We start from the raw sequence: 134,648 nt of genomic DNA on the forward strand, positions 1-134,648 counted from the left end.
CGAGGCAGGCGAGCTGGGGCAGCGGCTAGCGTTACCAAGTCGGGATGCCGCTGTGAACAGTGGGAAGCCGGTGAAGGGCCCACTCGGGAGCGTCAGGAGCGCGGCGGAGACCGTAGAGTAGCGCGGAAAATGACAAAGCGAGAGAAGAACCAAAGCCAGAAGGGCGAAGCCTCTGCCCGCGCGCCGGTCTTCCTCCCCGCAGCTCGACCGCGGCACGGCTTCCGCTTCCCGGAGGCCCAGGGTCCCCGGAGGCGAAGAGGCTGTGCGCTCAAACCGCGGGCGCGCAGGCTCAAGCCCCCGCAGGCCCGGGACCCCGCCGCCACCGCCGCAAACTCCAGGACCGCTGCCATAGACCTTGCCCGGCGGCGCGGCGCGGCGCGGCGCGGCGCTTTGACGTCATTTCCGCGCCCCGACCACGCCCCACGGCTTGGCGACTCTATGACGTCATCACCCCGCGTCCCCGACCAAGCCCTGAGCTCTCCATCTCCCCACGTCCCCGGCCACGCCCCGCAGTTTGATGCCATCGCCGCGCGCCCCTGAGCACGCGTCCCACGGCTTGGCGCTTCATTGACGCCATCGCCGCCAGCCCCCCGACCACGCCCTCAGCTTGGCGTCATCTGACGAGATCTCCTCGCGTCCCGTCTCCGCCCCGCAGTTTGACGTCATCCTCGCGCGTCTTCCCGCTCCCCGGCGGTCAAGCTGCGCGCGCGGGCCGCGCTTGTTCCTGGCTGGGCCCGCGCTCCCGCCGCGGCGCTCTGCAGTCATGTTCCCGCCCGTTCCTTCTCCGCGGACCCCAGGCCCCGGGTCTCGAAGGGGCCCGCTGGCCGGAGTCGGGCCGGGCTCTATGCCGCGGGCGGCAGGCAGGAGGGGTCTGCCCCCGGGCTCTGCGGTCGGCTCCCCAGCGCTCTTCTCGGCCGTCGGCAGGCGGAGCTCGCTGAGCTCGCGGTAGGTGCCCGCTCCGCGGGGGCCCCGCCGGTGGGCGTGCAGGGGCCGCCGGAGCCGCAGGCGGCGGGGGGTGCCGGGCGCGGGGTTGGAAAGCTGACGGTCGCGCGTGCTCGCGGAGCTTCTGTGTGCAGACGTGCGGCGCGGACCGGGTTCACCGGGGCCCGCCCGCCTCCCTCTTGGTCTGGGGCGGAGCCCTGGTGACTGTCTGTCTGTCTGGAAGAGGACAGTGATCCTCTCTCTGACCTGAGCCTGCCTCACGAAGGCCACAGGAGTCTGTGAAACGCCACGACGCAGGTGTAAGGGATGTAATGACTCAGGTACCACTGCTGATTGGTCATTAAAGGGCTTTTAGCTATAGAATTTCCTGTTTTTTTAATGCTTTTTAAATTTTCTTTTAAAAAACTTTTTGTTTTTCTTAGAGTTATAGAGAAGAGGCTTTCTGTCAGCAGAGAGGTAAGGGTAGTGGTTTCCTCACCAGCCCACCTCATGGTAAATCATGCTCCCCCACCCCTGTGTTCATAATTAGTTTAAAACTTTAGTAGAAAGTAACACCTAGTTCTGAATAGTTTATCCGTCAAAAATGAATTTTCCTCTGCAGGGAAGCAGTAAATATTGGGTCTTGACAATATGGTTAAAACTTGCCTGTAAAACTTTTTGATGCTTTAAAGGAGAAGTGATTTTTAAAGAATGCACTGTGTTATTGACTTTTCTGCATGTTGAAAAGTGCTCTTCAAAGTTCTGATTTTGTCTGTTTTCTATTTCTTTTGAGAAAAGTCAGAGAACAAAGCCGTACTTTATGTGTGTGTGTTGTTTTTAATGTCTTCTGGTGATCGTTTAAAGTAAAAACCTTTGTTATAATACACTGTCAGGAAACAAAGCCCTCAACCACTCTATGTGCATCTCCTTATTTCTATGAATAACTTTTATACTGGTGACTTTACATTATTATTCTGAATGTTAAAAAGAGAGTAAGAAGGAAATATATTGAAGACCATGTAGCAGCAGGTGCTCATGACCCTTTTAAATTTCTTGATTTTACAAGTAAATTTTTATGTAGTTCTAGAGCTGGATGAGAGCTTAAAGATCATCTAACCCAATGTTTGCAAAACATTTTTGACCACAATGTATGATAAAAGCTGATATATTCCATTTTGTCTTGCAAAAATATTGAGACCCTCAAAATGACCCGCAATTTGAAAAACACTTGGGCTAGTCTAACCTTATTTCACAGCTAAGGAAGCAGCGTTATAAAGAGTTTTAAGTGGATAGAGGCATGCATCTAATTACTAGAACATAAAGGTCTAAAGCCAAGTTTTCCTGAATTCTGTCCGTTTTTTTTTTCATGCAAAATGCATTTAGTTACACAGTATGCATGAGCCAGTGTTCCTTGTTTATTAAACATCTTTTTATTATAAGAACATATGCATATGTAATAATTAGGAAAATGGAAAAATTCTAAGTTATCAGTGAAGTAATATGGTCTCTTTTTTTTCAGAGGAACACCTACACGGATATTCCAAAACCACTCCATAACTGAGGCTATGAACTACGAGGTGAAAACCTTTGGATCTTCTCTCCCTGTTAAAGTCATGGAGGCCCTGATGTTGGCGGAAGGTAGGGGTCATCTTTCCATTTGCCTCTATTAGTCTAGATCTGGCATGGAGCTTGAAATTTATGCTTTCTTTGGTATACCTTCACCTAAGTGGAGGGAAACAGGTAGACTGTCTAGTTTTTCACTGTAATTGAGATATATAATAAATTTGAGAAGAAGAACGAGGTCATTCTAACACAGTCAAATTAAATCTTTAATGATTTTAAGTACTGTATGTGCAAAATTCAATACAGTTTCAAAAATTGATCAGGTAGGGCCGACCCCGTGGCTCACTTGGGAGAGTGCGGCGCTGGAAGCGCAGCAGCGCTCCCGCCGCGGGTTCGGATCCTATATAGGGATGGCTGGTTCGCTCACTGGCTGAGCGCGGTCACAAAAAAAAGGACAAAAAAAAAAAAAATTGATCAGGTATATGAAGTTTAGGGTTTACAGTGTTTTTTTTTTTTTTATTTTATTTTTTGGCACCTGGCTGGTATAGGGATTGAGTCCTGGACCTTAGTGTTATTAGCACCACACTCTAACCAATTGAGCTGACCAGCCAGGCCCATTGTTGGGTTTAATAATGCAGCAAAATCAAGTCCTACCTGCATTTCTGGATCGTGTGTAGTATTCCAGAGGCTGTTTGCACAAATTTTTGGTGTTACCAGTGTGGCGTATCTTTAGAAGACTCTGTCAACAGAGAGTTAGTGTGCGTGTTTAGGAGGTGTAGGTGACATAAGCTTAGGACGGCAACATTGAGGATCGGGGTGGGTGATGGGGAGACCAAAGTTCTGAGCGTCCTCAGTGTCTGCCTGAGTCATGTTTATGAAGGTCAGTTTGGATGTTTGTGATTTTCTGGAACAGTGTTTTTCGACTGCAGGTTATGATTGAAATCAGTTTAGTGGTTCATGACCAAGATTTAAAAAAAAAAAAAAAAAAAGTGGGCTGGCTGGTTAGCTCAGTTGGTTTGAGCTCAGTGTTATAACACCAGGGTCAAGGACTCCAATCTTCATACAGGCCAGCTGCCAAAAAATTAACTTTAAAAGTACGGCTGACTGGCTAGCTTGGATGGTTACAGCGCAGCCTTGTGACACCAAGGTCAAGGGTTCAGATCCCTGTGCTTGCCAGCCGCCAAATAGAATAGAATGCAAAATATCAGAGTGCATCTCCCATAATGTTAAGTTATTTTGTTTTATTTAAATTGTATGTGAATGCATCATGGTGTAAACTGTAATTCATACTGTGAGTAACAGTCAAAAAAGTTCGAAGGACTCCATTCTAGAGGAGGGGTGCTTCTTGGCTTGAACTTGCACATCTTGCTTTTGAGGCCCTGGGTGATTGAGGGGGTTGTTTATAAACAACTAAACTGTTAACCTCTGTCACACATTGTTCTGTCTTTTAGGTATCTTTGCACATAAATGTATTTTTACATTTATATGTGTCTATAAATGTATATACTTATTTTTATATAAATATATATTTTTTTCTCTAAAAATTTCAGTTTAAATTGTACTTAAATCTTTTAACCATTCCTTTCTGGCTCATGCCACCAGACTGTGTTAATAACAAATAATACACAGGCTCAAGTCTAGAAATTCAGAGGAGTGAGTCCCTAGAAATCAGAATATGTGAACTGCAAAAGTGTGTGAATGTGTAGCGCTCTTCCCCTGGCAGGTAGAAGGCTGTGTTCCGTCAGGCCCTTGGGGGCTCACCAGCCCGCCAAGGATCTGGAGCTACTGTAGTGCTTTCAGAAAAAACAAAATTATTGAGCAGATATTCCAGTTCAGCAAAAAGCCCACACTTAGCACAGGTGTGGTTTGATATTTTAGCTTATACTTTATTGATACCTTTTATTTGGCCCACCACCCTGACTTCAAGCAAAGCACAAAGCTCAAATTAATTACATTTCCCCAGCTGTTGACATGATCTTGTAGGTTTACCACCAATATTTGAGACAGAGCAGTATACTAATTTAGTTTTGTCACTTAATACAGAATGTAACCTTTGTGTCTCCATATAATGAAATTTTTTGTACCTTTAAGGAGCTCTTATTTGAAAATCATGTTCTTTTGAAAGGGACATGATTTTTCATTGAAATGTTTATAGAGTTAATGAAAGGGATTGTTATTTTTGTTGCTTTATCAATAAAACTATGAATATTACTAAGTATTTCTTATAGAAAGTAAGATATCTGTTTATAGTGAAAAATTAAGGAGTATTAAACCAATGCCCCAAATACACTTCTTGCCTTTTGATATTTTTCTAAAAGTGGTTACCAAAGTTGGATAGATCTCTTGTTCTGGATGTTGATAATTCTTGGGTATTTAAACATTTTTTTTGTTGTGAATTAATGTTTTTTGTCTGTGATAGTTACTTTTTTTGGTAAAGCCTGTGGTAATAAAGAAGATTTTGGTATAAGGAAATCATAGCATTTTCTCATATTTATACCTTGAGAATAATTACATCCCTTGTCTTTCTCTTCAGTTGATGATCAGCTGACTGTTCACATAGATGAAGGTGGATGGGCATATTTGGTCTGCAAAGAGAAGCTCATTATTTGGAAGATTACTCTGTCGCCTTTTACTAAGGTAGTGGCTCTTTAGAAGCTAGAAGGACACAGAGGATACCAGTTGGTTCTCAAGCAGTAATCTCTACTACTCAGGCATTATGGATTTGCATTTCCATAGTGATATGAAATACTGAGCAAGCATATACATTTGTGTACTGGGAAAAAAGTTCCTCCTCTTTAATAATTATTTTGGGGGGAGGGTGCTGGCTGGTACAGGGATTGGCTCCTGGACCTTGGTGTTACCACTCTCAAACCAACTGAGCTTTCCAGTCAGCCCACCCCTTTAATAATTTTTAAACAAGATTCATGTTATTTACGCTTAATAAAGTTAGAAACATTGAAACTTTCAATACATATAACGCTATCAGTCTGCCTAATGAAATTTAAGACTAAATACTATCTACATAAGCTAATGAATTTCCCTCCTCTCTCCTGGTAACCACACACTTAGCCTATAAAATTTGTTTCTCCCTCTCTTTTTTCCGTTTCTCTTTTGACTTGTCTATTTCTGTTAATGGTACCGTCGCTTTTTTCAGGGTACAAAACTTGGTATTTTCTCGTGCCTCCCACCTTCTATAGCAAATCAGTTATTTTCCAGGTCCTGTAACTTTGATCAGCCTCATTTCCATCCCCATCTTTCTGTTTCTGTTCTTGGGCCCTAATCTACTGAATGATGTTTAATTAGGAAAAAAAAACCAATTGCTGATTTAACTTTCAGTTGTCACCTTCAACAGTGGGGTTATCATTTGTTTGTCTAGTAAACTTACCCTCAGCAACCACCTCTTTCCTGTCGGTCACAGCTCAGACATACTCTTTAACACCTCTCATTACCGACTGGGTCATTGTTCCATTGGAATTCAGGGCTCCTGCTTACCTAAACTCTTATAGACATAAAGCCCCTGTGCTGATATTTGTAGTTAGGACCAGTCATGAGGGAGAAGTCCTGGCGGATGAGCTGAGTAGCAGAAGGATTCTGATATTTGGCTGAGTATCTAAGAAATATTTTCCAGGCAACTCGGTATAATTACTCTTTGGTCATTGCTAATTTTAAATGTGAAGTAAATAAATCAAGACTAGACTGGGAAGGTTCCATAGGAAGGCTAAGCACTTCTCTTAACCAATAGACTTTTAGCCCTGGAAGAGATTGGACTATATGATATTCAGGGTCCGGTTTAGTCTCAAGTTTTCCTGATTCTGTATCCCTTAAGATACTTCATTGTAAAATTACTGAAAGCCCAATCAAAAAGAGATGTGAGAAGAAAGAATAATTGTAGAATGGTGTTTTCAGCAATGAATCAGATTCTAAAATATGCAGAGAAGGAAAATAGAAAAGTCAGGTGCATATTCAAAAATTTGGATCTGATGTGAAAGATTTTCTGTTTGGGTTTGCTCCACAGTTATCTGTCTGCAAAGAACTGCAGTTGCCACATAGTAATCTTCACCGGACCACTGACCTGGTAGCGCTCTCTTACTCTGCTACCTCAGGTGAAGCATATTCTGCTCAGGTAGGTGACCCAAAAGCTTATTGAAATAAACTTTTAAAAATAAGGACATTCTAAAGTTGGAGGAATCGTCCAACCTGATTTTGAGACATAACTTTTTTTTAAATTTTATTAATTTTATTTTTTGGCATCTGGCTGGTACAGGGATTGATCCTGGATGGTGTTATCAGCACCGTGCTCTAACCAACTAAGCTAACCAGCCAGCCCAGACATAAATTTAAAGCTACAGAAATCAAGACACTGTGGTATTGGCAAAGAGAAAGACACACCAGTCAATTGAGCAGCATAGAGAATATACTTACAGACCCACGCAAAGGTGGCCATTGATCTTTGACAAAGATGCAAAAGTAATTCAGCGGAGAAAGGGCGGTCTTTTCAGTAAATGATGTTGGAACAATGGTCATTGTAATTAAAAAAAAAAAAAAAAAGTATTTCCCTAGACCTTATGCCTTATGCCAAGATTAACTCAAAATGGATCATAAATCTAAATGTAAAACATAAAATTCTTAATGCGTTTAGAAGAGAACATAGGAGAAAATTGTCATGACCTGAAGTTAGGCAAGAGTTTTTGGAAATCAACAAAAGCATGATCTGTAAAAGAAAAAAAGTTGGTAAAGTTAAAATTTAAAATAAGACCAAAAGTAAAAATTTTGCCCTGCCAAAGACAAGAAACCGAAGAGAACAGCTGCAGACTGGGAGAAAATATTTGCAAAATCGTATATCCAACGAATATATGATTTACAAATCGTCTTGTATCCAGACTATAGAAAAGCTCTCAAAGCTCAGTAAGAAAACAAGCAGTCCAGTTTAAAAACAGAGCAAAGGACTCTAACAGACACTTTGCCAAAGAGGATGTAAAGATGGCAAATAAGCACACGAAGAGATGTTTACTGTCAGTAGCCATTAGGGAAATGCAAATTAAGACAGCAGTGAAATAACCACTATATGCCCATTGGAATGGCTAAAATAAGAAATACACTGCTGAGTGCAGGCCAGGACGTGGAGTGTCTGGAACTCTCATACACTGCCAGTGGACACGCAGAAGGTACAACCATTTAACCAGGTGACTTAACAATTCCATTCCTGGCTGTTCACTCTAGAGAAATTAAAACTTGTGTTCACACAAAAAGCAGTACACGAATGTCATAGCAGCTTTATTTGTGATAGCCAAAGCTGGAAACAACCCAAGTGTCCTTAAGCAAATGACAGGATAATCAAACTGGTTCGTCCATGTGAGGCATACTGCTTGGCAGTAGAAAGAAATGGACTATTGATATGTGTAGCAACCCCGATGAATCTCAGAGACATGCACAGTGAGATAAGCTCATGTCAGCGGTCATAATCTGTCTGATCTCATTGTTTGACATGCTCAAAAGGATAAACTTAATGATGGAAACAGTGGTTGCCAGGGGTTAGGATGGGAGAAGGGTGTGTCTATAAAGAGATGGTGCTAGGAAGTTTTGGGGGGTGATGGAACTGTTCTGTATCCTTATCATGATTAGTTGCAGTAATCTGTATACATGTTAAAATCCATAGAACTGTACAACAGAAGGAAAGGTGAGTTTTACTATATGAAAATTTTAAAAATACAATTTTAAAATAAAGAGTACTCATTTTTGGGCCGACCCCATGGCTCACTCAGGAGAGAGTGGCGCTGGGAGTGCAGTGGCCCTCCCGCTGCAGGTTCGGATCCTATACAGGGATGGCTGGTGCGCTCACTGGCTGAGCGCGGTGCGGGCGACACCAAGCCAGGGGTTGTGATCCCCTTACCAGACACAGACACAGACACACACACACACACACACACACACACACACACACAGCGACACCAAGCCAGGGGTTGTGATCCCCTTGCCAGACACACACACACACACACACACACACACACACACACACTCACTCACTCACTCACTCACTCACTCACTCACTCACTCACTCACTCACTCACTCACTCACTCTCTTTTAACTTTTGTTAATCCGGTAGTAAATTGTGCTGTTTCTTTGTATCAGTGTCATGACACTCCCAGTGTTTGAGCCCTCCTTTACTGTGACTGCTGACCATTGTGATCTTGTTTCTAGGCTCTTGGGGTCATGGTTGCCACCGGAGAGGGGTCCATTCGCTATTGGCCAAGTCTTGCTGGGGAGGACATATACACAGAGGCTTTCGTGGATTTGGGAGGTGATAAGACTTACAGTTTCCTAACAGCAGTGCAGGTACACAATGGATATTCTTGTATGTTTATTGAAAGCTGCCATTTGGCTTGGAAGTGAGATTTGAATGACTAAATATGTGGGATTTTGAACAGACCATACAGGCCAGAGAGGGATCCCAAAGAGACAAGAGAAGGATGTAAGGATCTAGGATTTGAACACTTAGACAAGAGGGCCCTTCTCATAGGACTCTAGAATGTCAGTGTCAAATAGTAGCTGCTGGTGTTTGTTTTCTTTTACAAACATTTGATGAGAGTGGCTTAAAACCTCTTAGACACTATGCTAATGTCCACCCTAAGGTTTACCAAAGAAATAAAATCTGATACTTGAGATACTTGATTTATTGAACCTGCAGTATGGTAGACCTGTAATTTAAAAATCAGAATTTTAAAAAACATGAACTTTTTTGGCTGTAAAAGTTTTTCTCTGTAGAATTACTAGTATTAAGTGAATGGATTTGTAAGTAAATTATTTTGATAAAATAGTACTGTTCCAGTTTTGTTCTTTTAGACTTAACATTCAGATGATTTTTCTCTGTATCAGAGCATTTTTTGTTAGTTTTCTTTATCTTTGTGTTAGATGCTTAACTGAACCAATCTCACAATATTTGTTCGCAGGGAGGAAGTTTTATTTTGTCCTCATCGGGAAGCCAACTGATTCGGTTGATACCGGAGAGCTCGGGGAGGATTCACCAGCACGTCCTGCCCCAGGGACAAGGCGTGCTCTCAGGAATTGGTCGGAGGGTTTCCTCTCTCTTCGGAATTTTGTCTCCTTGTAGTGATCTCGTAGTAAGTTTATCAAATAACTGTTTTACGAGCTTATTTCTTAGTGAAATCAGTAAGTTGGAAGTTTCCCGTGAAGTTGGTATTGCCTTCGTATGAACAGTGGTGCACCCGAAATAAAACCTTGATTTTTTCAGTGAATCGTTTTTATGCTGATGATCACATGACACCCTGTAACGTTAGTATCCTTAAGTCAGACAGATTGTAAGTACATTTTCTGAATTAAAACTGTTACGTAAAATTTAAATGTATTTCTTAAGGATTAATTTGACTTTTTAGACTTGATCGGAAGTGCCTCTCCACTCCCACCTCCAGCTGTCTCTGTGGGTGGCTTGTGTATGGTCTGTTGGCGGGACTTCTGCCCAAGGCTCCAGCATGGGGAAAGGGGACGGCGGGAAGTAACATTTATGGCGCATCTGCGCTCTGCCAGCTGCTGACGTTTCTTACCTTGTGTAACTGTTATGGCTGCCTGTAAGGTAAAGGGCTTTCCCTCCAATGTACAGGTGAGGAAGCGCCTCGGAGCGAGCAGAGCTGGGAGTCAGCCAGGCCTGTCTGCATTTAAAGCAGCGCTCTTTCCCGTTTCACTCCCTCCTTTCAGGTGGCCATTGTCGCCTTCTTTAAATGTTCTTTGCACCTAAGACTTAACATGTCTAAAAAGAAATTTATCATGTTTCTTCCTCTCTTCTGCTTACTACATACTTAACCTATAAAATTCGTTTTTTTCTTTTTTTTGTTTCTCTCTTGACTTGTCTATTTCTGTTAAGGGCACCATCTCTTTTTCAGTGACCCGGGTACAAAACTTTGTATTTTCTCATGCCTCCCTCCTTCTGTAGCAAATCACTTATTTTCTAGGTCCTGTAGACCTTGACCAGCCTCATTTCCATCTCCATCTTTCTGTTTCGCTCTTGGGCCCTAATCTCCTCTCCTGGTAAGTTTCGTCTCAGCTCCTGGTCCCTGTCTGCTGTACTCACTGTTGGCCCTTCCTGCGCTGTTAGTGGCCAGAGTCATGATGACAGGAGACATGGGAGCAGCTAGGGTCTTAACTCAAAATAATCACATATGCCCCGCTAAAGAAAAGCACACATCTGCACTTCATAAGCAAATATCTACTGGAAAGGGGAAATCACACACCCATGTGTAATTAACTACACACAACCCTGCCAGATTCATTTGAACACACCTTTCTTCAAAAGCCATTGATAATATCTCCTTTGCTTACTGGGTTTACAAACTCACGTTCAAGACTCTGCTGTGTGACTTACTTTTTCACTGTTGTTTAGAGAAACCTTATTTTTGCTTTCCTTTTACAATCTGTGTTCCAGTTTAGCATTTCTGCTTCCTGCTCTCAGAAGACCTTGTACCTTCTCACCCCTGCTCCCCTCCTCCTGGGCTCTCTGCCTTTGTACTTCTGCCAGTGAAATCCTGCCTTGCTCTCAAGGTCTCACTGCTTCCTTTGAATCCTGAATGAAGAATATGTGGTTATAAATATATGAAACTTGAATTCCAGAGAAAGGGGTTATTAACATTAAACTTAATCTGTAAACTTGACTTCTCTCTCCTCTCCCTGTAGCTTTCAAGTGTTCTCTGGGATAGAGAGCGAGCGAGCTTCTATAGCCTGACAAGTTCAAACATCAGTAAATGGGAATTAGATGGTTCTTCAGAAAAACAAGCACATAGTTGGGACATAAATAGAGCCCTGAAGGAGAACATCACTGACGCCATTTGGGTAAGGAACGGTGACGCCTGTCTCTGCCGCTCACTCTGATGGTCGTGTGGTAGTGCTGGTCCCTTTAGTTGTTCTATCCATTTGAGCACATTTCAGTGTAAAACACAATGTAGTGTGTAATCATCAGATAAGCAGAAGTGGGTCGTCAGTCTCTAGGATGTTGGAAGTCACAGGTGTGCCTGCCTAGTAATTTCTAAATGTGTCCCTTAATCATTCAGCAATTTTTCGGGCTGCTGCAGGCAAGGCATGTTACCAGGTGCTGGGGATGTAAAAGTGGAAAGAAATGATTCCTACACTCAGGGAGCTGATGTTGTTGACATTTTTCTCTAGGGGTCTGAGAGTAACTATGAATCTGTTAAAGAAGGAGTCAACATTCGATATCTGGACTTGAAGCAAAGCTGGTAAGTGATTAACTTGTCATGAGGATACAGATTATAGTTCCGAGAAATAGGCTGATGTTATTATAGAGTGACGAGCAATCTCGTTTGTTTTCCTGGTGCCGGTCTTCTCATAAGGGCTTTTGCTGTCCTTTGTCTAGTGATGCTAGCTTGTTTGGTAAGTTAAGGCATTTCTCAGCCTTCAACAGTTACTGTAGTTGTCCGTTAGTTAGAGATGTAGCTTTTGTGCTGTCACAGCTGGAGCATCTCTTCCTCCTGCCAAGAGGTGCCTGAGACCCGTCTCTCTCGCTGCTGTGCGTGCCCTGTGCTAGGATCTTTCTCCCCTCACAGAGCTGTCAGGCACACGCCTCCCACCCTCTCTCTGTTGCTCAAGGAGCCGTAGTAGGCCTGCATTTGTGGCTGTGCTGAGTGAGGAAAGACAGGGTAAGGCTTTGTCTTGGGAGAGTAAGTAAGAACTCAGTCATGGTTTATGCTCAGAGTAAATTTCTTCTTAGAAACAGTGCTGTAGGCGGTGCCTAAGATCCCAGCTTAGTCTGATAAAACTAATTATCCCATACTACTATTTAACGATAAAGGTCATACAGAACTTAAAACTTTTGTAACATGGCTTCTACAGGAAAGCTCGTAATGAGTCCAAATGTATGACTAGTTATCTTGTAAAACACGACTTATCAGAAGTTAAAGACCATTTTTATGTGTTTTGGAGTGATTTTTACTGTGCTCTTATTACGTGTGCTGGTTAGTGGAGTGAATTCTCCTTGCTCCTCGGAGGGACGCTGCTGTCACTGTAGCACTGTAATCTCTCTCTCTCGGGCTGTCGAGACTATTAGTAGGCTGCTTCTTTACTTACAGTCTCTGAAAACCTTATAAAAGCTATGCAGGTGGTAAAAGTAATAGTATTTATTTAATTTCTCTAAATAGCTTTTTGAGTAAATACTGTTTACGCATTTCTGTTGGTCTTTACCAGACTTTTAGAAGTTTAGGACTGCTGCCAGGACGTAGTACGCTTTAAGCGTGTAATGCAGACATTTTCACGCAACATTTTCAGAACTGGGGACGTGGGTTGAGAGTGGAGACAAGAAAAGTGACTGGGGTCACTCTGCTGCCCGCCCCAGCCCCCAAGGGCTGCCATTTCTGCCGGACCCTGAGCGCCCGAGTCACCACACTCACTGTCCTCCAGCCCTCCCCCACCCTTACCATGGACGACCCAGCTGTGGCTCTCTTGTGTCCTGGGGCTCTAGTGGTCAGAGCTGCGCAGGGTTTCCCATGTGAATGGGTTTCTTTTGCTTAATGGTAGCGTTTCTCTTCTCATAGTCATCGGTGCGCGTTGATCTGTTCTCCATTTTCTCCAGAGCTATAACTTAGGCTGGTTTTTCCAGTGAACAGGCTCATAAGTTCTTTTACTAGATTGTTACTAATACAAGGCTCAGATATCTTCATCGGAGATGTAAAGTTTTTATTTTTTTATATCTTTAATTTATTACTTATCAAATTTTTACTGATTTGCAAAATTCTGATTATCTTCCTCTCATCCTTACCTCGAATAGCTTCATGTTTTTTCAAATGTGATGATTTTTCTTAAAAAGGTGTCAAATAAAACTGGTCCCAGCACTACTTTGTAAGGAGTCTCAGTGTTCGGTAGCCTGGTGATACGCTTGTTAGGATGACTTTGATGTCAAGCCTCACCGTAGGTATAACCAACTATACCGCCCTGCCCAGTACAGAGAGGAGACTCTCAGGACTGCATGCTCTGAGACCTCACTCAAGCCCTTATGCAAAATATTCTCGTGTGTCACTACAGCTCTTTAGGACATTGCCAATATGTCACGAATTGGCCATGTGCCTGTGAACAGTGGTAAGGGTTAGGAGCTTGGGGAAGAGCATGAAGGTGACGAGAGCTCTGCTGGAGCTGCTTGACTTGAAGCATCACATCATTGAGTCAGTTGCCTGGCTGCTTATTTCAGTTGTCAGTAGAGGGCATGTGCCACTAGTTAATATTTCTGAGACGAATGAAAGCTGGTGATAATGCGACTGGTGTTTTGGAAGTAATGAAATTGGAGATCATTTAATTCTTTGTTGGGAGCAACAACTCTAATAGACTCAGGACACTGATAAGCTTTAAGTTGCAGAAAGGTTTGTTTTCACATATACAGCAGCTTGAAATTCCTATAACTGACGGTTAAAATTAAAAACAAAATGTTTTTTCTCTGGACAGCGGCAAGTAAACATTAAATAACTGATTAGATCAGGGTTAACAAACATTTTCTGTAAAGACCCCAAAAGTAACTATTTTAGGTTTAGGGACCATGTAGTCTGTATTACAGCTACCCTGTTCCACCAGTGGTAGCTTGAAGCATGGTTACCTTCCAACAAAACTTTTTGTACAAAAGCTGGCCTGGGCTCAGTTTGGCCTGAGGGTTACATATATATAAAAATTCACCCTCTTCAGTGTATGTCTGAGTGTGAGCTGACAGTAGAACGCCCACCAGAATGAGAAGGTACCCTGAGACCAAAGAACGAAGCAGGCAACTTGACGTGGTTTACAAGGAGATGATGATGATGGTGATGATAATGATGAAGAATGGGTGAGTTACTTACAGGGAGTGGATCAGGCAGACTATTGATTTGGATGCTGTGTGGCTGTTTTCTCTGCAGTCCTGGGGGGCAGAGTTGAAGCTTCTGAGGGATTTAGGGACAAAAGTGGAGCTGTGCCAAGGAGAGAGGCTGTGGAAGTGGAAGATTCCCAGGTGCCTCGTAGCCTCCTGTTGCTTATCCTTAGGGTTGCTGGCATCACTCTACTTATCCTACACAAGCATAGCATTCTGTTCCTTGCCCTTCCTTAGTTGCTAAGCAACCTGTGTGTGGTGGGGGGTTTGTAACTTTTGAAGCCAGAGTTCTGAAGGCTACAAGGGTGGAGTGAGTTCTGACCAGCATTCCTGCAGTGTACAATTCTACAAGTTTTAGCAAATGCATACAGTAATAACCACATCCACGATCAAGAACAAAACTGCCTTGTGCCTTTTGCAGTCACCCTCCCTCTGCTCCCAGTCCCTGGAAACTGTTGATCTGCGTTTCATCCCTTTGTCTATGCCTTTTTCAGAACACTGTATAGATGGAATTGTACAGTGTGAAGCCTTTCAACTTTCTGTCACAATGCATTTGAAATTTATTCAATAATTTCTTCCTTTTTACTTCTGGGTAGTATTACACTGTATGGACACACCAAGGTTTGCTTATTCAGCAGTTGTGTGTAAACATAAATTTTTTTTTCTCTTGCATAAGTAGGAGTTGGATTGCTAGGTTATATGGTAAGTATAAGTTTAATATTAGAAGAGACTGCCAAGGTGTTTTCCGAAGACCGTGGATTTCTTCTTTTTCATTGATTAGTGATGGGCTCCTGATTTTGGCGGCAGCGTGGCACCCAGCAGACAATCCATGTCTCGTCTATTACTCTCTGATAACTGTGGAAGATAATGGCCACCAGATGTCAGATGCAGTTACTGTAGAAGTCACTCAGTATAGTCCACCTTTTCAGGTACGATTTATGTCTCTAAGTTAAGTTACAAAGTGGCAATTATACACTGAGTTTTTTCTAACCATGGCAGGGTCAAATTCTTTTGAGAGGTTCATTTGCGGGGTTTGGCAGTGTTTTGTTTTATTTTTATTTATTTATTTATTTTGGTGGCTGGCCAGTACAGGGGTTGAACCCTGGACCTTGGTGTTATCAGCACCACTCTCTAACCACGCGAGTGACCGGCCAGGCCTGGAAGTACTTAAGACACCTTGCTTTAGACATCATGGCACTTCTTTGCCATTGCTCGGTCATAGCTGAAGAAGTGAGAGAGGAGGTGGCCAGCAGCCCGCGTTGTGTTTCTTCTGCTGCGGCTCTGTGAAGGGTTGTCATTTCCATATTATTAATTGTAAAAACTGATGGTGAACCTCAGGGTGAAAGTAAGGGAGAAACCTGAACCCTATATATCACAAAAAAATCCTCTTTTTGCCCCAAGCAGGATTATATTTGTAGGCAGCAGCAATACATACTCATCAAAGTTCTTGTAAACGATTAAAAGGCAGGCTCTCTAATTTTAAGGTTATTAATGGCAGTTAAACGTATTGTTTACTAACTGTGATATTCATGAGGAAAAGCCATAACAGCTGTAAATTTATTTCATTTAACCTTATGTATCATCTCATTCTGCTAAATCCTTAATCTTAATATGACTTACTTAACTGACTCCTATGAAAAAAATCTTTCAGTTTGTTCTTTTATTTCAAACAGAAATAAACTTCATCAGGTGTTCTGATTATGTAAAAAAACATGCTCAGCATAAGAAAAAATTTTAAGACAGTGCAGAAAGATATGAAGAAAATAATTTGAGAATGAAAACAACATCCCAGGATCCACTTGTGTGTCTGTGTCTGTGTCTGTGTCTGTGTGGCTGGCTGGTATGAGCATCCAAATCTGTAACCTTGGTGTTGTAAGATTGTGGATACAATTTTAATGTTTCAATTTAATCTAAAATTTCTTGTTTAGTAACAGTTTATCATTTTTAGCATTCACTAATTTTATCATTTAATTAGATCATTTTATTTCTATTTCTGCTTCTGATTTTAAATATAAACAAACCAGCTACGTTTTCTTGTGATTGATATCCTGACAGTGAAGTAAATGTTTATCAGGGATCATTTATAAAGCATTGCCAGTTCTTAAATAAATAATATAATGAATTAATATTTTTATTTTCTCTTGAATTTTTTACAGGTTTCTAGTTATATAATCTTATCATTTTGGAAATGTTTTCAAAAAAATTTTTTTTAGTTTTTATTGAATCAAAATTGATTATGCATATTTTGGGGGTTCAACGTTGAGATTTGTTGATCAAATCAATATTACTAGCATATATATTGTTACAAATCATACTTATTCTTTATGTCCCTTGTCCAATCTCACCCCATCCTTCTGTCCCCCCCCCATTACCCTAGATTTCTTCTCTCCTTCTGAAAGAGTAATGGTTACTCTGTTGATTTGTTGCCTAGATGATCTGTCCAATGCTGAGAGGTGTGTTCAGGTCCCACAATATTATCATAGAGCAGATGCTTTTTCTGTCAGTCTGGAATGGGCTTTGTGGAGAGAGACATCCTTTTCTTGTCTATATCTCTGCTGGTGACTCTCCTTGTGTCAGTGCACTCCAGTGGCTGGCAGACCATCTGCGTGGTAGTTGTGGCATCTAGTTGCTTTCATGGCAACCATGGTTATTGTGGTGGCTCTGGTGGGCCACCCACATGGATGTCATGTTTTTGGCATGCTCCCTGGTGCTGGCAGTGTGCCTGGTTGTGGGACGGTCCAGTCCCCGGCTCCATCCCTTGGGTCCCCTGGCAGGCCCCGAGGTTGTGACTGGTTGTGGGAGGGAAGTCTGGTCCCCGGCTCCATCCCTTGGGTCCCCTGGCAGGCCCTGAGGTTGTGACTGGTTGTGGGAGGGAAGTCCGGTCCCTGGCTCCATCCCTCAGGTCCCTGGGAATGCTGTGAGGCTCTGGTGCTGTTTGCCTGGTTGTGGGAGGGGGGCCCAGTCCCCAGCTTCATCCCTCGGGTCCCCAGGCGGGCCCTGCGGCACTGGTGATGTGCCTGGGCCAGAGCTAATTTTTCGTCCTTTGCTCATTTCTAAAATGTGGGAACTTCCTGTGGGAACCAGTACTTGAGCTGTGTTATTGAGCTAAATTGCTGCCTTGCCTCTGTTTCCCTTTGGGAAGGCTTTTTGTGCAGCTCAGGGTTTAATGGTTGAACTTATAGGTACTTCCAGCTCTCCAGAGACCTAGTGCACCTGGGTTGTGTAGAAACTCTGATCTGGACCTGAATTTTTACATCAAACTGCACCCTATACAATTCTGCATTCCCGACCAGTCTCCTCTGAGTGGTCCTGCACTGATTGGGGGGCAGATTGGCTGTCCTTGCTATGCCCCAGTGTTCTCCTGGTGGGCCTGTCTCCCCCACCGTCTGTGCTCCAAAGACTTCCCTTGGGATGGGCCCTGTGCTTGTCCCTTGCGATGACTCACTGGCCTCTGAATGACTCCCCTTTTTCAGCTGTTCTGGTTCCCTGCTCCTGTGTGGGTCCATGGGAACTGTATTAGTGGTCTTGCTGTCCTGGGGGCCACCAAGGCCCTCTTCCCTACAGCCTCCATGCAACTCCGTCCAAAGGGCACAGCTGCAGCTTCTGCTGGCTCCTGCTGGCTCCTGCTGACTCCTGCTGACTCCTGCTGGCTCCTGCTCCATGTGCTCAGCAGCTCCAGCCTTAAAGCGGCCATGGCCCGAAATACTCCAAGCCGTTTTTTCTTTCTCTCATCATGGCTTCTCCCACCTTCATGCACTGCATAGGTCTCTCCTCGTCATTCCCTGAGCTCCAGCAGCCCCCACTTGGCTGATGTTACATTTTTATAGCTGTAAATTGGTTGATTTGTGGGAGAGAGTGACACTGGGGCCGTCTATTCTGCCATCTTTAGTGGAACTCTTCAAAATTTTTCTTTTTATACAAGTTTATCTTGGTGTTTTGACAATTTGGTGATTCTTTGCAACTCAACAAATGATTTATCTAATTGATGTTTATGAATTTATTCTGTTATATTCTATAAATCATTTCATGGGTAGTGTTTAGGTTTTCATAAGGAGAATCAGTGAATTATTGTTTTGTCATTTTTATGAGGTAATCTACAAAATGAGTTGTAAAGTCATATAGATATTTTGTTTTAATTCTCATTAACTATAATCTTAAACTTAACTTTCAGTCTGAAGACCTGATTATGTGTCGGTTAATGGTCCCAAACTTTTCAAGCCAAACTGCTTATCTGTACACCGAAAATGCTGTCTATGTGTGCTCCACAGGAACTGGGAAATTTTCTCTTCCGCAGGAGAAAATTGTCTTCAATTCACAAGGTATAGTAGCAGTTAAGCATGATGAGTCATCCTGAGTAGTTTCCATTCTCTTTTCATGAATGTTGCTTCAAGCATGCTGCTTCCAAGTGTGACTGAGACATTTAGCACCACACCTAGAGCAGCTGAAGTCGTAACCCTACTGAAAAACCAAAAGGTGCTGGAATTCCCAAACTTATATTTACAAGGCAAAAAATAGTAACATATGTCCCAGGAGAAAAGGCCAAGAAGAAGGGAACTGACACTAAAAGCAGTGCAGTAATTGCCTATTCCTAGTTAGTAAGAGTGTTGCAGAATGAATAATTCTCTTTTTTGGCTCACTGTACTCACTGCTGTTTTGCAAGGTTGGTTTTTATTGTCCTTAAAGCTGAAGGACACAAAGCCTGCTTCTTGAAACAGCAATAGGTTCTTGACATTTGATTCTGGGATTAAAAAGCCAAGTTCAAAGTAGGGATAATATTGTAAAGGGAAAAAATATGTTCTTAATATATTGTCAACTGACTTTCTGCTTGTGGTAGATTGTAGAAAGTTTCTTTTTGTTGTTATGTATATTTGACTGTGCACATTCCTTCCTTTCAGGAGACAGTGTTTTAGGCGCTGGTTCCTGTGGCGGTATTCCTGTCATTTTTTCTAGGAACAGTGGACTGGTATCTATTACCTCAAGGGAAAACGTGTCTACATTAGCAGAAGACCTCGAAGACTCCTCGGCTTCAGTCGCGGGACCAAGCAGTGATGTAACGTGGTTCCATAATGTTTTTATTTGATTTTCATCAGTGTCTCACAGAAATGTTTTTAGATGTCAGTTTTGAAAGACTTATGATAGAAACGTTAGGCCTCTCACCTGCCTTACCTGCTGTCAGGTCTTTCAGCTGTTTATTCTGGTATGTTCTCCATCATTTTAAATAATGTGCACATATTACTGTCTCCAAATTTCATTTCCTATTATAGAAAATGAGGTTTTGGGGTAACTTCTCCTCCCTTCTCTGCCTTTATTATTTCAGTATAAATTTTTTCTATCTTAATGACTGAATATTATTTATGGTTTACTGAGCCAAGTAATGAACCGACTACATTTTATACGTTACACAGCTTTCTTTGATTCTTGGAGTGCATAATGACCTCATGTTATATTTTCTTGCTTTTCCTTTAATATCTGACATGATTTTCCATACCCTTCAGCAGCTCTGTAAAATGCCTCTCAGTAGCTTTTCCCGTAGTCCGTCTCAAGTCCTCCTGGAGCTTTCCTCTTCCACTGTCCTCGTCCCTCTCAGCTCTGCTGACAGCCGTTCCTTCTGGTTTCCGTTTTCCTGTGTCTTGGTTACAGTCACAGATGTTTCCATGGAGCTTATGTTTCTGTTTCTTCTTCTTGTTCTGGGATGATTTTTGAGAGGGATAGTGGGGAAAAACCATCAATTTTTTTTTTTGTCATCTTGAAACCTATTCATAAGGTTTTTGTCATTCTTTTACAGGAGACTAAAAATTGTATTGTTTGGGGTAATTTCCATTTGAATAGTATATGCAATAATAAGACTACTTCTATAGCTCAAAATTAAAGTGATTTGGCACAGTTTTAACAGAAAGTAACAATTTTTTTATTTTGATTCTTTTATAATCATGTGGTTATTGTAATATTGTTACATATTCTGAAACTATTTTATAGTATTTCATTTCTTTAAAATTTTTCTGAATCCTTAAAAATAAACTTTTAACCAACCATGATGCTTAGCGTAGTATATACATCATGGTGAGTTGTGTAAGAGCAAACCTATAAAAAGATTCTGTTGGTTTGTGATGAAATCTTCAAATAATTTTATTCACAATGTAACTTCTGAATTATCTGTGCCTTTTCTGTAGAACTTTGGTTGATCATTTGGTGCTAAATATGGTGTTTCAATAAGTACGTAAATGATAGTATTTGTGGACAGTACGGCGAACAGCTTGAGTGTGTGTGTTGCTGTCATAGGGTAGGCCCAGTTTTTAATCTGATAATTAAAAATATTCAGATACCTTCCCCTCTAAACTACAGTTTGTTATTTTGCAGAGTATGTTTTTTGAGACCACTACAAAGAGTGAAACCATAGCACAGGAGGATAAAACCAAGCTGTTCAAGGCTGCTTTTCTGCAATACTGCAGGTACAGCATGGTTTTAAATTATGTCTGATGGCATGTTTTACCGACACACTGCTTACTCATTGACTGGTGGGAGCAAGTTGAAGGATGATGCCATCAAGAAAAGAATGTTTTTCTGAGCTTATGCAATTTAACAAATTGCTCTTCTGAACTTGGTAGCCCCAGGGGGGTTCCACTCAGCTGGGTTAGGAAAAAAATGTGATCTAACATACGCTCTGCACTTAGTGGAAAACAGTGTCCCACTAGGAATGTGATCGTGAAGACAGCTTGCAAGGGTCTCTTATGTACACTTGCTAAAATGCAGGTGTATCCCATACGAAGTTCCATCAGTGGTGTATTAGAGTTAGACCTGGCCTCTTACTGGTTTTGCTGCATACAAAATCACCATAAACCTGGTGGCTTATTTAATGCAGCTCATGATTCTGGGCCCTTGGCCAGCCAACTCTCTCTGCTCCATGTGGCCTCTCGTCGTCTTGCAGGCCACCCCGGGCTTGTGCACACGTCGCAGGGCTCCAGAAGTGGCAGGAGAGCAAGCCTCTTCAGTCTCTGCTCGGGTGGTGCTGCTAGTCCTGCCAGCCAGAGCAAGTCACAGGGTGAGCCATGTCATAGGGCGCCCAGGCTGGTGTGCACCTGCACACTGTGTCACGCGTGCAGATCTGGTACTCTTCTGATTTAAAGCAAATTCATATGTCAGTTTATCCTGGACTTGGATTCTGCGTGTGATGTGGTACCTGCATACGATAAGGTCTGTGTAGGATATGGTACGTTGCTGGTACCTTCCTTAAAAGGCATAGGGAATTCTTATTTGACTAAACATGCAGGAAGATTGTGATCCAGCTCTTGCTGTGCCCCTAATTAGCTGTGTGAGAGAGACTTTGGTCAGATTGCTTCATGTTTCTGGCATTCTCTTTCTTCCATTCTCTTTCTTCCATTCAAAGTGTTGAGTGGGGTGAAGTTGTAATGGAGGAAGATCATTAGTTTTTTTGTCAGATCTTTGTTTTAAAAAAGTAGCAGAATTCCACTTCTCAGCCATGATTCCATAATCCCATCTGGTGGCATCTGACACATGGAGGCTCACTCTCACACAAGAGTCCATGTGTGTGCATGGCACATGTGACACGTGGAGGCTCACTCCCGCAGAAGGCAATGCATGGGCTCTGAAGTGCTTCATGGTCTTAAGACTCTGTGCCTTACCCTGCCCTGCGGAGCCTGGTCTCTTGTCCAGAAGGGGGCACCACCAGACAGGTTTGGTTTTTGTTTTAAACAGTATTCTTTTCATCGTCTTCTGTTACATGGTTCAATCTTACTGCAAAGATTTGGGTTAAAATACTGCGTTTCATCTTGCACACATTTATCCTGCAGTCACAATTCTGTGGGAGTTGTGGCATCTCAGGACGTAAATGATAACACAGCAAGTCACTGCAGTCACTGTGTTAATGTCCCACGGCTGCCTTAACGAATCACTGTAGTCGGAATCTGTTCTCTCTCTCGGTTCCGGAGGCTGGAATCAAGGCATCAGCAGGGCCGTGCTCCCTCAGAAGCCTCTGAGGCAGAGTCTGCCCCTCCTCTCTTGGCTTCTGGGGGCTGCAGCCTCCCCTGCCAGTCCTTGGCTTCTGGGTGCATCACACGGCCCCTCCATGTAGTGGTCCTCACATGGCCTTCTTATAAGGACACCTGTCATTGGATTTAGGGCCCACCCTAACACTTGTCTTGATTTAACAATTATATCTGCGAAAAGATCCAAGTAAGGTCGCATTCTGAGGCTTTGGGTGGACATGAGTTTGTGAGCACACTGTTCAACCCAGTGCAGTCATTTTTAAATGTTTAGTGGGGAGATTACTAGATATGAGAGGGACCCCCAGCCCTAAATGCTGAGAGTGTGGTAGCTGCAAGAGCAGTGTCATTGAGCCTCTAGCATGGCTGTGCTAGACTCGTCCTGCTCCAATGGGAAAGGGGCAATGGGCCTGACAAGTGGTTAGTTCCGGGTGCATGTCAGGCGGTAGTCCTGCGGAAGTAGACTCTTCACAGATAGGACTGGGATACCTGTTAAGCAGGAGTTCTGAATCCGTCAATACTGACACTTGAGCCCAGGTGATTTTTTGCTGTGGGGGCTGTCCTGTGAATTGTAGGCTGCTTAGCAGCGTCTCTGGCCTCTTCCCACTAGGCAGTTGCACCCTTTCTCCCTACTTGAGACAACCAGAGTTATCTTCAGTTGTCACCATCTGCCCCCTGGGGTCACAATTAGAGGTAACACTTAGTTTGTTGCTAAGGTGATATCACTGTTTTCATAGCATAATTTCTTTGAAATTATTCTTTTTATTGCTTTGGTTTTTGTTTTTCCTAATTTAAAACATAACGAATATAAAATGCTTTGCTCATGAGAGGTTTAGGAAGTTCACTCTGAAGTTGCTGATAGACCTTGGCATGCTCAGCTCTGTGTTCCTGTACCCCATGGTGAGCCTAGTCTCCAGCCTCCCGCCTGTCCCACTTCCTGGCAGTTTTCGTGCATTTCCTTGGACAGCTCTGTCTTCTTTTCTACTGACACCGCTTCTGCCCTTCTCCAGTCTCCTTCAGCTCCCCGTTTTTCTCCCTCCTCTCTCACTTAGCGGATGGCAGACGTCACGGCAGCCGTTAGGTGGGAACTCTGTGAACTCAATGCCCACAGGCCTGCCCGCATCCCCGCTGCTTTTCTGCTTTTTCTGCCAGTGAGTAGGGAGGTGTGTTCCCCTTCCTGCCAGAGGAGCATCCTTTGTTTGAAATGCCACTCTGCTTACCTCCTTCGACCGTCCTTCCTCCATCTGACCTTTCCTGTGCTGGCCCTTCCTCGGCGGCAGTTAGCCATAAGACCAGTCTTTGACTTTGTGTTCCCTTTGAGATGCCCCCTCTCTGTTTGCTGCTCTTTACAGCTGCACTACCTCTCCGTGCTCCCTGCGTGGTCTGCCTCCCTCCCCCGGCTTCATCAGATAAAGAGACACAGGTATAAAGATACACAAGTGCAGGAAGTCCCATGGCAGTTGCATATTTCACGGGCACCTCAGTTACAGCATGTCTAAAATGGAGCTTGTCTTCTCGAAACTTCGTCTTCCTTCTGTACCCCGTCACATTTTGAGCATTGCTACCTATTCAGTTGCTCAGAGCAGAATCGGGGGGTCATCCTGGTACCTCAGGTCCAGCCAGTTGCCCAGCTTCCTTGCAGTGACCTCCTGACTAGATTTGCCTCCTTCCTGTCCGATCCACCATTCAATCCACTCTCCGTGTTGTGGAATGATCTCTGGGGAAATAGAACAGGTCATGACACTTCCTTCTCAGTGCCTTTCTGTTGCCCTCTGGATTATCTTCAGACTCCTTATTGTGGTTACAAGACTTCATGGGCTCTGATTTTGTGACTCGCCCCTTGTGAGTATGACTCATTTCTTGACGTGAGCCATACTTTATTCCTGCTTGGGTTCATTGAGACCCTGGTTGTCCTCTAATCTCTCTGACCAGTTTAGAAGTATGGGCTGCTGTTTATGGGCTCACCTGTCCTTTAATTGGTTTCCCTGGAACCTCTGTTCTAAACTCTCTTCCCCCCGGGTGATCTTGGTCAGTTCTCTGCTGAGACACAAGCTCACCTGCCGGCAGGTGTGGACGTATGCGCTGTGTGCAACTGTGTGCCCCTCCCCAGACTGTCCCCACCCAGCCTTGCTCGACCTCTTCTGTGCACGTCGGGAAGTTTTCCTTGCCCCTCTGGTGGGCCTGGTGTCCCTTCTGTTGCTCTGGGCCCTCTGATCTTCCCTGCGGTGGTGCTAGTCACACTGCATGTGTCTTTACTGGTTTAATTGGCTGAGTCCTCACAACACTGCACACTCTGTGAAGTCCGGGACTTATTTATCATTCTGTGTCCGGGGCCTAGCTTGCTGTAAGTATTCAGTATATTTTTGCGGAATTAATGAATGCATAATAGTGTTCTCCCTTTATTTAATTGAAAATAAATTTTATTAAAAGTAACTGTGGGCTAAACTCTATAAATGGGGCGTTAACAACTTTTTCTTGGTGAGTTTTGAAAACGTTTAGCCTCCCTTAATTCTTGGGTTTTCAAATTTTATTTCAGAAAAGATTTAGTTCGTGCTCAGATGATGGTGGATGAGCTATTTTCCTCTCAGTCTGATTTGGATTCTGATTCTGAGCTAGACAGGACTGTTACCCAGCTGAGTTTAGACCTGGTGGACGACTACCCAGCTTCTGATCCACGGTGGGCTGAATCTGTCCTCGAGGGTAAGAACATCTTCATTTTAATATTGTGGAGTGACCTGTTTTGAGAAGAATATTCTGGTTCTTTATCAAAAGCATCTCTCAAAGCATGCTTTTTAGTTTCTCAAACAATTTAGTATTAATTCAGTATTTTTTAAAGGGTTGTAACATTCTGTAGATGAGATTCTGAAAAGTGCTCAGAGCACATCTAGATGAAAACTGAGGGGACATTGGAGCGAATCCTGCTTGTGCTGTCGGAGGCAGGCTAGCCCTGCTCAGCTTTCTCGGCTTTTATTTCTAGCAGGAGATGGGTGGCGTGGGTAGGCATTTGGCTCCTACTTGCCCCCAAATTGAGTTATAATTTTGGCACAATCAGTGTATTTGGCTAATAGAAATTATACATTCTGCTAAAGAGACAGTGAGCCAGTCTCAGCACACAGACGTGGGCGTGTCGTGTCCTCCTGCCACCCAGTCAATTGCCCTCTTACCTGCCCCTCCACCCCAGCAGTGAGGGGGGTACCCGTGTGCCAGGCGCGGCCTCAAACACGTTAGCAAGTTTGCCAAGCGGCAGCTGTGGGAAGAGAACATCAGTGCCCCTCCTTGCTCGTATTCTTTCTTTGGAGCTGTCGAGCTTAAATGATGTAAATGGTTAACCCAACTCATTGTGCGTTTTGAGTAAATATAGTGTAAATTGTATCAAAACCCCCAAATTTTCCTCTAAACTTTTTAAGTTCCTGTGTAATGTTATGGATAATTTTATTAAAAGGTTGGTCCTTTCCTTTTGTGTAGGTTTTCTTAACTTTTCATTTTAGTAGCAGTGATCATTGTAGAGTGAATGTGTCAGTGTTCAAGTTTCATTGCTGTGCTTTCATAGAATCCCCCAGGTTCAGCAACACGTCGCTGATTATTCTTCACCAGCTGGAGGACAAGATGAAAGCCCACTCTCTCCTCATGGACTTCATCCACCATGTGAGGGTCACGGCTGCTGAGGAGGTGGTCTGGAGGCCTGGCTGTGCTCTGCCCCGCACTCTCCCTCTCAGGGGTTTTGCTGGGTGGGGCGTGGCCAGTGTTCTCCATTTTCTGTGCTGACTTAATTCCGGGGCTGTGTGGAGGCCTGTGACTACACGTATGAAAAGCAGGATTTTGTTCAGATTTCCTGTGTGCGTTCATGTAGAAACTTAGGTTTTCATAAGTTGATTTTGTATGATTAGAAAGACAGGAATGTTAAGGCAATGACAGATTTTTATATATGAATTTTCAGTTTTGAGATGCTGTTAGAGTCAAGTCCACATTTGAAGTAATCCATTTCCTTTTGTAAAGGGGTGTCCCCATATGTATTGAGCCTAAATGAGGAAACCGTCTTTGCTGCTGGACAGGATTCACCCATCCCTGCCTTGTTGATAAATAGTGGCTCCCAGGTGTATTACATATCCAAATGGGCAAATTTCTTTCTGTTTTTGGCTATTTTTTTCCAAACCCAATCATGCCTCCATGCTAAGAGACTGTAGTCAGTGCTGTGTGATAGAACTTTCAGTGCGGTGGGAATGTTCTGTGTCGTGCTCTCTGTATGGTAGCCACCTGCTGCATGTCCACTGAGCACTTGAGATGTGGCTGTGCAACTGCAGAACTAATTTTTTTTTTAATCAGTTAAATTTAAATTAGCCACTAGGCCAATGTCTAGGGTTTCATCCCTGCACTGGCCAGCCCTGAAATAAATAAATAAGCCACTAGTAGCTAGGCCAACGTCTGGGATTTCATCCCTGCACCAGCCAGCTGCCAAAATAAGTAAATAAATAAGTCACCTTATTGGACAGTGCAGCTCTAGATGATTCCAGAAGTAACTTTACTGTTCCTAATCCCATGTTCTATTTCAGTTTCAATGCATGGCTTGGTTTCTGTCTACTCTTTTACTGTCTTGGTGAGAAAACTCCAATTGTTTATTTAGACTCTTTTTTTTTTAGTATTTTAGGTAAGCTCTGGATTAATCGGGGAAAAATACATTTTCTCTTGATGTAGTCACTTAGTTAGCCAAGTGTATCAGTTCACTATTACTACATCACAAACCGTCCCAAAACATGGTGGCTTGTAGCAGCTCTGGGCTAGCCAGGCAGTTCTGCCACTCTCACCTGGGGCGCTCCTTGGCCTGTGTGGGATGCACTGAGCAGAAGGTCCAGGCCTCACTTGCCTCCGGCAGCTGGTGCTGGGGCTATGTGGGCAGCTTCACCTGGACTCACATCCTCCTGGAAGCAGAACTGGTCTCAGGGCAGCGTTCCCAGGGATGAACACAGAAGCTGTAGGCTTTGTAGGGCTCTCCTCAGATGTCACATGATGTCACTTTCACCAAGTGACACTGGTCAAAGCAAGCCACAAGGCCCGCCTAGATGGAAGGGATCGATGGTAGACGTGGCAGAGTCACCCCAGTGTACAAGGTGTGCATACTTGGCTGGGCAGAGCTCATGCGCACCAGTTCCTCAGAGGCAGAGGCCATACCAGCATGAGCTCGCAGCATCCTGCAGCGGACCCCAGACCCCACAACTACTGGTGGCACTGCCTGCTGCAAGGCAGTGTCTTGCTACATCTGAAAACCATATTCTGGCTATGCCTCCTACATTTCCATTTCCTTTAATATCTAGAGATTATTTTACTAGTCAGGAAGAATTTGTGTTAATCAGGAGAAATGGACAACTGGATACTTCTGTCTAAGGAAATATTTCTGAATGTAGGGCTCCTCTTCCCCTCAAGCCACACTGGCCCCCGGCAAGGGGACATCCTCATCTGGAGGGGGCGGGAAGCAATCTCAGTGCCTGAGAATGATCCCGTTGCGTCTGGTTTTCTGGTGTTGAGGGCAGCCTCTGTCCTCACACGCAGCTGCGTTGCGGCGGGTTGACCTAGCACTGCTGCTTCAGCATGGACACTGTGGCACCAAAGCGGCGTGAGGCAGCCAGGAACTGCCCTCTAGATACTTGTGAGGCAACCAGGAACTGAACTCAAAGCAGGAAAGGCTGTGTCAGTCTTACCATGAGACAGTTAGGCAGACAGGGTGAGTAGATTAGGAAGAATCATGAAAAATAGTGGAGACTATCTGAGTGTATCATGAAGAAAAGTAAGATGCTGTCAAATAAAGCAAGGTGCTCACAGTGTGACCCTTACTGTGCTTTAAAAAAGGTATCTCCTAGCATGTAAATATTATAAAAACATAAAAAGAAGGATATAAAAATATCACTTATTAATGAATGGGATTATACTGGGCATATGGAAAAGTATCCATTGTTTACATCTGTCTCTTGGCTTCTGATGTAGGTTACTGACACAATGTGTCAAGTGAGAATGCTTGGGAACCTCCTAGATAGAGCCTTGTAACTCACCAGAAATGGGCATCAGTCAGATTAGAAGTAGGAGGTGCAGACCAGACTCCCCACCTTCCCCGCAGCCTGAGGTTCTAGAAATGAATCCTCGAAGGTGAAGGGTGCTGAGTTCCTGGCTCCCAAGAATCTGGCGTCTAGGGAGTTAACAGATGTATCTGGAAAAGACCAATGTGCCCGTCCTGATAACCATAACAGAATGTGGGAAACAGGGTAGGTGAAGACAGCAGTGGTGGACAGAAACTCCAGAGTGACCTGGTCACAGAACAGGCGTCAGCGCCCTGGCTGATGTGTGTGTTAGAACAGCCAGAGTGAGAGACAGCCCGAGGAACTTGTAGGCTGGAGATGCGACGTGTGGGCTCTGCATGTGCTCCTAAACGCTTTCTGGAACACGTGCTTGTCTCACCAGGTTGGCCTGTTCGGGCGTCTGCGCGTGTTCCCAGTCAGAGGGGCGCCCATGGCGACACGTCTGCTGCTCCGGGAGCATGCTGAGAAGTTGTCAGCCGCCATCGTCCTCAAGAACCACCACTCCCGGCTCTGTGACCTGGTGAACACGGCCATATCGATGGCCTTGAGCAAGAGGGAGTACGAGATCCCGCCCAGCCTGACCCCTGCTGATGTCTTTTTCCGAGAGGTATGCCCTTCATGCCCCAAGCAGGGATCACAGCGTGGACACGTTAATAGGAAAGGTCTTATGGAAGGTTGACGTTGGACTCCGTGTTTTCTGGATGAAGCATCCCTCACAGGTGGCCCTCGTCCGTGGCTTGCCTGTAAAGTGGAGCTTGCAGGATTAACCAGGAGGCACTCCCTGCTGCTTCCCTGTCTTCCCTAGTCCTGTCTTGACTGCTCGGGAAGGTGGCCTTGCTCCACCGGCTCCTGTCAGGTCTGATGAGCGCGAGGTGGTTCTTCCCCAGCTGCCCTCCCCACCTCGTCCACAGCACAGGGGCCATGCCCCATGGGAGCCACACTCCATCCCGCGGCGTACCTCGCCCCTGCAGGCCTGGGGTGCTGATGGCTCGCCCGTAGTCCTGCCCACAGCTTTGTAAACAATCCCTTCCCTGACACACCTCACTTGTAAAATCAGATTTATTTCCAGAGGAAAAGAAAAGTGTGCTGTGCACTTCAGAGGGAGAAAAGGTTGGGATGCCGCCAGTTGGTGGCAGCTGGATGTTGTGGTGATGGCCACACAGTTCCTGTACTTGTGTGTGCTCTACACTCCCTGTAAGATTGACAGAGCACTCAGGAGGCCCTTGTCCTTTTTTTTTTTTTTTTTTTTTTTTTTGGGTGGCTGGCTGTTACAGGGATCCACACCTGTGATCTTGGGACTACAGGGCTGCGCTCTGACTAGCTGAGCTGACCAGCCAGCCCTGCTTGTCTTAACGAGGCCGCAGACCCAGGTTGACTCCCTGTTTTGGGCATGGTCATAGGTTGTTTCTGGAGTTTATAAGTCCTTGGTGAAGACAGTCCCTTTTCTCTTCATGGCATTGTCTGATTTTAGAAATAGTGCCAGCTCTTCCCTCAGCTCTGTGTTGACTTGGAGTTTCTTTTGCGTTTGAGGAACCTGTAACTCTATTTGTTGTCTCACATGTCGCGTCCTTCCTCCCACAGTTAGCTGTGTTCCAGTATCCAGCACACTGTGCCAGTTCTCGGTGTTTGATGGATGTACTTTGAATTCCTTGTGTTTATACATTTGGGTTAGCTCCTATGAATGCAGGAAAAGCCCTCTGTTTTGCTTTTTTAATCTCAGAAATAAGCCAGAAATCTGAATGGAAGAAAAGCAACTCACCTTAAGTTCCGTGATCTAACAAGTCAAGTTATTGTATTTTTTGTGTCCTTTTTGGTCCTTATAAATGCAATTTTACATGATAAGACAAAGGTTTCTTTTTAGTTATTAATGGTAAATTACTTGAAAGAACTGAGCGAGAGCCTGGTTCCTCTTTCTGCACTTGGATAAAGGCAGAGTTAGAAGTCAGTTGAGTGTGTGTTCACTTCCCAGCTCAATGAAGACAAGTGAAGGGTCTGGAAGTTGTCAGTTGGATACGTAATATATGAAGAGTACTTTGGGAATATGGTGCAGCAGAGCTAAAAATGTGACTGGTTCCTCAGAAGAGCCCTGACCTAAAATGCAGCAGTGCTCAGACCGTTCACGTCCTGCTTGGCCTCAATTCTCATGAGGTTTGCTGGTCTTCAGCCTCCTGCACTCTGGACAGGGAATGCGTGAATACCATGAATGTAGTCACACAGGGATTTTTATTTCTTTTTACCTGTCCTTCCACTTGCAGTGTCAAATTATATTTCTAAAGGGTATTAGCATTTTAAGAAGAGCTGGTTAACCCAAATTGCTGGTCCGCATAGGGAGACATTTTTGAGTTGGCTGCACTGACAGAAAGTAACAGAATCTGTGTGATGGTCCACCACCCTGCTGCCTGCCTCCAGTTTGGGAAGCAGCCAGTGCTTCTAGGGCTTTCTACGAGCACAGCCAGCTGCTGAAGGAGCAGATCACGTTGGCACAGCTTATGAGCAGTATTTGAAACCACTGACTGTACACGTGGTAGGAGCATTTAGCAAGTGTTAGGGCATTTTATTGCCTTACTGTTTTCTGCTTTTTATATCATACATGCTTTCATTTTTCACATTAACAGTTTGAAAGACTCTTACACTTAACTTTACAGATTAAATGTGCCGACGGCTTCCTGTTGGGATTCCGTTGGCTAATATCAGAAACAGAAGGAAGAACAAGGTTGGACCACAGGAGAGTAATTTTTCACGTACATGCGCGTCTGATCTTGAGCGTGCTCTTGAGCTCCCGGAAGTGGCAGCTCTGGGTCTCTTTCCTCTCATCTCTGAGTGCTCAGAGCAGCCCAGACTAGGCAAAGGGGAAGCTTCATTTGGACTGAAACCAGAAACGTGAGCTTCAGTGCCTAAGGACATTCTTGTACCATTACCTCCACGTGGTATTAATGGCAGAAAATAGAGGCGTTAGAAGTTATGGTATTTAGTGTGCCCGTCCTGATAACCAATGTATTTAGTTCGTTGTTTTCTCATATTGTTTACTGCTATTCTGCAGACATTTCTGTTATGTCTAAAGAAGGGGAATTCCTCAAAGAAAAATTATCAAGTTCATTAATTTGGGTCATTATTTAAATCCATTAGTTAATTAATTTGTGTTCCTACGTTGTCAAGAGATGTCATTTGTTACCTACTGCTATTTAAAGGTTGCATTGAGTACTAATAGCTATAACAAACAAATATTTCAGTTACTTGGAGTTTAAATTAAAAATCTGCTTGCCCAACATCAAGGGCTTGGGTCCTTATACCAGCCAGCCACCAAAAAAAAAAATCTACTTGGTAGTAATCCAGAATTTGCCTATTTAAAACACAGTTATTTGGGCACTCAAACTTAAAAATTAGAAGATTCTACTTTTTTTGGTCTTTAAGTTTATTTGCACCACTAACTCTCAATAAATTTTCTCCTGATGATCTGAGGATGTGGCTGGTGCGTGACCCACTGAGTATCTCTAGGTGTTACGCACGGCCGTAATTCTTGCATGACTTGTGCATGCCCTCAGGTGTCCCAGGTAGACACCATCTGCGAGTGTTTGCTGGAGCACGAGGAGCAAGTCCTGAAGGACTCGTCGCTGGACTCGGTTGAGTGGGCGGAGGTGGTGGTCAATGTGAACAACATCCTGAAGGTACAGGAGTGGTGGCTCAAAGCCCGGGGGGTGCACAGACAGGGAAGGGTGTCCGTACTCCTGCTGTCTATTGCCAGTGATTTGTAAGGTTTTAGCCATTTGTTCATTCCAAAAAGTTAGAAAAATATCCATCATTTTATCATTCAGTTACCAAATCTTTTGAATGTTTGCCGTGTACATATTAATGTTTCTATAGAAACCTTTTATTTGGAGAGGGATGTTTATGTCATTGCAAATGTATTCATGTTAATAACTATCTAAATAATTCTTCTATTTTTTAATTACTCAAAAGTGAGCTACTTAGATTACTGACTTAAAATGTCCCATTTATTTTTAGCCAGTGGACTTTATTTTAATGTTTTATTATAATGGTTTTCCTACTTTGATTACTTGTTTTCCAAAATTGAAGTTAGATTGTGAAGTAAAACAGATTTCAAAAGCAGAAAGAATCAAAAAAGTAATCGTACTGACCTTTCCTGAGTACTTTTTCTGTTGATACACTTGGACGGTTCAGGTTATCTTCTGCAAGTCATCACTGGTAAGTGATGACACACTGTGGTGACACACTGCCTTTTCCCAGGATATGCTGCAGGCTGCTGGTCATTATCGCCAGCACAGAAGCTCCTTGTACAGAAGAGAAGAACCACTGGGAAAGGAACCCGAGTATGTTCCGTGGACAGGTAACACACCGATTTAACCACCAGTTGTTCAAGATGTATTCCTGATGGCTCATCATTTTTGGAAGCTGTGTTACTCCCTAGTGCACGTTTGGAAGAGAAACAAAAAGTAACTTGAGGGCCATCCTCAAAATGAGCAATTCTTGTCAAAATCACTTTATTCCCTTGGACGTTTTTGTATCTTTTGCCATAATTTATTCATTTACCTGGTACTGATTATGCATCTCCTAGAATTTGACATAAATACTCAGTCATAGAAGAAGGTCCTGGCCCTGGAGGTGTGGACTATATTTTATGTTCATTTAATACAAAAAAGTAAATGGAGTAGCATTAACGGGACTTAGATGGAGAAGAGTCATGCAACCAGGCTTTGCTGAGGAAATCTCCATAGAGAAGATGGGGTTCCAGCAGGGCATGGAGGTACCACCTGAGTCTGTTTGGTTTATTTTTCCAGCAGGTGAAGTGATGTAATTTTTTAGCACTTTGCTTTGCCCTAACCATTATAGAGCCCTTACTTGCCATTTCGTTTTGTGTGATTTCACAGCAACGAGTGGTCCTTCTGGCATCCGAACAGCCATAGTACGCCAGCATGGGATTGTCCTGAAGATGGTTTATCCCCAGGCAGACAGCAACCTCCGGAACACCGTGACAGAGCAGCTAGTAGCACTGATTGACTGCTTCCTAGAGGGCTATGTTTCTCAGCTTAAGTCTCTGGACAGATCCAGTGATCAGGAGAGATATGACAGTCTAGATGTGGAGTACCTGCAAAAGAGATCAGATCTCTTATCTCCTCTTCGTAAGTGCATGCCGTGTGGTGAGGGCTGTGGGTCTTTGAGCTTGCAGAATAGATGAGGGGGCAGATAGTTAATGCAGTGTGCTCAGTTTAGTAACGTTAATCCAGCCGTTAACCAGGAACTTAAAGCAAATATGTACAGCTTTCTGTGTTCATTTATTCAGTCTTTTTTTCAGTATTTACCAGGTACAAGTAGCATAGATGATGCTAAAGATAATTAGAAAATGAATGAAGTACCAACACGTAGAGACTGCCCTCAGAGCTTAGCATCCCAGACCTTTACTTGAATAACTAGACTGCGGAGCAGAGCCCGAGGAAGGTGGTAGGCAGTACAGACACAGCAGTGTGGCCCGTCAGCAAGGCTCAGGCGAGGGACCGTGGCTTGCTGGTATTGAAGGAAGGGGTCTCGTTTGGGCCGTGATGAAGCAAGAGCTGAATTCGCATGTTTAGCGGGCAGATGTGGATTATGAAACGAAATGCTGGCAGCTGGAGAGGCTTCTGCTTCATTGATGAATCTTAGAGTAGATTATGAATAAAGGTAGAATTTCAAGTGATTTTTTTTTATTATGTACCTCAAGTTTTGCCCAAAGGATTTTTCCCACCTGTTCTCATTTCCGCAGTCACACTGGGCCAGTATACGTGGGCTGCTTCTCTTGCAGAGAAGTACTGTGACTTCGACATCCTGGTGCAGATGTGCGAGCAGACCGACAACCAGTCCCGACTGCAGCGCTACATGACCCAGTTTGCCGAGCAGGTGGTAGCACTGGCATGGGGGCAGCAGGAAGACTTGGCCGTTGCAAATCTGTAATGGGGTTTTTGGAACAGGATACAGTCTTTCTGTAATTAGCTTAGTATCTTCCCATCTAAGTTATATGTTATGTTTCTTTGTAAATTGGCAGATGATTCTTTATATATAATATATTAGTGAAAGATTCTTTGGCCTTTGAAAAATAAGTTAAAACTTTCATTTCTGTTCTTATGTTTTACATTTATAGTAACAGTACTTAGGTACATGCATATCATTACCAAGTTTTAAGAATCTGAACAGAAGATACTTGGGAGCATAGAGACCACTTTCAGAAAGTCAGACACACAGTCTTACTGTTGTCCTTGGGTTTGACATCATACTTGATATTTTTAAAACAAGTTCCAGTTATAACACCATCTACGTAAATTTAAGTTGCTCCTTAAAGTCAGTCTATTCAGTCAGGTGATTATTACATAAAAATTAGCTTTTTTCTTACTCCATTATATATTAAGGGGTTAATATCCAAAGGGATATGGTATAAGATGCAGAAAACCCCTATAAACAAAAAAGATGAAAATCAGTCGTAATCTCGCTACCCTTTTCATCATTTGGTTTGTTCTTGTAGTCTTCGTGTTCTGTGTGGTGTAAACAGACATGTTTCATCAACTGCGCTTTTCACTTAATACACGCAAACATTTGCCCTTATCTGCATACTGTGCAGCAGCATTTATTCTGTTTCACTTTTGTCTCCTTTTATCCTTCTTGGATACAGCAGCATTTTTAATGGCAGATCATTGACTGGGTGTGACTTACTTTATTTGACTGATGCCCAGGAGTTGGACATGGCTTATCTAGTATCTCACAGTAGTGCCAAAGTAAATACTTTTGCACTGTTCATGGTTTTTTTACTTCTTTTCATGGATTCTAGTTCTCTGTTGACATTTTCCATTCATTTTTGCAGTTTTTTCTTTTATTTTCTTTAACATGTTTAATAGTTATTTTGAAGTTCTTTTGTGCTAACTCTAAATAATGTGCTCATTCTTGAGTCTGCTTCTTTTTTTTTTTTTTTTTTTTTTGTCGTTTTTTCATGACCGGCACTCAGCCAGTGAGTGCACCGGTCAGTCCTATATAGGATCCGAACCCGCGGCGGGAGCGTCGCCGCGCTGCCAGCGCAGCACTCTACCAAGTGCGCCACGGGCTCGGCCCTTGAGTCTGCTTCTGTTGTCTGCTTTTTATGTTGCTTTAGTTATATTTTTCTGCTTATGTCTGGTAATTTTTTAATTGTATGTTGGAAGTTGTATTTAAAAGAACTGTAAAAATGAAAATCAATGTTCTTTTTCCCCTGGGAGGGTTTTCCTCTTTCTCTTTTAGGTGGTTAGTTGAGAGGCAGATCACTCAATCCATCAGGATTATAGAGGTAGACCTGGGCCTGGTCTCAGCTTTTGTTACATTCATTTCACTCTTGCTTCACAAGTCTTTGGGGGAGACACCTCTGTTCCTTGCAGGATTCCCACTTTAGTGGAAATATCTCTTGAACACTGTGACACTGTAGGACATTTAATTTTCCTTTCCAGTCTGGCCTCCACAGCACCCCAGTGCTCAGCAGATGTCCTGTGGGGAAAATTGGCTGGGCATTTGGGCCACTAGATTCCGATTTGTTCTGCCAGCCCACATGGCCATCGGGCACAGCACTGCACCCTGAGAATCTCTGGATCTTTCTGAGATGATGGAGATGTTGTTTGTATGCACTCTCCACAACGGGAGCCACTGGCCGCACATGGCTGCTGAGCACTTGAAATGTGGCTAGTGTGCCTGAGGTGTACTGACAATCTTACATTTTAATTAACTTAAGTTTAGGCAGCTACACGTGGCCAGTGGCTACCATATCGGTCAACACATCTAGGTTCTGCCGTTGACCGTGTTGGTATTCTTCAGCAAGATACCTCTTCTGAATCTAAATTTACTCAGTTATCAAATGAGATGATTAGATTAGATGATCTTACACATAGGAAATTATTGTTCAAAACAAGATTTCTATTTTGGAAGCCTTTGGAAGAAATTTAGTCCTCCTTTATTCACGTGTATTTTTTAAACTGCACTAGCGAACATTAATGGGTTCTTGACTCTGTTGTTTGTAGAACTTTTCAGACTTTCTTTTCCGTTGGTATCTGGAGAAGGGAAAGCGAGGGAAGCTGTTGTCTCAACCCGTTTCTCAGCATGGGCCGCTAACAGACTTCCTGCAAGCTCACGGTCATCTCAGCTGGCTACATGAAATTAATAGCCAAGAGTTAGAAAAGGTGAGAAGAATTCAGTTATGTGGAGCAGACATATGCAATTTATGTAGGTAGTTTTAATTAGTTTAGTGTTTAGTAATTAAAATAGTACTTATAGCCATACATCTGGTTAAGGGGTTAATATCCAAAGTATATGAGGAACTTAATAGCAAGAAAACTAATATCCCAATTAAAAAATGGGCAAAGGACCTGAATAGACATTTCTCAAAAGAAGACACACAGGTGGCCAACAGGCACATGAAAAAATGCTCAGCCTCACTACTCATGAGGGATGTGCAGACCAAACCACAGTGAGATGGCACGTGAGAAAAGAGAACCCCTAGTGCCTTGTTGGTGAAAATGTAAATCAGTACAGCTATTACGGAAAACTGTATGAAGTTTCCTCAAAAACTTGAACACAGAACTGCCCTATGTTCCAGCAATCCCACTTCTGGGTGTACATCCAAAGGATTTGATATTGCATGTTGAAGGGGCACCTACATTTCTGTGTTCACTGTTCACAGTAGCCAAGTTTTGGAATCAACCTGAGTGTCCATCAGCAGATGAGTGGATATAGAAAATGTGGTTTATATGTACACAGTAGAACACTGTTTAGCCTTTAAAAGAAGGAGATTCTGTTACTTGCAACAGCGTGGATTCATCTGGAGGACATTATATTAAGTGAAATAAGCCAGGCCCAGAAAGATAAATACCTTGTGATCTCACTCATATGTGGAATCTAAAACAATCGAGCTCATAAAAGCAGGGAGTAGAATGGTGGTCACCAGAGGCCGGGGGCATGGGCAAGTGTTGGTCAAAGGGTACGAAGTTTCCTTTAGACATGTGGAAAAAGCTTCTTGAGACATACTGCACAGTGTGGTGACTGTAGTTAATAGTAATGTATTATATATTTCAGAATTGCCGAGAGTAAATTTCAAATGTTCTCACCACAAAAAAATAAGTATGTGAAGTGGTGGATATGTTAATTATCTTGATTTAATCATCCCAGATGTATGCATATGTCATGACATCACTTTGTACTCCATAAATATATACAATTATAATTTACAAGAAAAAATTTGAAAAAAATTTAAAAACACTACTTACAGATTATTTAAAATGTGTACTTCCTATTCTCACACATAGCTTGAGTGAAGCATTCTTCATTTATGATGGTGTTGCCATTACTTCTAATATCAATAAAAAAATGTAGTCCCTTGTGATTTGGCTACCACTACAATGAAATAAAACACAAAAATTTTATTAATATGTATATAATGGTCATTGGCTTTTTTCGTAATGAGAATATTCTTGTAATGTAAATATTCAAATTATAGGTTAAAAAAGCACACAAATTAATTTTGAGGTTTGTTCTCGACAGGATGTTCAAGAGGATATGTAATTGGTATAGAGCAGATGTTTTGTGTGTGTCTCTTCCCAATGACTTGTGTGGATGTTTGATATTTTATTGTGTAATTACTCTCAGTGTAATGGCACTGATAAGTTTTTAAGTTTGCTAATTTCAACTTATCTTTTACTGATATAGCTTAGGGGAAAAAACAAGTTTGAGTTGTGCTTAACCTTTATTCCCACTTGAATTGGTACCCTGGATCTTATGGTTTTCACATTTTGCTTATTGTAGGCCCATGCAACACTTCTGGGTTTGGCAAATGCAGAAACTCGTTACTTTTCGAAGAAGAAAACCCTTCTTGGTTTGAGTAAATTAGCTGCATTAGCTTCAGACTTTTCGGAGGATCTACTGCAAGAGAAAATTGAAGGTGAAAAAACTTGAACAAGAAGACAGACGATGGTTTATACTGTCACTGAACTCTAGCGACGTGTTCCTGTCCTCATTTAGTAGGATCCATTAGAAGCAGGACCCATCTCTACTTCTGGGGAGTGTTTCTGTTCAGTTTTCATGTATAGTTACTCTGTTATATACTTGGAATTCTTTTTCCTTTTTTTAGAGAAAAGTAATTTGTATTTTAAATTTTCTTAGAGAGTTCAGTGATCTTGAATGGAGAACTCTGATTTTGCACCCTTAGTGATGTCTACTCTAAGAGCAGAAAAGACTGCAGTGAAATCTGACTGTGCACTGTGGGCTGCTGTAGGTAGTGGTGGTGGTGCAGAAATGCTGCAACTATTTTGTGCGTGTCATAGATAGGGAAGATGATTAGATGTGCTATTGTTTTTGAGAACCAGGGGCAGAGATGCAGACACAGAAGGAAGAGCCCTGTGTTGTTGTATCTGAACTGGAGATGTCAGGCGGAATCTAAAAAATAGATATTTCTGGCTCTTTCCACTGAGAGGGCCTAACAGCAATGACATCCCAGTAGCTGGAGCACAGCTAGGTCCATATTTTGGTTTCTAACTATTGTTTTCCAGTAAAAGGAAGCCAGGGCTTATTGAAGATACGATCTTGGAGAGTTGTTGGGCTGGAAAGCAAAGTTAATGGAGAGATGTCAGAAGAACACAGGAACCTGGAAGAGCTCCCACTGGCCAAGTTTGGGATAAATTGAACATCAGAAAGAGTGGTAGTAAAGGATTATATTTCAGTTTATGAGAGAAACAGCCATGAATCCACCGTGATATCCAAAAGGGGAGAGAGGCCAGTGAAATGCTTCTTTACAAAAGAATGCCCACTGATAAACGTGGGAGGAATGATAGAGGTCACCATTTTGTAACCATAGTGAATAATTGGTCATCAAAGGATGCTAAAACCATTGAGTTTAGGAGTAAGGGAAACGGGACATTCACGTTTTCAGATATCAGGACACAGAAATAACAGACACTATTACCAACAACTTGACAAGCCTACTCCGCATATGTCCTAGTGTGCAGTAACGTGGCAGTGTGTACCACCACCTCTGCTGTGTTCTTGCTGGAAATGTTCAGCCTGGGTTTAATCTGCCATAAACAGAGAGATATATCCTGATGGTGGGACATTTTACAATACAGTGAACCTAGTATCTTCAAAATTTTAGCAACATAAGAGACAAAAGAAAGACAGGAGGATGTTTTAGATAAAGGACCCAAGAGCCACAACTCATGACAACCAAATGCAATCTCAGGTGTAAGACTTTTTTTTTTTTTTTTTTTTTTTTTTTTTTTAAAGATGACTGGTAAGGGGATCTTAACCCTTGACTTGGTGTTTCAGCACCACGCTCTCCCAAGTGAGCTAACTGGCCATCCCTATATAGGGATCCGAACCCTTAGCCTTGGTGTTATTAGCACCACACTCTCCCAAGTGAGCCACGGGCTGGCCCTCAAGTGTGAGATTCTTGATTGGATCCTGGATCACACCCCAAATACCCAGAACAACTATGATGAATATTTTGGAGACAACTGGGAAAATGTGAACATACTTAATATTAGATGATATTACTATATTGACATTAAATTCCTTAGGCCTGATAATAACTTTATGGTTGAATGTCCTTGTTCTTAGGAGATACAGGCTGAAGTTTTTAGAATTGAAATAGCACACTACTGCAACTTTCACGTGATGGGAAAAGCATTCTTTAAGGGAGAGATTAAGCAAGGGGGCAAAATGTGAGTGGCAGGTGACTCTAGATGGAGGGTGTGCCGTGCACACTGTATTCTTCAAGATTTTCTGTAGGCTTGGAATTTTCTAAAATAAAAATTGGAGGGGGAGTCTCAGCTCTTTGGTTGGGGTGAAGTATTTGCGTATGTGGATATCTGGGTGCACGGCTCGGCCGCAGAGTCCAGCCTCTGGGTCTGGGTTCAGATTACTCTGGTGCCGCTTGTTTTCTTGAGGAGACGGCACATTGGAGGAGTCTGGACAGACACCTGGTTTCAAATATCTTCTCCAGAACTTACTAGCATTATGACCTTGGGTGGTGGACTTACCCTCTGAGCCTCAGTGTCTTCATCTTTAAAACGGGTGTTTGAAGGACTGAGGACATTGTGTGTTCCTCGAGAAAAACAGCTTACATATATTAGCCACTCAGTCAATCATAGGTGGTAGCATTTAACTTTTATTACTAAAATTATTTTGTGTTGTTTGGGAGAATCTTCCTTTCAGTCTTTTTATTTTCTTCCGTCGTTCTGGAGAAGTGTGTTTATATTCTGCAAGGGCTAGCTGGAAGTCTGAGAGGGGAAGCCAGAGGCAGGTCATGTTAGCCAGAGTATTTTGACGCAGGACGTTACTTGGTTTCCCCTTAGATGTCACTGGAACTGTGGTCAACGTTTTGCATGTGAACTCTCATTAGCTTTTGCTGTTTTAACACAATGGGAATATCTTCAGCTCTTAGTGATTTCCTAGACTGTTATCACAGTGTATGTAATCACAGCGGTTAGGTGTTTTAAAGATTACTTTTCTGGTTATATAAATAATTCCTTATGGAAATTTTGTAAATTATAGGAAAAAACTCAACAACAAAAGTAGCTTATAATCCCACCTCCCCAGAGACAACTACCATCACTGTTTTGTGTTTATCCTCCCAGTCTGTTTTTCTAGGTATGGAAATGCAAAAAAATGTACTAATTTTTACAGAACTGAAACCATGTGCAGTGCTGCCGGCATCTGGATGAGAGCATGTGTGCCGTGGTTGCTCGTTTTGCTGGGTTTGAGGCTGCACAGCATTTCTCACCATTTGCCTGCACCCCAGCACACTCTCGTGGGCAGGGCCAGGTCAGGGGCTCAGCTGGGGAGCTTAGGGCAAGCAGAAGCTCCTATCTCCTCATCCTGTGGAGAGAGCCCTTGCTAGTTGGATTTGGTGGCATTTAAATCATGTCCATTTACAAATGAAATCATGCTGTAAACTCTGGTGGGAAGAAGTTTACTTAGTTACCATAGCAGAGGACTGAGAGATCTCGCATTCAGGGGACTTACACCTCATGAAATAGCCATCCGCTGTACAACGTTCTCAAGCGGTTTTCTCCCCTCCTATTCCGGGTCGCTTTGACAATGCATATGACTTGGATCAAACCATGAATACATTGCTAACATAGTCAGCAATCAAGACTAAGTAGAATTAAAACATTTTAAGGTCATTGGATAGTGATGGCATTACCCTCAGAGCTTTTATTTTTCTTTTTAAGTTCAGATTTGTTTTATGACTGAGCAGCAGTGAAGTTACATCGTTCTCTCTCTCGCTTGCTCTCCTCTTGAATACTAGAGATGGCTGAGCAGGAGCGCTTTCTGCTACACCAGGAGACCCTACCTGAACAGCTGCTGGCAGAGAAGCAGCTCAGTCTCAGCGCGATGCCAGCACTGACGGCCCCACAGCTCATCAGTGTAGGTGCACTTCAACCCCCCCACCCTTCAACTCAGAACGCCCTCAGGGTGTGTGGCCCATGTGGCATAGTTCCTAAGACGAGTTACCCTTCTGCTTCTTGTGTTCTTCAAAACTTTCTCCTAGAAGAGTTGGAAGCTGCTTGGGAGCAGGTCACAAATGAGGAGAAAGCAGTGACTAGCCTCTGCCTCCCCACACACCTCCACCAGTTCCTGAAGGTGCTAGTCCAGGTGGCCAGGAGAATGACTTATAGTTCGCTTTTCTACCGTAGGACAAATGTGTACCATGAGATAACTTTATTTCCCCAGAACATTACTTCTCAGGCTCTTCTGTAAGAACGATTTAAAGAACTGACTTTCATGGCCTGTGAGTGCTCACTCCCCCTTTCCTGAGGGTGTCTGCAGCCCAGATGGCCTTGGCGTATGTTGCACACTTGTGTGTTCACCCTATGGCCCAGACAACGTTGCCAGTGCAGCATGATGTTGCAGGGCCACCTCGAATTCACTCTAACTATATTAAAAAGAAGGCAGACAATTAAAAACCTTTACTGTCTTAGCCATTATTAGGAACAGATTTCCTGGAACTGAGCTCATGTCATCCTCTCCTGTTAAAGCATATTGAATTTAGAAATTTAAGGTGCTGCCAATTGTAACTCACCATTATGTATCATGAAGAGGGAAAAAAGCAGTACCAGCATTACTCGATGCTCCATCGATTTTCATACCACATTCCAGTTTCAGAGATTGTGGAGAAAAAAGGATGTTCAGAAACAATAAGATAAAGTATTGCTTCTTTAACTGTTGTAAGACAGTGAAAACAAGCCGATAGCTTTTTTGAAATGGCTTGAGTAATGTCCTTGCTGTTAAAGAATTATGTATGATCTTTAAAAATGAAATTTGTTATAATATAAATGGTTGGTGGAAAGGGGAGGCAGGAAAAATTCAAATTGCTATTTTCAATAAGGTTCATTTGATGATAAAATCACAGAAAATTTGAGAAATCCAGAAGTATGTGTGTCAGATATGTTCTGACGAGGGTGATCGCTGATGACACGCTGGCATGTGTAAACTGTAGACCAGCTGCGTGCTTTATTGTAGGTCTCAATTTTTAAAACCATTTCAAAGGGCAGCATTTGAAAAGCATTATAACCAGCTTGAAAAGTGCAAAGGAGCAATTTATTTCAATGGTTATGCTTAAAAGAATACTGAAATGTACATACTATCTTCTTGATCCTAAGAATATAGATTTACTGACATTTCAAAAGCTTATATACCCTGTTATACATATTAGTGATTTAAGATATGCGTTTTTAAAAAGACAGTTTATTATGAGGTAGATGGAGTATAGTTTCCAAATATTTACTATGAAGATATTTACAATTTACTTAAAAGACATAGTGACTTTTCTGCATAAATTTCTCTAGTGAAAGGGTATTTTAAAAAGATAATGGCAAGATTTGTATTACCTTTTAATTTTGTTTTTCCATGAACTTTTTGCAGTACCTTCATATTAATTATAATTGTATGTATGATTACTTAAAATAATCTACTTATTTTAACTTGCCATAGCTATATATCTGTGAAGAAAATAGAAGAGCTAATGAATACGATTTCAAGAAAGCTCTGGACTTGCTGGAATACATTGATGAGGTGAGAGAAATCTCTCGAGGTTAATTCAGGCGACCAGATGCACATGAAAATAGGGGAGAAAATAATCTCTTTGAGTTGACTATGAAAATGTTTTGACTGAAAAAGACTATCTCTGGCTCTGCTGCCCTAACTCATAGAACACGTGCAGCCCTTTAGAAAAGCTGCCAAGAGAGTCTACTTCCTGATAATTCTCTCACATTCCCAGGTGTCTTCCTCTGTGCACAAATAAAAATGCTGCTTTTCAAAGTCCTGAGGTGTTTTTCCTCTTTCATTTATAAAGTGACTAGTTTTTCAATCTGACATGTTACTTTGTCACTTTATTCTTCATAGTATGCACCCTAAGAGAAGCTGTTTCTCAGCTTTCAAAGGTTGTAGAGAACATTCTGTGGCATTAAGTAGCTGCTCTGTTAGCTGACCATGCAATCGAGAGTAGTTTGGTGGATTTTAAAAACAGTATGTTGACTTGTCTGTTACCTTGCTTAAAAATCTTAACCCTCTCAAGGTTCCTGATAAAAATGAGATGGTCACAGACCAACCTGAAACTAATTCACACAGATACCTAAGTAGTACTAACATCTTGAGAGGGAAATTTTAAAAAATCAATTAAAGTAAAGCAACAGTATTTAGGCAGGGTTAGAGTTGACGTAACTAAAATTTAAGCATGTGTTTCTTTTTAAAGTCAGGAATTAATCAGGATTTTTTGTTTTGCTGTGAAGGAGGAAGATATAAATATAAATGACCTAAAACTGGAGATCCTGTGCAAAGCTCTGCAGAGAGATAAGTAAGTCCTCTCGGCCTGAGTGTAAGATATAGCTCTGCAAAGGTCTCTTTGGAAGATCGCGATGTCATATGTCAAAAGGTTCTATACCCTTCTAATTGTAACTTTTTTTTTTCCTTTTTGTGACCAGTAAGGGGATTGCAACCCTTGGCTTGGTGTTGCCCTCACCGCGCCCAGCCAGTGAGCGCACCGGCCATACCTATATAGGATCCGAACCCGCGGCAGGAGCTCTGCTGTGCTCCCAGTGCCGCACTCTCCCGAGTGAGCCACAGGGTCGGCCCTAATTGTAACATTAATGTACGAAAATGTAGTAATCTTAAATTTTTAATTTAGTAGTTAAGGAATAGCCTAAAGACTTGGGACCACTGCTATAAGAAATCACTGCTTTGATATTAAAATGTAGACTGTCAGTTTGCACAGAGACGCATGTGTTCCTTATTTTCATAGACATTTGGCCAGTTGTGCCAAATAAGAATGAAGTGCTACTGTCTCACCGTCCTCTCCTTTCTGCAGAAGAGGATTTCCATCTGTGTAAATGGTGCTGTTAAGATTCAGTGGCAAAGGAAGACTGAGGACGTCAGTTGTAGGGATGGATTCTTCCAGGAAGGGAATTTCAGAGAGAGCAGGACTTGAGTGCCAAAGCCGTTCCCACTGACGGCTTTCCTTTCCTTTCAGTGGTTAGAATCCCAGTAGGGCCATTTTCCTGAAGAGGGTCTCCCTTCCCCTGATCACTCCCAAATCCTGCAATTGCTGTTGGGTTTGGTCTCGGAGGTCCGGAAGCATGTAGCTCTGTGCCTACTTGATTCCTTGATGCTATTCCAGTCATACAAAAAGACGCTGTCGTTTTGACTGGAATTCCTTGTCCTGGCTTCTTACTTAAAAAATTTTAAGGCCTCATGTGGTGTAGATACATCTGTTGATTACTTCAAAGCAGTGACTTTGTGTGTTTATATTTCATTAGTCCCAATTAGGTAAAGAAAGCTTCTTTCCTTTATACCACACACTGGTTGCCATTTTACTGTTTTGAGAAGCAGAATATGCTGTGGCATATTGTGACTATTCCCGGCGCTCTGGAAGACCACACATCGGGGTCCCTACTGCATCTGTTACTTCTTCAGAAAGGTGTCTCACTGTGAGGTTTCTGAAATCAAATACATGGTGTTTGTGCTGGGTGAATAGCCACCTGCGTGTGGTATCTTCTGTCTGGCTCCTTGATGTAAAGGACTTGAAACACTTACAAAATTCAGGTTCTCCACCCCACAGCCACCAAAACAAAACCACCACAGCACACAGAAGTCACTTATTTCAGCCGTGTGGATGACTTAATTTTCCCCTCATACTGATTTTGTTTTCTAGCTGGTCCAGTTCAGGTGGTAAAGATGATCCAATTGAAGTATCTAAAGACAGCATATTTGTGAAAATCTTACAGAAACTTGTAAAAGATGGTAAGTGGTTTGTTACTATTAGAAATTACATCACCACCCCTCAGTTTAAGAAATCTTAGAATGATGGGGATTTGCCGAAATGTCAAATGACGGGGAGGTTTTAAGTTAAACACTAGTGTACTCTAAGTTAGAGAGCTTTGCACACACACAAAAAAAATGAAGGGCTTTTCCCACCGTCTGCACTTGGGGGAGCATGTACATATCAGGGTGAAATCTCCTGGTGTCCTTGGCGCAGTCACCGTGCTGGTTCAGGTTGGACAAGTAACTCCAGTCAGGCGCACTGGGCACAGGTGTTGGTTGTGACACTGAAAATCTGCATTGTAGAAGTAATTGTTTCCTTTAATTTTTCAACTAACTCTTTTGTGAAGATTGAAAATTTGAAATGAGATATAAACTTTTTTGGTAAATTCCCTACTAAACTGACCATACCATGCAAATTACAAAATATTTTAATTTTAAATCCATTTTAGACATTAACGCTCTAAAATTCAGTTTAGACACAAAGTAAAAAGAAACAAGAAGGGGTTGTGTCTTACATGCATCTTTTATATCTAACGTGGTGAGCAGACTTCCATTTGCTGATAAAGACAGATAGATAAAGAGACTTTTATGCGTGAAATGCTTGTTGTTGAGGGAAAGGTGAATTTAAGATTTCGATCTCCTTCCATACTGCTGGGAGCTTAAAATATGGAGATGTTAGTGATGAGAAAATTCACACATTTTGCACATAAAAAGAAGTGTGACTCGTGTGTTTCAGAATTACTAGATCAAAACGCATGACGCTAAAATCCAGGCAATGTGCAAAGTTGGCTGAACTAGAGTTTACTGACCTTTTCAAATATAACGATACTCTTTTTAACATGAATTGGAAAAAATACACAATGACTAAAAGCTGTTGCAAATTCAGCAGTTCTTCAGAATGAAAGTGAACTTCATTCATCATGTCAACATTTACATACATTTGAGCATTTTCTTACATATATCTGCAAGATACGTTATTGAATGTACAAAGAACATGCCCAGCTGAGTGCTGGGCATGCAGTAGTTGCTCAGTAAACATGTGTCCTGTGAGTATGTAGAACTGTTTGCAGATCCACAGCCTCAGTTCCTCTGTACTAGGTTCCACCCCCACCCCTCCGCCCTGTGTGATGCTTCTCCCTGCCAGAGGCACTGGCTCTTCCAAGGGAGGGAGGGGCCCCCGAGAAGCCCTTGGACTCACCACACCAGTTAGTGTTCTGGGGTAAAGGGGAGCGGCTCTCAGCACTTGTGTTCCAGAAGCTGTCATTGCTGAGCCTGTCCTGGCGCTGCTTTTCAGGTTTGTGGTCTCCTTTTGTAGCTGATCGAATGTAAATGCAGTTCTGTAACTAATTACTCGGAACTTGCTGAGAAATGGCCTGGCCTTTGATTTATGACAAATGGACACAATCACCCCACATTGACAAGGGTACTCGATGTGCTTTTGTTTTCAAAGGTAAACAACAAACAGGAAGGTTAATTAAACCTTTTTATTGTCAAAAAAAAAAATTAAAGATAAAATAAATGGCGGGATATAGCAAAAGGAAATATATTTTGCTTGAAAGTACTTGAAATTCAGAAAGCAGAAATATAACTGTAAGGCCTTCTCTTTTCTTTGTTTGTTTTTCTTTTTTTGTAATTTAAAAAATGTTTTTTATTTTAACTTCTCAGTATACTTTGTAGTTGATTTTTGTGTCCCTTTACCCATTCCTCTTACCCCTCTTCTTCTCCTCCCCCATCTACATCATATCTGTTCACTTGTCTTAACACGTTCAAATTGTTGTGATTGTTCTGTCTTCTTCCCCCCCATACCATTTATTTGTTTGTATACTTATTTATTTACTTATTTTAGCTCCCCAAAATAAGTGAAAATGTGGTATTTCTCTTTCTGTGCCTTACTTGTTTCACTTAATATAATTTTCTCTGGGTCCATCCATGTTGTTGCACATGGCAGTATTTCATTCTTTTTTATAGCAGAGTAGTATTCCATTCTGTAGATATACCACAGTTTCCCTATCCACTCATCTGATGATGGACATTTTGGGCTGGTTCTAACTCTTGGCTATTGTAAATAGTACTGCAATAAACACTGGAGTACAAGTTATCCCTTCAGCATGATGATTTCCATTCCTCTGGGTGTATTCCCAGCAGTGGGATAGCTGGGTCATATGGTAGATCTATCTGCAATTGTTTGAGGAAACTCCATACCATTTTCCATAAAGGCCGCACCGTTTTGCAGTCCCACCAACAATGTATGAGAGTTCCTTTTTCTCCACAACCTCGCCAGCATTTATCATTCAGAGTCTTTTGGATTTTAGCCATCCTAACCGGGGTGAGATGGTATCTCAGTGTCGTTTTGATTTGCATTTCCCGGATGCTGAGTGATGTTGAGCATTTTTTCATGTGTCTGTTGGACATTCGTATATCTTCCTTTGAGAAATGACTATTCAGCTCCTTTGCCTATTTTTTAATTGAGTTATTTGGTTTTTTGCTGTAAGGTTGCTTAAGTTCCTTGAATATTCTGGGTATCAATCCTTTACCAGATGTATATTTTGCAAATATTTTCTCCAACTCTGTTGGTTGTCTTTTCAGTCTGTTGATTGTTTCTTTTGCAGTGCAGAAGCTTTTTAGTTTGATGTAATCCCATTTGTTTATTTTTCCTTTAGTTGCCTGTGCTTTTGGGGTCGTATTCATGAAGTCTGTACTCACTCCTACTTCCTGAAGTGTTTCCCCTATGTTTTCTTTAAGGAGTTTTATTGTTTGAGGATGTATATTTAATTCTTTAACCCATTTTGAGTTGATTTTTGGTATATGGTGAGAGGTACAGGTCTAGTTTCATTCTCCTATATATGAATATCCAGATTTCCCAGAATCATTTGCTGAAAAGGCAGTCTCTTCCCAGTGTGTAGACTTGGTGCCTTTATCAAATATCAGATGGCTGTAGGTGTATGGGTTGATATCTGGGTTTTCTATTCCATTGATCTGTGTGTCTGTTTTTATGCCACTACTATGCTGTTTTGGTTATTATAGCTTTGTAATATAGTTTAAAGTCAGGTACTGTTATGCCTCCAGCTTCCCCCCCCCTCAGGATTGCTTTGGCTATGTGTGGTTTTTTGTTATTCCACATAAATGTCTGGATAGTTTTTTCCATTTCTGAGAAAAATGTCATTAGAATATTGATGGGGATTGCATTGAATCTGTAGATCACTTTGGGTAATATGGACATTTTCACAATGTTAATTCTTCTGATCCAAGAGCATGCAATATCTTTCCACCTTGTGTCCTCTTTAATTTCTCTCAACAGTGGTTTGTACTTCTCTTCATAGAGATTTTTCACATCCTTGGTTAACTTTATTCCTATGTATTTTGGTTTTTTGGTGACTATTGTAAATGGGCTAGCTTTCTTGATTTCTTTTTCTGCACGTTCACTGTTGGATTATGGAAATGCTACTGACTTTTGTGTACTGATTTTGTATCCTGCAACTTTGCTGAAATCATTTATCAACTCTTTTAAGAGTTTTTTTTGTAGAGGCTTTAGGCTATTCAATATGTAGCATCATATCATCTGCAAACAGGGACAGTTTGACTTCATCTTTTCCAATCTGGATGCCCTTTATTTCCTTCTCTTCTCTGATTGCTCTGGCTAGTACTTTCAACACTATGTTGAATAGGAGTGGTGAGAGTGGGCATCCTTGTCTAGTTCCTGTTCTTAAGGAACATATCGTTGAGGATGATATTGGCAGTGGGCTTATATATGGCTTTAATTGTGTTGAGATACTTTCCCATCTATACCTAACTTGTAGAGAGTCTTTATCGTGAACGAGTGTTGAATTTTGTCAAATGCTTGTTCAGCGTCTGTAGAGATGATTGTATGGTTTTTATCTTTGCTTTTATTGATGTGGTGTATCATAGTTATTGATTTGCGTGTGTTGAACCACCCTTGCATCCCTGGGATGAATCCCACTTGATCATGGTGGATAATTTGTGTGTGTGTTGCTGTATTCTGTTAGCTAGTATTTTATCGAGGATTTTTGCATCTATATTCATCAAGGATATTGGGCTGTAGTTTTCTATTTTTGATGTCTCTTTGTCTGGTTTTGGTATCAGGGTGATGTTTGCTTCATTGGGAGAATGGTCTCTGTTTCAATCTTTTGGAATAGTTTGTAGAGAATTGGTATCAGTTTCTCTTTGAAGGTTTGGTAGAACTCTGCAGTGAACCCATCCGGTCCTGGGCTTTTCTTTGTTGGGAGCCTTCTGATGACAGCTTCAATCTCTTTTATTGTTATTGGTCTGTTCAGATTTTCTGTATCTTTTTGGCTCAGTTTTGGTAGTTTGTATGTGTCCAGAAATTTATCTGTTTCCTCCAGATTTTCAAATTTGTTGGCATATAGTTGTTTATAGTATTCTCTAATGATTCCTTGTATTTCTGAGGAATCAGTTGTAATACCACCTTTTTCATTTCTAATTTTTGTTTTTTGGGTCTTCTCTCTTTTTTTCTTAGTTAGCCTTGCTAAAGGTTTTTCCATTTTATTTATCTTTTCAAAAAATCAACTTTTTGTTTCATTGATCTTTTTTATTATTTTTCAGGTTTCTATTCATTTAGTTCTGCCCTGATCTTAATTATTTCTTTCTGTCTACTAACTTTGGGTTTGGATTGTTCTTGTTTTACTAGATCTTTAAGGTGAAGTGTTAGGTTATTTGCCATCTTTCCATTCTTCTGAAGTAAGCATTTAATGCTAGATAAATTTCCCCCTTTGTACTGTATCCCGCAGGTTTTGGTATGATGTGTTATTATGTTCATTAGTTTCAAGAAATTTTTTGATTTCCTGTTTAATTTCTTCTTAGACCCAAATGTCATTAAGTAGAATGTTGTTTAGTTTCCATGTATTTGTATAGTTTCCAGAGTTTCGTTTCTTATTGATTTCTAATTTTAATCCATTGTGGTCTGAAAAAATACATGGGATAACTCCAATTTTTTTGAATTTGTTGAGACTTGCTTTGTGACCTAACATGTGGTCTGTCATGGAGAATGTTCCTTGAGCTGATGAGAAGAATAAATATTCTGAGTTGTTGGATGGAATCTTCTGTAGATATCTGCCAAGTCCAATTGGTCTAGTATGTTTTTTAGATCTTGTGTTTCTCTATTGATTTTTTGCCTAGATGATCTGTCCAATGTTGAGAGTGGGGTGTTCAGGTCCCCCACTATTATGGTGTTAGTGTCTATCTCATTCTTTACATCTAACAGTGTTTGCTTTATAAATCTGGCTGCTCTGACATTAGGTGCATATATATTTATGATTGTTATGTCTTCTTGATGGATAGATCCTTTTATCATTTATAGTGGCCTTCTTTATCTCTTTTTATGGCTTTTGGTTTAAAGTCTATTTTGTCAGATATGAGAATAGCTACTCCAGCTCGTTTTTCTTTTCTGTTTGCATGGTAAATCTTTTTCCATCCTTTCACTCTTAGTCTATGTGAGTCTTTATGGGTGAGGTGAGTCTCTTGAAGGCAGCATATAGTTGGGTCCATCTTTTTAATCCAGTCAGTCAGTCTGTGTCTTTTGAGTGGGGAATTTAATCCCTTGACATTTAGAGTTATTATTGAAAGGTGTTGATTTACTCCTAGCATGTTATTGATTTTTGTTTAGCTATCTTAAGTGTCTTTTGTTCCTTTCTTTCTGATTTTCCGTTTGTCTTCTGTATTTGTTGGTTTCTTGGGGTGGTAGATAAACTATTTTTTTCTTTATTGTTAGCATTTTTGTTTTACTGGTAGGTTTTTTTCTTTCTTGAGTGTTCATGGCAGTGATGGTTGTTTTTCAGGAACCAAACCCAGTACTTCCTTGAGAATTTCTTGTGAGGGTGGTCGTGTGGTGGTGAACTCCTGCAGTTTTTGTTTGTCTCAGAAATATACTATTTGTCCTTCATTTCAGAAGGAGAGCCTTGCAGGGTAGAGTATTCTTGGCTGCCAATTTTTGTCCTTTAGTATTTTGAGTATATCATCCCAATCTTTTCTGGCTTTTGGGGTTTGTGATGAAAAGTCTGATGTTAGTCTGATTGGGGCTCCCTTGCAGGTAACTTGCTGCTTTTCTCTTGCGGCTTTAAAGATTCTCTCTTTGTCTTTGAGTTTTGCCAGTTTGACTATAACATGTCTTGGAGAGGATCCTTTTGGGTTGAATATGTTTGGGAATCTTTAGGTCTCCTGAATCTGAAGATCTGTGATTTTCCCTATACCTGGGATGTTTTCTGCTATTATTTCATTGAATATGTTTTCAGTGTCATTTCCTTTTTCCTCCCCTTCTAGAATACCCATGATTCAGATATTTGAGTGCTTAAGATTGTCTGTTATCTCTCTTAGATTTTCTTCAATTTTTAAATTTTTTTCTTTTTTCTGGTTTGCCTCTGTTAATTCAAACAGCCTGTCTTCAAAGTCAGAAATTCTCTCTTCTGCTTGTTCTAGTCTGCTGGTTAGACTCTCTTTTGTGTATTTTATTTTGTGGAATGAATCCTTCAGCTCCACAAGCTCTGCTACATTCTTTTTCAGGGCATTGATTTCTTTGTACATTTCTTCTTTCAGATCCTATATATTTTTTTCTCATTTCATTGTGTTGTCTAACTGAGTTTTCTTGTATCTCATTTAGTTTCCTTAGAATTGTTGCTCTAAATTCCTCATCAGTCATTTCAAGGACTTCCTGTTCTATAGGATCTAGAGCTTGAGAGTTATTATTTTCCTTTGGTGGTGATGTACTTTCTTGATTTTTCATATTTCTGCTATCTTTCCTTTGGTGTCTAGTCATTGTGGCAGGGAGTATCACAGTCCACTAGTTCCACCCTGATGTCTGGCCTGGATCCTGAAGTGACTTCCAATTCTGGGCAGCGGGAACTAGCCTGGGCTGGGGGTCCCGCGGTGCCTGCCTCTTCTGGTGCGGCTGACTCAGGGTGTGTGGACCTGGTGGCTCTCGGGCCTCTCTGGGCAGCGGGGAGTGGCCTGGGCTGGGGGTCCCATGGTGCCTGCCTCTTCCGGTGTGGCTAACTCGGGGCGTGTGGGCCTGGTGGCTCTCAGGCCTCTCTGGGTGGCCAGCACTGGCCTGGGCCGGGGATCCCGTGGCGCCTGCCTTTTCCAGTGTGGCTGACTTGAGGCATGTCTTTTTTCTGTGTTTGGAATTGAAGAAATACCTAGACATGGTCGATCTCTCTGTATTTGTTAGAGGTTTTCTCCAGTAAGCCTAGTAGGTCATTAGAGAGCATTTGGACCCAAATCTGACGCTTTTCCTGAAGTAGGTTCTTGTAAAAGTGCCCCAGAACTGAACTAGTCTAATTAAGTGTCTAGCACTAATATTAAAGGTAACTTTGTAGTTTTTGCTATTCTTAGTAGATTACGAAACATAGATGGAAAACAGGATTGGAAGGTCATAATTTTATGAAAAGAATTACTAAATTTTGACCAAAAGACAAAAACTAGCAGAAAATTTTACATAAATAAAAGTATGTAAATAAAAGATACGTATATTTATTATAACAATAGGCCAAAGACATTTATTTTTGGAGCCTTTTTAATAATATGGCTTCTCTGTGCAATAGTAAATGTTTTTAAGGGACAGATTCTGCAGGTAGAGAGATACACAGAACATCACGTTAGTATATTTCTAAAGGCTTGGATGGCCCAAGAATTAACTTCAGGCTGTGAGATGAATTCATCCTACAGAAATATTTAAATTACCCACATGGTTTGTTTTTATGTGTCATTGAAGTACATTATACGTATAAAACAAAATGCATGAATCCTTACATGGAGTTTAAAATTTTTTCTAATTTGTCACCAACATTTAATAGTTGAGAGTAAGTTCCTACAAGACTTATTTTCTGGCTTCTCTTAAAAATCAAAGATTTGCCTGCACCACACTGAAGTATTTGATTGGCAGCAGTTGGCTGGCACTGGAAAGAGCTGCTGCTTTGGCTGGCAGTTGGCTCTGAGGCCCTGGGGTGCCTCCACTCACGAGTGCTCTGTTGCCCGCTAGGCTTTTGCAGGTGTTGGAGTTTAAATCCCTGCCTTAAAGAAAAGAAATGGACCATCAGATATTAGGTGTAAACAAAAGGCATTTAAAAATGAAAGACAAATATGTTGCTTTTTTAGAGAGTTGATCCTTTAGAAATCTTATATCTTTACAAGTGTAGATACAGTTATACAAAGAAAAAAGTTATTATTGAAAGTGTGTTAATTATAATAAATGCTATATAAATGTTTCAGATTTAGCCTCATAACATTTATTAGCCCAGATTTTTATTATGTAACAATCAAGTACAAAAATGGTCCATTGAGGATTTTTCTAAGAGCAGAATTTGATTTTGAGAACCTTATGGTAATGTAACAAAATATAAAGTATTATTGTCTCATTAATTTAAATTTTTCCTCCAGTTTTGTCAAATGAGAAAATAGTATGTACTTTTTGTAACTGCATAGATCTCAGCTTTCACAATCCATTTAGTTAGGATTCGTTGGCTTCCAGCTCTCTAGATGACATGTGCAGACCAATTCCTCTGCCTATCTAATTTTAGACTCAACTGTAATACAGTCGAGACACTGTAGCGAGCTCTCCTAACAGTGTTTCAACTTAATTATTTCCCCTATTAATTGTTTCAAATGCTTATTTTCAAGTGATTGTTAGTTTGAAACTTCAACATTGAAGGTATGTTTTAAGCTGTGGGAAAACAGGAAAGTATTTCAGATCTTATTAAAGACCTTAAATAGAATGGCTTTTTTGACCACTAGGGGGAAAAGCACTCAAGCAGCCTCTGTGAACAATGTCCCATTGTTAGGCTTGAAAGTGTGTTTCACAGACGGAAGGAATTTAGAAGAGAGTATTTCCCAATAGCAAAGTGATGTTATATTTTAAATAGAAGCACAGGTGTTTCCATCAATCATCTTAACTCATTTGAGAGTTTTATAAAAATAAAAAATGACTTTTTTGTTTGCATTTACAGGCATTCAGCTGAGTGGATACTTACCAGAGGTGAAAGACCTTCTGCAGGCAGATCAGCTTGGGAGCCTAAAGTCCAATTCCTACTTTGAGTTTGTTTTGAAAGCAAATTATGAATATTATGTCCAGGGACAAATGTAACTTTTTCTAAAAATGGTCATTGTTTCTGAAATTTGTATGAGTGCACACTTATAAACATTTTAGACCTTAACTAGAAATTTGTATGATTTTATAACATGTATAGCTGATTTTTTTAAACTTTGTTTAGAAGTAACATAAAATAGTTCCCTAATTATAATTTTGGTTTTCAGTTACATGTTACCGTCTTTCTCCCCTTTTCTCCACCTGAAATCTTATGAGTTGTTCCAGAACTTGCTACCATTGCTTTTTAATTTGGTCCACGGTCGGGAGTTCTTGGCCTGGTTCTGGCTCCTCGAAGGCACAGATCACTTCCACGCTTCAGTTTCTATAACTAAACATTGTAGGACTGCACTGAATTCTCTCCATGACTCTGGATATTGTGCAGCAAAGAGAATCTGCAGTGTTAGGTACCTATTTTGGTTAGGGATAGAAGGAAATATCTAGTAAAATAAATGTCACATTTTGCTGACTTATAATGGTACTATAAAACAAAACACTGGACCTGGCTCATAGGAGTTTGATAACTGATTAACTCATTGAGAACATTTTAAACTTTTCTACATAGATAACAAATGAGTGTTAGGGAAGTATTTTAGTGAATAAAACATTTATGTGGCTTTTAACCTATCTGTAAATCACCATTGATAATAAGCTTATAGTATCAGCCTCGTGTATTTTCAGAGTGGTTTTCACTGGATTCCAGCATCACCACAGTCTGCCTAACTAGTCAGAAGCACGGACGATGCTGGAAACCATTGAGCATTCTCCTGATATGGCAGCTGATGTGGCTGGAGGGTGCTGTTGTCTCAGGGCATCTTTGTCCTGACTGGTGTCTTCAGTCCATTTTTATCTGGCTTTAAATAAAGATCAGAGACTGGACAGGGAGTTGCTGGCACAGCCGTGCTCTGGCCAGTTGAGTGCTCCCTGACCAGCTTGCTCCAGCAGCTGAAAGGTCAAAAGTTAAACATGGTGAAGAAGGTCCGGTTCCTGGTTTCACAAAGTCCAGCCATCGTGCCCTGTCCCCTGCGAGGTTTGGGGCCAGCCCCAGGGTGTGTTTGGAAGAGCAAGTTATGGGAGGAAGGACGTCAGCAGCCTGACTCTTTAGGGCAGCCTCAGGTCCAGGCCGGGAATATGTTGAAGTTGCTGAGAGAAGTTGGGAAGAGCAGCCTGCCAACGGCTGGCAGGAAGTTGTCGAGCGCTCATGTTACAGGTGAGGCTTTGGTTTGACGCAGACACTAACTCGAGTGTCCACTTCTCACCTGTGTGACCCTGTCAGGTCAATGTCCTCTGGGGACACGCAGGCTCCTGCTGCCTTCATGTGCCGCCTGCAAATTTCTTGTCCTTTGTACGTCAGGAGAGCACTGCGGGAAAGCCAAGCTCATCACCCGCTGGGCTCGTGGGTGTGGAAGGGCGGCTGTCGCGGTGTGCGGTGCGGTGCAGTCGTCCTGTTTTGAGGGAGGGAAAGCTGGTTGTCTCCTCTGTCTCTTACAGTCAGTAGCTAGCACCAAAACGGTTGGGTTTTAAAGATTATTTTAACAGTGAAAATGAAATTAAAACTTAGGGTTTTGAATATTCTTCTCTCCTAAATTTTTATTTTTTTATTTTTAAAATTCTTTTGGTGGCTTGCTGGTATAGGAATCAAACCCCGGACCTTGGTGCTATCAGCACCACGTGCTACCAACTTAGCTAACTGGCCAGCCCCGCTCCTAAATTTTTAAAATTGGTTTCACAATGTAGCGTTCATCAGAGAATTATTAATGGTTTTTGTTTAAGTCAAGTGACTGCTGATGACCGTAGAGATGTGTGCATTCTCTGCGGGAAATGTCATTACTGACCTGGAAAAGGTTCCTGTTCACTCCGCCCTCGAGTGCTGCTCTGAGAGTCCCAGCGTGGGGCCCTGACACAAAATGACAGCCAGACTGTTTTGACTGTGAGCAAAGGAGAGGGTCCAGCAGGTGTTTGGAGTGGTGTGTAAGGGTCTGTGCATGTGTGGGGGAATCCGGGGGAGGCGCAGGAAGGGGCCTGCTGGAGTCCTAGTGACGCAGAGCCTGGGGACTTCTGGTTTTAAAGACAACTTTTAAAGATCAGATTATGTTTCTTTCTTTTTTTTCTTTCTTTTTTTTTTTACTTTGGGGTGTGAATCACACTTTTCCTAACAGGCACCGACGAGGGACTGTCTGCAGGTATTGGGGCGTGCAGCTCGGCTCTCACTTGAGGCTGCCACCTCATCACTGCTGTCATAACCCAACACTTGGGCGTTGTGAGGCTGACTACAAAAACATTAACACCAAGGTCACGGTTCGGATCCCATGCAGCCAGCCACCAAAGAAAAATTAGCGTGCCCCACCTACTTCCTCCTGAACATTTCCTCCTGAGAATGCCTGAAGAGAAAGTAACTATATATTCCTGTGGCGAAAAACACCCACTCATTAAATACCAAAATACATTTTAAAAACTAATGATGTATACTTTTTATTAGAAAAAAAAGTACTTCTCTAGATTCTGAAAAAAAAGTTACTACGGAAAATAAACATATTAAAAAGATATGTGGAAGGAATTAGACCCCTGAAATCCCATGAGAAATAACATTCGTTACCATTTTGAAATATACTTTAGGGTGTTTTAGACTGCATATACTATTTTATTGTTACTACATATCTCATGTTGATATTGTGAGCATTTCTCTGTAGCCTTAATCTAGTGTTTCTCGACTTTTTTTTTTTTTCTTCATTATCATCCCTCCTAAGGAGCCTTTTTAGACAGTTTTTCCTACTCACTCCCCACCCCAGTGGAAGTTAACTGCACAGGTCCGCTCTGCATCTTTTTACATGCTGTGGTCTTCAGAGACCACAAATAGTAATATCTAAGTTTTTTTCACTTCCTAAGAACCACTTTTGCCCCCTTTGAGAAGGAATATCTTAAATATTCCTCAAGATTTGAATTTTTGATGCCTGCCTGGCACCACTCCATAGCTACAGTGTAACCAACAGCTCGTGCTTTCTCTGTCTCTTAAAAATTAAAACACGTGGGTTGGTGAACGTGGAAGAGATCCCTTGGGGATCTGTTATGTTTCCAGAAGCAAAACAAGTGTGGCGGAGGAGCAAAAGCTCTGGCCCTGCCTGGCGCCTCCTGTAAAAGGAAGCCACCCACGGGCTGCTGTGGAAAGAACCAAATGAGGAGGACCCACCTGCCTTGTTTACCTGAGGACAGTTAAAAGGATTAACTGAAGCATGGAGTGTTTGACAGGTTCATGCTTAAGCTGATAGGAAACAGTCTAGAGAAGGCCGAGATGGCAGGATTGGGGTGTGGGTGTGTGAGGAGTTGAGAAGTGACACGTGGGCTTGGTGGTGGCAGAGGGCCTGTCGGGGTGTGGAGAGCTGAGGCATGTGCACCTGCACGGTGACAGGACCACTGTCCAGCCTCCCCACGTGGCTGACCTTTGCTTAATGATGGTTCTCAATGCTGTGCAGGCATTGACCGCCCGCTCAGGCGGCAGAGCTGCGGTGCTCCCCAAGAGTCCCCGTACAGAGATGCGCTCTTCTACCCATTCAGCGGGTCTGTTCTCTAAGCCAGCGAGAGCTCAAGACCAGAGTGGGACTGCCACTGCCAGGGGCTGTGTAAACCAGCCCGGTCAGGTGGGCAGAGAGCAGATGTGTGGGCCAGCCTGCCCAGGGTCCACCTGCCCTCCACGGCGTGCTGCACCAGCAGGTGTCCCTCAGCATGTGTTGCACCCAGTCAGCTTTCTGTGTGTTTGGGTCCCACAAACTCGGCTTAGAGAAGCTTGCTGTAGGGAAGCTAAGAGTCCACCGAGCATGAGTTTTGAAAACTATTGACAACCCTGTTCCCCTTTAGACAACAAATTTTTAGGTATCCAGTGAATGACAGTACATCTCTTCCTGCTTTCAGGGCCCAGACTGAAGCTGTTTCCCTTAAATTTTAAGTACAGTACGTTTACCATGTTATTTTTCCTAGCGTCTGCACTACCTGCTGACACAGGAGGACACAGGACACTGAAAGTGAAATATAGTTCTGTCACTTATTCAATCATTGTCCAAAGTTGGGACAGCTATATGTGAAACCACAGGAGTTTAAGACTAACCCTCTATACTCTCTGCGTCGTCCCATCCCAGCCACACTCCTTATGCTTTAATTGACTTTGAACATTTTCAGGGAGAGCCGCTGGGATGGGCTACCCAGGAAGGTTGCATGTGCATCTGCACCCACGACTGCTGCCGAGTGCCACCACCAAATGTGAACTGCCACTATTTGGGGAACACTCAGGCACATCAGAAAATGGGAGATTCCTTTCTGGCTCGCACTGCGTCGCTGATGTACCCCCTTAAAGCACGTCACTGAGCTCACCCTTGGGCTGTCCGCAGCAAGGTTAGAACTGTGCTTGTCCCTCCTCCAAAATATTTGAGACAGGCAGCAACTGGATCACCTCCCCTGACCCCACCGCACCTTACCATAAGTGGATCCAAATCCTAGAAAATGTGAAAGGCATATCCCCATATGTCAGTGGTATAAATAGACCCTGCAGCAGGCTCGGAGGTGGTGGCTCTCCAAGGTGCACTGGGGAGCAGCCTGGCCCTGGCAGGCATCATCCTCTAAATATAAAGATGAAGCTGTTCAGCCCTTGCGGGAGGAAAAACCACCACCTACCCATCCCGAGTGGAGGCTGTAAGCCCTGTCCCCTCTGTGGGAGGAAGGACGGGCAAAGCCCCATCTAGTGAGAGCCCCTCACTGTCCCCACCTCCACGCCCTCCACTTTTAGCTACTTGTGGGTGGCGACCCTCGTCTTTCCGCTCCATGGAAGGATGACACACGGTGAGGCCACCAAGGAGGTGGGGGCGGGTGCTCAGCCCCCGGCCCGCCATAACCGGGCCCTCTCCCCGCCCCCAACCCTCCACCCTTCCTCCCGCCGCCTGTCGCCTGTCGTCTGCCCCAGGACAGCTGCGAGTCCCGCCTGTGGTGGGGGAGGGCCCGTCCCCAGGCAGCAACCGGATGGGGGTGACAAGGGGGAATGGAGTTGACGGCCCAGGGGCAAGTGCTCCTGGTCCCCCCAAGGCCACCGCTGCACTCGGCTCCCTCCCCTGAGCAGAAGAATGAGGAGGACCGGCTCCCTCCCCTGAGCAGAAGAATGAGGAGGACCGGGTGGGACGTGGGAGGCCGGAGGGTGCAGGGGCAGCCCCCGGGCAGGTGCAGCTTCCCGGGTGCACGTGGGGACCCTCGCCCCTCCCCATCCCCTCCGGCAGGCAACCGGGCTGTGTCGCAGGGGCAGGCTGGTGACACTCCATATACGGCCCTGGCCGCGCTACCTGGGCCTGGGCCAGCCCGCTCCTTCTTTGGTCAGTGCAGGGGACCCGGGCGGGGGCCCAGGCCGCAGCCCGGCCGAGGGAGGGGGCTGTGGTGCCCAACACCCAAATATGGCTCGAGAAGGGCAGCGACGTCCCTGCGGGGCACTGCAGAGGGAGCGCCCACGGGCTATATAAGACCTGAGCGCGGGACGCACGGCCACTGCAGCAGACAGCACTGGTGACTCCCACTTCCCCCCCGGCGAGCAGCCCAGGTAGGGCAGGAGTGGGGAGAGGACAGGGGGACAGGGCAAGCCAAAGGACTCAGGCAGAGCCCAGCCGGCTGCCCGTCAGCCCCAGGCCAGTGCCCTGCGCTGGGCCTCGTGGCTGGAGAGGGGACTGTGAGACACAGTCTCTGCAAACCTCTCTGAATTTACCTACAGTCCCTTTGGGCAGCTCTACCTGGCATTTAGAATGTGCCCGGGAAGGTGAACGTTTGCTTCGGTCACGCCGATGGCTGCTCCCTTCTAACCGTGCTAGAGCTGGGGACAGCAAGGGCCACTACTGGCTGGGCTCAGCGACAGGGGACTCTGAGTCTGAAATGTCACAGGAGTCTGGAACAGGCCATTTCTCCCTGGATGGAGGAGCCAAAGACCTTTCGTGGGCTCCCCTCTTACCTTCACACTCTTAACCACTACTTGACAAATGAGACCATCCAGGCACAGGAAGGAAGGGCACTAGTGCCTGGCTCTTGGAGCAGGTGGCCTGCAGCAAAGGCAAAGAGGTCTGGGTACAATGTCCCCCTGGGTACCCGGGTCAAGGACTTTTCAGTGTGGTCTCTCAACACTGGCACATCGTACCCTGATCCCAGAGGCGAAGCTCTGGTGGGACCCTCTGGCGTCTCCCCTGGCTGGAAGCATGGCTGGGGGCTGGGGACTGTGGGTGTCCCTAGGACCTGGGGCTCCCCTCCGCCGCTGAGGTTTCTGGGCTGAGCACTGGGCATCTCCATGGTTTTCCTGTCCTGGCAGAAACCAGACACCATGTGCGACGAAGACGAGACCACCGCCCTTGTGTGCGACAATGGCTCCGGCCTGGTGAAAGCCGGCTTCGCCGGTGACGATGCCCCTAGGGCCGTGTTCCCGTCCATCGTGGGCCGCCCTCGCCACCAGGTCAGCCACCCGTCCCCAGAGGGAGCCGGACCGGGTTCCCTGCATAGTCCGGCCCCACGGCACCTGGAGCCGCGGTAGGTAACACTCATGGTGTCCCCGCTCTGCAGGGCGTCATGGTGGGTATGGGTCAGAAAGACTCCTACGTGGGCGATGAGGCTCAGAGCAAGAGAGGTATCCTGACCCTGAAGTACCCCATCGAGCACGGCATCATCACCAACTGGGATGACATGGAGAAGATCTGGCACCACACCTTCTACAACGAGCTGCGCGTGGCCCCCGAGGAGCACCCCACCCTGCTCACCGAGGCCCCCCTCAACCCCAAGGCCAACCGTGAGAAGATGACCCAGATCATGTTTGAGACCTTCAACGTGCCCGCCATGTACGTGGCCATCCAGGCCGTGCTGTCCCTGTATGCCTCCGGCCGTACCACCGGTGAGTGCCACCTGGCCCCCCAGCGCCGCCCTGTGCCCTGCCCCGCGCCACCCTGAGCTCCCACCCACCCGGCACTCACTGGCTGCCCTGCCTGGCGCAGGCATCGTGCTGGACTCTGGCGACGGCGTCACCCACAATGTGCCCATCTATGAGGGCTACGCGCTGCCACATGCCATCATGCGTCTGGACCTGGCCGGCCGCGACCTCACCGACTACCTGATGAAGATCCTCACCGAGCGGGGCTACTCCTTCGTGACCACAGGTGCGCGGCGCCCCGGGGGGAGGGCCAGGGCCGGGCCCTCAGGGACTAAGACCTGTTGCCCCCCGCAGCTGAGCGTGAGATCGTGCGCGACATCAAGGAGAAGCTGTGCTACGTGGCCCTGGACTTTGAGAACGAGATGGCCACAGCCGCCTCCTCCTCCTCCCTGGAGAAGAGCTACGAGCTGCCCGATGGGCAGGTGATCACCATCGGCAACGAGCGCTTCCGCTGCCCCGAGACGCTCTTCCAGCCCTCCTTCATAGGTGAGCGCAGTCGCCAGCCCCGGCCCGCTGTCCCCGCTGTCCCTGCTGTCCCCACCAGCCCCTGCATCGCTGTCCCTGCTGTCCCCACCAGCCCCCCGCATCGCTGTCCCCACTGTCCCCACCAGCCCCTGGCCCACTGTCTCCACTGTCCCTGCTGTCCTCACCAGCCCCTGCATCGCTGTCCCCGCTGTCCCGCTGTCCCCACCAGCCCCCACATCGCTGTCCCCCCTGTTCCTGCTGTCCCCACCAGGCCCTGGCCCCTCTGTTCCCACTGTCCCTGCTGTCCCCACCAGCCCCCCTTATCGCTGTCTCCACTGTCCCCGCTGTCCCCACCAGGCCCTGGCCCACTGTCTCCACTGTCCCTGCTGTCCCCACCAGCCCCCGCATCACTGTCCCCGCTGTCCCCACTGTCCCCACCAGCCCCCCGCATCGCTGTCTCCATTGTCCCCGCCAGTCCCTCCCCCCACTGTCCCCACTGTCCCTGTCAGCCCCCGGCCCTGTCAGCCCCTGGCCCTGCAAGCCTCCAGCCCTGTCCCTGCTGTCCCTGCCGCCCTGCTGTTGCTCACGCTGCCCCTCCCTCAGGCATGGAGTCTGCGGGCATCCATGAGACCACCTACAACAGCATCATGAAGTGCGACATCGACATCAGGAAGGACCTGTACGCCAACAATGTCATGTCGGGGGGCACCACCATGTACCCCGGGATTGCTGACCGCATGCAGAAGGAGATCACCGCGCTGGCCCCCAGCACCATGAAGATCAAGGTGGGCACAGGCCCAGCCCGGAGGCCACAGGGTGGGCTGCAGGGCAGGGGGTGCCCCCACGCCCTGACGCCCCCACTCACTGACGCCCCACTGCCCTGCAGATCATCGCCCCGCCCGAGCGCAAGTACTCGGTGTGGATCGGCGGCTCCATCCTGGCGTCGCTGTCCACGTTCCAGCAGATGTGGATCACCAAGCAGGAGTACGACGAGGCCGGCCCGTCCATCGTGCACCGCAAGTGCTTCTAGAGCCGCCCGCCGGGCCGCGCACACGCGCTGCCAGGCACAGCTCGCGTGCTCCTGCTCCAGCAGAGCCCCGTGGAGGGGAGTGGGAGGGCATGGCAGCATTAAAGTCATCGTGCTGCGAGGCCTCCGCGTCCCGTCCTGGTCATTTGGGGGCCGAGGGAGAGGGGCCGTGCCCTGGAGGTGGTCTTCAGGCCCCTCATCGTCCCTCTGCTTTGCGTCCTTCCTCGGTGGGGACTGTCGCCAGGGCGGAGGCCCTGGGCGCTGGTCGTGGTGCTGGGCCTGGTGACGCTCCAGAGAAGTGCCGCGCTCTGCACTCACTCAGTGAGCCGCTAAGGGCAGTGATGACAGTCACAGTCTCTTCACACTGGAAGTCCCTGGCCTCATCCAGGAGCCGGGGGTGGGTGAGGGAGCGGCCCTTCCAGGAGCGGCTGCGGGCGAGGGGGCAGCACGCGGGGACAGTGGTCTGGGTGGTGGCTGAGGCTGGCGCTGGAAGAGGAGGAGGCACAAGCGGGACGAGGGCCCCCCAAAAAATATATTAGCAGAGTTCGAATTTGTACAGCAAAGCACGATGCCCACTTTACATGTACCCACTTTCCTGCATTTCCTAGTCAAGATTCCTAGAGTAGTGGCCCCTGAATAAAGGATTCTGCCTCCGAGAAGGTAGCAGGCTCAATCAGAAGTAATTCCTGGGTACACTTGAGGTGCAGCTCTGTCACGTGCCACGTGGTGACACGTTTTCTCCCCCCGTTCTGGCCTATTTATTGAAAAGCTTCAGAGATCTTTGAGGCCTCTAAGGTAGTGACGCTGCCAAATCCAGATATCAGGAAAACTGACAGCTCAACAAATAAAACATATGATACCGTGTCCTCTGAAAAATGCGTGCTATTGCCCCACCCAGGGAAGATAAATGAAAAAATGGGTTAAACTCTAGCGTTTCAGAGGAATCCAGCTTCTCTGATAATACAAAACTCACACAGGCACATCTGAGCAAACCCAACACGTGCACAGCTGGATAGTCCACGGATCCAGCAGCCCTGTAAAATGTCAGTGTCATGTAAGTGCGCTGCTTGTCACGTTAAACGTTTTTAACTAGAACCCCGGGTCACTTAATTGGGATTTCAGTACAATTGTGAGGAGGTAATGACCCGTTTCATTTCTCCTGCGATCACCATCAGTTCACGACTCGTAGTATCTTAGAACTCACAGAATTTTTCAATACAACCCGGTAGCGTTTCCTCCAGCACCAATCTATATTTTTTCCTGCATTTAAAAAATCTATTTACTTTTAATTGACACATAATAATAGTACATATTTTGGGGGTACACGTGCTATTTTGATACCTGTATTCAATGTATGCTGATAAAATCAGGGTAATTAGCAAACCCATCGCCCCAAGCATTTATCATTTCTTAAGCCAGAAGACCCATGAGGTGCGTCGTGCCAGGCCCTGCAGGAGTGCTTCACGGAAGATTCCCTGCTGAAAAGCCATCTAGGAGGACAAGATGTGCCCCATTGGTGGCTTACAGTGTGTTTGCTCAGACTTGTCAGCGGGGCTCACCGATTACCTACCTGCAGAAATTCCCTTCTTGCAAAAACTCATCAGCTGCCACCAGAACTCTTTCTTTCCCAGTGAATCTATATTACTGGTGTCCAGGGGAAGAAAGATAGGACAGGGAGGAAAATGGGGGAGAGGATGCGTCGGGATTAAAGAGAGGGATTGAATGAGAGGGAAAGAACGAAAGGACCGGGCTGGGCTACACCCTGCTCTGTCTTTCAAACCTTTGAATTGGGCCGTGAACTCTCAGGGACCTTCCAGGAGTGCCTTTTCCACGGCTGGTCTCCCAGATGTGGCAGAAACACACTGCCCAGCCTCTGTGTGCAAGAGGCACAGTGAAGGTCAAGGTGCATCCTGTCCTTAGGAATTCACTGCCACGACCCCACACGACTAGCCGCTCCAGCCCTGCGTCTATGATGACCACGGGCCGTGGGGGCTGCTGGCTGTGAGAGGCAGGACGCCCCCTGACTGTGATCGTCCAGCTCCCGTGGATGCTGCGGCTGTTTCTCGGACTGGTTCTCAGTCTGCGAGGCTGCTCTACTGTGGCACTGCTTTCTGACAGGGCCGGATCGGCTGGAAACCCATCCCTCATGGTACTCAGGATGGCCTGCCCTGCCCCTGGCTCTGGGACCCCGTGTGTGGCACAGACTTCCCAGCGGAGCCTCAGCCCTGAGGACTGGAGGGATGGCTCGGGCCACAGGCCAGCATCGCCACTGTGGACACTGCAGTCAGCCTCCCTGTCTGCTGTCCCTCCTCGTCTTCCTTTCCAACACTTCAGTTTCCTTTCTGCCCTGCACTGCCCATTGCAAGGCACCTGTTTTGGCACAGCTGATATGTCCTAGTGCTTTGGAGGAGTTGGCACAGGCGATGAGCTGTCTCAGTGTAGGCTCTCACAAGGAAGCTGGGAAGATCTGGCTTTGATGGCGCTCTGCTTGGATGGGCAGAACAGAGGGTGCACAGGCTCCATGTCCACCTGTGTCCTTGTCACCCACAGCCACTGTCCGAGCAGGCTGTGGGCTGCAACTTCCAAAGAGGCTTTGTCAGTTTCTTAGTGGCTTATCCTAGTATGGAAAAGTTTCTGGGGGTGACAACTCAGTGAAAGGGAAATTTTGAGAAGTGCAAAGATGACATTGGAGGTTCTCTCAGGTGGGAATAGAATCAGGGTTGCCTTTTGCATGATAATCCTGGTTTTTTCCTTCACCTCATCACTGCAGAGGTGCTGGTCACTGGGTTGGCCTCAGGAGTGGCAGATCACGTCGTGGGTCAAGGGCAACTGTGATGCCCTTGGATCCTTACTGCTCCCCATGGTCTCCAGTTTCCTGCATGGCCCCTGTATTGGGTCTTCTGGCTGCTGCAACAAAGTACCACAAAACAAGTAGCTTAAAACAATAGGAATTTATTCTCACAGTTCTGGAGGCCAGAAGTCTGAAATCCAGGTGTCAGCAGAGTTGGCTTCTTCTGAAGGAAAAAACCTGTTCCATGCCTGTCCCTGGCTTCTGGTGGCTGCCAACAATCCCTGGCATTCCTTGAATTCTGGAGGCATCACTCCAATCTCTGCCTCCATCCACACCCGATGTTCTTCCCCTTGTGTACCTCTGTGTTCACATGGCCACCTCTTAAGGGTACTAGTCATTAAATTTAGGGCCCACCCTAACTTGGGATGCTCTCCTCTCAGGATCACCACCTTAATCACATCTGCTAAGACCCTTATTCCAAATGAGGTTGCGTTTTGAGGTTTTGGGTGGACGCATCTTTTGGAAGGATGTTTTAGTCTTCTAGGGCTGCCCTAGCTAGCAACACAGACCTGGTGGCTTAAGCAGCACACATATGCTGGCCCACAGTTCTGGAGACTAGAAGCCCGAGATCAATGGATCTGAGGCTTCTCTCCTCAACTTGGGGACAGCCACCTTCTCCTTTTGTCTTCGCATGGTCATCCCCTTGTGCATGTCTATGTCTCAATCTCCTCTTCTTATGATGACACCAGCCATGTTGGATTAGAACTCACTCTAATGACTTTACACTAACTTAATTACTCTTTTAAGACCCAGTCTTCAGAGGCAGTCACATTCTGAGGTCATGATGGTGAGAACGTCAACATATGAATTTTTTTTGGAGAGCACAATTTGGCCTATAACAGGGCAACAATTCAACCCACCTCAGCACCTAAAAGGCCACGATTAACAATTCCTTCTAAAAGATCATGCATCTCTTAAGTTAATATTGTGTCTATGTGATATGAAGCACTTTCCCACACGTGAGCTCATTTCATCTTGGAAGGCAGCTAGGATAGGAACTATCACTATACTTTTATAAGTGATAAAACTGGGATTTCGATCAAATGACTTGCCTAAGTTTATAAAATAGTAGGAGTGGTGGGGCAAAGACTTGAACTTAGAAACTCGACTCTATTCTTTTATTGTCATCCTCGCTTTATGCTTATATTTTATAAGAATTTCTTATTAGTAGTGTATAACTGAACAGCTTTTCTAGTTTGACAATCTTTGTCTTTTAATTGAGACACCTGGTCCATTTACATTTAATATAATTACTGATGTATTTGAGTTTAAATCTACCCTTTTATTTTGTGCTATTAATCCAGCCTGTTCAAATTCTAAAATTCACCAAGTCTTTTACCTTCCTGGACAATGAGGACCTTTGAGGATATGAACCTGTTCATTTATATTCCTCCTGAAATGCCATCATATATTTTCATTGTATCTACTTAAGCCCCTGGACATCATTTTTTATGTATTGGTCATGATTTTAACCTTCTCAAAATGTTATAATTGTTTTGTACAGTTTTGATTTACCTGTATATTAACCATTTTCTTTGCCATTTCTTCTTTCCCATGAGCTCCTGTGAGTGGGACCACCTCCCTTCCACTTCAACTACAGTCTTTGGAATTTCCTTCCATGAAGGTCTGTTAGTGGCACAACCTCTCAGTTCTTGTTCGCCTAAGTGTGTCCTTATCTCTATCTCATTTTTCAAAGACATTTTCTCTGAGTATATAATTCCTGGTTGACACCTATCTCTTTTGTCACTCCTCTGCCTTCTCAGTGCCATAGTTGCTTTCAAGAAGCCAAGAGACAGCCTGTTGCTTCTTTGGGGCGATTTGTATTTCCCTCTTCCAACCTCTCAGCTTTTTTAAAAAAACCACTTTCTCTTTGTCTTTGGTATTCTTAATTTCTGTTTAATATATACAAGTGTGGGGTTTAAAAATTTTTGTCTTCTTTAGAATTTACAGTCTTTTTGAATATGTGGATTGGTATCTTTCAATAGGCTTGGAAAATTATCCAGTCCTCATGTTTCAAATATTGTCTTCAGTACCATTTTTTCTCTCCTCTAATTCTGAAGAATTGAATAGGCTTCACCACAATTAAAATAGCTGCTCATCAAATAATACCGTTTAGAAAGTGAGTAGTCAAGCCACTTAGTGGGGGAAATATTTGCAAAACATATATTTTACAAAGGATTGGTATCCAGGATACATAAAGAGCTCCTACAATTCAATAATAAACATAAAATGAAATGAAATGAATGGGCAAGATATTTTGAACAGACAATTCACAAAAGAAGATGTACAAATGGCCAATAAGATAAGCACATGATCACATTCATTAGGATGGCCATTATCAAAACAAACACAAAAAACAGAATATCAATTGTTAGTGAGGATGTGGAGAAACTAGAACCCTGGGCACTGCTGGTGGGACATGTAACGGTCCAGGCAATGTGGAAAAAATGACGATTCCTCAAAAAGTTAAACACAGAATGACTCTACGATCTAGCAATTACACTTCTGGGTATATATACAAAAGAAATGAAAGCAGGAACTCAAAAAGATATTTTTACACCCGTGTTCATATCAGCATTATTTACAATAGGCAAAAGGTAGAAGTAGCCCAAGGTCCATCAATGGATGAACAGATCATCGAAATGTGATTTGTACATACAATGAAATATCATTCAGCATTAAAAAGGAAGGAAATTCTGACACATGCTGCAACGTGGATGAACCGTGAGCACGTTACGCTAAGGGAGATAAACCAGATACAAAAAGACAAATATTGTATGATTCCATTTGTACAAGCTACATAGAGTAGTTAAATTCATGGAGACAAAAAATATAAGGTGATTCCAAGGACTCAGGCAAGGAGGTAATGGGGAATTAATGGTGAATGAGACAGAGTTTGGGTTTGGGAAAATGAAAAAGCTCTGGAGATGGATTGTGATGGTGATGGTTGCAGAACAACGTGAACGTACTTAATGCCTTGGACCTGTGCACTTAAATGTCAAGATGGTAAATTTTATGTTATGTATATTTGACCACAATTTTTAAAAGAGATAAGCATATGAAAAAGTGCTCGATGTATTTGGTCATCAGAGAGATGCAAAATAAGAGACCAGTCAGCCACTATGACACACCCAGCATTATGGCTGACGTTAGAAAGACTGTGACGCCAGATGCTGGCAAGCGTGCGGAGCAACTGGAACTCCTGTGCTGTGACATGTGGGATGTAAATGGAGCAGCCGCTTCAGAAGAATGTTTGAGGGCCGGCCCGTGGCTCACTCGGGTGAGTGTGGTTCTGATAACGCCAAGGCCACAGGTTCGGATCCCACATAGGGATGGCTGGTTTGCTCCCTGGGTGAGCGTGGTGCTGACAACACCAAGTCAAGGGTTAAGATCCCCTTTCCGGTCATCTTTAAAAAGAAAAAGAAAAAAAAGAACATTTGATAGTTTTCTATAAAACTCATTTCACTCCTAGGAATTTACCCACGAGGAATAAAATCATATGTTCACAAAAGGACTTGAACAAGAATGCTAATAGCCGCTTTATTCATAAAAGTAGAAACTGGAAACAGCTCAGGTGTCTATCAATAGGAAAAGGACAGACAAGCTGTGTGTAGCCGTGCAGTGGCACAGGACTCACCAACACGCTGAGCTGGTGGCCTGTGGTCCCCGCTGCTCCGCTCGAGGCTGAGGGTCTCTGGAGCCGAGAGTTCTGGGCTGCAGGGCTCTATGACATCGGGCATCCGCACTGGGTGACCTCCCAGGAGTGGGGACCACCAGGTTGATCAAAGAGGGGTGACCTGGCCTGGGTTGGAAGTGGAGCAGGTCAGAACTCCCAGGCACTCATGAATGGCCACTGCACTCCAGCCCGGGCAATACAGGTGACCCCTCTCTAAGAAAACACAAAACTCACAAAAAGTGCCCCCCCAAAAAAGGCGAGTACAAGAAAATTTACACAGAAGACTATATACTGCAATATTCCATTTACATGAATTCTAGAACAGCTAGAAGACAAGACTAGACCACGGTATAGAAAAAAATCAGAGCAGCGGTTGCTTCTGGGGAGCGGGGGAGGCGATGAACAATTCGCATGGGGGAGCTTTATGGGGTAATGAAAATGTTCTATAACTCGATAAAGGATTGGGTCACACAGGTCAAATTCAGTGATGGCACACTCAAGATTTGTGCATTTTGTACTTTTTTAAAGAGAGAATTATCTTAATGTGAATTATTTATTTATTTATTCTCTGTAGCTGGCTGGTACGGGAATCCAAACCCCTGACCCTGGACTTACTTAATCAAAGCAAAATAATTTTTTAAATTTATTTTTATTATTATTTTTCAGTTCAAAGATGTTGGGGGGAGGAGAAGGGGGACAGGCCCGGCCCACAGGTGGCACCTTCGCTGGCCTGGCTGTGGAGGGCAGGGGGGCCCGGCTGGGACCCACGAGACCACAGCTCAGGAGCCCGGGGGCGTCTGCAGCCGGCTGGGTCATCACTGGGCTGCACGCGGACCCAGAAAAAGGTTTTTAAGCAAAGGATAGGATGTGGCAAACTCTGACATATCCTCTGTATTTTTAAGCTTCTTTTCTGTATCTTTCATTTTAGGTGCTTATGTGAATCTCGCCGTGGGTCGTTTCCTCTAAATGCGTGTCTGGTTTGCTGACCCTAAAACCCTTTTAAACTTGCTTAATCGACTGTTAAACCCTTTCGTTGAGTTTTAAATTTCTATGACTTCAGTTTTCATTTTCAGAAATTCTGTTTGTTTTTCAAATTAACTAGCCACAGTTTTGCAGTCTTCTCTTCTCTGGGGATGTTTATTAGCTCGTCTCTTCCTTAACAGAGCCAGCCTCGTTCTTGATAATCTGTGTCCTCAGACCACATCAGCTGACGTCTGGACGAGTGTTTCTGTTATCGGTGGTTCTGGTTTGTCCTCAGGCTGACTTGTTTCCACATGTACTCAACAGTGCCATGGTCACTGTGCTTGAGGAATTACCTGTGGGACACTCAGAATAAAGGTGGCTCTCTCCAGAGAGGATGTGTGTTGCTTCTGCCAAGGGTCTCCTAGGACACTACTGACCTGAGCTAGTGTGGAAGCAAATTCACAGCCCGAGGTCTCTTGATCCCCCCAGGGCTGGGAATTCGGGCTCCAAACACGCAGGAGGACTGAGTGTGTTCACAATTTCCGAGAAGCCTGCACCCCACATGACCACCCTGTGCTCGGTGCCCGGGCACCTTGCTGGATGGACAGACCCTGGAGTGTCAGTATGGGGCGGGGTTGACTTCTGGTCTGCTCCTTCCTTCTTACCCGGTGGTGTAGACCTTCAGGGTCCTCACTTCCTATCGGGAGGCCCCATGCTCTGCAAAGCTGCCGTGCTCCAGGTGCAAGGTGGCTGGGACAAGAAAACACTGTCAGAGCAAGGGCCGCTTCCTGGACCACTGCAGTCTGGCTTCTTACGGATTCTGTCCTGGTCACTCTCGACTATCTGTCAACTCTCAGTGCTTTTAAGACTTAAAAAATATTTTATCCAGCCATTTTAGCTGTTTTCAATAGGAGCGTTCATCCCGAGAATTTAGCCTGCCATAGTCCCTAAAAACAGAACTCATCATCCCCTATGTATCTAATTTGTCTTCAGCCACCCCCGAAAAACAGTTCAAATCTCACCTGTGGGCTTAAGGAATTTCGGCCTGAATTCGGCGCCTTATTTTAAAGCTACTGTCTTTTCCCTGCATCTAAAAATGCCCTGAGGCTGAGAAGTTCCCCAGGGTGACAGGGCACCAGCTGGGAGGCCAAGGGGCCTGGAGCCCTTGCAGCCCAAAGCTAATGTGACGTGTGTCAGCGGAGATCAGCCAAACTGGGACAAAGGAAAGTGGTCAAAGTGACGAATCACACCACAGCCTCTGTGGTAGGGTGACAGGTGACAGGGGTTTCCCTGCCTTTCTTACACTTCAATGTTTCTTCCAGCTTTACTTGTTTAATGGATATGTGTTATACTAATATTAAAAACATGAAGACAAAACACAAAAATGAATTCATAGCAGCAAAGAAAAGACCCCGCGAGCCAGCAGCCTCGAACTCTAATTCCAGTGGACGAGTCTGGGCAGATCCATTCGCAGCTCCGCTGGTGACCAGAGGCCAGATTCCTGTGACAGATGGGGGAGCTTGGGGGTTTGGGCTGGCAGGGGATCAGAGGATGGAGTGTTGTGTCATGCATGATCCAAGGTGGCACATGCCGAGCAGAGCAGAGTTACTCTGTTCACTCTCTGCTCTGAGCTCCGAGGAGTCCAGGAGTCCGGGGTGCACTCGGCAGAGGCGGTGGGAGGGAAAAGGTGGGGCCTGGGAGCTGAGTTCCAGTCGAGGCTGGCTCTGCCCAGGACATTGGGTTTCCATCGCCAATGCCATCTGCCCTGTCACTCCTCCAGAAGAGGACAGGGAGAGGGCAGAGAGGCTGCTCCCTCCGCAGGACCGGGGAGTGAGCTGGGAGAAGGGACAGTTTCCCTGAGAAGTTCTGGAAAGGTCATCTTTCCACTGTCCCCTTCCTAAGCCCCAGAGCTGAGAATCCTTCCTCCTTCCTGCCTTGTGCTTTCCCTAGCCCACGTTTATTGACTGTCTCTGCACTGGAGGGCAGGGTGGGGGAGGCGGGAGGCCAGGGAGGGGGACCAGCCTGAGTGACCCTCCGGTGCTGCGTGTCTGTCTGTCCTTCAGTCTGAGAGGAGTGGAGAGCCACTGCCCTGTAGTTAGCAGAGAGAGACAGAGACAGACACACAGACAGAGACAGAGAGACACACAGAGAGACAGAGGCAGACAGAGCGCTCTCGATGACACTCGGGTCTGGATCCCACACGTGGGGCCCACCGAGCATCGCCTTTCCGGGGAGCTTTGGCTGAGGTGGGGACGAGGCAGATGCCTGCCCTGGGGAAGGTGCGGCTGGTGGGGAGGGGGCAGCAGCCTGGTCTCAGCCCCTTCACCTCCGCTCTGTCGTCAGAGCCTTGGGGCTGGCAGGGACGGTCATTAGAACTGGAATTTCTCTGCAGAAAACCCAAGACTGCAGGGGAAGGAGAGTCTGTGCTGTGCTGGCATTTCCTCCTGTGTCACTCACTGACTCAGGAATGTGAGATGGTGGCTGAGCCTGGGAGGCACCTGCCCTCGGCAGCCCCACCTGACCAGCCTCTGCCCGAGGCATGGGGGGGAGGGGAGGCATTGGAGGGACACGGGAGGGGAGGGAGGCCTGCAGCTGTCCCAGAGCCCCCCCACCCGCTGCAGGCTGAGTCATGGCGCCGGCTCCCACCCTGACTCTATTTTTATATCAGCGCCTGCTCATGTCTGACTCTTAGATAAGCCCAGGCTTCCAGCCATGGGGAGACACCTGACGGCAGGGGATGAGGACCGAGGGAACAATTCATGAGTCTGAGCAGGAATTATAAAGCCACCCCGCTCTCTTACTAGGGCTCCTCGCCTGTTTCATTACCAGGCGCTTGTGTGGCTGCCGTCCAGGTGTGAGGCCTTGCAGAGAGGGGAGTGGCCAGGGCGACACCAGGGCCCTGGCACTGGGCGTGGGCAGCCGCGGGTGGGTCTGGGAAGCCACGCTAATGGGCACTTATGCGGGACACCTGCAGAACAGGCTCCCAGACATGTGCCCTGGGGGGGGGAGAGCCACCAATCTCTGAGCCCCTCTCTTGGTGACAAGTGATGTGCCAGGTTTGCAGGTTGCAGGACAGCAACCTGGCCGGAGAGCTCAGGGCCTGTGTCGACTGTACTGAGGAGCTGGCAGGCACGGTTCTCCCAGGGGCGTCCTCAGCAGACCCCTCCCCACACGCCTTCCAGAGAGTTAGTGCTGCCCTTTCTTTGGTCTGAGATGGGCACAGAAGCCTTTTGGGGTCACTGATAGGGGTCAAGGGCAAGAGGTGCTCTGCTGTGTCCCTTAGTCAAAGCTCTGAGCCCCTCCAGGGTTCAGCCCCTCACCTAGCAAAAGAAGACTCTGGGAAATCTCCAAGATGACAGCCACTGTCCTCCAAGGCTCCGTGTACTGTTCAGCCACGCTGGGCACCTCCACAGCAGAGGCTGCTGTGGCCCTGAGTGCAGATGTTGACAAGGTGATCACGGACTGTGTTAATCTCGCTGCCCTGGAGGGTCCCAGAAGAGGAGAGGAACTCAGGGGGGAGCTGGGAGCCACGCACCACCCTTCCTGTCTGCTCTGTGGAAGGATGGATGGCTGGAGATGACCTGTGCCCCAAGTCCCCAGGATGCACACAGCATTCTGTGCTCTCCCAACTCCTGGGCCTGCTGGAGAAGAGCCACCAGCAGGTGTGGTCTGTCCTCAGGAAGACCCACGTTCAGAGCAAGATGCTGGGGACCCAGCCCACATGCTGGGGCAGAGGGCCCGAGGTCATGCTGACAGCGGCTGCTGGCACGGGCCGGGTCTCTCCATTCTGAAGACTCCAGGGAGGGCAGCTGTCCTCTCCTTCACACACTCTGCCTGACCCTAGAAGGAAGCAGAGGGACAGTGACAGTAGCCTGTTCTTTTTTCTCCCCTCTCCTTGGGCACCCAAACATTGCTTGCAGCTCTGGTGGGCACCTACCGCGGGAGAGAGACAAGAGCCTCCAGGCCCCGCTGGGAAGATCCCAGAGCTAGACAGGCTCAGGCCAGCCAGGCCAGAGCTGTCCCCTCCTCCCAACCCTTCGCCCCTCCTCGTGGACACTGTCTCTCAGTGCTCAGGTGCCAGCTCCAGACAGGCCGGGGAGCTCAGTCCACACCGTGCCCTCCAATGCTCCCAGGCAGGCCTCTGACTTTCTCGCCTCTACTGAACATGTGCATGTCACTTGTGTGGGGAACAAGGCGGCCTTGCCTGGAACTGCTTGGACACTCTCCTTTGGGCCCCAAATCCCTAACTTGGGACTCATTACTCTCAGCTGCTCCTTGAGAGCAGTGACCGAGTTTCTTGTCATGAGGCTGTGGGTCATGACCCCCACACAGGGGGTCTCATGGCATCAATGCCCCTTGTGAACTGGGTCCAGGGCTCTTTCCTGTATGGCCAAGGACTTAAGGAGCCATCTGCTCAGGAGGAGAGTGAGAAATATTCCCATTTCGCAGATGTGAACAGTGAGGCCGACCGCCGATGATGAAGTCACAGGCTGCTGCTCTGTCCAGGAGCCTGGGTCGCTAGCCTGCTGCTTTCTCCTGAGACATGGAAGGCCAGGGGGTGCTGGTGGTGGGAAGGTGGGCAGGTCTGGGGCAAGTTCCCTCCTGGGAGAGTGATAAAAGGAGCCATTTCTCTCTAGATCCCCCCATGAGATCAGCACTGAGGACCTGCCACCTTCCTCAAGCAGGTTTCCAGCTTTTCTCTCCTCCGAGTGGCCTCCTGCTGTTCTGGTTCATGCACGCAGACCTGCCTGGTCCTCCTGACCAGACAGAAGTGCAGGGCTGGTCAGAGCCAGGGCGGGAAGGAGGCTGTGGCCTGCCGGGCGCCTGGGCTGGGCTCCCCGACAGCTGGGCCGCATGCCTGCCATTCCCCGCGGCGGGCTCATCCTCTCGATTTAGGGGCAGTGGGATAGCCAAGGGCAGGCTCAGTTTTCCCTCTCCTTGCATGGCCAGGGCCTGCAGCCTGCCTGCTGATTTGTGTGTATTATTAGGTCCCAGGGACTCCTGCGGCCCGGGTGAGCCTCAGGGGTGGGGCCCAACCCCCACCCCGCTCTGCAGAGGGACATTATCCCTGAACCTGGGCTGTGCTGGGGGGTCTCGGCCTGGCTGGGAGAGATCAGGCCACTGTTGCCTCCAGGTAAAATGAGGAAGGGCCTGTCTTGGCTGTTCCCCCGGCCCCTGAGCCCACCCAGCCCCTCCTGCACCCCACACCTCTCTGTCTTGTGAATTAGCCCAGTTCATGGTGGGGGCCGGGGACTGAACTGCTCTCTCCCCTTGGTGACATGGGGATGTTTACCAGGGCGGGCAGCTGCTAACTCAACAGGGAGGGTTAATCTGGGAATGGGGCACACCGGCCCTGGAGGGGTGGGTGGGGGCTCCGTGTGGGGCAGAGCCGCCTTGTCCCCCTCGCAGGGCCCTGTTCAGCTGAGCTTTGGGCTGGAGGGACGCACCCATTTCTCCTCATCCAGCCTGACTGTGTGATGGTGGCTCCACCGTGTGTGCACGTGTGTGCACGTGTGGAATTCCAGGCGTCTCCGGCAGGAGACCCCTTCACTCGCCACATTCACAGGATGGAAGGACCCCTGCCCAGAGCCCAGAGCTGGGGCTGACTCCGCCATGGTGCCCGCCTCCCCGCGCCTCCGAGCCCAGGCCAGGCCTAGGGAGCAGGGCTGATGGGATTCGTCTTCATTCCATCCTGTGTGACTCCTGAGCAGCTGCGGGTCACCTGTGCTCCCGCCGGGAGGGAGGGAGCCTCATGCACAGGAGTCCCAGGGGACTCCATCGCCCACACCCTGCCCGATGGCCTTCCCCGGGGCGGGCAGCCATCAGGCCAAAGTCTCACCACTCTTGGTGTCACCCTCCTGCCAGGGCCCCTCGGTAGCCCATGGGGTGCTCCAGGCCACCCTCATGCCCCTCCCCAGCTCATTCCCCTCCACGGCTCCATGGCAGGGACAGCCCTGCCGTGACTAGTGCTCCCTCTGGGGCCTTGGCTTCAGCTGCAAAGCAAGGAGAACCTTAGTCATCTCCGGGGTCCTTCTTTGCCCCCCGCTCTGAAATCCTGCCTGCAGTCGTCGATCCGTAGCTGATCCTGGGCCTCTCTTGTGTGCCAGGGTTGTTCTCTTTGAACTTTGCTGCTTGAGGGACTCCAGTCTCCGGCCACGTCTATTTGTCCACTGTGGCAAAAGGCCAAGTGTAAACAACTTCTCCCCCATGGCATGGACAGGGAGAAGGTAGAAAATGAGAGAAGAGCCAACCTCGGCAAGAGCTGCACCCAGGGACTGGGCTGGGAGGGGGCGTGGGGAGAGGGGCTGGGCCGGGCACCCCGCCTGGTGGAGGCGACCCAGGCTCTGCTCCTGAAAGGCCAGACACGTCCGACACTCACCTCAAGACTTGGTTCTGTGACATTAGAACACTCCATTGACGAAGTCTGCTGTACCCACCCATGTCTCGAGAGAATGGCTTTGTGTTTCCTTTGGGGAGTTGTTCGGGTTTTTTGGCAATCAAGGAAGGGGCTGAGGCCAGCGTCGGGTGACATGGTGTAGACCAGAGGTGGCAGACATGAGCCGAGAGGTGGCACAGTGAGTGGTGGTTGAGAAGGTCCCGCTGGAGCCCGACAGCCGCACAGGTACTAGGTGTGACAGCCTGGGGACGAGGAGTAACATTCATGCCGTGCTCAGCACAGTGCCTCCAACAGGCTAAGCGCTGTACGCACGTTTGTTGAACGCATTTTTAAAAAGATAAAATTTTAAAAGACCTCCACGAGAGCTTTTTTAAAATAGACTTTTATTGTGGAAAAATTTGCGATTTGCAGTCAACTTTGCGACACTGCTCTGGTGCGACGTAGCATTTCTTACCTCCTGTACCGGGTCCCCTGTTGTTGAGACCTCACCCTGCTGCGGCCGCCACGCAGGGGAACCGGCCTCGGCACTCGACGGTTAACCACGTGTCGGGCTTTGCAGTTTCCGCAGTTTCCCCATGAACGTCCTTTCTGTCCAGGATCCCATCCACGCTGCCACGCATTCTCCTTGCAGATGGCACGTGACATGCACACGACATGCTGGGGATGTTCGCCCCATCGCGTAGTGAAGTTGGTGGCTGCCAGGTCTCTGTCCTCGTAAGTTACATGTTTTCACTTCCCCTGCTTAGAGCCCAAGCTTGAGGGGGGACTAAGCCCACCTCCCGGGGGGCGAGTGTCTGTGTGTGTCGTCGGGACCCTTTGCAAGGAGGAGCTGGCCCTGCCCACCCACTCAGTTACGTCCTTGACCATAACTTCATCAGCGTGGACTCGTGGGTGTTTACTGTGTACTCCGGGCTGTCATCCGATGCCATGTCGTTATTCTGTTGCTCACGTCCTTCCAGCTTGGCCCATAGGGCGCCCTCTGAGGTGGGCTCCCTGCTCCTTTCCCGTGTCCCCATCCTCTGTACACCGAGTGCTTCCTCACTTTCTGCCACCGTGATACACTCCAGGCTCAAAGCGTGTTTTCCCTGCTCTAGAATCAACCATTTCTCCAACGAGCTCCAGGCCCCTGTACTGGAGAATGATACTTAGACACCAAGATCTGGCAGTGAGTGTGCCCGTCGCTGCTGGCGCGTCACTGTCTCTAGGTCCCTCAGCAGACGGAGCTGGGAAGTACAGGTGTGTGCTGACCCGTGCGCACACTCAGCCCCGTGGTTCCCGTGTCAGGCGTCTGTGTGTACAGTCAGTGACACACGACTCCAATGGGTGCCTCCGACTCTAATCCAGCACCGCGGGCTTCTGAACACATTTTAAATGACCCATAAAGGTTAAGTGAATCTGCTAGTAGCCGCCGCTCAGAGATCAGCGGGAGCACGAAAACACAGCAGTCCCTGTTTCTGAGGTGTGGGAGAGGATATGGGGTCTGCCACAGGGTGGAATGAGGGTCCGAGACATCTGAGGGGGCCACGTGACCCCTGCTGACGTCTAGGTACAGAGAGGACACTTGACTTCCCTGTGTTTTCACTTTTCACCCGGTTCTCTGCCATCGTGATACCAATAGAGACGGACTCAAATGACACATCTGCACAGAAAGGGGGAAAAAGCCCCCTCGCTCCAGAGCCAGCTCTCGTAAGGGCATGAAGGAAATGTGTCATCGCGGCTAGACCTTCATCTTCTGGGGCATCCTGCTCTCTGGTCTCTGGGACCACCTTCTCCCCCTTACCGTCCCCCACAGCCTTCCCAACACTGGCAACTTCTGCCAGACGGGGTGTCCCTGCTCGGAAACCTCAGGGGGCCCTGGCAGGCTCGTTAGAGCCACGGAGGTCCCCTTTCCTGAGCGGGGGGTGCCCACAGGGGCTGCCTCAGCTGCAGGATGTCGAGGGGCCCGGCCTTTGCTCCTGCAGGGAAAGGCCGCTCCGGTCCTCGCCCTTGCAGCCCCCAGGAGATACTGTCTTCCTGGCCCCCGGTCTGAAGGTGGCCCGGACTTTTGTGTCATGGCCTGAGCTCTGCCTTCTCCTTTGTGGCAGGTGGCAGTGACCGGCCGCCAGCCACCACAGCCTGTTCTAGGGGACTTTGTGTTGGGGGTGGGAGTGGCTCCCTGCAGCCTGCCCTCTACACCGGGACAGAGGCGCCGGCCGTCTGCGCTGCAGGTCTCGCTCGCTGTTTAAGTCGAGGACACGGCAGACACATCTGAGGCACACACGGGGCTTGTAGATCCCGGACCTGCTGGACTGAAGGGACAGGCCCCTCGGCTTGAGAGATGCCCAGAGGACGAGGCACCGGGGCTCAGGGGCAGCCGGTGCTGCAGGGGACAGAGGGTTGTAGCTCGTTGTCCTGCACAGACCTTCACTTCATCCCAGTGCCTGAAGCCGAGGCAGGTACGTTAAGGGAACAGGCTCTTATTGTGCACCACTGTATACCTGGCTCTGGGGAGAGACAGCAAGGAGAGGGGAGACACGGCTCCTGCCCCGAAGAGCTCCTGGTCTTGAGGGAAGGTAAGATGTGCGGGAAACCAAGCTGGCAGTGCCCCTGCGTCTCACGTTACTGAGCCTTCATGGTCACTCCCAGGTCTGTGTGACCCTCAGCTGGGTGTGTGGTGCTGGTGGCCATTGGGTGACAGGCAGCAGCCGTGGTTATTTGAGAGGAAGGCACGTCCCAAGCCCACACCCTGCGGCGCTCATCCCCACGCTGTTCCACGAGGGGCATGTGCATGCCAGGGGATGCGGCATTGCCCAGGTCAGACACAAGCACGACCCTGTACCCTTCTGCTCTGGCCCCAAATTGCAGCAGGCCAGGTGAGTTAGGTTACAGCGGTGTGGTAGACAGAAATACTGCCCCAAATACATCTGCGCCCTAGTCCCCGGCACCTGTGACATGTTATCTTGTCAAAAGGACATGTTATCATGGCAAAAGGGACTTTGCAGGGCGACTAAGATGAGGAGCTCTGTGGAAGGAAGTGCCCTGGATCATGCAGGTGGGCCCCATGCGACCACAAGTTTCCGAGCCAGGGAAGAGGTGTGATGGCAGGAGCAGAGGTTGGAGGGGCATCGGCGGGAGGGGCCTGGGGACGTGGGTTCTCCCACAAGAGCCACTTGGCACATCTGGCCTCTGGAAGGGTCAGGAGCTGCAAGTGCATGTTTGAGTTCGTGGTGATCTGCTGCAGCCGCAGTGGGAAAGGAATGCTCGTGTCTTATGCAAAATGACCGTGTCCTGGCCTGATTTCCCTCTTCTTGGCCTGAACTGGACTTTGTAGGAGGCAATTGAGACCCTGCTGAAAAGGGGCGTGTTTTCCTTCAGGGTCCATATTACAAACGTGTGACCCTGCAGTGATGGATGCTGAGGCTGCTAGGACCCCGCCTCTGTGCCTGTGCGGCCCGTTCCCTGGCAAGAGGAGTGGGCGTGAGGGTTTGGTATTTGAAAGGTCCTTCCTGCCCTTGATAGTTAAACACCAGGGCAAAGCACTCTCGTACAGAGCTTTCACGGGAGTTTTGAAGAAAGCTGTCCCTGTGCTGGGATGTTTGTAGCACAGGCTGGTGCCGACCCCTCTCCAGGGGTGGGAGGCATGGACAGCCTTCCCCTTGCGTGGTGTGAGGAGCACAGGAGGCTGTCCCTGGTTGTCTGTCCCTGTCCCTGGGGTGATCAGGGCAAGAGGGAGTGGCCAGAGTGTGAGAGCCCATCGAGGAGGTGGGGGTGGGCTCTGGACTGCTGGTTTGCACGTGAAAGCCAAGCTCCTGGGCATCTCCAGGAATTGGCCAGCATGGGAGGGGCAGGCCCTCCAGGGTCATCAAGACCCCAGATGTGAAAGCATCAGAAATACAGAAGGTGAAAGACATGGCGAATACAGAGCCTTCCCGGGAGCACCCCACGTCTTCCCTTCTCTTTCCTTCAGTCTTGTCTGTGTCCTTCACTGGACACAAGCTCTGGGGAAGGGGCTGTGTCCATCTTCTCCAGGGCGTCCTTAGTGTCCACCTACTGCCTGGAACTTAGTAGCTGCCTGATAGTTAGTGAATTAATGAAATTCATGAATGAAATCACATTTGCTTTGAACTCTGCGATTTTACAGTCACTTCTACCAAAGTCCTAATTGTGTGTGTGATGCTTTTTAAAGCTGGATGTGCTAGTCCAGTTGCTGACAGCTCTGCAGTGCCCGGTGCCCAGGTTTCTTTCCCTGCTCTTGTCCCACCTGCATGCTGACCAACCTCCCACATGTTGCAATAAACGTCCCCACGGGCAACGCCAGCAGTGCAGTGCGGCCTGGACGGAAAGCCAGGAGGAGCTGGGCCACTGCACCTGCAGCCCACACCCTATTTCTTACCAGCTCCTTCTTTTGATTGGCTTTGAAAGTGGAGCGGCGTGGGAAGGAAGGCCGCACTGCTACCGAAAGACTGTATCCACGTGTCGCCTCCAGTCAAGCTTTTCTCTACGACAGGTCTCTGCTGGAAAACAACACTCGTGCTGATTCCTGTAGCGTTAACGCCCCGACCGCAGACTTCTGCAAACTGTCCTCAGGTGTGGCTGCCATAGCCCCAAGCACAGATGGATTCCTGCGGCTGGGGAGGGACTTCCCGCACCAGAAGACGACACAGACTCGGGGTCAGTGGGCTGCCACCCGGCTGCAGAGGAGGAGGAGAGATGAGTGGAAACGTGGAGAAGAGGTGGGTGTCGTGGGGGCTGCACCCCGCCCTCCCCCAGCACTGGGCATCACTTTCTTTCCCAACCATTGGAAATGTGGTGGGAGGAAAAATTCCCCTTGTGTTTCTTCATTTAGGAGTGAGGTTGACTTTATCTCTGTGGGGTGTGTGTGGACAACGCTCGTTGCCACATTTCTCTCTTGTGACCTGCCTGTTTGCATCCTTCGTCCGTTTTTCTCATCAGCTGGCATGGACTCTTTGCACTCTGACTTCTGGCCTGGGCTACGTGTCCTGTGTCCCCTTCCCATGCTGTGTCATGCGAGACGGTGTCTCTCTGAACGGTTGCAGGTATTTGCATGCTGCTGGTGGGCACCGGTGTGCGTGTCCGTGGTTGGAGTCTATTCTCGAAGTAACGCTGGCAAGAAAAGATCCTGTCACCAGGGGTGACGAGTCTGCCTCCCTCGGCATCTTCACTGGATGGGCTCAGAGTACTTGATGGGCTTTTCCAGCTCTCCCTTGCAGGTGGGTGAGCAGAGAGAAGCGTCGGGCGTTGAAAGCCTTGGGTGACAGGGACATGGTGGTGAGGGCTTAGACTGGCTTGCACTGAGATCTCGGCAAGTGGTGGAGCTTCCCTGGGCCTCTCCTAAAAAGCAAGGGGATGATGTCCAGGAGGTGACACTAGAAATATCCAGCAGGCAACTTGGGGGACAAGCAGGCTGGAGCAGAGGTGAAGGGACTTGTGGTCTCCCCTCGCCGTACTTCTGGGCCATTTCAGCTCTTACCCTGCATGCATTCGTGGATTCTCCTTTACGTTATTATGAAAAATTTCAAGCACACAGAAATGCTGCATGGCTCAGACACGAGCATCCTCTACACACGCCTGCAGTCGACCTCTACGTCCCGGCCACCGTCTGCGCACCCCCAGTGTTGAGAGGTTCTTCCGGTTGCAGGTGCATTTCATAAAACGTGCCTATAACTAGTGTTTCACTCAGCTTGTAAAGAGAAGTGTTTACATGACGTGAGCCTGAAGGTCATGCCCAACTTCAGAGATGACAAATGGGCACACTCAGAAAACAGATATCGGGCCCCACTGAGGAATGTATGTTTCCTTAATTTCTTTGATATAAGCAATGATTTTTGTCAATAAATGAGAAAATAGAGGCAAGAAGAAATATAGTGAAAATCACTGAGATCCAATTTCACTGTGTTTAGGTCTAGATTTTTTCCCAGTGCAAATAGATACAGGTAATTAGGCAAATGGTATCATGCGTCTGTAACTGTCAAAGAGAGGTGACAATGTGACTATCTTTCCATGTGGCTAGAGACACCTACCAGTCTATGTGTGCAACTGACTTACTGCCGCAACCTGTGGAGCTGAGGGCTGTTAACGTCCCCACATTGTACATGAGACCAAGACTAAGAGGTTAAGAAGCTTCTCCAATGTCACACAGCAAGCAGGTGGCAGCTCTGGGACTTGAATTCATGTCTGGCTTAATACAAAGCATGTGCACTTAACTATTACATTTATTTCCAACAAAAAAGAAATCAGCTTTCCTATGCTTGCACTAAGAAATAGACAAATGGTTCTGGATTATGAAGATAGTATCTGGGGATATTCAGCCACACGAAGAGATGGAGGTAAGTTAGACATTTGGTCGCAAGTTTAGAGCCAGCGAAAGCAAAGCTGGGGAGGACGTCATCGTGGGATGCAGAGATGTGGTGGCCTCAGGAGGGACCGGCCGGGGGCCAAGGGCCTGGCCACCTCCCCGTGTGTGCTGCCCTTCTCTTGGGACACCTGCTTTGCTCTTCCCTCAGGCAGGTGGTTTTCTGTGTTCCTCTGGCCCACCTTAGAGAATTGACACCCTTCTGCTCCAAATTTACACTTTCGGGTGCAGGTGGAGGTAAAGGCTCAGCTTGCTCTCAGTTCTAATGGGTAATTCCAGGACCAAGAAAATGTGGCTGGAGTCAGTGTTCTGTCCTTGGTCCAGTAAGCAATGTCTGGGAATGGGACCTCCAGTATTAATGTAGCCAGTGGGACTTTACTCTCACAGACAGGAGGGCAAGAGGCAAAGAGACTGTCCAAAGAAGAGGGTCACTGGCTTACAGGTGCGCAGGCACCCTAACAGATAACCCTCAGAAGAACCGGTGGAACGGGAAGAACAGCAATCCCAAAGCCAAAGACTCCACATCCCACCCACCCAACCCACCGCTGGAGACCTCCCACCCACAGTAGGATGGGGGGACCCATGAAGTCTCTGCCAGAGTCACAGACATTAAAATAAGATGTGCTTCCGAATGCTCAGGGGACATCAGTGTGTGTCGTGAGATGAGGGTTTTGGACGGCTGAGCTTAGGGCCTGTATTGGTTTGCTGGGGCTGTTGTAACAAAGCACCACAGCCTGGGGGCTTAGACAACAGAAGCTTCATGTCTCAGAGCTCTGGAGGCTGGACGTCTGAGATCCAGGCGTGGCAGGGCTGGTTCCTCCTCAGGCCTCCTTGGTTTGCAGACAGCATCTCTATGTTCCCATGGTGGTCTCCCTGTATGTGTGTCTGCCTCCAAGTTTCCTCTTTTTATGAGGACACAGGACATATTGGAAGAGGACCCCAATGCAACCTCATTTTAACTCAATTACCTCTTCAAAGGCCCTGTCTTCCAATATGGTATCATTCTGCAATCCTGGGGGTTGGGGCTCCAGCATGTGAGCTTTGAGGGGATGCAGTTCAGCCCAAGGCAGTCACCTGCAAGGCTCCCTCCTAACTAAGTGGCAGTGTGAGGGCTAGCCAGCACAACAGGAGGGTAGCGTGACCCTCAGCGTCACCTCAGAGGGAGCTGAGGATCTGTTCTTGCATGTGCGTGTCAGGGACCCAAGGCCCACGCCGTCTCTGTTCTGAAAGGCACGAAATAGATGTTCCACAACTATTTGTTCAATCAATGAGTGAAAATGGCAGAGGCTCCAGGTGATCAGGGCAGGAGCCAGGTCAGAGTCGGGGCTTTTCAGAAGAATGGGCCCCAGCCCCACCTGGAAGGTCCCTCTCTCCTCTCGGAGGGGTGGGAAGACAGGCTAAGCACATGCTCTCCCAAGGCTCTGTGGGTGTTCACACGTGTGTGCACGTGCATGTGTGGGGGTGTGCATGCGTGTATGTGGGTGTGCACATGCATGCAAGTGTGTATGTGTGCATGTGCATGTGTGTATATGTGTGTGCCTTTGTGTCCATGTGTATGCATGTGTGCTTGTGTGTACACATGCACATATATGTGTGCACATGCATGTGTGTGGGCGTGCGTAGGTATGCATGTGCATGCCTGTGTGTGCGTGCACGTGTGTGCATGTGTGTGTGAGCCTTTTGCTCTGAGTCTGTTGTGAGATTTCAGGACACTTGTTGCTCTGCTCAGAATGACAGGTGCTTGCAAATAAGAGCCTTGACTTTGGAAACTGTCTTGGGCATGGGTTTTAAGACTCTGGCTTAGAAGTCAAAGCCAAGGCTGCCCTTTGCTCACTCCAAGCTCAGCCTCTTTAATGTGGAGAGAGTCCGGGGAGGGGAGGAAGCACCAAGAGTAACAATGTTTCAGGACATTCTTCTGCTCATTAAGATCAGCAGGTGTAATGACTTGTGTCTCAGAAGCCTTCAGGGAATAAGAAAAAAGCTGAAAGAGCCAGAACTCAGCAGCCTTGGCATGATTTAATCTCTTACCTTCTTTAATGTGAAGTGACAGGTGTCACCTTTGTTGTAGCCACTTTTCCTTTCTGCCCCATGGATTTCCTGACCTGAGTAGAAGGAAAGAGTGTCCCCTTAGGAGTGAGACTAATTTTGATCATGTCTTTGCAGGGCCCCAAATGATATTGTAATGGGGAGAGAAATGGGTAAAATGTAAACACGTGATCCAGCACGTGGGAACGGCTGCTCCGCTCAGCTCCTGTCTTGGATGTACGTGCAGATGGATTTCCATAGTCGGGGGAAAAAAATACTTTGCACCTTCACATAACACAAAAATAGCACAGCCACTCTGTCTGGTCTGACCCCCAAATAATAAAATCTTGAGCATTTCCTGTAAACCTAGACTCCCTAGCTCAAACAACCTCGCCTCTGATGTCTGAGGAAGTCACACAGCATTGCAGGTGATAATTATGCGAGGAGTTGGTGTTTTTCTACCATGAAAAGGCAGGTGCAAACATGGTAATCTTGTGAGGGGGTGGTTTAAAATATTAAATACTGGTTTTTTTTGTGTGTGTTTCTGGTGTTTTTATTGGATAAGCTAGTCTCATTGAAGTCTACTCCCTCACCCTGTTTTGCAAATTGGCTTCTTTTCCTTTTGGAAGGCTTTTCATCTCTGAATGTTCCCTTGACAGATATGACAAATGTTAAGTGCTTAATATTTGTGTCCCCCCAAATTTATATGCTGGAGCCTAAATCCCCAAGGTGATGATGTTAAGAGGTGGGGCCTTTCGAAGGTGATTTGGTCATGAGGGTGCAGTCCTCATGAACAGGATTAGTGTGTCCTTAGAGGAGACAAGAGAGCTTGCCTAGGAGCGAGGACACAGGAAGAGGGGCCTCACCAGACACCGCATCTGCCATGGCTTGATCTTGGGCTTCCAGCCTCCAGAACTGTCAGAGTTAAATGCCTGTTGTTTATAAGCCACCCTGGCTAAGGTGCTTTGTTACAGCAGCCCAAACAGATTAAGACACCTGCCATTACCACTTCTCCAAAGAGTTCTTTAAGAAAGCAAATCCTCCTCACCCCCAATGCTAAATTCCAAGACAGAGTTATTTTAAATTAAGTGTGTAATACGTGCCTTCTCTGGGCAGTACAACAGGAGGTCGTGCTCGTGTCTAGCCATGGCATCTCTTGTGCAAGCTGCAACATGGTTCTGCAGGGTCCATGACAGCTTCTTATGGAACTGCCTGTGCTTTCACTCACAGTGTGCAAGTCCTGCAGGAGGCTGCGATGCTTTCTCTCTCTGTTTACTTATTTATACACTGTCTTATTCCAGAAAAGACTTAGGATAGTTCAAGCAGGATGATAAATGATAAAATAAAAACAAGTGAAGAAATTGGGACACAGAGTGTTAGGAGGCTGAGATAAGTCTCAGAGCGAGATTAGCACAAAGGCAGGTGCAAAGGGAGCCTAGAGTCTGGTTCTGGGATTGCTAACAGTTTATGCTGAGAGAGAGCTGCAAGCAGGTGTAGTGCTGTGTTCATCGTGTCTTTTTATTCTGAGGCTTGGTACACCCAGCCTGGAGAACTGCCTCTCACAGGACTCGCCGATCCCTACACATAGGTAAGGACTAGGTTTTGAGCACGACCTGCCTGTGCAAACCAACCAGTCCAGAGCCGACCCCCTCCCCCATGGGCTCTCACGCTCTGGGCCACTGCCCCCTGCCCTAATCACCCAGGGCCAGGTACAGGCAGCCAGGGGCAGCCCCTGAAACTATTCAAAGTAGACGACCCTAAGCCTGCTTGCCCTGCCTCCCTGTTCCTTCCTGAGGAAACCACACTAGAGGCTCTGCTCACCTTCCCCCACGTCTGCCTCCTGCCCGACCCTGGGGCTGCCCTGTGTGCCCTGCATGGTGGCTGGGCCTCCTGTTTTTAGGGATCTGTGAGTACAGACTTCCTTCATGACGGTCACTTCTGTGTCTATGTGTCTCACCCTACCCAATTAAAACAAATCCCAAGTACAATGATTCATGGTGTCTCCAGTGAGAAAAACGGGCACAATTATTCATAAAAGTGAGGCCAGACGTTGTGATCTCCCGTGAGCCCTCTTAAAGGGGACACTGTGTCGTAGAGAAAGTCCTCAAGGCCAAAACCATACCGCAGCCCCCTGAGGGTCAGTCAGGATGCTTTCAGCAGCAGGGGACAGGACACCGAGGAACAGGACACCGAGGAACAAGAGGCTTCAACTGAAGTTCCAGGTGGCGGGTCCACGGAACCTGCAGCTCGGGGGAGGCTGGCTGCTTCTGGAGTCTGCTGGTTTTCTCTTTTTTTGCTTCCCCCCTGAGCACTTTCTGAGACTTAGTAGATCTGTTTAATCTTACTGTGGTAGGAAAATATTTTGAAGTACTTACTGATCCTTTTTTATTATTCTTGGCATTTCTTTCTATCCCATGGCCCTTCTTTCTACCATTAGAGGCCAAATTCAAAGACAGAAAACAAATCAAATTCTCTGTCTTGATCCTAAAATAGTCTCAGGAACACCACAGCAGGGATGATGTCTTGAAAACCAAGGACTTCGGTGGCCGGGGTTTGGTTTTGGGGGAGGAGGAATAAGGTATTTGACCATCAAAAGGCTAAGAAACGAGGACGACGAGGTGGGTGAAGCCTGCAGGCAGCGGGCGGGAGAACACTTAGCCCAATGGTTCTCATCACAGGCTGAGGGGAGGGAAGCCCTTTCTGGGCTGTGGGAAGAAGCGTCTTCCAAATTTGGGGAGGTGTAGCAGGGACATCGACTGGTGCTGAGTCTCTCCCAGAAGGGGAACCCTGTGTCTGGGCACATGTGGGCTGACAGTGCTGGTGACAACCCTGCAGAAGTCCTGCGTGAGTCCTCAGACACCTGGGATTCTCCTGCCTTGCTGTGCACGGTCTTGAGTCACACAGTTGCCTCCTGGCCCAGCACGGTTGCTCAGGCCCAGCCATCACATATGCATCCCAGCCAGCAGGAGGGAGGCCGTGCCCAGCTGTCTTTTATGGAACGCTCCTGGAAGCTGCCCGTGACACCGCCACTTCCACCCTGCTGGTCAGAACTTGGTCAGGTGGTGATATGTTCCTTCAAGGGTGACGTGGAAAAGTGATTTTTACTCAGGTGCCCGGCCAGGTGCTCACTGAGGGGTGGGGGTCTGTAAAGACTGAACTCAGGGAGAGTGGTTTGGGGATAAGTCGCGATCTCTGGTGAGCGCAGGCCGGTAGGTGTGGTCTGTGTACGTTGATTTAACTTCAGAGGTGCTCAGCGAGCATCTGCTACGACCAGGTGATGGTGAACTGGGCGGGGGCGGCCTCTGGACGTCCCCACCGCGTCCCCACCCTCCCTGCGCCGAGGCAGCTGCTTCTGTGTCTCCTCCGATCTGGTTTGGCTTTGCAGAGACAGATTTCTTAAAAAAATATTTTCCAGTAGCCATGTTGCCTGACACAGAACACAGAGAGTGAACAACTCCGTTTTACCCACCTGCTTCTTTGACTCTTAATGGGCCGCCGCCCCGGGCCTGGGCATCGGCGGCCAATGTTAAGTCTCTCAGACCCAGAACTGCAGAGTCTTGAAGCTGCCATGGCCTAAGAGGGCACCCAGTCCAGCCCCTGATTCCACACACCCTGGGAGGTGCCAGGTGGCCCCCACCAGCCCTTCTGCCTCCTGCCACCAGCCTCAGGGTCAGTATTGGGGCAGAGGCCAGCAGGTCCAGCCACACGGCACCAGGCAGTGCCTGGGGAGTTGGTACCTGATGCCTGATCCTGTCCCCTAGCCCCCGGTGACCTGTCCTGATTCTGCAGACACAGGTTTCTGAGCCCTGCTTGAGGCAAACATGGGTTTGGATGTGTGTCCTCTGGGCAGTGCTCCTCCCCTCCAGCACCCCCTGGCCACACATCAGGATGTCAAGGTGTCCTGAATAGGCAGGTGCACGTAATTGTCACCCTGGTGGTCGACGGTCTGAAGTGATTAACAGTAAAAGGGAAAATCTGATCATGCTTGTGCGTGCGGGGAGAGTCGAGGTTCTCGCTGTTAATGACACTGCCGCTCACCTCCCTGAGGGGGCGGGAAGGGCTCAGGCTACAGCGAGAGGGGCTGGGGATTAGCTGGCGCTGGCACGCCTGGGGGCTGTCACAGAGGGGCTCGGCTCCTCACTTCAGCCTGCCGGGAGGCAGGTGCTAACCCCTGCTCCACACAGACTCCCTCCTTCCATTGCCTGCCAGAGAAGGGACTGGGGAGTGGGTGGAGAGACACCCTGTACGGGGCCTCCCGTGTCATGTGGGGGCACAGACCCCACTGGGGACTGAGCAGCAGTGCTGGCTCCTGTGAAGGACAGAGAAGCCCACTGGACAGTGTGGGGTCCCCAGGGCTGCTGTCCTTGGTGCACAGGACCTCACTCCTATGCTCTCCCTGGAAGACTCAGAGGAGAAGCAGTTTCCTTGGCCCATGTTGTCACAGTGGGACTTAAGACAGGCAGGTGGCCCAGCACTCTCAGGAGCCATGAGCCTCATCTCTGAATTCTCTGGGCCCTGGCAGAGGGTCAGCCAAGGAGTTGCCCCCTCCTGTGTGTGCATAAATGAGAGGTACAGATGGGACAGCGGAAAAGCTCCTGAAATGAAAAGACAAAGAGAGCATTCCCCCACCACCACCCCTCACTCCCAAGGGACCCAGAATGATCCGCCTTCCCACCCACTCTCAGGGGAAACTGAGTCTGGGGAAGGCGTCTGACTCAAGGTACAATTAGGCACAAAGCAGGGGGCAGTCAGGGCTGTCACCATGCTGGTTTGAGCCATCCCTTAATGCATGGGGGCACCGGGTAAATATGTGTGTTGGGAAGGGGTCGCCTATTCTGATCCAGAATGTGGCAGTGGAAGTGCTGCCTGATATGGCAGAAGCCCTTTTCCCCACATGCTTCTTACCATGTGTGTCAGCCCAGCAGGATGGGGCTTCCCATGTCTGTGGCCCCCAGACCTCCACATCAGAGTCCCCTGCAGTGTTCGTGGACATGCAGGTCCCAGGGCTCCAGCCCCACCAGGATCAGGGAGGGCCCTGGACTCTGTAGTTTATCCAAGTCCTGATGACTCTCGTGCAGATGCTCACGGGTGAGCAGCTGCTCCAGGGGACAGAACCTTCTGCCCATTCGCAGCAGAGCCTGGGTTGCTGTGGCCTGTGGCTTGTGCAGATGCCGTAGGCCTCCTGACTCCTGGAATCTGGAGATCTGCTTCGCTGGATGGCTGTAGTATTTAGCACTTCAGATCTGGCATAAAGATGCCCTGGAAGGACGGCCACCTAGAGGAAACATGATTCAGGAGGAGCACGTGGGGGCAGGGCGGGGAAGGGCCCCACATGGGTCACCTCTCTCTTCTCTGGCAGTCATCGACCCCTGCAGGGCTCTGTGCTGTGGCACTGCTCCTGGACGCTGGACCCTGTGCCTGATAAACACAGGCAAAAAGTCTCGTGCAGATGAAATCGCAGGCCCCAGGTGAATTATGGAGCAGATGGCATGGTCCCCTCGATGGTCACACCTAGAAAGGGTGTAATTAGGAGACAAAGCACCCTGGCTCCTTAGACTCCTTTCTCTTGCCAAGTGATACGTCTCACCCTTTAAGAATGGTTTTCCTCCCATGGAGGCTGTGTTTGTCTGAGACTTCCCTGATGGTTCCCAGCTTAACTTTAAGGCAGAAGTTTGTACCAACCCTCGTGTGACCACGACCACCCACCACAGCACGGTGCCCTTCTGGGTGAAAGGACTCAAGCTTGGCAAAGCACTTTTCCTTATCCAAGCTCTACAGAGGCACGGACAACCCCTCTCTCTCCGTCTTCCTTCCTTCCACAGATTTCTATCGTGCACCTACTGTGTGCATGTGGGCATCACAGAGCGAAGAGACCCAGCTCCCGGTGCCAGGTGGCCACACGGCATTGTCAGGGACAGACAAGCAGGAGATCAGACCCACTGTCCTGGGGGAGTGGTGCCTCGAGGGAGCCTGAGGTGAGCAGGAGGCTTGTAGGGAAGGAAGCTGAGCCAGGATGGAATGTCTTTCCCACGCAGGGAGCCATGAGCAGCTCAGCGCATCTGGAGCCCGGGAGAAGCCTGGGCTGGAGGCAGCAAAGCGTAGAAAGGCCGCGGAGGCCAGAGCAGGAGAGGCTGCCCCACCTGCCAAGGCGTTTGGCTTTTCCTCCGTCGGACCCTATGGTCTGGGAAGAGCGTCAGTGAGATGACTGCATGGCTACTTGTAAGAGCCTGCTCTGAGTTACGGCAGCAAAGGCATGACATAAAGCCAGAATTGAAAAGGGAAGCAGAGTGTAAAGGTTTGGAAAATTTGCAGCCTGGCCATGTGGCAGAGAAGCAGAGAGCATTTTCAGAAGGAAAATTCCATGGTACTAAGAAGATTAACACAAAAGAATGGGATTATCAAGAGAAAAAGGCCCTGAAGACATTGCAGAAGGCTCTGGGGCCAACTCTTCCTTTTCAGGCCCAAAGATCTAGGGAGACAAAATGGTCTCGGGGAACTGGCTTGAGGAGCCCTCCACGGGCTCACTGCTCAGGGCCACCCTGGAAAACTGCTTCTAGCACCAGCACCCCGGCTGCTTTGGCTGCTCCAACTGTGGCTAAATTGGCCCCAGGTGTGGCTGGACCTGAACCTTTGGAAAATACAAGCCAGAACCCTTGGTGAGTCCACGTGGTGTTAGGTCTTCAGGCTCACAGATTGCCAGAGCTTGGAAGGCTTGGGAGCCTCCAACCAGATTTTAGAGGATGTATGGAAAAGTCTGGGGGCCCAGGAAGAGATCTGTCACAGGGCTGGAGTCACCACAGACAGCCTTCACTAGATCAATGCCAAGTAGAAATGTGGGGTCAGAGTTGCAGCAGAGAAACCCCATCAGCACCATGTCTAGTGGAGCCATGAGAGCAGGACCTCCATGGAGACCCCAGGCCTGTGGAGCTACAGGGCAGAATAACAACCTGAGAGAGCTGAAGTGTGGCCTGCAACCAGGAAAACCATAAGAGCAGAGCTGCCCAAGGACCTGGGGACCCAACCCCCACACCAGCATGCAGAGGACATGGAACATGGACTCAAAGTCCATGATTCACCATCTTTGAGATTTAATGCCTGCCCTGCTGGATTCGGACTTGCTTATAGACCGATAACCCTTTCTTTTGGCCTATTTCTCCCTTTTGGAATGGGAGTATGTACCCTATGCTTGTCCCACCACTGTATCTTGGAAGTAGATAACTTGTATTGATTTCACAGATGGAAATTTGAACTTTGGACTCTTGAGTTAAAACAAGTTAAGACTTTGGGGATGAAATGAATATATTTGCATGTGAAAAGGACATGAGTTTTGGGGGGCCAGGGGCAGACCATGCCATAGTGAATGGATTAAAAATGGTAGTCAGTTGTGTGGTTCTGAGGGCTTTAAAAGAAGAGCACATGAGAGTGTGCCTATCTCTGCTCTCTCTGCTTCCACCATCTTGCAATGTGAGACCCCTCGGTCACTGTTGACACCACCAGATGGACTTTGGACTTCCTAGCCTCAGAAACTATAAGCAATAAATTTCATTTTTCTTTATAAATTACCCAGATCCAAGTATTCTGTTATAGCAACACCAAGTGGACTAAAACAGGGGCCCTGAAGCAGGCCAGGCCAGTGGGTCTCTTGTGTAGGCCTGGCCAGGCCTGCCCTTAGGGGCAGGCCAGGAAAGGCCAGGGGCACTCTTGGTGGGAGGGCAGGCCAAGGGGGCTCTGGGGCAAGCCATTCACAGGAGGCCATTAGTGGCTGGGCAGGGCAGGCCAAGCCAGGGGGTCTCTTAGAGGCAGGCCAGGCCAGGCCAGGGGTCCCTTAGCACCAAGCATGCCAAGGGGGCCCTAGGGCAGGCCATTTGAGGGGGGCCCCTTAGTGGCAGATCAGGCCAGTGGGGAGCCCTTAGCAATGTTTCATCATTTATGCTTGGCCAGAAAATTTTCTTTTTCATTAAAGTATCAAACATATTTATGAAATGTCTGTTTGATTAATTATCCTTATTTTTGTAGTTTCTTCAGAATCTACATTTATGTTTCCACTCCCACACTTGTGTATTTTTACACAAATTTAGTTCATTAAAATAAACACTGAAAGTGACACATGGTTTTTGTTTGGTTTTTATCATTCAGATGAACAGCTCTCAGATTTGTTAGTCGGTCAATTCTGTCATTTCCCCTCTTGTGATGACTTGATTTCATTCTTTTGTGTTTAGTGTGTCCATTCTCCTGTGAATCTTAGGTTTGTTATTACTTTCTTACCTTCTTGTGATGAATAAGTAGTTTTAGAATATTTTGATATTTATTGTTTAATAATGACATAGAAGGGTGTGAATTTGCATTAGAAAAGAAATTTGACTTTATCTCCTTCGTTTTAGCAATTTGAGTATGATGGACTTTAGCATGATTTTTCTCTCTTTTCTTTTTTTATTCCCAGCTGGAGTTTGCCAACCTAACTGGGGTTATGTAACCTGTGGATTGATGTCTTATACCCATTTTGGAAAATCATCAGCCATGACACCTTCAGTCATGGCTTCTGCCCCCTTCTCTCTCCCCTCTCTGTCCCCTCTGAGTCCAGTTACCCACACACAGTTGTAATGAGGCTCGTCCATCTCTGCTTCTTCCGTCTTCCTCAGGGAAGGCCCTTCAGGGATTTGAATGGAAATTCTAGTGGGTCACTGTTCAACCATGAAAGACTGTGACAAATCCACTTGTGACCTTTGGAGGTCTCAGCTTGCTGCTTTAGCACCCACACCCTGCAGCTTTCAACTGTGGCAAAAATCTTGAGGGACCAGTCAGCAGGGCCTGTCCCTCTGGGGAAAGATTATCTCCCAAGCGCTATGAGATTCGGGGAGATTTTACTCTGACTTTTAGGAACCCTTGGCCTGGATCCTCAATCCTCAATCCTCAATCCATGGTCATCCCCAGAACACAGACAATGTCCTGTGGAAAACACCGACCATGTCAGTGCTTCTCGAGTTGTGTGATCTCTCACACCAGCACCAGCCTTGAGTGACTAACCAATACTCCCCGGCGTGGGCCAAGTGTGATCATCAGTCCCTGCTGAGAATTAGCAAAAACCTTGCCCTGGAAGTCTCCCTCTCTGAAATTACAAATCATGTAATTATGTTTCCACAACTCTATTACACCCTGTGGTTTACACAACGATACATGCTTTGCTTTTTTGTTTAATTAGACATCAGTCCTGAAGCTCTTTTCATTACCAATAGGTGACTTCCTTAATTTTTATAAAAGTGAATATGTTTATGTAACTGGCCATAGCCTGGGTGGCTCATAAACAGCAGAAATTTATTGCTCACGGTTCTGGAGGCTGGAAGTCCGAGATCAAGGAGTGGCAGATTTGGTGTCTGGCAAGGACTTGCTCTCTGCTTCACAGGCAGTGCCTTCTCACTGTGTCCTCACATGGCCAACAGGGAAAATGAGCTCCCTCAGCCTCCTTTATATGGGCACTAATCCCACCAGGAGGGCCCCAACCTCATGACCCCATCACCTCCCATAGGTCCCACCTCCTAAGACTATCACCTTGGGGATTAGGTTTCAACATATGAAGTTTTGGGGACACAAACATTCAGATGGTAGCAGTTGTCCCTATGGAAGTGTTCCAGGACAGGGGACAGGCCAGTGGGAGCTGTTTGGGGGCCGAGCTGTGGGATGCTGGCCCATCCCTCCTCCTGAGGCCTGGAGAGAGGGGCTTCTGTATTATTCCATGCTGCAGGGGTGGCTGGTGCCAGAGTGGACGCCTTGCTTATCTGAAGGGTTTTGGGAGGTTCTGAAAGCCTGACCCCATGACCTGGGTGCTGCTGGGCTCAGCCATGGGCCCCCCTGAGAAGCCAACTCTTCTAGGGTGCAACTGGGTTTAGGTCAACGTTCACTGGGTGTTTGCCAGTGCCAGCTCTGTCCCAGGTGCTGGCCATACCCAGGGGCAAGGGCGTGTCTGCTGGGCTAACAATGCTGTCCTCAGTGCCTGGACAGATGTCCACATAGCATGAGCACAGCCAGGGCCACAGGCTTGACATTGAGAAGATTTTGGAGGACCTTTTTAAATAAAAGAATGCAAAATGTTTTTTTTAAAGTTCAAAATAAATTATTTAGAGTGAGAAATCATAACACATTGCAAGGTTTAAAAAGCCATAGCAGAGGGAGGCCAGGAGGGCATCGTGGGGCTTGAGTTGTGCTGGGAGAACCTGTGGGTGCCTGTGACTTACTTCATGTTAACTAAATAGAAAGTTAAAGGCCCTGTCGTCCCTATCTGCCAGGTGGGCATGATGGCCATGGTGATGGTGGCGATGGTGGCAGCAGGTTCCTCCGCTGTTGTGCTGGTCTCAGAGCTGGGGCTTCTTGAGCTACTGCCCGTCGAGCCCCTGCCTCTGGGCCTCAGCCCGAGATGGCAGCCGAGGCTTCTCGTGCATGAAGAGCTGAAGCTGCAGGGTCCGCAGCAGATGCTGCTCGAACTCCTGGACAGACCGATGCAGGCAGACGTGCAACCCCACGGGCCAGGTCCTGGTCAAGGCCAGGAAGAGGTGGCCCAGGAAGCCGACCTGCCAGCCCGGCCTTCCCAGCCCCGAGCACTGGGATGGACGCCTGCGTCACCCTTGAGGCAGGGGGACCATCCTGGTGCAGGCCACAGACTTATTTGACCCCCTGGTAGAAGATCCTGACATGACAAGGAGTAGAGCTGTGCCAGCGTGCTGAGCGGCCTCTTGCCATGGGCATTACTGATGTGACACATGCTGCTCAGCGTCAGCCCGGGTCTGAGTGATGAGGAGCGAGAAGAGGTAACACACTCATGGTCAAGGGCTTTCGAGATGCTGCCAAGGAAGGAGGGACTGCAGTGACTGGTGGACAAGGCCGTCAACCCCTGGGCCATCATCAGCAGAGCTGCCATGTGGTGCACCAGCCACATGAGTTCATAATGCCTGATGGTGCCGTTGCTGGGGATGTGCTTGTGTTAACCAAGCCCTTAGGAACCCAGGTTGTGGTCAGTGTCCACTGATGGCAAATGGTCCTGGATGAAATGGAATAAGGTGGAGATGGTGGTCTCCAGGGAAGAGGTGGAGCTGGCCTCTCGGAGGTCCCTAAGCAGAGCTGCTGCTGCTGGATGAATGCACACATTGAATGCCCATGCGGCCACAGATGTCACAGGCTTTGGCATTCTAGGAAACTCTCATAACCTGGAGAAACAACAAAGAAATGAGGTGTTCCTTGTCATTCATGACCTGCTGATCCTTGCCAGGATGGCTACCATCAGCAAGGCCAGGATGCCTTGGACTTCTTGAGGGCACGTCAGCCAAAACATCTGGGGATTACTGACTCATCTGCCAAGAGAACAGGTGGCTCACGTTTATTCTGTAATCGAATCTTCTGAGTATGGAGAGGGTCACCCAGCATGGGCTGTGGGCATTGTGGAAAGGAAGCCGGACAGCCCAGATCCTTGATGATCCTCGAGTCACACAGGTCCTACCACTGGGGCCACCACTACAGCTCTTGCTTCTGACAATCCAGCACCTCCTGTCAGCCTAGCTCGTGAGATGGAATAGCCGAGGTTGTTTGGACCTGAGAGCCTTTGCACACAACCATGAACGATTCTCAAGAGCTGACTTCAAGAAATTTCCAGAGAAGGCTGCCTGCATGATGGTTCCAGCTGCTCTTTCTAGGTGGATTGAATCAGCCCATCAAATTCTGCCTCTGCACATTCCAAGGCCAGGGACTTTGGGGGGTGTTTGCTCATCTCTTGGGCAGAAGTGGAAAAACCAGTTTCCTCCATCCGAAGCAAGATGAGGCTATTCCAGTATGAGGGATTTTTCTTTGCACTGGATGATTCCTTTCTGCACAGGGAATGAGATTATTTGTTAAAATTACACACACACACACACACACACACACACACACAAAATGGCAAAATGAAAAAAAACTTAGACCAGAAGCAACTGAATTTGGACCAATACCGTTGATAAATCTAAATTGTCAAGAGAGATCTTAGGTTGCAATGTCAAATTCTTTATTAGGTTTTTCTGAAGTTCTGGCTCTTTCCTGCTATGGACAAGAATTGAGCAGTTTGTCCAATGACTGGGAAAGGAGCACCTGCCATGGTCTGACGTGATCTCTGCTAACGATGTCTCTCTGTCTAAACCCCTTCAAGTTCTGCAAGAGGCAGAGCAAGCCCCAGAGCCCAGGTCCTGGTGGTCATTAAGATGTTCAATCTTGTGCTGAACATTCCTGGTGACTTAATCAATAAAGACTGATTTCTAGCTAAATAAATAAAAGGGACTTTGTTGGAAAATAAATGAATAAATAAAAAATGAAAGCTCTGCAGGCCATAACGTCATAGGGTATAGGAAGATGGTACAGGCTTTATCTATTAGTCGGCTGATGTCTCTGTGGTGCTTTTATGCAAATGGCTTCTGGCCCCGCCACTTCTGCCTCTGTTGTTGCCTTTGCTCAGGTGCTTCCAGAGCTGGGCTTGGTGGGGACTGTCAATCCATGGCACAATCCAGTGAGCACTGCAGCCTCGGGGTGCCCAGTGAGGAGCATGGTGGCCAGCAGGGGCCCTGGGAGCCATCTCAAGGTGGCTCTGTGTGGAAGGGACTGTGACCGCATAAATACAGACTGCCAAACACAAACCCAAGTGTCCGCACCTCAACATCCCGCTAGCCACATCCCAAGGCACCTTCAGTGACCCATCCCACATGGACGGACGTGTTCTGGAGGTAAGTGTGGTCAGGATTTCTCATGTCTGCAAACTTTACCCAAATCTATGACCGTGAGCATTCATAGCCTCTTTCCAGAGTCTTGATAGGACCCATGGAAACCAGGGTCCCAGAAACTTCAGCTTACTTAGCTTTACTGTCGAGCCACATTGTTGTAAGTATTTGTTGAACTGAGTAAAAGACACGGGCCCAGCCCTTGAAGAGCTCAAGTCAAAGGGCAGAGACCCAACCTGAGGACCCCGGGCATCTTGTCCAACCTGGATTCCTAAGTCCACCTGAGGGTCGCCTGAGCAGTGGGGACCCTGGAGCTGACCTACCCAGGGTACGTCTTCACACTAAGATGCCTGGGCCCCAAGGCTTCCAGCTGAGAGCAGGACCTCCGTCCCTCCTTTCCAGAGCAGTGTGGCAGTTGTAAAAGGGGTGGGGCAGGTCTGTTCAGAGACTTGGTGGAGTCTGGAGGCCCAGATTCCTGAGCTCTGATTGGAAACCAGAGCCCTGTGGGACAGGAAAGGTTTTTCATGGACTCCTGGGGTGGGTGTGGGAGCCAAAGTCCTCGTGCAGGTGGCGATCACGATTTAACGTGCAGCTGGGGATGGGGCTGGTCAGCCTGAGAGAGTGGAGCCGCCGGTCCATGCAGCGGGCGTCCCCTCCAGCCGGAGGCTCTGCCTGTGTGGTCCAGTGGTCTGAGCTGCAGGCCGGCAGGCGGGCAATTTCAGGCACTTCTTTAGAAATCAACATGCTTCCTCCCAGGAGGGAGGTGGCCCTGGATGTTTTCTTTGGTGTCGTGCTGTTCTCTGCGGGCCCAGAGCCCAGACTGCGTTGGTGTGCTTACCCTGCCCTCCTACCCTGGCCTGGGCTCACCCGCCCCACCCCACGTCACAGCTCTGCAGGGTGAGGCCTCGTCTTCCCTGGGGATTCTGGTGGGCAGTGGAGCCTGGGCTGTGTCTGCCACCTGCACACATTGCTCCAGCTTGGCTGTGCCAGCTTCTCATGGAGCCGCCGGTGACCTGCACCATCTGGGACCTGGCTGTGCCGCCTGGTTGCTGCTGGGCCTTGGACTCCCCTGTGCTCTGCTCACACGACCGCTGGTCAGGGAAGTCTGCTCAGTGCCCAGGAACACCACCCTGCGGGGCACAGTAAGTGGTAATACTGTTAAGGACCCAGTGTCATGTGTTCTGTGCATTGAAGCCAACAGTAAGAGCAGTATCCACCCAGCGCACACGCCTGGCCATGAGGGGCAACGTGGAATCCTGGATAGCCTAGTCTCCCACTTGGAGACGTGTTCATGTGGCAGCCTTGTAACCCAGGGTCCAGGTTCTCCTAAATGTCCAGGCACTCGTGCTGCTCAAAGGTCTGAGGCGGGAAGAGAGGTGACTATAACCCTTTGCTCTGAGCTTCTGTTCTTGCAGGAGGTGGCAGGAACTTGTAAACCATGACGTACTAGACGACCCTCAAAATAGATCGGCTGAAACTGAAATACAGGCCCCAGAGATGAACTTTGGTGAGTCTCCACCCAAGGAGGAGCCAGGATCTCCACACCCGGGTGGCCCTGTTTTATGTCATGGGTCATCTGTGACAGGAATTTTCAATTTGTCATCTTTAGACTGTAACCTGTACTAGCCAAGGGCTCAGGGTTTAGCCTGTGTGACAAACTCCTGGGGTCCCGCTGTTGCCCAAAGGCCACGTTCCTTCCCTGGCTCAAATGTAGCTTTGGATTCAGGACTGAGCAGTGACTATGTCCCATAGTTGACCACTCCGAGTTGAACCAGCTGGCACCCTTCATCTATGTGAGGGCCTCAGCAAGGACCTGGAGGGGGTTAGGCAGGAACTCTGGCTATGGAAGACGACCCCTTTCCCTTGTCCAGGAGACACTGCTTTGGGGGCGATCCCCAGTGTTCTCCTTGCAGGTAATAAAGCCTTTTCCTCCCTCTCTGGTCATGATGGGTTTCGTGCTCTCCAGGGGGTGGGTCCCCGCCTTCCAGTAACCACCTCAGTCCTCGGGGATCACTAGCCGACTGTGGAAGTCCTCGGCTGGGCTCAGGTAGAACTCCACCAGGTAAGGGACAATGGCCTCTCTCCAAACAGGTTCCACTCCTGTTTCTCAGGAGGAGCTGGCTCTGGGCCTGTCACTGGTCATGAGAAGGGGCTCCCGACCTCTCAGCTGAGGCATCTGGGGATGACCAGACCGATCACAACGTCAGCCCGGAAGCTGAGAAGGGCTTCCCAGCTCCCAAATGAACCGGGATTCGGCCTCTTTAGGAACTAAGTCTTAAATCCTTTTCAGCATTTCAGTTCTTTGCACCTCCCCCAGACTTAGTTCCCCACATCTAGGGGATTTTCCGGTCACATGCTGACTGAGCTGCTATTTCATAAAACCCCAAATCCAAATCCCAAAGGAAAGTATCCTGAAAATCCTGATTCTGTAACGAGCTTGGTCTGGTACTTTCATTTCATGCAGATCAACTGCTGGGAAAGGAGTTAAGAGCGCTCCTTTCCCAGCTCGGCGGTGCCTTTGTGAGCAGCTCCGGATGTGCGTGGAGCTGTGACTCATGAGCCCTGGGTGTGGCCTGACAAGAGCAGCGGCCAGAGCGGAGGTGTGGGAGGAGGACACACACTCAGTCTGAAGCTGGCCATGACCTCCTTCCCTTCCAATCCTCCCTGGCCACTGCTGGGGACTGCCATTTGTGCCCTGCGGGAGCCCAAGGGAAAGTGCGGTCCCTGAGGACCCCAGCTGGCTGGTCTGGAAATGTCTGGGCCTGCAGCCTGCACAGGGCCTGGAGAGGAAGTCACCGGCGCTGGGTTTTCTTTGTCAGCGTGTGCCCCACGCACGTTTTTCTGTGCTGCAGTGGAAATCGGAGCTGCCATGGCCTTGCCGTCCTTCTAGGGAGCAGCATGCAGTGGGGCAGTGCGGGGAGCTCCACCCGAGATGCAGACTCCAGACGCAGGTGACTACTGCGGGGCCTTCTGAAGGTGCTGCTGCTTCTGCATATAATGTGGGACCCTTTCCTGGTGATTTTCAAGGCATCACGGAGAAAAGTCTAAGTACCAAAAGGACTAGAGTTGGGAAAAGGAAAATACAGTAGGTCCTAAGAAACTGTTGGTCCGCTTGACATTGCTTCCCAAAAGCTCCTGGGACAGATGGTTGAACTTATGATGTGTGACCCTTAGGAAGAGGGTACAGAGATTGCTGGGCATCTGCGCCAGGTCGGAGAGAGCAGCCCGTTCCAAACTCACCCTTTCCTTGTTTAGATAGAGATACTCAGTGAATCATCAGAAAAACCCCAGAGGGAACATTTAAGATTTTTTTCATAAGGTATTTGCCATAAAATCCTATATGTGAAAAAGAGAAATATGGGCTGTGTGGTAACACACTTGGACAAGTTGAACACTTACATTTATTTATTATTTTTTATTCCTATATTTATCATTACACAACGTGATCATTTTTCATGGCCATTTACCAATTTCCCGTTAATCCGCCTTCCCCCTGCCCCTTTACCACTTCTGGTGCCCTCAGTTCTAGTCTCTCCTTTTGAAAGTTCAATGAATTATTGTTATTGTTGTATTTTTCTTCTATTTTTTTTGTTTATCTGTTTATTTTTAATTTTTTCAGCTCCTACTTGTGAGTGACATCATGCAGTATTTCTCTTTCTGTACTTGGCTTATTTCACCTCACATAATTTTCTCCAAGTTTATTCATGTTGCTGCAAATAGCAGAATTTCATTCCTCTTTATGGCAGAGTAGTATTCCACACTACAGAGCAGTATTCCAAATGTGTAAATATACCACGTCTTCCTTACCCAGTCATCTGTGGATGGACATTTAGGTTGGTTCCAACTCTTGGCTACTGTAAATAGAGCTGCAATAAACATGGGGGTGCAGGTGTCCCTTCGACATGATGATTTCCATTCCTTTGGGTGTACACCCAGCAGTGGGATTGCTGGATTGCATGGTGGTTCTATCTGTAGTTCTTTGAGGAGCCTCCATGCTGTTTTCCATAATGGCTGCACTAATCTACAGTCCCACCCACAGTGTAGGAGGGTCCCCTTTGTCCACATCCTCGCCAGCAGTTGCTATTCTCTGTTTTTTTGATAATGGTCAGCCTAACTGGTGTAAGATTATGTCTCAGTGTGGTTTTGGTTTGCATCTCCCCAATGCTGAGCGATGTTGAACAGTTTTTCATGTGTCTGTTGGCCATTTGTGTGTCTTCCTTTGAGAAAAGCCTGTTTAGCTTCTTTGCCCAATCTTTAATTGGGATTCTTGTTTTTTTTTTCTTTACTGTTAAGTTGTTTGAGTTCTTTGTATATTCTGGATACTAATCCTTTGTCAGATGCGTAGTTTGTGAATGTTTTCTCCCATTCCTTAGGCTGTCATTTTGCTGTTAATTGTGTCTTTTGCGGTGCAGAAGCTTTTTAGTTTGATATAATCTCACTTGTTTATTTTTTCTTTTGTTGCCTTGTGCTTTTGGGGTCTTATTCATAACATCTATGTCAAGCCCTACTTCCTGAAGTATTTCCCGTATGTTTTCTTTTGTAGTTTTATAGTTTTGAGTCTTATATATGTCTTTAATCCATTTTCAGTTGATTTTGGTATATGTGAGACCTAAAACTCTTAAAAGAAAAGAGAGGGCAAAATCTTTATAACATTGAATTTGGCAATGATTTCTTGGGTATGACACAAAAGTCACAGGCAACAAACAAAAGAGAAAAAGAGACAAATTGGACTCCATGAAAATTTTAAAGATCTGTGCATCAAAAGACACTATCAGTAGAATCATAGGCAATGGACAAGATGGGAGAAAATATTTGCAAATCATGTATCTGATAAGGGATTAATTAATTAATATCCAGAAAACCCCTAAAACTCAACAACAACAACAAAACACACAAATGATCTGATTCGAAAACTGGCAAAGGACTTGAATTGACATTTCTCCAAAGAAGACACGCAAATGATCAATAAGCACGTGAAGATGCTCGGTGTCACTAATCATTGAAGGAACGCCAATCAAACGCTCAATGAGATGCCACCGCTCACCCACGAGGATGGCCACTGTACAGAAAAGCAAACAAAAAAGCCCCAGAAAATAACAAGTGTCGGTGAGGACGTGGGGAAATTGGAACACTTGTGCCTGCTGATGGGGATGTGAAATGATACAGCTTCTGTCAAAATCAGTGTGGCAGTTTCTCAAAAAATTAAAATACAATTACCACGTGATCCAGCACTGTCACTGCTGGGTACATTCCCAAAAGAATCGAAAGGATCTCGAAGAAATATTCATACCCCTATGTTTATAGCACCGTTACTCACAAACAGCCAAAAGGCAGAAGCAAGAGTCGTGTCCATTGACAGATGAATGGAGAAGCCACATGTGGTGCAGCAGCTGGTGGGACACGATCAGCCTCGGAAAAGAAGGAAGTTCTGACACGTGCTGCAATGCGGAAGGGCACTGAGGACATTGTGCTAAGTGAATTAAACCAGTTACAAAAAGACATATACGAGGTACCTAGAACAGGTAAATTCATAGAGACAGAAAATGGAATAGTGGTTACCAGGGACTTGGAGAAAAGAATGCAGAGTTTCTGTTTAATGGGGACAGAGTTTCAGTTTCAGATGATGAAAAAGCTCTGGAGATGGGTGGTGGTGTTGTTTGTACAACAAAGTTACTGAATTCTACACTAAAAAATGGTTAAAATGATACACTTTGTTACGTATACTTTATCACCACAACAAAAAATCATTTGCATTTTACAAGTTAACACCAATCCTTACAGAGTTTCAAGTTTCTTAATCAATGGCTCAACAGAGGCACGTTGCTCTAGAGCAGTGTTTCTCAAGCTCGGCACTACTGATATTTGGGGCCAGATAATTACTTGTCATGGGCATTGTCCTGTGCCTTATAGGGTATTTAGGAGCACGTCGGCACTCTTCTCGTTAGATGACAGTAGCAGCCCTACCCTCAGCTGTGACAACCAAAAATGTCTCCAGACATTGCCACATTCTCCCTGGATACAAAATCACCACCAGTAGAGAATGACTCGTAAGAGTTCTGGGAATCCTGACTCAGTCCCTGATCCTGACAGTTGTCTGAGCAGCATCAGCTTGGAAGTCCAGAGTCACAAATCTGTCCCTTGAGGTATCAATAGTTAGAGGTGTCCGGTGCAGTCCTTTCCACCAACACCCCGAGACAGCCCTTCTTTGCTGCAGATTAACTTTCTAGAGTCTGAAGCTTAGAGAAGAGCCAGTCTCACCTCAAGGAACCAGTTTCCTTCCTAATGTGCATGAAATATTTTTAAAAATCGATTGAGCTCTTAAATAGACAAACAAGATTATCAACCCAGTTCTTTCTTGCATGTCATGTGGTAGAGAACAGACCCTGTCATCATGCGATAAGATCACAGAAGGGTTAGAACATAAAGCCAGGACCCTAATCATTGCTGCCACCACTGGGGAGTGACTTCCTGAACTTACTGAACAGAACCAGAAACAAACTTGTCTAAGGACCAGAAACAAAAATCATGGGATGGCGTGGGAGGGGGCAGAGTCCAGGAAGATAAATTCTATGACCACTTGGGATGCACCCCAGGAGCCAAGAAAAGGTGGTCCTGGATTAACTGACCCGAGAAGTGCACTTACTTCAGCAATGAAGTTTATTGGGTTCTGGAAATTGAGTCCTCTTGGACGTCCCAATGGGATCTCCAAAACCATCAAATTATATACGTATATATGAAGGTACTTCAAAAAACTTTGTGGAAGCTTTTTGTATTTGTATTATCTTTTAATTTCATTTTTCCATGAACTTTTTTTTTTTTTTTAAGATGCGGTAAGGGCATCTTAACCCTTGGCTTGGTGTTGTCAGCACCACGCTCAGCCAGTGAGCGAACTGGCCATCCCTATATGGGATCCGAACCCGTGGCCTCGGTGTTATCAGCACCACACTCTCCTGAGTGAGCCACGGGCCAGCCTTTCCATGAACTTTTTGAGGTACTCTCATACTATGGGCTGAATTGCATGTTGAAACCCTAACCTCCAGTGTGAATGTGTCTGGAGAGAGGGCTGTGAGATGTTAAAGATTAAATGAGGTCATAAGTGTGGGGTCTTGATCTCATAGGGCTGCACCCTCATAAGAAGAGGAAGCGACATCAGAACTCTCTCTCCACCACGTGAGGACACAGTGAGACAGGGGCCATCCACAGGCTGAGAAGAAAATCCTGAACCAGAAACAAACCCTGCTGGCACCTTGGTCCTGGACTTCCAGCCTCCTGAACTGTGAGAAATAAATTTCTGTTGTTCAAGCCACCCAGTCTATGACATATTGTTATGGTAGCCAAGCAGACTAATGCAGTGTGACTCCCCCAAAAGTATCAGCATGACTCTCCTGCAAATACAGAAAGATTTATCTTAACCCATCGGTGAGGGGATCAGCCTGGAAGTAAAGCTGGGTCTCTGCTAGATTTTAAGTGTGTGACCTACGTCAGCTCCACATTTCCTCACTACTCACGTGTTCCTTAACGTCCTGAGACCTGGCTTTTATCCCATCACGTTATTAAAGCCTCAGCTTGACGCTCCCCGTCGAGCCCTTCCATTGCGAGCTCCACTTTTTCCTCATGTCTCGCTCTCCTGATTCACGGTGCACTAGTCACACCGTTCATTTGCAGTTAGAAGACGTGACCCGCTTCTCTGCCCGCCCCTCTGCCCACGCCTGTTCTTTGTCATTGTCCCACCCAACCTGGAGGCCTCCCAAGGGTAGGGCCATCGTGCTGTGGGCTCCCGTGTGGGGAGCTAAGTAAATGCAGACGCATTTCTAGCGACTTCATAAACGGCGATGTATCCAGTCCTCACAGGAACTGCTGCCAGGTCTGTTTTATGCTGAGTGACACTGAAGCACAGAGAAGTTAAGTTACTTGGCGAGGGTCACACAGCAGCAAAGCCGAGACTCAGACTCGGGCAGTCTGGCCCCACAGCGTGCTGCCTCCGCCTTCTCTCTGCTCTGCCCCTTACTCCTCAGCCAGCGTCCTTTGGTCGTAACCCTCCCTCTGCACAGCATGAGTTTTAACCCTGGAGTCAGCCCCACCCGAGCTCCACCTCGATCTCTGCTACTTACTAGCTGTGTCATCTCGGTCAAGCTATTCATTAGGTCTAGTCCTCAGTTTCCTCCCCTGTAAGGTAGGCTTCATTCTATTTCACAGACTTGCTGTGAGAACTAGTTGAGCTGATGTGGGTAAAATGCCTGACGTGCAGCAGGCACTTGATACCAGTCCTAGGAGGTGTCTCATTACATACCGTTCATCTTGGCACTACAGGAACAACCTTTTCCTGAGACCCATAAGCCAGCATGGGGGACGTTACTGGCAGGCAGATGCTTTGTACATTTATGTACATTTATTTTATCTAGGGAGAGAGTCCACAGCGTTTATCATATTCTCAAGAGAGTATGGGATCCCCCAAAGTGGGGAACCGCTGAGCTTCAAATGAACCTGGAGGCTGAGAGCTGGGTCTTTCACGTTTCCTGTCCCCGCACATGGGGGCCCACAGCTGTCTCCCGCTGCTGTGCCTGGGATTGAATCCCCACCGGAACCCAGCAGCTCTGCAAGGCAGGTCAGTGGGACTCTGGTGCTGCCAAGCCTGTCTCCGTTCCACACAAAGATGCCCCCTGTGAAAAGATTTCCCGAATCACTTCTGTTGTCCAAAAGCAGTGTTTCAAAGCCGAGTATTCCAAATGCCGTGTTGGGAAAAGTTACTGGCTCCATTCCTCAAACTGCACGGTGATGTCTACTGCTAAATGTGGCAGGTGCATTCTAACCTTCTCTGCCCTTGAGTACTTAAAATAATAGCAGCTACCATGTAAAGAATGAAACACAAAATTCATTTTTATTTTTACCCATGGCTTGTGGTTTGTTTATTCCTCTCCTCAATTCAAAAAGGATATTTAAACACTGATTTCCAATTAAAATACTTACCACATCTTAACTTCCTATGTGAGATCTGTATAGTTTTATATTATACACCTGCAAGTCTCATTGAATTAAAAAAATGCTAACCTTTTACATTCATCCTGGAGAATTAATAGCATTTTTCGAACAGGTGAAAAAGGATTTAAGTAAGCTTCCGGAAATACACATAATACAAGAGGACAAAAATCGGTACAAGTAGGAATTGGAACAAGAAAAAAATAAGGGTAAAAAGAGAATGAAGCCGTGGTAGGTTAGTGCACAGAAGTAGGCCATAGACCTGGCTCTGCACGTTCCAGCAGTCAGAGCAAAAGAAAAACACTGAACTTGCAGTGTCCCAAAGGTAAAAAGCAAGTCAGCTTCTCAATAAAGGGCCACAACAAATTTTTCCTATGTGCTTCACGAAGGGGATAGTGGGGGAAGTTGTGGCCTGGTTCGTGTTACCTCCTCAGCACGGATTTCAGAGGGTTTCATCTGGCTGTTTCTGGTAGCGTGAGGCCAATACCCCGACAGCGAGTGCAGTTCAGAAAAGGCAGTTCTGCAAGGGGCCAGAGCACAGCTCTCACAGTCCACTGCTTTCTAATGGCCTGGCTAGAATGCAAGAGAAATGTAGAATTTGGAATATTTAGTGCAACGGGGCAAGTGTACATCCACTGGGCAATCCTCCATGAAAGTGTTTCCTTGCTTCCAACATAAGAGAGCTGGAGACTGTCCTCTCTGGTACGGAGGCTGCAGTGCAGACATGCTGTGCTGCTGCAATGAATGCACAGAGAACGTCCATCCTCTCGTGACAAGTATGAAGCCTCGTAAAAGATGGGCCCCCTGATCTGCAGGGGGCTGGGCTGATGGAGAACATGCAGGTGGGACCATGAATTTCCTCAGAAATGCAAATGTCTAGGCAACCAGGTGTCCCCAGCGCAGCTGAAGGGGACTGCACAGAGAACACACGGCTGGCAGATTGCCATGGTAATCACGCTGCTCTTCTGCAGCTGATGGCTTATTATCTAGTAGTCAAGGTAACGGGGAGACGTTTCCTTCTTTGTTAGGTAGATCCAAGACTGGGAAAGTCAGGGAAGGGGGACTGTCCTGGAGGGAGACAGAGAGGGAGGGAGTGGGGGGCACAGAGAGAGAGAGGCAGAGGGAGGGTGGGTGGAGAACTCACCTTGTCCAGGAAAGACACTAGGGAAAAAGGCCTTGGGGGGGAGGAAGGGCGGAGACATGGGGGGCTGGGGGGCTGGGGGGCCTTCGCCTGATGGAGGACGGGTCAGTCCTGGGGCCGAGCTGCTTTTCAGGAGGAGCTCAGCCGGAGCTCGTGGTCAGAGACTGTGGCCAGTGGGTCCTGGCGCAGAACTTGTCTTTGCATCTCCCAGGTGAAGGCCTTAGGGCAGTTCTCCTGGGGGTCCAGAAGCCCCAGGCAGGTGGGAGTCCTGGTATCCATGGAGCGGGTGGCACTCTCTGCCCCACAACCTCTTCTCTTTCACAGGGATCCAGGCCACCCAGGCCGGGGAGTTGACCCACTCTTCTTGGTAGGAACTCAAGTTAAATACTTTTGATTTTGATCTTTTTCTGCAGCAGGTGTGGCCTTCAGAAATAAGGTTATGACTGCCGGGAATAATCCTGTAAAACAAATGCACACTGAAGGTCTTGTCCCTGTGTAATTTTTCTACGTGATAATTCCTGGCTGTGTCCATTGCAGACAAGAGGGGGGAAAGGGCAGTTAACTAGTACTGAGCTGTGTGTGAGGTTTGTTTGCTTTTCTAAGTCCTTTCTTCCCTCATCTCATTTAGGCATCTGGATCAGCCCGGGAGCCCTGCCAGCCCCCTCCTGGCCTCGGGCGTGGTCCCCCATCAGCCATGGACTCGGAAGCCCCGTGGGTGTGTGGGTGCCATGGCTGTTAGGCCTGCCATGGCTGCAGACTCTCTGTTTTAGTTTTTGGTCTTTTCTCTCTGCAGGTCCAAGAAGTCACTTGATGCTTGTGACTGTGTTCCTATTTGGGACACTGCTGGTCAGCCCCAACCAAGGGCATAAGGGAGTGACATGTGAGACACTGTCTGATAGACAGGACTCACCCTGGTGACTGGTTGCATGTGGGGTGCCTGGTCTCAGAGATGAGCTGACGTTCTGACCCTGCGACTGCAAGAATGGAAATGCCATCTACGGAAATTGGGAACACAGAAGCAGGGGGTGGGGGGGAGGGCGGGACAGACAAGAAAAAGGTAGGAATGCACCCTGAGCAGCAGGTGCTGCACGCCATGCACATGGAGGTAATGGCCAGTAAGTTGCAAGAGCGGTCTGCACCTCCAGAGAGGGGCCACTTGTGGAGATATTGGTGCCACAGTATAAAGAGGTGACTGCTGCCATGTGGTCACCTGTGCAGAAACAGGATGGGACGGCCACTGAGGGAGTGCCAGAGGCTTGGGGGAGGGCTCGGGAGGTGGGAGAGGAGGACCTCAGCCTGTGGAGCTCCTGTCCCTGTGGGGCCGCTGATCCATGGCTGGCCAAACGTAGTCACTAGCAGGCTTTCTCAGGTTAAACCTGTACGCCAGTGTAGCAAACATACATTATTTTTGTACCATCTTCCAGGAGCCCAGCACCAGATCTTCCTGTCTACTGGCTCCTGGTCTCCACCGCTGGAGCCCTCCAGAGCTGCCTCCATGCACAGCTCCCTCTACCAAAGCTGGGGCAGGGGGAGAGCCTGCAGCCTGGCCTCTGGGTCCCCTTGGGGTCTGCCCATTTCCCACCCTGTCCATTTCTTCTGTGAGCTCCTCAGGCCATTCCTAGAAGTCCCCTCTTGCTTAAGAAACCCTTCCCAAGTCTGAAACATTTGTCAAAGCTCAATCTGGTCACCTCTGCTTGTTGGTCCTGATTCCACCTGCAGAACACGATGCCAGCGTGCACATGGGACAGTGTTCCAGTGCTGTACCAACAGGGGATGCTTCAGAGGGAGGATTCACTCCTCTGACGTAGAAACACAACTTTAAAGATGCTGTGTATGACTCTTAGAGTCCTTAACAACCATCCTTCACTTTGGAGAGCTATGTCCCTGAGGGGGTCCCCACAAGTGCTGTTATGCTTGGCCTTTCCCATCCCGTTCTTGTTGTTTAAGACAAACAGATGGGCACATGCTCTCCGCTCCTCCCTGTTCCATGTGGTTCTCCGGGCTGTCAGTCCATCCCAGCCTCCCACCCTATCTCCATCTGCAGGGACGGGCATGTGACCTGGGCTTGGCCAGTCCTATCACTTGTACCCCAAGCTGAGCCTGTGACTGAAGAACCCTTCCCTGTAATCAGAATGCCAGCTGCAGATGCTCAGTGAAGGCGACACTTTTGGGGCGACGAGTGGCACTTTCTCCGGTGGCAGCAGGGCAGCCCTCAGCAGGAAGGCCGAGCTCCAAGACTGGGAGAAAGAAAGAGTTCCCATGACATTGATTGAACCCCTGGGTCTAGCTCTGCCTGAGCCAGTAGACACCCTTTCTGTTTAAGCTAGTTTGAATGATTTTTTTGTCACTTCCCAGTGGATAAGTCCTGACATAATCACACCTTTAAAAACTGGAATGAAAGCGATACATTTTAATTATGGAAAAGAGGAACAAGTAAAAAAAAAATCATTCCTCATCCTATTTTTTAGTTATACAAAAGTGCTATCATACCGTCTATTTCCTCGTGTGTGTGGATGGGCCATGCATTGTAAGACACCCCAGCATTCCTCCAGCCAGATGCAGGCCCCCCTGCAATGTGAGGGCACCCCTCCTCTCATGCAGAGGTGGATCCCTCTCCCAAGACTCAGCCTGGCAACTTAGCCGGACGTTAGAACGGGGCAGGTGCCTATGGCGTTGACGCCAGTCTAGCCTTCTGGAGGGTGCCACCTGGTCAGCCCAGCCCCCAGCCAGGCACGTGAGGAAGCCCCCTGGACCCTCCCAGCCCAGCTCCTTCTCCAACTCAACGCCCCCGCGGAGGAACTGTCTGGCTGACCCTGGATCCCAGCCTTTCACGTTTTGGAATGAATCGTGCCGCAAAACTTACCCCAACTGTTACCGACAGGTCAGGCTCGGCTTGCCCTCTCACCTTAAACAAATGACCTGAAAGTCCACAAGTTGATGCAAGGATTGGAAGGTTTATTCAGATTACCGGTACTCAACTAAGTGTCTAACCCAGCAAACAAAGAGAAAAGAGGAGCAGTGGGGTCCAGTTTAGCCTCGTCCCAATCAGCGGGGCCAATGTATTCCATTAACAGTCTTTGATAAAAGCAGTTCTCCCCACTGTTTTCAGCATAAAGAAGAAAAGTACGGACTTGATTTAAATCAGAAAAACAAAGCGTAGCTGGGAGCTCTCCAGGGTGCACCTATGCAGACGTGGATACAATCCAACCAAACAGAAGAAGGCTCAGAAAATCAGAGAGAGCTAAAGAGAATAAAGTATTGCCTTGTCAGAATTTAGGCCAGGGACTCCAGGAGAGATCTACCAGCAGCAGAGACCTGTGAGCAAAATAGTCCCAGTGGCCACTTGCCTCTTGCAGCTGGAGTCTTTTATGGTGTCTAAAGTTTTCCAATTTTTGCCAGTGATTAAATTAGGCTCTGATTCCAAAGTCACATAAATAGACAATGTACCCAAGTAGTAAGGCAAGCAACTGCTTTATTAAAAGAGGAGATGGACTTATGCATAAGGGAGGTAGCGACAGTAAGGCCAGCCCCCGGAGGGGAGCTGTTCAGGGTCTTTTACAGGGAAAGGAGTTAAGGGGTGGCAGGCCAGCGTCACTGGAGGTGGTCCGTTCTGTCCTTCCTGGCTGTGTCATGGGCGCATGCTCAGTAGGCAGCGCTGTTCATCATTGTCGCCCCAGGAGGGTCATTGTAGCAGTCACCTTGATGCTTTGTGCACAGGTGGGAATTCCTAATGGGGTCTTAAGGTTAATCTGTAACTTTTACAATTATAGTAAACAAGCCTTGCGGAGGGGGTTTGCAACTCAGTAAATATTTGTTTCCTCTCTTATCTGAGTCTGTTTTGTCAGGGCAGCCCATGGGATGATAATTTGCCCTGACGGGGTCTCATGACAGGAGTGGGAAAGTAACAAAGTGTCCTCTGCAGGGAAAATGGAGTCAGTTTGGTTCAAAAGCCCAGCCTTGCTCTGTTTCACAGCAACCTGTGTCCGGTGCTTACACAACTACCCGCAACCATTTCCCCAGGTTTATTATAAATTATATATATATTATAAATTATTATAAATTCCCCAGGTTTATTATGTTCTTTTGGTTGCAAACATCAGAAACCAACCCCGGCCAGCTGAACCCAAAGGGAAATAAGCGCATTAGCGTTTTTCCAGGGACATCAAGGAACAGGAGGCGAAGCTGGGCAGGGAGCAGCCAGGGAGCAGCCAGGGCCGCTGCGGGCACGTCCGCCGGAGGGTCCGGGAAGGGGCGTCCGCCGGCTCCGGGGCTGGTGGCTCCAGTTCTCAGACCCGCCCGTCGCACAGGGCCGTGCCCGCTTCGCGGTGGTTGAGATGAAACGCGAGCGAGGGCGGGACGCGGACACGCGGGGAGGCAGGTGGCCCCGGCGCAGGCGGGCCGGGCCACTGTCATCCGTGGACACCTGACGCCCGGGACGCCTCGCCTTCCCTTGTAGCGACTGCATCGAGGCTCCTTTAGACGGGGGGACGGTCAGCGCGGGGCCGCCGTGGAAACTGTGACCTGGGCAGGGCCACGCTGCGTGTGCCCCACAGCGGCGACTGTCACGGTCACGCGCAGGCGGTCTCCGCACGGGGGGACGGTCCGATCAGCATTTCAAAGGTGGGGTGCAGCCAACAAGGGACGTGCACTGAAACGGGACGGGGTGACCGCAGAGAGGACGGAAGGAAGCGCCGACGGGTCCCCTCGAGTGCGGACACGGTGCCGCCTTCGCGCCCGCAGAGGGACGAGTGCCTGGGACGCGGGCGGGCCTGGGAGCCCCCGGACTGTCGCGCCCGCACCCGGCACCCGGCGCCCGGGCCGGACGGAAGCAGCGACCCACGGAGCGGGCGGGGCCGGCGGCGCGCGGGGGCGGCGTCTGCGGCGGGGACAGGGCGGCGCCGCGCCGCCGGCGACATCTTGCTGGGGAGGCGCGCGGGGAGCTCGGGCCGCTCCGGCTGCTGCGCCACGCGGGCCCGGGGCCTGGGCGCACCCGCCGCGGATCAGCCCGGAGGTCGGGCCTCCGCCCCGCCGCGGTCCCCACCCTCCTCGTCCCCGCCCCCCTCGACCCCCGTCCCGGTCCCCGCCCCCGCCCCGGTCCCCGCCCCCGTCCCAGTCCCCGTCCCCGCCCTCTCCGTCTCCGTCCCAGTCCCCGCCCTCCCTCGGGCTCGTCCCCCTCCCCTTCCCGTTCCCCGCCCCTCGTCCCCGTCCCCGCCTCCGTCTCCGTCCCCGCCCCCCGCCCCTCCCAGTCCCCGCCTCCGTCCCCTCCCAGTCCCCGTCCCCGCCCCCGCCCTCCCTCGGGCCCGTCCCCCTCCCCTTCCCCGCCCCCTGCCCCCCGTCCCCTCCCAGTCCCCGCCCCCGTCCCCTCCCAGTCCCCGCTCCTCGTCCCCGCCTCCGTCCCCTCCCAGTCCCCGCCCCCGTCCCCTCCCAGTCCCCGCCTCCGTCCCCTCCCAGTCCCCGTCCCCGCTCCTCGTCCCCGTCCCCGCCCCCGCCTCCCTCCCAGTCCCCGCTCCTCGTCCCCGTCCCCGTCCCCCGCCTCCCTCCCCGTCCCCCGCCTCCCTCCCCGTCCCCCGCCTCCCTCCCCGTCCCCCGCCTCCCTCCCCGTCCCCGCCTCCGTCCCCTCCCAGCCCCTGCCCCCCGTCCCCTCCCAGTCCCCGCCTCCGTCCCCGTCCCCTCCCAGTCCCCGCTCCTCTTCCCCGTCCCCGTCCCCGCCCCCGCCTCCCTCCCAGTCCCCGCCTCCGTCCCCTCCCAGTCCCCGCTCCTCGTCCCCGCCTCCGTCCCCTCCCAGCCCCTGCCCCCCGTCCCCGCCCAGTCCCCGCCCCCGTCCCCTCCCAGTCCCCGCTCCTCGTCCCCGCCTCCGTCCCCTCCCAGTCCCCGCCTCCGTCCCCGTCCCCTCCCAGTCCCCGCTCCTCGTCCCCGCCCCCGTCCCCTCCCAGTCCCCGCCTCCGTCCCCTCCCAGTCCCCGCTCCTCGTCCCCGCCCCCGCCTCCCTCCCAGTCCCCACCTCCGTCCCCTCCCAGTCCCCGCCCCCGCCCCCGCCCCTCGTCCCCGTCCCCGCCTCCGTCCCCGCCCCCCGTCTCCGTCCCAGTCCCCGCCCCGTCCCCGCCTCCGTCCCCTCCCAGCCCCTGCCCCCCGTCCCCTCCCAGTCCCCGCCTCCGTCCCCGTCCCCTCCCAGTCCCCGCTCCTCGTCCCCGTCCTCGCCCCCGCCTCCCCGCGGGCGGGGCTCCCGTTCGAACGTCGCGGCGCCGCCATGGCCCCGGGCAGCCGCGCGCAGAGCGAGTACATGAAGCGCTTCCGCCGGCCGCGCTGGGACGAGTGCGGCCCCTGCTACCGGGAGCTGCTGCGCTACCGCCGCGGCCGCCGGCTGCTGGAGCAGGCGCACGCGCCCTGGCTCTGGGACGACGGCGACGAGTCGGCGTCGTCGGCCTCGTCGGGCGCCGGGGACCCCGCGCCGCCCTGCGCCCCGGCCTCGCCCGCGGAGCCCCCGGAGGAGCGGGACGCGGCCCTGCCAGGTACCGGGGCCGGGACCGGCTCTTCCTGTCCCCCCGGGGGCGGAGGTGCCAGCGCCGCCCGCGCCCTCCCGCCCTCGCGTCCTCAGTTGGCGGCTCCCGGTCCCGCCCGCTGCCACCTCGGGCCAAGCCCGGGTCCTCCCTGCCGGCCGCGGGGGGCGCGGTGAGCCCTGGACCCCCACAGGCTCCTGATGCCAGGAGGCCCGGCTGCCACCAGCCGCCCGGGGGACCCGGAGGTCAGGAGCCGCCGCGCCCAGCTTTCCGTCCTGTGCACGGGCCGCCGTGTGCTGCGGGAGTCCCCGACCCCGCCGCGCTGTCCCTAGAGGCCGTTTCGCATTTGTTCACGGGGGCTGTTGTGTAACGGGCTGGGGACCGTGACCTCCGCAGGGCCTGGGTCCCCCCTCCTCGGGCCGTCAGCCCAGCCCCGCACTTCCCCGCGCAGAGGCCTGCAGAGTGGGGGACCCTCGGCGCCCGGGCTCGCCGGTGCTTCTGCAGCCAGGCCCCTGCCACCGAGGGCCCCGTCTGCCTGCTCCCCAGCGATGGCCAGGCACCACCGGGAGGTCACTGGGTGTCTAAGAGGCATCAGTGAGAAAAATAACTGAAATGTGCTGTGCAGGAGACAGTCGGTCACTGACCCGGGAACGTGCATTTTCTCATTTAACGTTCAAAGCGATTCTGAGCGGTGGGACCTCACTTCTGTCTCAGGATAAATGATCAGTGATGTCACTCTTGTTTGCCCCGCTGTGAGCCAATCCGGCTCTCCTCCGGGCCCCTCTGTGGGAGGCTGAGGAGACCAAGTGTCGCCTGTGGGCCAGGTTACCTCGCTCTTGGTGACAGTGTCTTCTTCAGCTGTTGTGTCCATCACCTGTGGGAGAGCTGCCTCCAGCACCCACCATGCCACTGTGGTGCCATCCAGCTGCCACCGTGTGACTTGTGAGTCCCACCGATTGCCAGTGCTTCGGTGACCATTGCTAGAACCCGGATCGCAGAAGCTGGAGGGGGTAGGGGACGTGCCTTCCAGATTATTCCAGTGGACTCTGATCTGCTGGTGAAATTATGACACGTGCTTGATCAGGCCCGAATGCGCGTTTTCTCCCCCGTCTCTTTCCCTCCGTTGTCTGGGGAGGAGCTGTCAGATGTTTGTGAGCAACATAAATGCAAGTCTTAGGCAACATCGTGGTGTGAACGGTGCTGTGGCCACCTGTCAGGTGTGCCCAGAGGTCACGGCTGTTGTGGTTTCCTTAGAGAGGCTGGATCCTCCCGGTTGTTTCTTCTCCGCTGAGATTCCTGGGTCAGGCCTCAGGAGGACGGGGGAGGCCTCTGCTCTCAGGGCTCAGTTGCAGGACGGTCCCCTTTGCTCCTTCCTGGCAGAGGCTTCTCGATTCCTGCACTGAGCAAGAGTGGAAATCCTTGTTTTCAATTGAGTGGGTGGTTTTATACGCCAGAGTGATGAGCACTTCTGTGAGTTTCTGTGAAACACAAAGACTGAGTTCTTGTTTTTACTGAAGCCACACACACACACACACACGCACACACTCACGCACACACACGCACACATGCACACACAATCACACACATGAACACACGTGCATGCACACACACGCACACTCGCGCGCACACACACGCACACACGCACACATATTCACGCACGCACTCACACATGCACACACATACGCACACACATGCACACATGCACACAGTCACACACATGCACACACACGTGCATGCACACACACGCACACTCGTGCACACACGCACACATATTCACGCACGCACTCACACACGCACACACACATGCACACATGCACACACACGCACACATGCACACACACATGCACACACGTGCGTGCACACACACACATATTCACGCACACTCACACTCACACACGCACACACACACACGCACACTCGCTCACACACGCACACACACGCACACATATTCACGCACACTCACACGCACACATGCACACACACATGCACACACACACATGCACACATGCACACACACGCACGCACACGCACACTCACACACTCACACACACACACAGACACACACACAGTCGTGGGGATCTAACACTCACTTCAAAGGTGCAGCAGGTGTCCTGCCACCCGTGCACTCCAACCGCCTGTTCCCTAGGTGACCCCTTCCAACTCCTGTGGCTTTCCCTTGGTATTTATTTCTGTATCTCCAGGTAACACGGCTTTTATTGACACTTCTTGGTTTTTTCCCGGATTTCATGTTATCTATTGGCTTTAATTCTTCCTAACCCGTCCGCTTCTTACCTGTGGGATTCCTTCCCTGCCTAAAGCCAACAGCTTTGAAGAGTGGTCTAGACTGTCCAATTCCTTTCTTCATAGTCACATTTCTTTTTAATTTTTTTTTTTAGCAAAGTTTACACATGCATAATTTTTAAAAATTTGCTCAAAATGAGAAAAAGCGATCCTGCCTCATTTCCCACCCCTACCCCTTACTCCTTCAGCTGTATTGAGCTTTTCTTTCAGCTTGAGCACCTCTTCTCATTTAGACTCATTTATCTGTTGGCGTTTTGATTTTAAACATTGTATATTGACTCCCCATTATGGGAGATGAGGATTTAGCTCAAGACCTTAGCTCTGCCACCACCTGCACCCCCAGACACATGCCAGCACCTGTTTCCTCCCTCTGATATCCCCAGGATATTAATTATGTGACTATTTTGTTTAATTTGTTTGAATTATCATGGCTAGGTAAATATTATTTGCAGGTGAGCCTTGTGATATATTCTGACTACATTTTTTGGTTATAATTTATGACTTTTCTGAAATTAATCATTGTGTTATGTTTTTGTTTGCTTATTTTTAAATTCCTGTTACTAATTCAGCCCGAAATGGTCTGGCAGTGCTGTAGAACTCGTCATGTCAGATGCATTCAGTGTTCTAGTCATTTCCTTCTTTCCTATTTTTTTATTTTTATTTTTTATTTTTTTGCGACATTCCTTCAGAGATTCCTCCTGCTCCAGTCTAGGCCGTAGGCTGTGCAGGTCTGGCCCAGCCGCTCAGTGGGGCTTCTCTCCACCGCTGGCCTGGGAATTCCTTTTATTTCCCTCCCGTGTCTGATCCCCTGCCTGACCCGTCTCCCGCCTCCCTTCTGCTTGACGTATTCCTTCTTTTGGGGGAGCCCGTCCTCTGTAAGTCCTGCAGATACTGCACGGGAAGTAGAGATTTTGCCAGCTTGCATGTCTGAAGATGCCTTTGTTATAACCAAAGGCTGGATCCATATTTTGGCAAGGTAGAACATTCTAGATGAGAAACCTCAGAGTCTGAAGGCGTTATTATTACGTGTGTCTTCTGGTGTTGCTGTTGAGTACGACCCCATTCTGATACCTTTGTATGTGACCCCTCCCCCGTGTCCTGAGACCCCGCCTGGCGGAGGCTGTGTTGTCCTCCTGCTCCAAGTGCAGAGCCACACAGAGGCTCCCACCTGCTCTGGCTCGCTCGTGGAGGTTACACAGGTTGGCCCAGGTTCAAGGGGAAGACACCTGTAGTCCGGTTCTCCATGGAGCCATACCCACATCACATGGCCAGAAGACTGGCCTGGGACAGATGACGCTGGACCTTTCTGGAGGACAGTCCAGCGCTGGAGCCTCTGAGCGATCTGTGGCCTCCTGCCCCTCCCTGGTGCGGCCCTGTCCCAGCCTTTCCCTGTGGCAGCCGGACTCACCTCCTTGTCCTCTCCTCTCCCAGATTCTTTTTTTTAAAGATGACTGGTAAGGGGATCCGAACCCTTGACTTGGTGTGGGCAGCACTGTGATCTCCCAAGTGAGCTAACCGGCCATCCCTATATAGGGATCCGAACCCTTGACTTGGTGTTGTCAGCACCACACTCTCCTAAGTGAGCCACAGGCCAGCCCTATATAGGATCCGAACCCTTGACTTGGTGTTGTCAGCACCACACTCTCCTAAGTGAGCCACAGGCCAGCCCTATATAGGATCCGAACCCTTGACTTGGTGTTGTCAGCACCACACTCTCCTAAGTGAGCCACAGGCCAGCCCTATATAGGATCCGAACCCTTGACTTGGTGTTGTCAGCACCACACTCTCCCGAGTGAGACACGGGCCGTCCCTATATAGGGATCCGAACCCGTGGTCTTGGTGTCATCAGCACCACACTCTCCCGAGTGAGCCACGGGCTGGCCCTGCCTCTCCCAGACTCTGTGGACACCTCTGCCTGTCGCCCTCGCCTCCTGTGGGGCTTACGCCTTTTTTCCTTCACTTTAGAGGGTTTGGGGAGGCAGGGACGTGAGCACAGGTTTTCAGTGCGCATTTAGCCAGAGTCCCTCATCTGCTGTACTTTTACGTGAGTGAATTCGTTTAGTTCTTTCCCAGACCAACTCTGGGCTGTGTGGACTCTCTTTATTGCATGTTTTTGTCAGTTCATGGTCTTTATTTCTTTTCTTTGACTTTCTTGGGGCTCATTTTGTTCTTTTCTGACTCTGAGATGGATCCTTATCGCTGAAGTGTTTCCATGCCGTTCTTAAGGCTGCACATTTTCCTCTGATTTACTGTCTTAGTTTTGTCATATAGTAGTTTCATTCAGTTAAACACATTTTTCTAATTTTCATTATGATTTTTAAAAATAGTCACAGAAAAAATGAGTAAAGTTTCACATTCGTGTACCCTACATACATAAGGAAACATATTTATCTTCAGAAAAACTAGATACCAAAAACCTTAGCAAAGTTATACTAAATGAGGATACTTTAGAAACATTTCCAATAAGATCAGTGTTAGGAAAGGAATCGCCTTCTCCATCACCACTACTTAAAAACATGTTTTTAACCGTGGCACATAACACCAAGTTGACCACTTCGCCATGTTAAAGCGTCTGGCTCACTGGTATGAAACGCCTTCACATTTTTGTGCAACCGTATGTTTTGGTTTTGACCCATGGGGTTATTTAGAAAGGTTTTCAAATTTCAAAACTGGAAGAGATTTTCTAAAGTTATTTTTTGTTGTATCGAGCGTAATTACACTATGGTTAGAGAGGACATTCTATATCATTTCAATTTTGTAAATGTATCAAGATTTGCTCTATGGCTTTGGGTATATAAATGCCTATAAATGTTCCATATGCGCTTGATGAGAACGTGTATTCTGCAGGTATTGGGTGCAGCGTTCTGTATATGTCCACTGGTCAAAAATATATTTTTTTAAAATCAGACTGTTCAATAGCACTTTCTGTGACAGTGGACACGTTCTCTGGGCTGTCCGGCGTGGCAGCACCAGCCACGCGTGGTTATTGAGTCCTTAACTAGCTAACTGAGAAAGCAAGTCTTTAATTCAAGCTGATATTTCACAGCCACATGTGGTTTGTGGCTGTTGTGCTGGACAGCACAGATCTAAATTGAGACGGGATTTATTTTCATTTGAATGTTCTATCAGTAACCGAGGAAACGGCATTACAATCTTTCACCATAACTGTTGGGGAGCACTGTTTTTGCCTGGAGATGTCTTTATTTGAACTTCATCCTTTTGAACAGGACTTTGAAAACATATGCTTTTCATGCACTTACCTTGCACCAGGCCCTGTGTTCGGGGTTCTACGCGTGTTAAGATGACACTGGTAAGTTCTGCCCTTCTGCGTTTCCATCCTTTGTCTCCCGCCGCTGCAGATAATTTTCAAGCGTGGTTTTTCCCTGTAAGTACAGAGGGGGAGCACAGTTGTTTTGTGGTCTGTGAATGATAATTGCAGCCTCCCAAGTCTGTCGTTTAGCGGGTCCTCCCTTCCTGCTTTCTCTCCTTTTGTTTCTGGTTGGCAGGATGCTGGCGAGCGTGTTTGAAACGCTATTTTCAGGATAATTTGGGCCCTGGGGTTTCCAGAGGACGTTTCAGTTCCTTGCGTTGGGTCTATGCAGACAGCCTAGCTGGTGACGAGTCCCTGTCTGTCCTCGTGGCACCGATTTCTCTGTAACAGTGGCACTGTTGGTCTCACTGCCCTTCTCTTTGAGACTCTGTCCTCACTTCTCTCCCGGTTACTTTTCCTACTTCTCTTGCTGTCCTTCCTCTGTCCCCCTCTTGAATTCTCCTTTCTCCTTCTGCTTATTAAACAACCTTGTCCCCAGGGGCCTGGTGGCACCCTCCTCTCTTGCATCCCTGTGTCTCTTCTGGGTGACCCATCCCAGTCCCTGCTCCCACCTGCACACCTGTGACCCTTGTCTCCAGTGCCACCTTCCTCCAGAGCACCAGGCTGAGACCCCACTGCCCACCTGGCTGGCCTGGGAGCTTCCCTCGTGCGAGGTGTCCAGCCCTGTCCTCCTCGTTGGGTGGATGGCATGCCAGAGGACAGACAGTGTGGTCGTCCACGGAGACCCGTGGGGGCCGTGGAGTCCTCTCAGCCCCTCGTGCCTGCATGGCATCTGTCTAACCCTGTGTCTGCTTGGAGGGGTCTCATTGAAAGTGTCGTCTGTGCCACCTCCCAGCTGGCCGGCTCGGTGCAGTCCCCGAGGCCCAGGAGAGCCTGAGCACCTGCCAGGCCCAGGAGCACTGCCGAGCCATTGTCCCTTCCGCTCGCCCCCACTGCTGGGTCCCCCCAACTGTCCTCTTCCCCAGATGGCCTCTCTGCCCCCCTCTGATCTTCCTGTCCTTCACGTGGGTAGCTAGAGGCCTCATTCCTCAAATGCAAATAGGAACGTGTCATTTTTCAGCTTAAAATGACAAGTCCATGTCATTGTGACCTACTTTCAATTCCCGCCTCTCTCTTCCCTTCACGCCTTTGAACAAGCCCTCCCCTGCTCCTTTAATTCCCTGTCCTTTGAACAGACATTACTGTCAGGCTTCCCTGGGAGACCTGGACACACCTGGCATGGAGGGGACGGAGGAGGGAGGGACTCGGCGAGGGTGGCTGCTGGTCCTTCCTCCCGACGGCACCTCCTTCCGTCCTCCCAGGTCCAGGGAAGGGACAGGCGGGGGCGGACACGTCACTCAGAGTGTCTGAGCAGCGAGTGGATGTGGCTTCTCCTGATAAGGTGGAAGGTCGGCATCCGCCCTCGTCCCCAAAAGACTCTGATGCCAGGTTTAGAAAGACGATGCCCCCGGATGGGACATGAAAGCCCGGGTTGGACATAGGCTGTCTGCTCCTCAGAATGCGTCGTAGTAAACGACCCAGATCGGTGGAGTCGGGGTCATCGCGGGAGGCAGAAGTGACGTGACCTGGGAGGCTTCTCACAGCAGGTGCCTGTGCAGCCCTGTGCTGCTGTGAAGAGGAGTCACAGCCTATGTCGAGGTGACAGCCTGTTACTTGGGCCTGAGCAGCTGAGCCCGCAGGCGTGAGCAGCTCGCACTTGATGGCAGGTTTAGGCTGGAAGGAAACAGGCTCACGATGGGTTGTCACAACGCAGGAGAGATTTTATGAAAAATAAAGGGTTTATAAAAAAATAATGAATGGGAAAAATCCTAAAAGTTGATTGAGGGAAATAGGTGTTTTTTGGTTTCTTAATGTCTGATGTTTGGCTCAGGTCGGGCACTGCATTGGGCCGTGTAGACTGTGTGCCCGATTCCTGCAGCCGTCCCTGTCGCGAGTGCTGGGGAAGCCGCCTTGACGCGGGCCCCTGCCTCCAGCTCCTCTGCTGGGGGCTAGCTGTGCACCTGGGGGCCACAGGAGGGTTTCAGTGACCACGGGACATCCAGAGGAGATGAGTCCTGGGGCTCGAGTCGATTAGCCTGAAAACCAGCCTTGCACAGTGGCCACGGACCTGAGTCGTCCGTGCATTAAGCCGTTAAGACGACTGCACCTGTCTCGGGGTCTCGCACGGTGATTTCTGGCTTTTGATGTTTCATTGAGATGCTGAATCTCAGATGAGTGACAGGAGCAGCCTCTGGATAGGCTTGGCCTGATCTTGGTATATTTGTTGTTGGTTTTACAATGAGATAAAGGGTTTGGAAGTTGTTCTGCTGACTTATTTCTGTATTTCTGCTTTGAGTGGAGCTTGTCAGTGGAGCCCTAAGTGGAGATGTTACTGACTTTAGGAAGGACTGTGGCTTTTCAGTCCACATCTGTAAAGTGCTCGTATGTAAATCTGACAATAAAGTATTTTGATCTTGTTTTATCTCTTTTTTCGAAAGCTCTGCCAGTGAAAGACGTGGAAGACGAACCTGAACAAGTCAGGACAGCAGAGCCCGACAGGTCCCCCGCCATCGTCCAGCCTCGACAACAGCCAAGTGCCTTATTTTCTAGAGGAACCAGGAAAGCAGTCAGAAGTCCCCAGAGGTCAAGTAGAATAAAAGAAAACAAGCATCCCTTTGCACTTTATGGCTGGGGAGAAAAACAGACGGACACAGGAAGCCAGAAAACGCACAACGTCTGTGCATCTGCCCCCGAGCATGAGGTGCGCTGCCCCCGCCTGTCCTTCCCTGGATGGTGGCTCACAGGTCACATCCTGCAGCCCCTGGGATGCTCTGGGCGCTGGGAGAGCTTCGGGGATGGTGTGGTTTCCAGGGCAGCCCGGAACTGTGCTCCAATGAACCGACAGGAGGGTTCTGGCTGCCTGGACAGCAGGTGCTCTGGCTGGGAGTTGGCTACTACCTGGCAGGGTCCCCTGACACCCAGCCAGGTGAGAGGGGATGGAGTCAGGGCTCTCGAGTTCCCAGGGGCTGGGGGTGCAGAGGTGGAGCCCCACCAGGGCTGGCGACTGCCCATCTGGGATTGCCGTAGGCACAGGCGTTGGGTTCCTGCTGCTCTGGTGACAGGGTGCTCAGTTGTCCCTCTGCCATTGGGTTGTCTGGTTGCTTGGCATCTTCTGTAGACTCCCTTTTGCGCTTCTGATTAAGTTCTGAGATCTGTGTTTTCCCATTTGTTCACAACCGATGCATCTTACCCCCAGGAACTCGTGTTCCTCTGACTTGGTCCTGGTTTGTCACCCTGTGTGAAGTCCTGGAAATGACATTTCAGACGAGAGGATCTTCGTGTGTGGAGTCACAAAACAATTATATATGTTAGCATTACATACTACAACCTAATTAAAAGAAGCTGAAAGAAACTGCACACTGTTTGGATTCCGGTTAAATACCATAATCAAAATGCTACTGAGCAGACTTGCGAGCCCGAGCACATGGTGTTCTGTGCAGTGACATTTGAGACACAAAGCTCTCGTTTAACAAAAGATCTCTGACAAGCCCATGGGATTAATTTTAGCAGGATTTATCCTGTTAAAGGATAAAGGGGGGTAAAATCCCTTGTCGTTTGTTTGGTATGCTGGCAAACATTTAAAGTTCTTAGCGAAACACTCACCCATACTTAATGCCAAGCAGTTCCAACCATGTTTCAGAGCCAGTTTGAAAGGCACATGTGTATCAGTCGCTTACGATGTCTATGGAAAATTTAATTTTCTGTGGCTTAGTTTTGTCATAAACTGGAGCAGCAAGTGGCATGGCTTTTCTGCAAAGCTCTTATATGCAGAACTGTGTGCAGAGGGCCTGACTCTGCCTGCCGTGGGTGGCCCGGAGGCGGCGGAGTCAGTACAGCAGCCACTGATGGTGTTAACGCTTTCATTTCTGAACTCTCCGCAGATTCACGAGTCGGCGTTACGGGCCAAGAACAGGCGACAGGTGGAGAAGAGGAAGCTGTTTGCGCAGAGGCAGCGGGCTCACTCCGTGGACGTGGAGAGGAACAGGAGGCTCGTGTCCTCCTCCGCGGAGAGCCCGTGGGTGACAGAGTACATGAGGTGCTACTCAGCCAGGGCTTGAGGTGGCAGCTGCTCGGACAGCCTCTGTGACAAAGTGTAAATGACAGAAAGGAGAAACGAAACAAAAACCGTCAAAAGGAACGATACAGGTTTGAGAAACCGACTGATGATGCAAGGTTTTTTTTTAGGGAATTTCCAAAAGCTTGTTTTATTTTCATGAATAGTTGTCACCTACCTCAGTCGTAGGGCAGACAGTTGAAGCCATAGACATTTGGTTATTTATGAAGATAATTCCCTAAATCTTTGATATTCTTGTAAGTGTTTTGTTTTAAAGCATCTTAATCTTTTAAGAGACCGACACCAAATGCCTTGAAGCGGCTGAGATGCTTAGCACTCATCTTTCTTTCCGTAGGTTTAGGTGACGTCTGTTGTCATCCTGTTAGCTTTTCAGACTCCATAGCTGGGAAGATCGCTCCAGTTTGCAACGTACCACGCTTTTTCCCCGTGTGCAGTTTTCTTTGTGAAAGAATATTGTTGAAAGGAGTTTCAACACTACTGTTGTTCCCATATACGATGAAACTAGAACTTTGGTCATTCTGGAAAAATTCAATGTAACTTATTTGTATTTCAGTTCAGCACCACTTTCATGCAGATATTTAAGAATTTTCTGGGCTGGGCGAGGGTCCCTTTTTCTCTTTCAATGATCATCTAAGCACTTAGTTCAAATACATTCCAATAAATAAGTGCCAATGCAGTGCATGTTTGTAGTAGTAATGAAGTGTCTTTGGAGAGATGCTCGCATTTTTTTTTTATTGCAAGATTTTCTTTTCAGCACATGGTGTACAACCAGTCACTTGTTACAGTCTGGCCTTTTAAAGTTCACCCACTGTGGACTTTTGCCTCTTCTATAACAGCTGGCAATGACATTTATAACTTATAATCTGAAATTTTCTGTAATAAGTTGAGATTGTTTAGCCCATTGGGGACGGGGGACCACTGTTAAGATACCCACTAGAGAGGTTGCCCACCCGTTCTCTCTGCAGAACTTCACAGTAGCAAGGTCTCAGTAACGTACAGCACTGAAGCTTCAGGTGGAAACGCGTTGTGCTTTGATTCCCTGCCAGTAGATCTTGTCTGCACTTTGATGTGACAGAATGGTGTGTGTGGACAGACACAAACGTGTCATTTACTTGAATAGTGCTCCTCTTTAGTACGTTTGCTTTTGGGGTAGAAAAATGGTTTGAAACAGCCCAGGTTTCCATCAGATGAGTGATGTCTCCTCCGTCCTGCAGCGACAGGGACCTGTGACACAGACGAGCACCAGACGCTTTACAAGAGATAAGAAAGGCACTTTGCCTGGGCTAACTCAGCACAGAAGACGTGCGAGCGAAAACGTGGCGTTAGATGTGAGGCCGAGCGTTTCCTTGATGTTTTTCGCTGGGTCTTTGGAGTACAATAATCAATTTTTAGAAAAAGGTTGGTGTCATTCCACATAAGATCTTCAGATGGTGTCATAATTGTATTAAGCTTTGAGAACTCACATTGGACAATCGTGAGCTTTTTAAAACAACTTTAAATATGTGCATAGTTTTGAGGTGAATTCTTTTACAGAAAGAGCTGTCCTCATCGTGATGGACATTTAATAACAGGAAATTGTACTTGTTGTCCACAACCACCTCGCTAGCAATTCTGGTGAATTTTGGTGTTGACTGTCATTACAGTCTTCAGTCACTGCAGAGACCTAAAGATCAGACTAACGTGGCACTTGTGATGGTGCAGCTGATTGTGAAAACTGTTCCTTTGAAAGCACCATTTGCATGGTTGGCTCCCCCCAGGAGTCTGGGTTGCACCTGAGAATCTCAGGACAGGTGGCCTTGGGGAGCAGCTTGGGCCCCACTCTGACCACGGCCTCCCTCTAGACTTGGAACAAGCCAGACTTTCTCTCCTCTAGAAAACAGAAGCTTGTATTTAATGTGATTACTACTGAAAACTCCAGATGGAGATAAAACCTAGAAGGCAATACTGGCCAGTTTTTCCCCTCTGTTTTAAGTAGAGGACAAGTGAACAAGATTTTTAAAGTACTTTTAATGTGCATGAGCAACAAATAAATCATTGTGAATTAGTTTTGAATCACCCTCCTGTGTCCAAGTCCTTAATCGGTTAGTGTTTCTTTTCTAAGGGTGACAGTTCCCTTTTGAGCCCATGAAATATTTTAAGTTATAACAATTGGATGGTCCTACGTTTTCCTTTTCATTTTAGAAACTGGTGTCGTTGTAATCATGGTCCTAATTCTCAGGACAACTTTGCAGGACAGCGAGGTAGTTTAAAATCACCTTTCATGTTGAAAAAGCCTGAAGCTGATAATCCAGTGATATTTAAAATCTCCATAAAACCCTTTTTTAAATTTTGATTTTAAGTTCTTTTTTTTTTTTTTTTTTTTGTCTTTTACGTGACTGGTACTCAGCCAGTGAGTGCACCGGCCAGTCCTATATAGGATCCAAACCCGCGGCGGGAGCATTGCTGCGCTCCCAGCACCACACTCTCCTGAGTGCGCCACGGGCTCGGCCCTGATTTTAAGTTCTTTATTCAAACCATTTGCCATAAACATTTTACTTTTATTTTCTATTAAAAGCAGTAACAGAATATTGAAGAAATAATGCCCAGCATTCTACCGGACTGAAATAAATGAGAAATAAACAGGAATCTATTCTTTCTATTTCTTTTAACTGCTAGGAGCATACTTAGGAGGTGTCAAGGACTTGGCATCTCTGGTTATGTGTATACTCCCCCTGCCCCATGAAATTTCTCTGTACATTTATGCATTTTCAGGTTTACTAAAGGTGTGATAGACCGTGGTCCTCTCACTTGCCCGTAATGTGGCAGGCACATATTTGTACTGTTTCATAGGTGATCTCTTTGTCACGGTTTCACCACAGATCAATTGCTAATAATTTGAAGGCAGGCGTGCTTAGGTCACTGGGACTCAGCAAACAGACCTGTACAAGTAGGAGGAGGCGAGGCGTCCACTGAGTTGCCGCGAGTCACAACATCCAAAAAGAATTCTGCACGATTCGCAAGTAAAAAAAATCTTCAGGGTCTTCCCGTGTCCCTTCAAGTTGACAATGCTGTACTGGGCATGAAGTTTGTAAATGGCATGTTACGTATATAGTCCTTGATATTTAAAACGCTCAAAATCATTACCTGCAAAGAGGGAGAGAAGCAAAGTACAGGAGGGTACTTCAAAAAGTTAGTGGAAAAATAGAATTAAAAGATAATATAAATTTTCCCACGAGCTTTTTGAAGATCCTTTGAATATTCCAAGTAAAAACAAGTGTTCTTGTTGACTACTTTAGTAAAAAAAAACAGTTTAATGGATAGTTTTATATTTCACTGGACAAGATTTTTTAAAAATGGTGCTAATATTTGTACAGCCTAATTTTCTAGTTGGTTTGGTATCAAACTGCTAATGCCTGGCCCAAATAAGGTCCTTTGTCTCGTGATTAGTTAAATTATATAAAAAGAAAGTGATCCTAAAAATAATATGAGCTAGTCATTTCAAAATCTTTGCACTTGAGATGGATTTTTGTACAGCGGGACCATCACGGAGCTCTTCTGTGCAGGTGTGTGCTCGGGACCAAACCCTATGCAAGGAGCTGTTCCAGGTGTCTGGCCCAAATTTGCCCCCTTCAAGCCTGCTGGTGTAAGGTGGAAAAATACTGCTTGCTGTTTCAGTACTTACTTCAAGTTTGAAATTCTGGACACCTGAATGAAGGCATTAGAGGCCTCTCTGTGGATTTCTTTATAACAAAACTGTATTTCGGGAAAGTTTCCCAGTGTTATGATGTTTGTTTTGAGCACTGCATTCACTTTGAAATTCTGAAAGAACAAAGGCTGGCACATCACGGCTCAGGCAATGGGAATTTTGGGTTGCATTTGCTAAGAAATATGTGTTGTTTTAAGCTTACACTTAATACCGCATTTGCTTGTAAAAATGTGAATAAAATAAATTGACATCACAGGCCCAGACTTCTAATTGTGAGTAGTTGTGATTAGTCCATAAGAGGCTTGAAGAGAGTGTATGATCACGTTGACTCCTAAATGGATTTTTCATTCGAGAAACATTCAACACGATACATTAGACGTACACAAGAAAAGGTAAGTTCTGTATGCTGCCTGTGCTTGGAGTTGGACTCTAATTTTCCCCACTCTTTCCCCTCGCACCTTCTTACTGTTTTGTGCATGGTTACAAGTCAGAAAGAAGTACAGAGTGAAAAGCGAAAAAAGTACAGAGTAAAACCAGTCATCCAAATGCCGTTCTCTTCTCTGAGAAACCAGTGCTGATTTGTGTGTGAACTTCGGACCTTTTTTCTAAGCTTATCTTTGGAGGTACTTGTACACTTTTTTTTTTTTTTTTTTTGCACACATGCTGTAATTTTTTCTGCTCCCTGTCTTGGGGAAGGTTCTGGTTCCAGGTAAGGTGGACTAAACACACATGCCCTTTTGTTCTCAACAAACACAGCTATAAAGCCTGGACGGAATGTATTTCCTCCGCCATTTGAGGGCTCTGAAAAGTAAATAGCAACACAGGTTGGCAGCACCGGATTTCTAAGTGCCACTGAAGTGAGGTGACCATTTCTTCTTCCTCTCGCATCCCCAGCCTGAGCACACAGACCAAATACAGAACTGAGCATGGGGTGCAGAGGTCAAGTCTGCCTCGAGGGGCAGGAAAGGGCCAGCCAGTGCTCAGAAAGAGGGGAGGTGCCACTTCTCTTCTTCTCTCCATTTTTCACACTGAACTCCTGGCTGGCCAGGGGGCACCTGCAGGAGCCACAGATCTGAGGCAGAACCTCACAAGCCTCCCTTTGGTGGAGCTGCAGCACCAAGAGGGCGGGCTGAGGTGCTTTTTCTCTCTCTGAAAGACATGGCTCAATTAGAAGTGGTAGTTTCAGGCTGGAGGACCTAAAAAAAAAAAAAAAAAGGGAACCCCAGGGAACCAGAAAGTACTGGGGGAGAGCTTAGGAAGTGACTACAAAGTTATTTTTGAACTCCTGGGCTCACCCTAGATCTGCTCACCCTGATCACACTGTGCATGTGTGGAGCTGATTCTAATGATTATACCGAAGACAGCTGAGAACTGAGATCACAGGTGACCTCTGTTCAGGTGTCAAACTGACCACAGGACGATGCACATGTGAGACACATCCAAGTAGTGCTGCAAAGGCTTTAACATGGAGTGATGCTGGGACTGACACCCACGGAAGGCAGGCTGGAGCTTGTGGCCTGAACCCAGCCAGCTCAACTACCTGCTGAAACAGAAGTTTCAACACTCTCCAGAGGTTTGCAACAAGAGCCTGCATCTCATCATGTAATAGTCACAATGTCCATGATGCAATCCCAAATTACTCAGCATAGGAGCAACCATTATGGGCTTTGAAGTTGCTGTTATTAAAAAGTTCAAATGAGCAATCACAAAAACTCTTGAAATAAAATAGAAATTCAGTAAAGAAACAGATGATATAGAGAGGAATCAAAGGAAAATATTAGAACTGAAAAATACTACAACAAAAATTCCATCGGACAGACTCAATGGCAGATGGGATATGACAAGAAAAAGATATAAATCAATAGAAATCACCCAGCCTGAAGAGAAAAGTGATTGAAAAACAAATGAGCAGAGTTTCAGGGACCTGTGGGGTGATAACAAAGGGTCTCACCATCATGGCTCAGGAGCCACGGATGGATGAGAGAGATTGCAGTGCTCAAAAAATATCTGAATAAATGGTGGCTGAAAAACTCCCCAAGTTTGGTGAAAGACACTAACCTTACAGATCCAAGATGCCGAGTGAACCCAAACAGCACAAACCCAAAGAAATCCATGCCCAGACTCATCATAATCACGCTGCTGAAAACTGAAAGACACCTTGAGAACTACCACAGAAAAATGACACATCACCTGTAGGGAAATGGCAACGTGAATGACAGTGAAGCTTTCATCAGAAACCATGAAGGAAGTGGCCCATTTCTTAAAGTGCTGAAACAAAATAACTGTCACCTCAGAATTCTACGCCCAGTGAAATATCCTTCAGGAATGAGGGTGAACTAGACATTCTCAGATGAAGGAAAACTGAGAGAATTGGCAGCCGCAGACCAGCTCTAAAGGGATTGCTTATGGAGGTTCTTCAGACAGAGGAGAAATAGGACCAAAGGAGGCCTGGCCCATCAGAAAGAAAGGACAGCAACAGAAATTGTCAGTATCTGGGTAAATATGATAGAGTCTTCTCGTAAATATCTGGATAAATATAATAGTCGTGAGTTTTTTAAAAAAAACCTGTTTGATGGTTGAAAACAAAAATGTAACACTGTCTGATGGGGTTTCCAATGTGTACAGATGCAGGATATAAGAAAAATATAACAAGGGAGGGCAGGTAAAGGAACCTGTGTGGTGGTAAAGTGCCTACATTCCAATTAAAGGGATAAGAAAATAATGGTTCTAAGTAGACTAAATTTTTTCCTTTAAAAAATTAAACAAGGAGATATAGTCTAAGTCACGACAGATAAAATGGAATACTAAAAATGTTCAGATAAAAGAACGCAGGAAAGAAGAAGCTAAGGAATAAAATAGAACAGAGAAACCAAATATATCAATAATTGCATTAAATGTAAATGGTATAAACATACCAATTAAAAGACAAGAGTTTCTGAATGAATTTAAGAAAAATGTGATTCAACTATATGATGTCTACAAAAAATTAATTTCAAATATTATTATATGAGTAGGTTAATAGTAGAAGGATGGAAAAAGATATACCACACAAACACTAACCAAAAAAGAAACCTGTAGTAACAGCGAAGTTTATTTCAGAGCAAAGGAAATTACCAAGGATAAAGATTATTAATAAAAGGGTTAATCCACCAAGAAGACATAACATTCTTCAATGTGTATGCACCTAACAGCAGAGCTTGAAAATATATGAGCTTCTGTACTGAAAGAGCTTCCTGTTTACTGAAGGCAGGGTCAAAAAAGCAAGGTATCAAAAAAAATTTTTTTTAAATCAAAACATGGTTTCACAGTGATATCAATCTATTCTGCTGTCCTGACAATTTAGCACTAAAGAATTTTTACAATGGAAAATACTCCTACTAGTTAAAATCAAAACTGTTTGTAGTTCTTAAAATTTCAACAAAACACTCATGTTTAAAGTTTCATAATAAAATGCTGAGAAGAAAAGGTTCTGGTCAACAGAAATCCCAGTTCCCTGCTCTCTGTGCCAGGCAGGAGGGCCCTCGGGGGGCCGGCCCCCAGCTGCGGCTCAGGCCCCTTAGTTTTGAGATAAATCTGGCATCTGCTCTGACCACTGCCAAAGGTTGTTCTGAAGGTGAAATTAGGTGCTAAACATGAGCATAATTTGAAGCTGTAAAAAACTCTGTGTCCCTTCTAGGTTTTATTATTATAGACATTTCAATTGGCAGTATTAAAAATGAGGTTCTTGTTAAACTAAAAATTGTCCAGTAATTTCTGATGAACTGTACTTTTTAAACTATGTTTTTTTTTTAAATTAGGAAAGAAAGGTGGAAACGTGATCAGATGAAAACGTGATAAGCCGCCTGAATAGAATACGAAATTTAAGTTTCAGGTGAAATCATTTAACCTTAAAATTAGGGGAGGAAAGCGAATCTTCCTCTATTCCTCGATGGTGGCAGAGTTTCAGAGTTTTCAGATCCAGTTACAGCTCTGGTTTCTGCTTCTACGTGGGGACTTGTCAGCTGAAACAGCACGTGTGATCAACAGAATTGAGGGATTGAACATGTCACCCCTAAGCATTTGTGACTTGTGAAGTACTATGACAGCTGACCAAGCCTTGGCCTCAGAGCGGATGGAGGTTGATGGACGATTACATCCTCCGTTGCTCCTTACAGCCCTCAGCCAAAACCCCCTTTTCTTACGATGACAAGTCTCGCTAGGATGCAGAACAGCAGTCAAGCCTGCTTGCTCCCAGGCTGTGCTGGGAGAGGGGCGACAAGCCAGCCAGGAGTGCACAGACAGACTCCCGAGAAATACGAATCCTAACAACGAAACGTGTACCCCAAGCATAGGCACTCTCAACCCTGGGACGTAAGATAACTGGGTTTCCATGTACGGTAGCCAATAATCGAAAAGGGAGCAGGTTGCTCTCGGAAGGAAAGTTTTAGCAGGATCCTTTGGGGATTTTGCAAAAAGAGGTCTTGCATGGAGAGGCTGCACAGGCAATATCCAGTACACTGGAAGGACTTGGGGACACGCCAGCTGTGGGATCATTTGTCCCTCCCACATGCACCGGAGTCCTGTGTGTTGGGCATCAGGCACGTAGAGGGCGGCTCTGTCCTGGGGGGTCTTAGCCCAGCAGAGAAGACAACTGAGGACAAGCATAGGTGGGTGTAACCAATACTGACAGGGAGGTCACGGCAGAGACTCATGGAGGTGGGTGCATCTGCAGGTGCTGGGGGCAGGGAAGTGTCCCAGCAGGGAAGTTCTGCGCCGCACCCTGCAGACAACAGAACCACAGCCATACAGGCTAAGCCAGCTGGGGGCATGACAGGTGACAGACACAGAGTCCCTGCAGAGGCAGAAGCCGTGAGAAAGCCAGGGGCGTTCGGAGACGTGCACACAAGTGTCCCATGAAAGCACCTTCCTCCTGGGAGGCAGGGCTAGTGCGAGGGCACGGGGCACACCTATATGGCCACACAAATCAGTATGACGACTGGATTTCTGAAAAGGGAAGAATGTGTAGACTTACTGTGAATTAATCACGTTATAAAATTTCCCATTTAGCCTAAGATGATCTGAGGGCCTCACACCAAACACAAATTAGCATCTTGACCATCATACATAATTACTTGGTCCTTAGATACTCAGTGAACATAATTATTTCCATGATATTTTGAAATGTGAAATAGTTAGAAACTTAACAAGTTTGTTTTCACCCCAGTTTTCTTTAAAGTGAAGTTAATGCAGCACATCAAGAAGTTAGAGGATGGGGTTGTCACAGCGCGGGCATGTCCGGCTTTCGCCATCTCAGCATGAAGGAACACACGGAGGTCACTGCTTGGTGATGCGACACTGACCCACCTGGCTCTGGGTTAGCGTGAGTCCAGACAAGCACACACCAGAGTTGTTAAGTGTCTCCCTTAACGATAAAACACATCTTTCGCTACAACACAGGCAGGGCAATTCTGAGCACGTTTAGCGCCCAGCACAGCCTGGGGACCCAACCATCCAAGGCCATATGCTAACAAGGACACAGCTGCCCGGGGCCAGGCCAGCTGGCTGTCCCCGTGGCACTGCCTGGGTGCTGCCACGGGGACAGCCAACCTGGCCACACTCTGGGATGTCACCTCCTTGAGTACTTCACAGAAGGCACGTCTTGTTTTTTCACACAGACCAGAAAACCAACTTTATATAATTGCAACACAGGAAAAAAACATAACCGTCCCTGAATCTGTAAGTTCCCAGAGGAATGCAACTTCATAAATTTTTTAAAAACCGTTCTTGCCAGGGACATGTGCTGGACTATTTTTGGGTGAAATGACAGAAGCCTCGGATGTTTGCAAACAGCATGAAAAGGTGGGGGTGAGGACAGAAAAGCAGACTGTTGTCGTGTAGATAGGCGTGACGTGGGACACACAGTGGCTCATTACTCTGTTCTTGCTACATGTGTGTACTTAAAAATCTCCATAGTAAAAACATTAAAAGTACATAAATTCTATTTTTATTAAAAAACAAAAACCCAAAAAGCAAAGACTCCCTAGTCATGTTATCTTCCACCTGTGAGCAGAATCTCCTGACCTCAGAGGGTGGTGGTGACAATGCGCTCAGTGGTTACTGTCCGCAGCCTCAGTCTTACTGAATCTGCTGAGTCATGTTCTCAGACAACTTCCCCCCAAATTCTAAACATGGCCCCTCAGAGAAGTTAACACAGTCAGGAGTAACCAGGTAACAACCACGACAAACTCATATCGTTAGCACGTGGATAGACACCAGCTTAGGACACATGTCACTTCTCAGCTAGCACAGGAAAGGAAACATTCACGGGCGTGTTAAAGACCCTCTAATTCTCCCCTCCAAAAACAAAGAAAGAGGACAAAGATGACAGAAAATGAAAGGCCATCA

General features: G+C 47.7%; 3 protein-coding genes, 2 long non-coding RNA genes and 1 pseudogene across 8 annotated transcripts; 5 read left to right on the plus strand and 1 right to left on the minus strand.

Moving 5' to 3' along the window:
* Positions 1-666: 666 nt before the first annotated feature.
* NUP133 (nucleoporin 133) lies at positions 667-55,514 on the plus strand. Its single transcript, XM_063082748.1, has 26 exons — positions 667-945; positions 2,441-2,559; positions 5,018-5,121; positions 6,500-6,607; positions 8,684-8,818; positions 9,433-9,603; positions 11,168-11,323; positions 11,654-11,724; positions 15,109-15,256; positions 18,499-18,646; positions 19,223-19,377; positions 20,685-20,776; positions 24,864-25,027; positions 25,878-25,972; positions 28,775-28,999; positions 31,935-32,057; positions 32,638-32,737; positions 33,279-33,530; positions 34,148-34,281; positions 36,414-36,572; positions 38,191-38,326; positions 41,690-41,808; positions 43,375-43,455; positions 44,172-44,236; positions 45,590-45,678; positions 54,672-55,514. The coding sequence occupies exons 1-26, from the start codon at positions 764-766 to the stop codon at positions 54,806-54,808; spliced, it is 3,468 nt and encodes a 1,155-aa protein (XP_062938818.1). The 5' UTR covers positions 667-763; the 3' UTR covers positions 54,809-55,514.
* Positions 55,515-60,280: 4,766 nt separating this feature from the next.
* ACTA1 (actin alpha 1, skeletal muscle) lies at positions 60,281-63,353 on the plus strand. The gene is made up of 7 exons (XM_063082749.1): positions 60,281-60,377; positions 61,131-61,271; positions 61,379-61,703; positions 61,804-61,965; positions 62,034-62,225; positions 62,808-62,989; positions 63,091-63,353. The coding sequence occupies exons 2-7, from the start codon at positions 61,143-61,145 to the stop codon at positions 63,232-63,234; spliced, it is 1,134 nt and encodes a 377-aa protein (XP_062938819.1). The 5' UTR covers positions 60,281-60,377; positions 61,131-61,142; the 3' UTR covers positions 63,235-63,353.
* Positions 63,354-70,388: 7,035 nt separating this feature from the next.
* On the minus strand, positions 70,389-74,726 carry LOC134366385 (uncharacterized). 3 transcript variants are annotated; one of them, XR_010022307.1, is made up of 3 exons: positions 74,659-74,726; positions 74,042-74,561; positions 70,389-71,471 (listed from the first exon to the last, which is right to left on the minus strand). It is a non-coding gene; the product is annotated as an uncharacterized LOC134366385 (long non-coding RNA). The 3 variants fall into 3 exon arrangements; XR_010022308.1 differs by having other exon boundaries at positions 70,389-72,810; XR_010022309.1 differs by having other exon boundaries at positions 72,935-74,561.
* A 1,015-nt stretch (positions 74,727-75,741) lies between these two features.
* On the plus strand, positions 75,742-97,056 carry LOC134366375 (selenide, water dikinase 2-like; annotated as a pseudogene).
* A 3,763-nt stretch (positions 97,057-100,819) lies between these two features.
* Positions 100,820-105,526, plus strand: LOC134366386 (uncharacterized). The gene is made up of 2 exons (XR_010022310.1): positions 100,820-101,171; positions 105,339-105,526. It is a non-coding gene; the product is annotated as an uncharacterized LOC134366386 (long non-coding RNA).
* A 9,057-nt stretch (positions 105,527-114,583) lies between these two features.
* CCSAP (centriole, cilia and spindle associated protein) lies at positions 114,584-125,432 on the plus strand. 2 transcript variants are annotated; one of them, XM_063082848.1, is made up of 3 exons: positions 114,584-114,944; positions 122,943-123,205; positions 124,386-125,432. In XM_063082848.1, exons 1-3 carry the CDS (start codon positions 114,584-114,586, stop codon positions 124,560-124,562), a joined length of 801 nt encoding a protein of 266 aa, XP_062938918.1. In that variant the 3' UTR covers positions 124,563-125,432. The 2 variants fall into 2 exon arrangements, with proteins under 2 accessions (XP_062938918.1, XP_062938919.1); XM_063082849.1 differs by having other exon boundaries at positions 114,584-114,845.
* Positions 125,433-134,648: the final 9,216 nt, after the last annotated feature.

The sequence above is a fragment of the Cynocephalus volans genome, chromosome 18, assembly GCF_027409185.1.
Source record: "Cynocephalus volans isolate mCynVol1 chromosome 18, mCynVol1.pri, whole genome shotgun sequence".
NCBI lineage: Eukaryota > Metazoa > Chordata > Mammalia > Dermoptera > Cynocephalidae > Cynocephalus > Cynocephalus volans.

Excerpts from the sequence above, each read along its gene's own strand:
- NUP133 (XM_063082748.1), top strand. The coding sequence starts at position 764 with ATGTTCCCGCCCGTTCCTTCTCCGCGGACCCCAGGCCCCGGGTCTCGA. Across the intron at positions 19,378-20,684 it reads TCGCGGGACCAAGCAGTGAT|AGTATGTTTTTTGAGACCAC; the intron begins GTAACGTGGTTC and ends GTTATTTTGCAG. Across the intron at positions 25,973-28,774 it reads TCATGGACTTCATCCACCAT|GTTGGCCTGTTCGGGCGTCT; the intron begins GTGAGGGTCACG and ends TTGTCTCACCAG.
- ACTA1 (XM_063082749.1), top strand. The coding sequence starts at position 61,143 with ATGTGCGACGAAGACGAGACCACCGCCCTTGTGTGCGACAATGGCTCC. Across the intron at positions 62,226-62,807 it reads CTTCCAGCCCTCCTTCATAG|GCATGGAGTCTGCGGGCATC; the intron begins GTGAGCGCAGTC and ends CCCCTCCCTCAG. Across the intron at positions 62,990-63,090 it reads CCAGCACCATGAAGATCAAG|ATCATCGCCCCGCCCGAGCG; the intron begins GTGGGCACAGGC and ends ACTGCCCTGCAG.
- CCSAP (XM_063082848.1), top strand. The coding sequence starts at position 114,584 with ATGGCCCCGGGCAGCCGCGCGCAGAGCGAGTACATGAAGCGCTTCCGC. Across the intron at positions 114,945-122,942 it reads TCCTCAGTTGGCGGCTCCCG|CTCTGCCAGTGAAAGACGTG; the intron begins GTCCCGCCCGCT and ends TTTTTTCGAAAG. Across the intron at positions 123,206-124,385 it reads CATCTGCCCCCGAGCATGAG|ATTCACGAGTCGGCGTTACG; the intron begins GTGCGCTGCCCC and ends AACTCTCCGCAG.